This window comes from Gopherus evgoodei, chromosome 22 (assembly GCF_007399415.2).
Source record: "Gopherus evgoodei ecotype Sinaloan lineage chromosome 22, rGopEvg1_v1.p, whole genome shotgun sequence".
Lineage (NCBI taxonomy): Eukaryota > Metazoa > Chordata > Testudines > Testudinidae > Gopherus > Gopherus evgoodei.
Genome location: NC_044343.1, coordinates 11,373,436 through 11,513,628, shown reverse-complemented (window position 1 = coordinate 11,513,628; position 140,193 = coordinate 11,373,436). Strand labels below are relative to the sequence as shown.

Below are 140,193 nucleotides of genomic sequence, written 5' to 3'. Positions count from 1 at the left end.
AGCTTGCTAGACCATTAATGTTGATTTTCAATAAGTCTTAGAACACCAGAAAAGTTCCACATGACTGAAAGAAAGCTAATATTGTGTCAATATTTACAAAAGGTAAAAGAGATGTCCCAGGTAATTTTTGGCCTGTCACTCTGACACCGATCCTGGGCCAGATAATGGAGAGGCTAATATGGGACTTGATTAATAATGAAAAAAAAGAGGGTACTATGATTAATGCCAGTCAACATGGGTTTATGGAAAATAAAGCAGGTCAAATTAACTTGATATTTTGAATGGTATTACAAATGTGGATGACAAAGATATAGTGTTGATGTAATAGACTTAGACTTCTGTAAAGCATTTGACCCAGTATCACATGGTCTTTTGATCAACTACGCACTACATCTACACACCACACAACAAAACCACCAATCCAGAAACCAAACCCTGCTACAAACCCCAATGCCAACTCTGTCCACATATCTATTCAAGAGACACCATCACAGGACCTAACCACATCAGACACACCATCTGGGGATCGTTCACCTGCAAATCTACCAATGTGACATATGCCATCATGTGCCAGCAATGCCCCTCTGCCATGTACATTGGCCAAACCAGACAGTCTCTAAGCAAAAAAATAAATGGACACAAATCTGACATCAGGAATCATAACATTTAAAAACCAGTAGGAGAACACTTCAACCTGCCTGGTCACTCAATAACAGGCCTCAAAGTGGCAATTCTTCAACGAGAAAACTTCAAAACCAGACTCCAACATGAAGCTGCAAAACTGGAATTAATTTGCAAACGAGATACCATCAGATTAGGCCTGAATAAAGCCTGGGAGTGGTTGGGTCATTACAAAACCTAAACTTAATTTCCCCAATACTAATTTCTCCCTACTGACACTCACACCTTCTTGTCAACTGTCTGTAATGGGCCTCTCTCTTACTACTTCAGAAGTTATTTTTCCTCCCTTGGGATCCTGCTGTTAATTGATATATCTCGTTAGACTGACCTAACACTTGGCAAAGCATCCCCATCCTTTCATGTATTTATACCTGCTCCTGTATTTTTTACTTCATACATCTGATGAAGTGGGTTCTAGCCCACGAAAGCTTATGCCCAAATAAATTTGTTAGTTTCTAAGGTGCCACAAGGACTCTTTGGTTTTTACTGCTGATACAGACTAACAAGGCTACCGCTGAAACCTGTCATTTTTAACAGTGAGAGTAATTAACCACTGGAACAACTTACCAAGAGTTATGGCAGATTCTCTATCACTGACAATTCTGAAATCAAGACTGGGTGTTTTTCTGAATGATCTGCTCTAGGGACTATCTTGGGAAGTTCCCCGACCATGCTACACAGGAGGTCAGACTAAATCATCTAAATGGTCCCCTCTGGCCTTGGACTCTATGAATGTCCTCCAGCTCCCCTCTATGCTCTTCCCAATCCTCTTGCCTTCCTGCTTCCACTTCTTTTCCCATTTCTGCTTCTTGTCATGCTGCCCCCTCTGCCTGGCACAGTCTCCCTGTCTTCATCCGCCCAAGTGTCCGCCTCTCTCCTCCTTGGAGTCCTTCTTTAAACCCCACCTCAGCCCTTTCTACCCCCTTATGCTCATCAATAACTGCCTGCACCCTTTCCCCCCACAGTTGCTGAGCCACATTTCATCAGATTGTCAGCTCTTTGGGACAGAGCAAACTCCTCTCTCTAGGAGTGTATGACTTGGTGTGAACTGGCGGGGCTACACTGGCAGGTCTTATTGCTAAGCACAGTTCCAGAAAGGAGACTTCCCATCCCACTGATTCCTCAGGTCCAGCAAACCACTTACGAATGCCTGCTCATTTGCAGTTGGCCCTGCAGCTGTCATCAGCAGAGCCAACATCTGTCAATGCCATCAAGGCAAACAATGGTGCCACTTATGCGGCATTAACAGGATTGTTTCGAAAGTTCTGACTAGCTACACCTGTGCAAACCCATTGACATCAGCGGCTGTATCCCTCATGCCAAATCAGGAGATTATCATAAAAAAATGGTGAGACTTTGGTTTCTTAGCTTTAGGTTACTCTTGGGTCATGTTTCCAAGTTTTTCTCTGCATCCGGGGGCGGGAGTAGAAACCATTCTCTTTGTAATGAAAACCAAGATTCTCATTTATTCCCAGGACTCCAGAAGCCAGGGCTTTCAGACAATCACAAGACTCTCAATAAACTCACAAGAGTCAGCAACACCACAATGAGGCTGTACAGGGATCACTGAGAATAGAATTTGGCCAGCAGAGTCTTTACTCCTGACGATGATAGATTAGAAGAAAAGACCCCAGCATGACTCCCAGGGTGCATCTACATTACAAAAATGAGTACCCATGTTATAGCAGAAAGGGGTGCGGTACAGCAGCCCACGTACTTAGCTCTTAATGCAGACAGGGTTCAAACATGTTTACCACCGCCTCAGGAAACCCGATCAGAACAGCAACGAAAATGCCCGAGTTCTTATCCCATTCTGCCCCTAAAACTAACCCCAGTGGTGGCAGGGGGAGCGTGATTCATCCACTATTTTTTCTAGGGCAGACAAGGACTCAGAGTCCAGGGCCTGCAGGGCCGGCTGCTAACTGGATCATGTTTACTATGGATAAACACAAAGCCCAGCATGCTGGAGTCGTAGAGTGGAAACTGCACAAGACACAGGCAGGAACACAAGGTAAAACAACGCTGAACATAAGGGGGGGCACAGGAAGCCCCGATCCTGCAACAGTGAGACACCGCTGTGAGAGCAACCCACCTTACAGAGACGCTGCCCACCCCCAATTTGCATGTGATTATTTCAGGGTGAAAATCCTGCCTTAAAGCCACACACAAAAAATCAGGCCTCTCCTCTGGCTTCTACTGACCCTCTCCTAGCCCCTGGAGTAAGGGCGATGCCAGCCCATTGCCCTCCCCTATTAACCTCCTTCCTCCCCAACCTCCCCATTCCACCCTTCAAATTCTCCCCAACTTCTTCCATTTCCCTCCCTCCAGATCCTCACCCCAGATCTCCTTCAGTCTCTGCCCCCAACATGCTCCAGTCGCCAACATCCTCCCTCCCTGTCCCCTCCTTCTCATGCTTTGCTTTCTTCCTCAATGCCTTTGGCCCCATAATCTCACTTCCTGCCCCCCCATAGTCTCCAAGTCTCCCCTCCCCCACCTCTCTCTCTCCCCCATTTCTCAGCCTTCTGTCTCCGTCCCTTCCCCCTACATTCCCTTCCCTCTGCAGCCTCCCCCTTCCCCAGACCCCTGACCGGCCTCCCTGTATTCATTTGCCCCCCGTCTCCCTCCCTGTACCCCCCACCATTCCACTGCCCCCCATATCCCACTGCCCCTACTTCCCCTCTCTACCAGCACAGATCTCCACCCTGACACTTTCCCCTGCCCCACTTCCCCCCACAGACACATTTCCCTTTCCATCCTCCCCTGACCCCTCCTGGTCTTCTGCCTGGGACACACATGGTGAAGGAGGAGCAGCCATCTTCCTTGAGGGCAGCCTGGCTTCAAACAGTAGGCAGTGGCAGCCATCTTCAGTCAGGGCAGCCTCACTGCCCCCTGCCAGGGGGTTGATGGTGGCCATCTTGATGGTGGGCAGCCTGTGAGCTTCACCTTCTCTTGAGAACAATGGGGAGGCCTGCAGCCATTTTTAGTAAGGGCAAAACTCATGTGGCAAGTCCCCCCAGTTTCCCTGGCCAAACCCACGTCGTGAACCTGCTGGCTCATTGCTGGGTCCCTTGCCCCTGCCGAAAGGAGCTGGAGGGAAAGGGCCCAGATGGTGGAGGGCCCCACAATCCCCAGGAACGGAAAGGACTCCCTGAGACCCGGGGGTGCAGGCCGGGGAGAGAGCCCGAGGTGCCATGGGAGCAGCCGCGTGGGCAAGGCTGGGTAGCGGGCAGCCTCGGCGCCGGGCCCAGAGAGCCAAAAGCCAGGCAGGGCAGCAGCCTTTGGGAAGCCGGGAGGCAGCAGTAGCTATGGGGCAAGGGGGGGTGTACATGGGCACCAGGAGGCGGGTGCCTTGACAAGACTACGAGCAAAGGACCTGAGCTCTAGCCAGTGGGATCTGCAAACTGCAGTTGTATTGCCTCTGGGCGAGGGGCGGATTGCAGGGGGTACCCCTGGCACTAGGGCCGAAGAGACAGACCCACAGGGTGCTGTCACCCTTATACCCCTGTACTGGGCTGCCCCTAGGGGGCTGGATTAGGAGCTGTTAGGTGGATCGTGGCTGAAACCGTGTCTGGGGTAGATGCACCTTTTATTTTCAAGCCGTGGCGCTTTAGCAAAGGAAGCCAGAGCATTTGTGGGAACTCTCAGCGCGCATGGCACACCCAGCCTGCGACCAGACACCTAGAGGGAGACGTGAGCCCCAACACTCCCAGGGGGGTCAGTTACACAACCCTCCCCCAGACTATGGAGGAGGCGGGGAGGAACTGCTGCTTCCTGAGGGGTGCAGAGAGCTTCCTGGTTCGATCTGCATTAACTCCTGGGTATCTGCAGGAAGGGGATCTTTCTGCAGAAAACTTTGTGGATTAGTCGTTATTTCTCATCAACAGCTCAAATTTTTCAAGCCACGTCAGCCATGTGTCAGAACTACAGGCTGAAATAGAGGGGTTAAGGCATGGGGCAGGACTCTGGAGAGATAGGTTCAATTCCCAGCACTGCCACAAAGTCACTTTGCCTTATTGTGTCTGCAAAGTGTGGATAATAATCTTCTATCTCGGCTACTTAGATTGTACATTCTTTAGGACAGGGTCTGTCCCTTACAGTTTACGGTGCCTTGGGGTCTCTAGCAAGTGCTGTCTCGCTAATAACAGTTCAGAGATTTTTTTTACCTTTCCTCCACACTGATGCCCATTGCTTGTAACTGCAGATTCTAGCAGGGACTTGCCTCCTACCCTTCTATTAACAGCAGAGCTTCGAAAAATACTTCTGTGTATCAAGTTTTTCTTTATAACAAAGTAAGGAAACCACGCCAAAGCCAGGGCTGGGCAAAGAAACAGAAGCTGCCTTTTAAATCTGCATAGTGGCTTCCTTGCTATGCCACTTACAACTCACTCGCCCGCCTGCATCAGTTTTAACAGGAAAGCCCATCATCCTCTTCTTGCAGGAGTGGGGAGAAGCAGAGAGCTGGACAATGTCTATTTCTCTAGCCTTTGGATGGGGCTCTGCTGTCTGAGCATGGCCAGCCCCTCTTTGTCATTTTTGTTTAAAATCCATAGAATCAACTCTGATTTTGTTCCCATGATGTAATATGAACCTGACACTGAAGCACAGAGGATAGAGCTGAAAAAGCCCCGTTAGGTGCCATCTGTAACATCCCTCACGGTGAAGGACCCACAGGGCTGGGCTAGGCTGGAATGAACCTAAAGAGGATTCTGTGTTGAGGCTGGTGGACACAGACAGCTGCTGTGGGTCACAGGAGAACTGCATTCAAAGGGTTTCCCCTCTGTTATCAAAAAACTACCCTGGGGTGGTGATACCTATGCCATAAAACTGATCTGCAGACAAATCTCATGTGCAATTTGAATTGTATTTGAAATAAATACCAGGCGTTCACTTAGATGCCGGTCATGATGAGAGCCAGATGTTTTGCCTTCTCTCATAACATCAGGTTCTGACTACTGGCCAGACATGGCACTGGCCTATGCTAGCCCAATGGCATGTGTAATGATCTGTCCCTTCATGGCTTCTATCTGAGTGTAACCCGAAAACTAGGGCTGTCAAGCAGTTAAAAAAATTAATTGTGATTAATCACATGATTAATTGCACTGTTAATAATAGAATACCATTTATTTAAATATTTTTGGACATTTTCTACATTTTCAAATATATTGATTTCAGTTACAACCCAGAATACAAAGTGTACAGTACTCACTTTATATTTATTTTTTATTACAAGTATCTGCACTTTTAAAAAACCCAAAAGAAATAGTATTTTTCAATTCAGCGAATACAAGTAGCGATTGGCTGAAGAAGAAGTAGGATTGAGTGGACTTGAAGGCTCTAAAGTTTTACATTGTTTTGTTTCTGAGTGCAGATATGTAACCAAAAAAAAATCTACATTTGTAAGTTGCGCTTTGATAAAGAGATTGCACTACAGTACTTGTATGAGGTGAATTGAAAAATACTATTTCTTTTGTTTATCATTTTACAGTGCAAATATTTGTAATAAAAAATAATATACACTTTGATTTCCATTACAACACAGAATACAATGTATACGAAAATGTAGAAAAACATCCAAAATACTTAATAAATTTCAATTGGGGTTCTATTGTTTTACAGTGCAATTAAAACTGTGATTAATAGCAAATTTTTTTTAATTGCGATTAATTTTTTTAAGTTAATTGTGTGAGTTAATGGCGATTAATCAACAGCCCTACCGAACACCCCAGACCCAACAGGAGGGTCTGCCACAAGCTGCTACAGAACATGGAGCTGGACGCTGGAGCTGGGATTTTATCTGGAGATAGTGTAAGAACAAATGGCCCATTATTAGCTGCCCACCTTGGTTCAGGTCCCTGCTCTCCCACACACTCCCTGCATGGCCTGGAGCCAGCCCCTTTGGCCGTCCGTACCCCAGTTCCTTGTCTGTACAATGGGAATAAAACGTTACAAATTATGACATGCTCAGATCCTATGGTAATGGAGGAAGGGGGAACAATGAAATACCTAGGCTAGATGGATAGTCTTGGCTCCCTACAGAGCGAGCATCTGTGTGAGCTACAGAGTAATGGCTACAATTCATGGATTTGTTACAACAGAACCCGTGCAGGGAAAGAAGGAAATAAAGGCGAGGAAAAGTGTGAGGTCCTTAAACAACAGTACTGAGACTCAGCAATGAGGCACCATCAGTCTGAGCTTTGTCACCCAGACCTGCACTGTGTTACTTATATGACAGTAACACCTAGACGCACCAACTGAGATGGTTTCCCATTGTGCTAGGTGCTGTACATACATAGTAAAAGACAGACCCTGCCCCAAAGAGCTTACTGTTGAAACAGACATCTGACTCCGAGGCCAGTACCCTACCCACTCTCCCACACTGTCTCACTGTATAGTCTCAGTGCCAAAGTCCCAACTCAGGGTAAAATCCATCCAGGATGGATTCTCTGGGCGCCCATCTCTTCTTTGGCTGTTCCAAAATCCTGATCAGACATCTAGAGGGGATGTTCTCAGGACGGTTGAGAAGGGGACAAAAAAAAAAGACGAACATGTGAGGATTTTCAGCACAATGTCCACCTGTCACAGTCTGCGCAGGGGAGGCAGTGTCACCCACTGATTAGGGCATGGGACTACAAACCAGGAGAGCTGTGTTCTGTTCCCAGGTCGGCCACTGATCTGCTGAATGGCTGTGAGAAAGTCACTTTAGTTTCTCCTCACCCACCCCCAACTTTTGTCTGTTTGAGAGCAGCACTCTGGAGCAGGGACCCTCTGCCTCGATGTGACTGGGACTGCAAACCTGATTGCAGTCTCTAGGATCGAGAGCAGGGGGTTTCGAACTTCATTGCACCGTCACCCCCTTCTGACAACAAACATTACTAGAGGACCCCAGGAGGGGGCACCGAAGCCTGAGCCCACCCAAGCCCTGCCGCCCTGGGTGAGGTAAAGCCAAAGCCGGAGTCCCACCACCCCAGACGGGGCCAAAGCCCAAGGGCTTGGGGGGGCCTGTAATCTGAGCCTCACCATCCAGGGCTGAAGCCTTTGGGCTTTGGCTTCAGCCCCAGGTGGTGGGGGTTGGACTCGAGTTTCAGCCCCAGGCCCCAGCAGGTCTAATGCCAGCCCTAGCGACCCAGTTAGGGTTGGTCCTGCTTTGAGCAGGGGGTTGGACTAATGACCTCCTGAGGTCTCTTCTAGCCCTGACTTTCTATGATTAAAACAAGGTCGTCGTGACCCACTTTGGGGTCCTGACCCACAGTCTGAGACCCGCTGATCTAATGTACAAATAACACTGATCTGCTCCAGTGCACTCTCTGTGACGTTATTGATATAAACTGGGACCATATAGAACATGGTTTGCAACCAAGGTCCTGTAATGGCACCAAATCTTATGTAAAGGGGGTCATATAAGGTGTCTAAGACCAGGTTATGGGTTGCTGGTTATGATTATGCTGTCTGTAAGTCTGTATCATTATGTAGTTGAAGTTATGAGTATTGGTTGTATACTGTTCGTATTTCAAATTGGTGCTGTAGTTCTGGGTGACACCCCAGACAAGTTGGTGTTAGCTCTGCTTAGCCTGCTTGATGGCCCATTAAGGACCATCAGCTACACAATTGACCCATTGAGAGGAGGCAGATACGCCTTGTGACTCAGCAAAGTATGCAGGGACTTGCCCATGTGGCTCCAAACTCCATTTTGCTGTAATTTTCCACATTAAGAACAAAGAAGTGTTCTTACACCTGGAAGTGCCTATATAAGGCTGATGCCTCATCTCCATCTTGTCTTCAATCCTGCTTCCTACCTCTGGAGGGACTTTGCTACAAACTGAAGCTCTACACAAAGGAATGATGGCCCATCCCAGCGGGGGATGTTCTCCAGAGACTTGATTTGAACTTGCAGTTTACTCCATCACTGCTACAAGCCTGAACTAAGAACTTTGCCATCACTGTATGTAATTGATTCCATTTAACCAGTTCTAGCTCTCATCTCTATCTTTTTCCTTTTATGAAGAAACCTTTAGATTTTAGATTCTAAAGGACTGGCAACAGCGTGATTTGTGGGTAAGATCTGATGTGTATATTGACCTGGGTCTGGGGCTTGGTCCTTTGGGATCGAGAGAACCTTTTTCTTTTACTGGGGTGTTGGTTTTCATAACCATTCATCCCCAGGACGGATGGCACTGGTGGTGACACTGGGAGACTGGAGTGTCTAAGGAAATTGCTTGTGTGACTTGTGGTTAGCCAGTGGGGTGAAACCGAAGTCATTTTTGTCTGGCTGGTTTGGTTTGCCTTAGAGGTGGAAAAACCCCAGTCTTGGGCTGTGACTGTCCTGTTTAAGCAATTGATCCTGAATTGGCACTCTCAGTTGGGTCCTGCCAGAACAGCATCGTCACAATGGCGTAGTCGTGCTAGGATCCACAGAACCAGGTCAATTAAGCTTTGCGTCAGAACCCCACGCTATCCAAATTTGAAATTGGAATTGAGAATTTGATTGATTAAAGATCAATGACCATGAGCCAGAAAGCATCAGCAAAAGCAATGAAACTGCAAGCCCTGATGGACAGCCTGCAGTTCGAATATGAGCAAAAACTGGCAGAAATTCGAATGAAAGAGAAGCAAGCCTTGGCCCAGCTGGAGAAAGAGGCGGCTGAAAGAAAGAAGGAGGCTGAGGAGAGAGAAGAAAAAGCTTGTAAGGGGCATCTGGGGCTGCTGGCTGCTGAGGAGAAAACTCGACAGATGCAACAAGAAACTGCTAGACTCCAGCTCCAAGTCAAAAACGCAAGGGAAAAACAGCAGAAATTGTATCCTCTTGAAAATCCAGTTTATAACTATGTTGATCTGTGGTATTGCTCTGGGCAGTTTTCTGTGTGTAACCAGTTTTGCTACAGCCAGGGAGAGAGGAATTCTAACCTGGTGGGTAATAGCTGTTTGTCTGTTCAAGAAAGCAGTGTGTCTGTGAATGAAATTTCTGAATGTCTGTCTGATGTCTCAGAAATGAATCTGAAGTTAGATCAAGAGCAAAAAGATCTCATTGGGGAGGAAATTGTTTCTCAGGAGCAAATTCAAGTAAATGGTCAGGTGAAAGCCCTAACTGAGGAAGGAGAGGGTAGAATTGTGATGGGTAATAAATTGGTGGCTAGTACAGCTTGTAAAAGTGAACCTGAAATGGGTAACTGTGATTTGCTGGAAGTAGCTCAGTGTAGTGAAAAAATCAGCAGCTTATCTGTGGGGAGTGGCAATGTGCCTGGTAGGGAAAGTTTGGAGGAGCCTAGGCAGCCTTGTGAGCCGATGGCTTTGTCTAGTCAGCAGTTTGGGAAGACTGGAATAGTGGAAGATGAGTGTCCCTATCTCTTACCTGTTTCCTGTGTGGAGAAATGTGACAGTGAAGGGAATGTGCCTGTGTCTGTCAGGGGTATTGACTTGCCTATGGAGGAAGCTACCTCGGTCTCCAAGCAGTTGTCTGTGAATAGCCCTGTGTGCTGTGACAAGGGAAAGGAAATCCTGAGCTGTGTGTCTGGTGAAGGAGAATGTGTCTCCGGTTCTTCTGTGTCTGTGCAGCAGACAGAAGGTGCCTTTCAGCCTGTGATGGTTGAGGGTGATTCAGTTGTCTCAGAGTTGGTTGTAAATACAGCTAAAGCCCAGGAAGGGAATGGTCCTAAGTTTGTATCTGCTGGGGAGAATGGCACTGTGACTAGGTTGCATCCAGTTAGTGTCTTAGCAAAATCCCAGAGACCAGACAATTCTGATGCTTGTAATTTGCCAGTTGCTAATGTGTAGTTGGAAAAGGGTGTAGCAACTCTGTCTAATCAAGGTGATACCCTAGCCAGGGCACAAGGAGAGCAAAAAGGTTATTTAATTGTGTTACCTACTGACAGTTTAACAACTTGTAGCAAGAAAGAAAAGATTCCTAACCTTGTTCTTGGCCAAGAGAAGAAGATTGCTTCTAACCTGTTATCTAGAAAGTCTATAAATTTGCCTGAAAAGGAATTGTGTAGGAATCTGCCTGATGGGCCAAGAGGTGATTCTGGGTGTAAGTGAAACCCAGAAAGAGTCTGTGGGGGCTCAGGAAGGTGTTCCTTTAGAGCACGCCCTAGGTGAAGAGGGTAAGGGCAGAAGTTCTGAGAGGGGTGAATTGCTGCTTAAAGAAGCTCATAGGGAAAGAAACCTTCCTGGTAACCTGTGCAAGCAGTTTACTGCAACTGAAGGGTGCGAAAGTGATTTAATCAAGGAAGTTTCAGTTCCTAACAGCCAGAAATTTTCTGTTGTGAATGGATCCACTGACTTTCCCATTGAAAGATCCAGTGTGGGGAGCTTTGAAAAGATCTCAGATGAAGTAGAAGCTGTTAAGGAAGTTGAGCAGCCTTATAACCAAGTGGATGAGTTTGACCAGCTGGTTGGGAAGACAATGGTGTTGGAACAGGAACGTCTCCATGCTGATTCTGTGAGTAAGGAGCCTGTGCTTCAGGATCTGAGAGCAGATTGGGTTACTGGTGTTTCAAAGCAAAATAGTTTTACGGATAAAGGCTTGAGGATGCAGGGAAGGGCAGACAAACTCTCACCCTCAAACCCTTTGGATTTGTGTGGTATCTCTGTAAGACAGAGTCCAACATTGGAACTGCTGGCAGCTAAGAAGTTAAAAGCTAGTGTTTGTGTTAATGCAAATTACCTGGCTGGCAGGGAGAAGAAGGACTTGCTAATAGCTGTTAGCACAGGGAGCCCACCCCATCAGCCAGTGAATTTGGTTAAGCAGGAGAAATCAGGGTTTGATCCTGCAGGACAAGGAGGAAAGAGAAAACTGAATTTTGCAAAGGGAAGCCAAAAGTTAACCCTAAAATTCCCAAACTCCAATGGTATTGAGCCAAAGGTGTGGAATAACAAACATAATTGTAAATGGACACTTGCAATGAATTTGTTGTTATTGCTAATGTGTTGCTATTACCAAGAATTGTAAGAATGTACAATGTGCCCAATCCTTTGGAAAGTCCCTTAAACGTGTTGAAAGCAGTACATGAGAACATACTTTATGTTAAAAGGCCTTGTTATACTGATGTTTCACTGCTAGTGCCTGTAAACAGTCTTGGAACTTTTCACAGCAGAAAAGACATTCCAGACCTGATGTGCTGTATGAAAAGGGAAACTAAGGCACACTACCATATTGCTTTCATGGCTAAATGCCAAGATTCCTACACTGTGAACAACATTAATATCTATGTTAATCTGATGTTAATTTGGTTCCAAACATTTGCCAGAGCTTGTATAGATAAAATAGCTAGTTTCTTTAGCTCTTGGAAAGATCATATGAGACATACAAAAATCCTGCTGCAAAAGCAGATCCAATCCACTATTGTTCTAACCAAGTTTTACCTTAAGTTTGTAAAGAGATTCACTCATGTTATTGAACATGAGTTTGGTAAAGCATTTCTGTTATACTTTGATATAGCTTCTAACCCAGAACAAGCTATATTGAGACAGACCCAAGAATGGGGAGCTCTTGGGAAGCAGTCAGTAATGTCTGTGTCATCCCTTCCTGCATCAATTTTGCTTTGGGGGTGTGACGTTATTGATATAAACTGGGACCATATAGAACATGGTTTGCAACCAAGGTCCTGTAATGGCACCAAATCTTATGTAAAGGGGGTCATATAAGGTGTCTAAGACCAGGTTATGGGTTGCTGGTTATGATTATGCTGTCTGTAAGTCTGTATCATTATGTAGTTGAAGTTATGAGTATTGGTTGTATACTGTCCGTATTTCAAATTGGTGCTGTAGTTCTGGGTGACACCCCAGACAGGTTGGTGTTAGCTCTGCTTAGCCTGCTTGATGGCCCATTAAGGACCATCAGCTACACAATTGACCCACTGAGAGGAGGCAGATACACCTTGTGACTCAGCAAAGTATGCAGGGACTTGCCCATGTGACTCCAAACTCCATTTTGCTGTAATTTTCCACATTAAGAACAAAGAAGTGTTCTTACACCTGGAAGTGCCTATATAAGGCTGATGCCTCATCTCCATCTTGTCTTCAATCCTGCTTCCTACCTCTGGAGGGACTTTGCTACAAACTGAAGCTCTACACAAAGGACTTATGACCCATCCCAGCGGGGGATGTTCTCCAGAGACTTGATTTGAACTTGCAGTTTACTCCATCACTGCTACAAGCCTGAACTAAGAACTTTGCCATTACTGTATGTAATTGATTCCATTTAACCAATTCTAGCTCTCATCTCTATCTTTCTCCTTTTATGAAGAAACCTTTAGATTTTAGATTCTAAAGGACTGGCAACAGCGTGATTTGTGGGTAAGATCTGATGTGTATATTGACCTGGGTCTGGGGCTTGGTCCTTTGGGATCGAGAAAACCTTTTTCTTTTACTGGGGTGTTGGTTTTCATAACCATTCATCCCCAGGACGGGTGGCACTGGTGGTGACACTGGGAGACTGGAGTGTCTAAGGAAATTGCTTGTGTGACTTGTGGTTAGCCAATGGGGTGAAACCGAAGTCATTTTTGTCTGGCTGGTTTGATTTGCCTTAGAGGTGGAAAAACCCCAGTCTTGGGCTGTGACTGCCCTGTTTAAGCAATTGGTCCTGAATTGGCACTCTCAGTTGGGTCCTGCCAGAACAGCATCGTCACACTCTCCCAGGTGTAGAGCAGCACAAGACCATGTTCTTTCCGGAGAGAGGCATGTTGCACTGGGGGCAGCCGACGCGCAGGGCATGGAGAGTGCCCTCAGTCTGAGGCAGCAGCATTTTACGTTCCTTTGCACAAGACGGGGGGGCAGCAGACAGTGTTGGGTTAGATACAAACGTCCTTCTACTGCTAAGCTTGGTGCCTGTTCCAGAGGGTTCCCTCTGTCTCCCTTGCAGGGAGAGCTGGTGTTTGCACGGATGCACATGGCTGGGATCTAGGCTCCCCCCACTTGACCAGAGAAGCTGTTTGCTAACTTACCACCCCAGTAGTTCCGAAGAAGCCAGTTGCTAACCAGAGCTAAGGAAACAGACGTCATAGACTGGGCCAGGCCAATACTCACCACCTGGCATAGCACCAGGCAGAAAAATTCATACATCCTCTAGTCTAGTCCTGTCAGCCGGAAAAATCAAACAATAAGCAGCAAACCCAAACAGCTCGCACAGTGAGGACAGAGATGCCGTAGTCTGGAAGAAAGGAATGTGTCAAAAATAAACAGAACGAAAGAAAATCTCACCAGGCAAACATCTGTTGCGGGAGTGTCGTGGAAAGTTTGAGAACCCATTATCCTCAGAGCAGTGCACAGAGGCCCCAAGCAAGATCAAGGCTCCGTTGTGCTAGGCGCTGCACGTACACAAAGAGCTTACAAACAACACAGACATGACAGGCCAAGGGCAGGAGGAAAAATACAGGCTTCCCCAAGAAGTCAATGGCAGAGAACCCACATCTCCTGAACCCAGTCTGGTGGCCCATCTACCAAGCCAGATCATGTCCCTCCGTGAAGGGAGTGGGAAAGGGAATTCACTTCACACCAACACAGTGACAGAGGAGAGGCTGGCAGCCCCTCCCCACTATTCAGAGGCTACCAAGGCTGGTGTGGCCAGGGGCTGTTCCTTAGTAGGGGGTTGCACCTGCTCTGTGGCCCCTTTGCATCATCTTAGCTGGCACAAAGTGGTCATAGTAGAATGACGAATAGGCAGGGGACCCAGCTATCTGCATTAGCCACCTAGGGTAAAATTTTCAAAGCATCTAAATGAACGATAATAATACCTAGCTCTTATATGCAGCTTTTCCTCGGTAGATCTCAAAGTACTTTACAAAGGAGGTAAGCATCACTGCCACTGTTCTACAACTGGGGAAACTGAGGTACAGAGCAGGGAAGTGACGTGCCCAGGTGACTCAGCAGGCCAGCGACAGAGCCAAAACTAAAACCCAGGTCTCCAGAGTGCCAGTCTAGTTCTCTACCTACTCCACCCCACTACCTTTCCTTTGACTGCAAAAGTGACTCTGGGACTTAGGCTCCTCAGGTGCTTTTGAAAAATGTTACCCTTAGTCTCCTACTGCAGCACATCCTGCTCCACCAGGGACGCCAGCCTCGGTGCCCTGCTCCCACAACCTTCTCCTTGCCTTTACCAGCCCCATCTTCTGTGCAAAATGCCCAGCCAGCTGAGATCTGCCAAGACACTTCAGCATTCAGATCCAGCCTTACAATTCACTTCCTTCTTCTGTGCTGGCCACGCAAAGCCAGGCAGTAAAAAGAGCGGGTTGTATGGTCACTGCTATTGTTATTGGGCTACAATAGGGCCTAGAGGCTCCAGTCAGGGCCTGAGTAAGATATACGTATGCACAGGGCCTAGCCCAAAGGTGGTGCCTGCCCCAAAGATAGGATGGGTGGTCTGGCAGCTAGGTCACAAGCTGGCAATTTAGGGTTCAGTTCCTGGTTTAGCCGTTGACTATCACTATGGCTTTGGGAAAGTCGCGTCATTGGCTGGGTGCCTCAGTTTCCCATTGTAAAATGGGCACAATGCTGCCCTGTCTCATAGGATTGTTGTGGTGACTGTGACATGTGCCAACACTACAGTAATGAGGGCTAGATAGACTCAAAGGAATTTACACTGAGACACTTGGAATCAAACTTTGCAGACGCCTGGCGTAACCATGGGATTTCATTGCTGTAAGACCAGTCCCGTCCTACCCCTTCCCTGCTCACGGCTGAAGTAAGACTGTGAGCTTTTCAGTCTGTTATCGGAGCTGTGCCTGCTCACCGTGGGTGTGAACGCAGCCCTGGCTGCCTAAGCATCTCACGGCTCCTATGATGTTATAAGATGTATCAAACACAGACACACATATTTAGGGCTAAGTTTGCCCCCTGCCCTGAGAAAGGGGCAGCCTGTGGCTGCCCTGCCCCTGGACCAGAGCAGGGACAGTGCAGCCTATTAAACCTAGCTAGAGGGACACCAGGTATTTGTAAGCCCTGCCCTGAACTCCGCTGCTTCTCACCAGAATCTTTCAGTTCCCCCCACTATCAACAGTCACGCGTCATCTCCGAACCTCGCACACAGCGGCACCTGGGACTGATTGTGGTTTACCCTTATGTCTTGTCTCAGCAGCACAGCCTGTGCAGCCGAAGCTCCACCCATTCTCTGCCTCTCCCCAACCAGCTGCAAAAGGGACGAGGGGCCCCTAGGTTGCTCTCCTTTAAATGCTATGGCCTGCGGTCCAAGGAGCCAAGGAAGGGAGCATTTAACCCACTGCATGACGGTCACAGTCTGGCGCTTAATGCTCTAGCAAGGAACGTAGAATGAGTTTGCAGAACCCTCCTGCGTGGCGCGCGGGTGAGTTCACACAGTCCAAGGGACCGAGCTTCGGAGAAAACCCGTCACACTGACATGCTGGTGCACCAACAACCCAGAGCTGGGCTTTGCTCTTAAACCAAGTGGAACAACGGTAAGCCCGGCAGCAGCACCAGTGCAGGGACACGGGACAGCAGGCTGTCCCCATACAGCCGTCAAGCCCCCTGCATCAGTGCTGGGGTCTCTTAGGGGCCAATCGGGTGCTCAAGGGAGGAGGTACGTTGACTTCAGGGTGGCTGCTCGTATGAGTAAGGCCTCCTTGTGTGAGGAAGGAACTGCAGATGCAGGTACCTGGTGGACTGCAGGCAGGAGCTCTTTGCTAGGACTAGCTTGACTGATGCAGAGCACCAGAGAGACACCTGGGATTCTCCTGCTAGGGATATGAATGCAATCACGGTGCTCCCCACTGAGCTGCTGTTGCCCCCCCCGCCCCCCGACTCCCTTTCCATTACAATTCAGCCCCTTTATTTGCAAAGTTCCTGCACATTAGCAGAATAACAAACAGGACCAGAAAATACAAATAGGAATAAAACGTAGCTCTCATCTAGCGCTTCTCATCAGCTGATTTCAAAGGGCTTCACCAAGGCCGTCAGTATCATCATCCCCATCTTACAGGTGGGGAAACTGAGGCAGAAAGTGACTTGCCCAAGGTCACCCGGCAGGCTAGTCGCAGAGCTAGGAATAGAAGCCAGCTCACCTGGGACCCAGTGTATTGTGCTAGCCACATGGCTGAGCAGGGCATTCATCCAGCCCTGCTAGCCCCACATGCCTTGCCCTTCACGGGGAGCCGCACTGCTGCTCCAAAAGCGATGTCCTGTGATGCCTACCTCAGGTACAGGATTTGAAGCACCCTGAACACAAGGTAGGCGGACAGGTGGCATCACAGTGCAGGCGGGGAAGGCCAAAGCAATAGGACAAAACACCTGCTCTTATTAGAAGTACCAGGGGCTCTTTAAGATCCACAAAGAACAGAGAGCACCTGGGGTTTTATAGCTTTGTCCAAAAAGCAAAAATCACAGAACTTGGCTGATCTGCAGCGTTGTGGGAGGATAAAAGGACTGAACCCGACAGCGATTTGATCCCGTAGCAGCCCAGGAGACTGGGTGGTTCACAGCTGATGGTTAGACCTTTCAGCCAGCCTCTACCCTCTCACGTGTCCTGATCTGCCCTGTGTGAGGGGCAAGTGGGGACAGGGGCTGTTAAGAGCCACCCACACGTCAGTGAACATTTTGAAGGAAAACTTGTCAATTCAGGTGCTCCGCTACCACCACAAGGATCCTCATCACAGCTGGTGTAGGTAGATGGACAGACATAGAGGAATGCGTAACATGGTGAATGGACAGACAGAGGAGAGTGGGTGATGATTAGACAGACAGACAAACAGAAAGGAATGTATGGAGATAGATAGATAGATAGAGGGAGTGTATGGGGATAGATAGATAGAGGGGGTGTATGGAGATAGATAGATAGATAGATAGATAGAAGGGGTGTATGGGGATAGATAGATAGATAGAGGGGATGTATGGGGATAGATAGATAGATAGAGGGGGTGTATGGGATAGATAGATTTGATGGGGTGGATGGGGATGGATAGATAGATTAGGTTAGATAGATGGGGTGGATGGGGATAGATAGATAGATAGAGGGCGTGTATGGGGATAGATAGATAGATAGATAGATAGATAGATAGATGGGGTGGATGGGGATGGATAGATAATGTGTCTGATGATAGACGGCTCATGGTTACCTCTTCATTCACTGGATTAGACGGTAAGACCCTTACTCCCAGTCACCTTTTACCAGAGTTCCTTGGCTTTCTGCCCTTTCCCTGGCTAAGCTGACGTGACCCCCCAGCTAATGCCAGTCTCTGGCTCTGCAGTAGCTGCCTTCCCTTTCCTCTACAGCATCACGGGCATAACTTCAATTCTGACTTCACTCCAAGTGTCCCATCCTGTGTGTCATCCCCCAGCCTCCTGCAGAGACGGCCCCAAACACTCCCGCTTACCAGTGCCGTTGAAGCTATTGCTATAGTATTATTAGAAAACGCCAGCCCCTACCTCGCCGCTCCATTCCCCAAAGGCCTTGTTATGCTGCTGCTGGATGGTATCGGCTAGACACGCAAATCACAACAGAGCCCGAACAACTCTCTAGCAACCAGGGCCAGGGCTCTTACCGGCTTCTGGGTCTCAGTGGGTCCCGTTCCGGATCACAGCTCTTCTGCCTCCCGTGTCCTGAAGCCACCTGGAACTGAGTGGAAGAGGAGAAGTGAGGAGATACCCGCTGGCACCCAGAGCTTTTCAATGCAGAGGCGAGCCAGAGGGAGGCAGAGAGTAGGGCGTGTCGGGCTCCTCCCAGAATCTCTACAAAAGCAGAGGCAGCTGTCGAATTTGCACAGATCACCTGCCCCCGGGTGTGCAAACAAAACCTTCTTCATTCCAAGTCAGCGCTGGTGCTCCGGCCAGAGCAGAGGGAGCCAGGGACTTGTGGTGGCACTTCACAAACACAGTAAGATCCAACCCCCACCCCACCCCCCTTCCCAGGCCAGCTCCGCTGAGACCTGGGTGTTGTTTTTTCTTTACACAATAGACTTTCTTCAGCAGTATCCAGCTGCCTGATGCCAGCAGCCACAGGGGCTGGCAATGACCTTGCCGGCCCATCGGGATGCTCTGCATAAATCCAGAGTCAGTGCCACGCCTTTGGAGCACCGCTCCTCAACCCCTGCCCCACAGCCAGGCACCGCTCTGCAACCAAAGGCCACCCGGCTGTTCGGATCTAGCCCTTCCACCTCACCCAGGCTTTATCCCAGTGAGCATCACAACACTGCAATCAGGGTCATGCCCCACGGTGCTAGGCGCTGTACAATCACCGAATGATGCTCCCTGCCCCCAAAGAGCTTCCAGCGTCAGCGTAGGCAAGAGACAGCAATTGGATCTAGCAGACAGGCTGGGGAGTAGCACAAGGGGAGAGCAAGACAATCGCACGCCACCTGATCAGTGTTCACCAGCTGCCTTAAGCAATGCTGAGTGCTTTGCAGGGCAGTGGCTAAGGCAGCCGGGTTGTGGCAGGGGAGTGTTTGCAGGAGTGGCTAGAGGGAGGATGATGGAATTCTTAGGGTGAGCTCCTCCCACGCACACTTGGCACTTGTGCAAGCAGGAATTGATTCAGGGAAGGCCTATGGCCTGGGCTGGTCAGGAGGTCAGACTACATGATCACCATGGTCCCTTCCCACCTTAGAATCTGCACATCTGTTTTTACCAACCCCAAAGGCTCCCAAATACCAGCTCAGCCCCGACAGTTCCCGTGGTTGGCCCAAAAAATCATAAGAATTTTTTTAATCCATATTTTTTCAGTTGTCTCCTGATTTTTGAAAAAACTCCCCCGTGTGTATATTGCAGTTAGTGGTGGCAAATAATAATGAGAAAGTCAATTTGGGGTGCTGTACCCTCCTCCATCGATTAACTTTCTGCACTAGCTCCCACATCAACGCTGGACCCCCAACCAAACGAGCTTGGGGGGCGCCGCCCAGCTTTTTACATCTGCCGCAGCCCCACAACAATTCTGCACTCACACTCCTTTGCCCCTCAGCCCCACCTCCGCCCCTTGCCTCCCAACACCGATAGTCCTCCTGCACCTGGAGTGGTTCTTCACACACCCAGGCCTGGGGGGGGAGGCAGAGCAGTTCCAAGGGGGATCTCCCCCCTCACCAGGCCTGGTGCTGCAGTATCAGACAGGAGGAGAGCGAAGGGGACAGAGCTGCCCTGTGCCCCGCCCTCCCTCTGAAAACAGCACTGATTGCTCCCTCCCTCCCATCCGAAAACGTCTTTCAGTTCCTCTGGGGAAGGCAGACCCCTGCCTTGCCTCCCACAGCAGCTGTAATTGGCTGTTCTTCCCCAGGGGGGCTGGGAAGTGGGGACGGCAGCCAATCAGAGGGGTTTTCCCTGGGGCAGTCTGCAAATCAGCTAAGGCTGGAGCTTCCCGCACCTGGGCAGACAGGCTCCAGCAAGAACCAGAAGCCCGTTCTTGGCGAGAGTTTGGCAACACTGCATGTATGGGGTGGGGGCAGGAGAGACCATAGCACCACCAAGGAAGGATGGCCCAGTGGTTACACTGGCCTGTGATTGGGGGGACTTGCCTCAGTTCTCTCCTGTGCTACAAATTCCCTGTGTCACCTGGCCCAGCCTGGCTCCTCAATCTGCCCTCTGTACAAGGGGGGTAACAGCCCCACCCTGCCCCCTGAGGGGGAGGGGGGATAAACAGATGGGCCGCGCAGAGCTCAGACACGCTGGTAATGGATGTTGGATAGATAGGCTGAGAGCAAAACGTAGCCGTGAGCAAGTCAAGGTGGGCGATGCAACATCTTCTATTGGACCAACTTCTATCGGCGAGAGAGGCCAGCTTGCTAGCTCCACAGAGCTCTTCTTCCATGGGGAAGCGTCATGCCTGGTCCATTTATGATCAATCAAATAATTGAGGACCTATAGAAACACCCCTAAACTTAGACTGCCGAGACCTCCCCAGTCCCCCTGCCCAGGCAGCCCAGCTGCCAAGTGCTTCACGGACGACAGGAGTAGGAGCCGAGACAGCCAGCCTGCTCACTCCACGCCAGCCTGTGAAATCAAAGAGAGACGGCGGATGGACCAGGCTAACATGATGCCCCAGAGAGCTTCCACTTGACACAGACAAAGGGTGGGAGGGGAAACAGAGGCAAGGCAATACACTACGGCCAGACAAGGAGTATAAGCCGAGTGGGGAACTGAACCCAGATCTCCTACATGCGATTTGTAAAATCCCATGACTTTTAAACTGATCTCGTGATTTTGGGAGGGGGGAGTAGGTCTGATTCATGGTTTTTCAGTGCTTGGGGTGGAAGACACTGCCTATATAAGCACGGACTTCTAGCTTTCCCTGGGGGTGCTCCACCCTCCCTCTGCCCCAAGGCTCCACCCCCACACCCCACTTTGCTCTACCTCTTCCTGCCCCTGCTTGGCCCCCCTCCCCTGAGGCTCTGCCCTCACTCCAACTCCATCCCTCAAGGCCCCATCTCACTCCACTTCTTCCTGCCCCCGCTCTGCCCCCTCCCCAAGGCCTCTGCCTGCCTGCCACTCACTGCTCTCTGCCCTCCCCCAACCCCCTCCCCAAGCCTCCAAACAGGCCCCGATCAGCTGTTTGGTGGAGCAAATCAGCTGTGGTTTCTTAGAGGATGTTGGTAGAAACGTGGCACTTTGCTCAGCGAGACTGCCTGAGTCATGGCCGTCATGTGGAAATCTTGTGGGTTTAATAGGAAAATGAATGAATCAGCTCATACCTAATCACCTCTCCTTCCTAACTCACCGGGAGCATCACAGCTAAGGGGGGTGGGGTCTGGGGGTTCAAATATGGCAGCACATGATCGTTGCAGAGAAGGTGGGATTAGCAAGAGGCTGAGTTTCTAACAGCCTTAGATGTATGAGTCACTCCCACTGAGCCACACGGTCTACAATCAGGGGTCCCGGAATAGGGTGGCCAGGGGGCTATGCCCCTCTCACTTTCTACCAGCCATAATGGCGAGCAGCAGGGGGAGGAGCCAGGGGGCAAAAGGATGGAGAGGAGCAATCAGGGGGCAGAATCTTGGGGGGGGAAGAGGTGCTGGAGCGGGGCTTCAGGGGAAGAGGAGGTGCAGGCTCACAATCATAGAATCACAGAATGTCAGGGTTGGAAGGGACCTCAGGAGGTATCTAGTCCAACCCCCTGCTCAAAGCAGGACCAATCCACAACTAAATCATCCCAGCCAGGGCTTTGTCAAGCCTGACCTTAAAAACCTCTAAGGAAGGAGATTCCACCACCTCCCTAGGTAACCCATTCCAGTGCTTAACCACCCTCCTAGAGAAATAGTGTTTCCTAATATCCAACCTAAACCTCCCCCACTGCAACTTGAGACCATTACTCCTTGTTCTGTCATCAGGTACCACTGAGAACAGTCTAGATCCATCCTCTTTGGAACCCCCTTCAGGTAGTTGAAAGCAGCTATCAAATCCCCCCTCATTCTTCTCTTTTGCAGACTAAACAATCCCAGTTCCCTCAGCCTCTCTTCATAAGTCATGTGCTCCAGCCCCCTAATCAGTTTTGTTGCCCTCCACTGGACTCTTTTCAAGTTTTCCACATCCTCCTTGTAGTGTGGGCCCCAAAAAAGGACACAGTACTCCAGATGAGGCCTCACCAATGCCGAATAGAGGGGAATGATCACATCCCTCGATCTGCTGGCAATGCCCCTACTTATATAGCCCAAAATGCCATTAGCCTTCTTGGCAACAAAGGCACACTGTTGACTCATATCCAGCTTCTCATCCACTGTAACCCCTAGGTCCTTTTCTGCAGAATTGCTGCCTAGCCACTCAGTGCCTAGTCTGTAACAGTGAATGGGATTCTTCTGTCCTAAGTGCAGGACTCTGCACTTGTCCTTGTTGAACCTCATCAGGTTTCTTTTGGCCCAGTCCTCTAATTTATCTAGGTCCCTCTGTATCCTATCCCTACCCTCCAGCGTATCTACCACTCCTCCCAGTTTAGTGTCATCTGCAAACTTGCTGAGGGTGCAGTCTATGCCATCCTCCAGATCATTAATGAAGATATTGAACAAAACCAACCCCAGGACCGACCCTAGGGGCACTCCGCTTGAAACTGGCTGCCAACTAGACATCTAGTCGTTGATCACTACCTGTTGAGCCTGACGATCTAGCCAGCTTTCTATTCACCTTATAGTCCATTCATCCAGCCCATACTACTTTAACTTGCTGGCAAGAATACTGTGGGAGACCATATCGAAAGCTTTACTAAAGTCAAGGAATAACACATCCACTGCTTTCCCCTCATCCACAGAGCCAGTTATCTCCTCATAGAAGGCAATTAGGTTAGTCAGGCATGACTTGCCTTTGGTGAATCCATGCTGACTGTTCCTGATCACTTTCCTCTCCTCTAAGTGCTTCAGAATTGATTCCTTGAGGACCTGCTCCAGGATTTTTCCAGGGACTGAGGTGAGGCTGACTGGCCTGTAGTTCCCTGGATCCTCCTTCTTTCCTTTTTTAAAGATGGGCACTACAGTAGCCTTTTTCTAGTCATCCGAGACCTCCCCCGTTCACCATGAGTTTTCAAAGATAATGGCCAGTGGCTCTGCAATCACATCCACCAACTCCTTTAGCACCCTTGGATGCAGCGCATCAGGACTCATGGACTTGTGATTATCCAGTTTTTCTAAATACCCAGCTCCTGGAGTCACGTGATGGTTGGGAGTCGACATCACTTAGATTATGTCTACACTGCAATTGGAGGGCGCAGCATGTGTAGACGTACCCAAGCCCGCTCCAATCTAGCTAGCTCGGGGACCAATGGCAGCGAAGACATGGCAGCACAGTGGCCGCACAAATCCATAGACAGCATCCCATGGGGGGGTGCTGGATGGCCCATGCTGCCGCGGCTTCACGGCTGTTGCTATTTGAGCTACCGAGAGCAAAGCTACTGTTATTTATTGCTCCCATCTTCCCTCACACGTCTGCTCTGATCTGCCTGCCCCCTCCCCACCATGGAACAAAACAGCCCAGAGAGGGAAGAGGCACCTTCCATAAGGTATCAGCTGCTGCAAACCTAAGGAGAAGGTCAGAGCGGGAATGTGCTAATAAAGTTTGCGGATGACACGAAGCTGGGGGGTATTGCTAACACGGAGAAGGACAGGGATACTATTCAGGAAGATCTGAACCACCTTGTAAACTGGAGTAATAGAAATAGGATGAAATACAATAATGAAAAGTGCAAGGTTATGCATTTAGGAATTAATAATAAGAATTTTGGATATATGTTGGGGGCGCATCAGTTGGAAGCGACGGAGGAGGAGAAGGACCTTGGGGTACTGCTTGATAGCAGGATGACTATGAGTCGCCAATGTGATACGGCTGTTAAAAAAGCAAATGCGATTTTGGGATGCATCAGGCGGGGTATTTCCTGCAAGGATAAGGAGGTGTTAGTACCGTTATACAAGGCGTTGGTGAGACCACATCTGGAATACTGTGTGCAGTTCTGGTGTCCCATGTTCAAGAAGGATGAATTCAAACTGGAACAGGTTCAGAGACGGGCTACAAGGATGATCCGAGGAATGGAAAAACTGCCTTATGAAAGGAGACTCAAAGAGCTTGGCTTGTTTAGCCTGGCCAAAAGAAGGCTGCGGGGGGATATGCTTGCTCTATATAAATATATCAGGGGGGTTAACGTTAGGGAGGGAGAGGAATTATTTAAGTTTAGTACTAATGTAGGCACGAGGACGAATGGGTATAAACTGGATATTAGGAAGTTTAGACTTGAAATTAGACGAAGGTTTCTAACCATTAGGGGAGTGAAGTTCTGGAACAGCCTTCTGAGGGAAGTAGTGGGGGCAAAAGACTTTCCTGGCTTTAAGACAAAGCTTGATAAGTATATGGAGGGGATGTTATGATAGGATTGTTAATTTGGGCAATTGATCTTGGATTACCACCAGATAGGTCTGCTCAATGGTCTGCGGGGAGATGTTGGATGGAATGGGAACTGAGTTACTGCAGAGAATTCCTTCTTGGGTGCTGGCTGGTGAGTCTTGCCCACATGCTCAGGGTTTAGCTGATCGCCATATTTGGGGTCGGGAAGGAATTTTCCTCCAGGGCGGATTGGCAGGGGCCCTGGAGGTTTTTCGCCTTCCCCTGCAGCGTGGGGCACGGGTCGCTTGCTGGTGGTTTCTCTGCAGCTTGAGGTCTTCAAACCAATTTTGAGGATTTCAATAACTCGATCCTGGGATAGGGGTTGTTATAAAATTGGATGGGTGGGGTTCTGTGGCCTGCCTTGTGCAGGAGGTCAGACTAGATGATCAGATTGGTCCCTTCTGACCTATGAGTCTATGAGTCTAAGTGCCGAGCCCACCTATCCGTTATAAACCCCTAAAGGACTCAAATTATGCTTGAAGTTAGTGAGGTGAGAGTTTCTCACCATCAGAGGAATGACGTTCTGGAGCAGCCTTCTAAGGGGCAGTGGGGGGCAAAAAATCTACCTGGCTTCAAGCCTGAGCTTGATAAGTCTCTGGAGGGGATGGGATGATGAGTCTGGCTACCATGGCATGTAGCCGATCTGCGACTGCTAGCAGCAAATCTCTCCAGCGGCTGGTGATGGGACACTAGGTGGGAAGGACTCTGAGTTACTACAGAGAATCCTTGCTCAGGTGTCTGGCTGCTGGGGCTTGCCCACATGCTCAGGGTCTAACTGATCACCATATTTGGGGTCAGGAAGGAATTTTCCCCCAGGTCAGATTGGGAGTTTTTCATCTTCCTCTGCAGCTTGGGGCCCGGGTCACTTGCAGGTTTAAACTCATGTAAATGGTGGATTCTCTGTCACCTGAAGGCTTTAAATCATGATTTGAGGATTTCTGTAACTTAGCCAGAGGTTGGAGTCTGTTACAGGAGGGGCGGAGGGAGGGCTGGAGGGGGGCAAGGTTCTGTTGCCTGCGACGTTGCAGGAGGTGGGACTGGAGGACCATGATTGTCCTTTCTGGCCTTAAAGTCTAGGAGTGATAAAACCAGTCACTGCAAAAGATGATCAGGCACAGGATGGTAGGAAGTTGCCAGACACCCACAACGAGGCAGCCCCCTACAGCCTTTTCCTCTCACCCCACCTTCCTAGCCCTTCTCCCCACTCCTCAGCCTCTGGGCACAGCGGGGCGGGCGGATGCAGGGGAAACCAACCCCACTTGCAATCCCCTTTCCCCCACCCCACGCACTCACAGTCTCTCTTGCTCTTTTTTGTTAAATAGCCAGAGGGGGAAAATAATGGCAAGCCATTCTGACAGGCGAATTTAGGAACCAATAATATTGTGGAAAACCTCTGAGCTCGTCCTGGCAACCCTGGGCCCGGGGCCAATGAGGATGAAACTTTTGCCAAGCAATCACTCCCTGCAATTAAGGAAAGAATCCCAGGGATGTAATTAACCAAGCCCTGGGAGGGAAATGCCTGGTGAGGCAATCGCTGCCCAGAACAGCACAGCGAATGGTAGCTCAGGTGCACCAGTGCTCAGCTATATTCAATGCATCACACCTCATATTCTTCAGCGACATACCATTATGATTTGATTATGGCGTAACTATGATGTATTTTATACCAGGCAGGTCACGTGGGGTATCGTGGGAAAGGCTGTGATTTACTGAATATGCTTATCCTATTTGTACGCATGGACCATTTTTGCAAGTGAAGTTAGGAATATTGTCTATGCATCTATTACAAATGTGTTTACACCTGGGGAATGCCCACTAGAAAGAATGAAATCAGTCTGGATGGCTGGTTGGGAGGGGCCAATACAGAAAACAATAGGTCTTTGAAGATGCTAATTTCCCACCGGGAAGTCTTTCTGGGGACACAACAAACAGCCTGGCTGCAGGGTCAATGTGACCAAGTCACCTGGTGCTGGACTCCCTGATATTAGTATTTTTCCACTGACCAGGAGTGGGACTCACCCTGGGAGACAAAGGATTCCCGTCATACGCAAAAACTATTTCAGGCAGGAGAGTGACATCCTTGCGATTGGCTCTTCCAAGAAAGAGGATTGCTGGAAACACTTGAGAACTAAAAGACTGGCAAGAGGAGAAGGGCTGAGCCCAGGCGAGAAGGTTTTCTAGCCTGTGAAAGGAATATCTGGAATTTTAAGCTGTAAGCAAATATGGCTTGCCTTCAAGAACCTCTGCAATCTGCCTAAAACAACATTTTGGGTGAGGGTTTGCTGCTTATAACCAGTTTCTTTATATATTAAGCTTAGATTGTGTTTGTTTTATTTGCTAGGTAATCTGCTTTGAGCTGTTCGCTATCCCTTACAATCACTTAAAAACAACAAGGAGTCCGGTGGCACCTTAAAGACTAACAGATTTATTTGGGCATAAGCTTTCGCCCAACTAACTTCAGCTAACTTTCGCCCACTAACTTCAGCTGCATGGAGTGAAAGTTACAGATGTCGGCATAAATATACTGACCCATGAAAAGAAGACAGTTACCTTACACGGGGAGAACCAGTGTTAACAGGGCCAATTCAATCAGGATGGATGTGGTCCACTCCCAATAACTGATGATGCCCCCGGGCTCCTTGTTATTTTTGTGGATACAGACTAACACAGCTACCCCCTGATAATCACTTAAAATCTATCTTTTGTAGCCAATAAACGTGCTTTTGGTTTGTGTAAAGCCAGTGTGTGTGGAAATCATCACTTGGGGCAGAAAGCCGTCTCTCCACATTGAGGGAGGGGGTGAATTTCATGAGCTTGCGCCGTTCAGCGCAAGATGGTACAATTTGGGGTTTACCCTCTGGGTGGGGGGGTGCACTTGAGTACTGGGCAATTCCTTAGCTGAGCCTTCCCAGGCAGAGCTGATTTCAGCGTCTGTGGGAAGCTGCAGCTGGGTGTGTCCCGGCCGGTACGTGTGCCGGTAAAGTGCAGTCTGAGACATGAGGGAGGGCTTGGCTGGCTTGCCTCAACAATGCAGGGTAAAGGGAGCGCAGGCTGGTGGGTCAGGTGGGCTCAGCTGGTTGGAACTTCACGGTCATGGCGGAGCCCAAGAAAGGGTGAGCTCTGGGGAGATTCGCTAGGGAGGGGTATTAAAGGGGCAGGAAAAGGTCTCAAGCTAGGAGATGCAACTCCTAAACCCTCTGCAGTACTGACAGACCCCACGCCTCCCCACCAAGCTGCGCTTCCAAAGCAAACTCCTTGCCTGCCCTTTAAGGTCACTAATCAAAGGGTGCCGTGCTTCTAAAGCACATCTGGACCCATCCTCTCCCCTGCCCCACCTGCATCCCCTGCCCATGAGAGCGAGGGGCCTTTTACCAGGTGGAAATAAAAGTCCAAACCCAAACGGCTCCTATGTGCTGAGAGACCTGGCTCACCAAGAACCAGCAATCTGAACTCCTCAGATGGGAGAGAATTCACCAGGAATTCTCAGGCACCACCCAGCTGGCTGGTTCCAGCTGTGACACCGTCAAAAGGGGACCCGTTTTCTAGCTCCAGTTTGGATGAGACCCAAGACTGGAGAAATTTTGCTCAATTAGTTATTCCAGGATGAGTTACACCCTCATGAGAAGGAGAAGCCCTTGGAACTTGGGTCATCTAGAAAGGCAGATATGAGCCCCATTCCCTAGGCGATGAGGCACTTCTTGGTGAAGCTGTGCTGGTGTTTAGAACTAATTAAGCTGGCTCTGGAGCAGAAACTGAGTCATTCTCACTCACATGGCCAGGCCCAGTGACCAGTCAGTGTCATTCTGCAATCCTATGAATTGCCACTACGAATGACCCGCGTTCAAATCCCACCGCCGCGTCAGGTGAGTGGCCCGACACTGGCTCCAGGCTATGCAGGAGGCCGGTGCTGCTGGGAATTCGTTCCCATCAGCCCAAAGCAGATGTTCTTCATTTTCCAAAACCTGTTTTGCAATTTTTGGATGTGGTTTGAGCCGAACCGATTCTTCTTCCTTCTTTGGGACTTCCACGGAGCCAAAAAAAAATCAGTTCTGTGCCCAGCTCTAGGAGTGGGGGTCTGACCCCCTGGCACTAGCCTGGTCACACATCTGAAGCTGAGAACCACCACCATGCCCAGCTCTGCCTCCTCCTGCCTCTCCCTCCTGGGGCTTGGGCTGCACTGGGGCAGCTGAGCTACCAAGGCCCTCGCTCTACTTACCACCCTCAACGTCTTCCACGCCGGGGAGCAGATCTCCTTTGCCCTGTTCTCACTCCAGCTCAGTCAGTAGCTGCCATGGGTGGAGAATTAGGGAGTCCTGGATTTCCTAATGTGGAGACGTCCCTACGCCTGCCCTGATTCACCCCGCTCTCCTCCCCCAGGGGTTGGGTTATCCCAGGCAGCATCTTCCATGCTTCTTCTGACACCCATAAGCTCATCACTAAAAACCTGCTTAGCAAGTCCCTGCCAGCTGGGATGGATCCCCTTCCAGGGCATCCACACCCTTCCCTCCACCCCTGCACCCAATCAGCCCTATCTGCCGCTCCATCTTCTGACTGCATTCCCCTCCCATTGTTTTGAATATGTTCCAGGCACGTCATCCCTCCTGGATCTCACTCCTCTATGACCTTCAATGCCAAGGCCTGATGTGATCCATCTGGGACAGTTAACCCCCCAAATCCCAGCACCCTTCAGGCTGGAACCTGCTGGCCTCTGAAAGTAAGCATGCAAAACTGGCCTTCAGAGATCTACAACAGCGGGTGAAGATCACTTTGCAGCTGAATCCAGGCAGGGCGGGTGGAGCCCGGAGGCGCCGGGCCTGCTTCTGGAGTTGGGCAACGTCTGACCATAAGTCACACCGACATGGAGTTCCTGGGACCTTTCGCCGGAGCTTTGGAGCTCCATGTTTCACTGCCCATTGTTATCCCATGGACAGCACGGTGGGGAAGTTCCCATGGAGAATGCAAGGGCAGAGTCAAGCATTGAACCCAGGAGTCCTGCCTCCCAAGCTCCAACTCTTGCCACTAGACGACACTTCTCCATGAGTGCATTGCAGGCGGAGTCTAACCCAGCCTCTCCACATTTCGCACACGACCATCGCTGCATCACGCAGAAACAGCTCAAGATGGGACAGAGAAACGGGGAGAGGCCGCTGAGACAGAGTTAACACACTAAGCAGTTGCTGCTCGAGATCTGCCGTCCAGGAAGCAATGGAGTGGCTGGTTCTCCTGTCTGTACCTATCGCCAGCCCTCCAGCCAACTGGGTGTCGCAGCCTGTGGGGCGTCGCTGCTCAGAGAAACCCCCAGGAGCCGGAGGAGCACGTGTGGTTGTGCACGGGGCTGAGAAACGGCCGCAGAGCCTGCTAGAGATGGGAAGCTCCTGCCCAGACTGTGCCACGTTCATGCAGACACCACCGTCACTCCCCGGCTTGCAGGTTGCTCAGCTGGGGAGCTGGTTAGCCAGTGAATTTCCATGCCCTGTGTCTCCACAGTCAGCACCGATCGGGGGCCAGGCCGACGCTCTCACTGCAGGGCCCCAGCCCCTGCCCGAAGAAATTCTGCCTGGGCTCTTACAGCACACGGGCAGACTTGTCTAGTGGCTGGAGCAGGCAATTGTCGGGACTCCTGGGTTCAATTCCCAGCGGGAAAGGGAAGCATGGTCTAGTAGTGAGAGCAGGAGACCCCACCCACCCCCACCCCTCAGACTCGCCAGGCTAGTTCAGATCTAGGGTCCCTCCAGCCCCATCTTGGACAGTGGCCAGCAGGCCCACCCCACACCTCGCCCTGCCAGCTGGAAGAAGTCCTCCCAGAGCTATCCCACAATGCCCCTGCTCACCTTCAGAGAGCGCCATGCGCTGACTGTCACCGGTCAGGCCCGACAACCACTGGGCAGGTCTTTAGAATCATAGAATCATAGAATATCAGGGTGGGAAGAGACCTCAGGAGGTATCTAGTCCAACCCCCTGCTCAAAGCAGGACCAAGCCCCAATCTTGGCTCTGGCTGGCCCCCAGGTAGCCCAAGAGAACTGTGGGAAGCACCACATGCCTGTTTCTGGCTGCGTTTCTGCCTGTGCTGGTGGCACAACGGTGTCAAGCGACAGGGTGATGGGCCAAGGGGAGGCATCAGCACAGCCGCGGTGGGCAGCCCTGTGTGCTCAGGGGACGTGCATTGCTAGGGCGGGTCCAGGAGCTGCTGAGAAAGTTTCCATTCCTAGACACTCAGACGCAATCTGCCACTTCTGATCACCACCCTGAGAGACCCAAATGGGGGACGGGGCTGGGGTGGTTGGAACAGCCCCTTTGAAATCACATGTAGCAGCCCAGGAAATGCCCGAGGTCACATTTTCCACTCCTGGCGCTACTGAGGTCAGCAGCAGTTTGCCACTGACTTCCATGGGGCTAGGATCTCCTCCCCACTCCCTACTTCATGCCCATAACATGTACACCCGGATGTGCAAACAGGCATTTTGTGCGTGCAAAACACTCCCAACACGGTTTGAGTGGGTTGCACTAGGGATGAAGTGTGCCCGCTCCAGCGTGCTGAAGGCAGCATTGTCTAGTGGATGCAGCCTGGGGGCTATGACTCAGGAGACCTGGGTTCTTCTCCTGGTCTCGCCCCTGCTTTGCTGGGTGACCTAGGGCAAGTCCCTTCCCCTCTCCGTGCCTCAGTTTCCCTTCCCCACCTTTTGTCTCTTGTCCAATGGCTCCTGGTATATTGACCAGGGTGAATACACTGCATCCCCAATGCCCTCTCCTTCCACACCAAGCCATGAGCAGACCAGGTTCTGCAGCATCGCCAGCTTTCCGGATACCCTCTTCGGCCCACAGCGTGACACTGCCACGTTCCCGGAGCCTCGGGTAACTACCCAACCGGCCACACTAAGGGTCTCCGCCAGCACGAGGGGCTGTGCCCCACCCTGGATCCATGAGTGGGGGTCACGGCTTTGCTTCAGATGCCCTAGCAAGACCCCTGTGTGACGGGTGGGGATGGATCAGCTGGGGGCGAGAAGGGCTGGGGCTTCCCTCCCTGCACCCACAGAGCAATTCAGCCAGCTGCAGCCAGTTCTCCTCTCAGGCCATGCGCAGGGAGCCAGAAGGTAACCCCCACCCGGACGTGTCGGCGGCTCCGGAGAGATCGTGTCGGATGCCCACACCCTGAAGCTGATGGGTGACCATGCTCCAGGCCCCTATACAGGGCCTGGCGTCTAGCCTCAAACAGAAGAGATGCCAGGACCCAGCTCTCCCCAGACCAGGGCTGGCTAGGCAGCTCAGGAGTCCTGTGGCCAAGCTCCCCATTGCACCCAGCAATGCACCCTGTCCAGAGCTGGGGGCACCGTGCCGGGGGGGAGCCGCCATCCAGTCCTCAGCCTCTGCTCAGACAGCCCTGGGGGCTGAGACCAGCTGAGAGCAGCTCGGGCTCTCCACCGCCATCAGCTGGGAGCAACTTTCACCCTCTTTCCCCTGGGACAGAACCGAGCCCCCAGCCCCTCCCTGCCCTGTTGCTGGCTATTAGATGTCATGGTGGGAGCTGAATAGATCATGAGAAAATGGGGGGATCCCCGTCTGGGGGTGCCTCTATCCTCCCCCTTTACCTGGGAAGATGCTGGTTCCACCTGCCCATCCAGCCTCTGCTCTGAGGTGTGTCCATGGCCTCTGCACCCCTCATCATGGCACCAGCCTGCCTGACCTCTAGGCTCCTGGGGTCCAGGGTACCTGCGCCCTGACCCAAGCTCCCTCCACCCCCTCTGCTCCAGCCGGCCCAGCCTTTCAGCGCTCACGGAAGAGCCCCCGGGAACAACTGGGGGACGATTCCTCCTAGGCGATCGATTGATGTAACTACGCAGTAACTGTTGTCCAGCTCGGGTCCCAGGACTGCAGGCTGGGAACTGGCTGCTGCCTTGTTTCACTGCATGGTGGGGGGACCTTCCAGGGGCCAACCAACTCTCCATCCCATCGCCGGCTGCAGCCCCCAGTTAACCCTCTCAGGACCGCTTCACTCCAGTATGAGCTGAGGGGCGTGAGCCTCTACACCGCTGCCCCCTAGTGGAGAGAACGGGCCCTGCTGCCCTGTGTGTCAGAGGCTCCAGACTGCTGGGAACCTGAACCTCAAAATTCGGGAAGCTGCTTCAGAGGGAGCAAAGGAGAACAAGCGTCCCCAGCCCCACTATCCCCAAAGGGGCTGGGGGAAGGGTGAACTTCCCCCTCCCCCACTCGCACACCCCCTACATGGGCCCTGGTTTCCCTCCTCACAACTCATTGGCCAGATACCTCTCTGAAGATACCAGAGGTGGGGGGGTGTCTCAGCTAGTGTCTCTGGGCTCTTCGGGGGAGCACTAAGGCAAGCCCCCCGCCTTCCCCCCAGCAAACATCAGCGCGGAGTGGCTGGGCCAGAACAACTCACCCCAGTGCCCCTGGGACCAGAGTGCCCCCCAGTCCCTGGGCGCTGCCCTGCCAGAGCCGTGGGGAGCAGGGAGAGCTGGTGCGGCCTGGAACCCAGACGCTGGGTAAAGACGAGCAAGGGAGGAATTCAGGAAAGGGAAAGGCCATGGAAACTGTGCGGGAGGGGATTGAAAACCCTTTATTGTGACACACAGAGAGTCTATTCAGCCAACCCCACGAACCCCCAACCCCGTCCATCAGCACAGAGCTCGCAGGGAAGGAAACCCCCACGCCCAGCCATTGCCGCTGGGCTCCTGCCCTGGTGGGACTTCACACACATGACACGACTCCACTGGGTCTCAGCCCAGCCCGACAGGGGCTCGCGGGCTTAAGGCAGGTTAGGGTGGGCCTGGTGTGGTGGATCAGGGAGCAGGGTGGTAGCAGGACGAGCTGGTCTGGCACAGCACCGGGGCAGCCCCAGCCTGCCTGGCTGCGGGCAGGTGTTTGGGTCGCTCTGGCCGGCCGGGGACCCTACCGAGCTGGCCAGTAGGGCGGGAAAGGGAATGCCGGCAGGTAGCTCAGTCTCAGGTCGCTCCTTGGCCCAGCAAGGCCTCCGCTTTTGAATTCTGTCCCCGGCCACATCCCCTCCGGAGGCCAAATCCTGCTGGGCGCTGGCAGAAGGTCCCCTGGGGGATACCGGGAAGGCAGTGCTGTGCCACCCGGGGCCTTCTTCGCAGAGGCCGGGAGATGCTCTGCTCCTGGTGGGCTGCCCCTGGCCACGGGCCGGAGCCTCGGCCCCAACAGGAGGTGCCCTGCAGTGCCATCTGGCCCCCCGGGGCTCGCGGCCTCCCCCTGGTCCGGCTGCTGGCGCTGGCCCTTGCGGAACTTGGCTCGGCGGTTTTTGAACCACACCTGGCAGGGGAGGGGCCAAAGGGATGATTAATGACTCAGCCAGCATCGGCCGGCAGCCAGCACCGTGCACATGGGACCCACCCGCGCTTGCTGGGGTGCTTCTTCCCCCTTGGGGGGGGCATGGACCTGACCAGAGGCATGATAGCCCCCTGGTTCCCTGCCCCACACAGTCAAGATGGTGGGGGAGATGCAGGCCAGCCCCAAGGGGGGGAGGCAGAGGGAATGTTGGAATGGCCCCCAATGCCTGGCTCACACCCCTCCACCCCCTGTGGTCTCTGCCTGCTCAGAGAGCCTTTAAGACCACAAAAGAGTAAATTCCTGAAAGATCCAGACTCCTCCAGCCCAGCTCCCAAGGGAACCACTGACAAGACACCCCCAGCCTGGTCTGCAGCTCCCCAGGGCATGGGTGCGGGGTGCTCAGTGGGGTTACCTGGACCCTGGCCTCGGGAAGGTTGATGAGTACAGCCAGCCGCTCCCTGGTCACCGCGTCGGGGTAGTGGGTTTTCTCGAAGGTTCTCTCCAGCGCCTCCAGCTGGTGGCAGGTGAATGCCGTGCGGCTCCGGCGCTGCTTCTGGGGGAACCCGTAGCGCACTTCCAGCAGGAGCTCTGGGGAGCAAGGAAAGGGACTGGAACGAAAGAACTAAAATCCTCTGTGTGGAGTCAACTGCCGGGGCTGCCCAGCTGCCGAAAAACGATCCTGCAGCAGCTCTCCTCAGAGAGCACCTCCGCCTACTTCACTTGGGCTTATACACCCACCACTGAAAAGCAGCCACCTCTGGGGTAGGGCATGGCAGCTGTTTTACAGCCCACAGCAATGCTGCACAACCAGTTAGAAGAGAAGCTGAAGGAGACTTCTGGCGGCGGATTTGGGCAGGGCCAATGGCATCGCCCATGCTGGAATTTGGCCAGGACGCCTAAGTTCATATTCCTGCTGGTGTAAAAATTAAAGTCCCACGGGACCTTTAAGGACCCGACATTCTTTCCCACAGCACAGTGCCCCAGGCGCCACGATGGGGCTGGCTCAGACCCCTGCAGCCAGCAGCACGTCTCACACCAGCGGCTTTCCTTGGAGGCTTCTCAGCGACCAGACCTGCCTGAGGCCCAACCATTTATTCCTACCGGGGAGCAGAGGGGGAACCGTTCAGACCTGTAGTCGCGGCTCAGGGAGACGCCTCCGTCCAATGCAGAACACTACCCACATGGCCCAGCTCGAGGGTCCCCATCTGGTACATTTCCTAGAAGGAACGTGGCTGCAGTCGGCCGGGTGTGTCCATGGGACCTGGCCCTGTGTCCTTAGATCACAGCATCCCCAGGCGAGGCGGCTGCTCCAGCCCCCAGCTCCCAATCATTGCTGTGGTTCTCCTCACGACCCCGGTAAATTGCCAGCTCCTTGAGACACGCCCTGCTCCCCCCATGCCAGATCCCCCGCTCCTCGCCCACCCTACCTGCTAGCCGATCCACCATGCTCACTGCACGCAGGGAGGAGGGCTGGGGGGCCGGGGCGAGAGGCAGCTGGTGCAGGCTGTAGAGCAGGGAGAGGGGGTTCATGCTGCCAAGGGTGTGAGCGCCCCCGCTGAGGTCGTACATGGAGGGGCCCCGCTAGCTGCCGGGGGTCTCACACCAGGACCCTGGAAACAAAAGTGAGGCTTTCAGCCGCTCCCCCATGTAGGGAGAGGTTGTGCCTGGGGGGCTGGGGCAGCAGGGCGGTGCCCTGCAGAGAGAGGGAGAGCAGAGTGCGCCAGGGATCTCCTAGTGCAAAGATCTGGGCCTCAAATTTGTGGCCTGAATGATTGTTTATTCTTTGTATTCCAGGAACATCTAGAGGCCTCGGCCAAAGCTCGGGGCCTGGCACGCAGGGTGCTGTACACCCAGGGAGAGGGAGACCCTGCCCTCCAGGAGCTGGCAGTCTAAACAGATCAGACAGACAACAGGCAGGACGGGAAACTGAGGCACAGAGCAAGGCTGTGACTTACCCCAGGTCACCCAGCAGGTCACAGCTGACACATCGAGCCCTCAGCTACACACAGATCTATCCACCCCCGCGGTGGGTGTCTGCACATACCGCTCCCACCGACGCCCCCTCACATAGCCCTGTTCACACAAACAGACCCCTCGCTGTGCTCCTCAGGGTGCGACTGAGCCAAACATCCCCCAGGCCGGCAGCATGTGATGCACTCGGATTGCTGCCCTGGGCATAAATGGCTCTTCCATCACCAAGCTCCCCTTTCTTTCTGAGGCAAACCGTTCGACCCAATCAGAGCGAGGGGTGGGAGGCGACGGGTTGGGGAGCGAGGCCAGCTGAAAGCGATGCCCCTCACCCACATCCCATGTGTCTTCCCCTCCCCAAGCGCCCTGCGTGCTCTGTGCATACATGGGGGATGAGGTTCTGTGCACATCCCTATGTCTGGGGGGCGCTTTGTACCCCGGATTCCTAGTAATACGCCTGTGGACTCCCCAAAACCATCCCTCCCCCCTACCCCCATGGCATTGATACATTCAGTTCCCCCTTGTCTCAGAACTGTCCTTGGGCATCGTTGCTCCAGATGATGCTTTAGCCCTGCCTGGCAAACCAATGATCCATCCACCAGCTCTGCTGCACTTCTCTGATCTCCAGCCAGTTCACCAAGAACTTCCTGTGGTGCCCAGGGCTGTAGACAGGGCACCTCTGGGCAGGGGAAATGTAACCCAGTGGTTAGGGAATGACGCTGGGTGGGTCCAGGTTCAATCCCCTGCTCCATCACAGGCTCTCCGTGGGCCCCTAGGGTATGTCCACACTGCACACCCAGTCCAGGCTCTGACTTTGGTTTGAGCCCGAGCCCTTCCTCTGTTCACACACAAATCAGCCGGGACCCAGCCTAGGACCCTGTTAGTGGGGTGGGTCAGAGCCCAATTCTCTCAGTGACTCAGTCCGAGCCCTGCCATTTGACAGCGTGGACGCAGCGCAATCTGGACGTTAGCAAGACCCGGGTCCAGCAACTGAGAGCCCAGGTTTACAAAGCAGTGTGGACGCTCAAGCACAGGCTTGGAAACCCTGATACCACAGACCCGGGTTTACAATGCAGGATAGGGAACATCCGCACTGCAAAAAACCACAGCAGCAAGTCTTAGAGGCTGGGTCAACTGATTCAGGCTGGCAGCACGGGGCTAGGAACAGCCATGTGGGCCATCCTGAGCTCTGAGCCCAAATGAGTTGACCCAGGATCTGAGACGTGGTGCCGCGCGGGGTCTATTGCAGTGTAGACAGATCCTCGGTGTCCGAGCTCCTCTTCGGAAACGTGGGAAGAGCAGCACGTCTGGAAACGAACCGTTTCCTCCCTGTTTTGTTCGATAAGGTACCGACGTTGCTTGGCAGCTCCCTTTGGGCCGAGTGTGTTAAGACGTTTCGGTTAGAAGAAAACACTAACGTAACATGACGCTGTCTTTACAGAGACCCTGGTCAATGTTCTTCCAATACGTCCCATTACGGGGTAGCGTTTCCACATTATCGAGAGGTCCAAATCAACTTTTTTTTGGAATTTCAGTTTTGCTGAAAATGTCGACTTTTCATCCCAATTCCATACGTAAATTCCTATGTCCAGTCAGCTCTTAGCACTAACCCTTCCTACCACGCCCCCCACCCTCCCATTTAAAGGGCCAGTTTTCCACCATGGCAGCTGTCACCTGCAGGCCTGAGCTGAGGCAACTGGAACAGCGAAGGGGGCTGGCTGGCCGTGGGGCAGCCCTACTCCAACGTAGAACCAAAGCAAGAGGAAAGGCCTGGGCTCCTGGGGTCCCATGGGAATAATGCTGGGATACCTTTTACCTCTCAGTACCCGGGGCCCGAGTCTCCATTGACTTGCAGCCTGGGCAAAGCATCACTGTTCTACTCTGGAAGCTTTCACACCCACCTCGCACTGCTGTGATTGTACACGGCCGCGAGCACCGGAGAGGCAGCTCCCCAGCCTCTCTGAGCCCAAGCGGCTCAGGCTGAAGAGACGTCAGCAGAGCTGGGCCGGGGAGGCTGGATCAGGAGTGAGGAGCATCAGCAGAGCTGTGTGTATGGGGGGAGCCAAGGGTCCCCCACTTTTGGGAGCGCCCAGCTAACCCATGCTGGTTACAAAGGGTCGTTTTTCTTTCGGCGCATGGGCTGCTTCCTCTCCCACCCTCCCTCAGGCACAGGGGAGTCCAGGCCTGTGATCAGCACCTGCCCTGGGTGCTGGGCTGCCAGCTGTCTCTGATCTCCCTGGAGCTTCCTGCTTCCTGGGGGCTCTGCTGGCAGTATCACCCCCAAACACCCCAGGGACCCCCCAAAATCTCAACTGAATCCAATGCCCCCACAGGGCTCTCTCACCTCTCCCCACCTGTCCAGGAAGGACGCTGGCCTCCTCTTCTCCCCACGACAGGGCCCCAGGGCTTTGGGAACCACGGCCAAAACTTCTCCCAACTTCTCTGCCCTGGGCTATTTAAAAGGGAGCAGCCTGTGCACCCCTCCGCCTGAGCGGCCGCCAGCCAATGGGGCTGGAGGAAGCTTAGGGCCAGATTAGAGATTTGCTTTTCTTCCTCACCAAAGGGACTCGCAATGGTTTCTAAGCTGAGCTCTGCTCACAGGGGTCCCATTATTCTCCATTCAAGCTGTGGATTAGACGCGGGAAGGGGTGGAAGAATGCAGAGGGTTGGGCTGCTGCCCCCCCCCCCACACTCCTCCCCATCATCCCCTCCTCCCACACCCTTTTCCTGGTTCGGTTGTTCGACAGACGGCAGGTGGCATTGCCTAGTGAATGGGGCAGCTGAGGATTCCTGGGTTCTACTCCACTGGCCTCTCGTGTGACCTCGGGCAAATCAGTTCCCCTCCCAACCCCACACACCTCCGGGCCTCAGTTTACCCAGCTGTGGAATGGGCACGGTGAGCATGGGGCTGGCAGTTCATGTCTGCAGAGTGCAGCCTTTAACTGCCAAGCATTGAGATCCTTCCCAGATGTGCTGTGGGGAGAGGGAATGTAAAAGCTGCCCCCACACTGCAGGGCCCACGGCAGGGGTGGGGCTGGACTGGAGTGAGTCCTACCAGGTTCGCACATACAAACAGGGACACACACGCACACAGACACAGGCCGTCGCAGCTAGTGAGGATTTTCGGGATGGCTAATGAAACAATAGCCCTTCCCCTTCGCCACCCGCTTTCCATGCAGCCTCTCGAAGCGCCGCGTGAGTCTGATGTTTTACAATCGTACGTAACAGCCCAACCAAGATCAGACGCTGCTCAGGCCCAGACTGAGACACAGCCCCTACTCCCACCCCTGGATCTTCCCATCCACGCGGACAAGACAAAGGACTCACTAATTCACTCCTCTCCTTCGAGGCCAGCAGGGGCACCCCAGGTCCCACGGCGAGTTAGAAGACAGTCCGGGAACCCAGCGCCCCTGCTTCCTAATCCAGCGCCCACATGCCCCACATCGAGCTCCCCCAGGCCCCACAGGAGTCACCAGCTTATGGAATTTCATACAGAATTTTTTGATGCTTCTTTTTGCATGATTTTGCACCCCCTGAACAGCCCTACAATAAGAAACCAATGTACTCAACCTAGATCCCACAAGCCACCCTACAATAACAAACCAGTGTACTCAACCTAGATCCCACAAGCCACCCTACAATAACAAACCAGTGTACTCAATCTAGATCCCACAAGCCACCCTACAATAACAAACCAGTGTATGGAGGTCACGTTCTTATGAGCAACCCTACAATAACAAACCAGAGAACACATACCTAGTTCTTATTAGCAACCCTACAATAACAACCCGGTATGCGCAGCCTAATTCTCCTGAAAACATGATGACGGCCAACCAACGTACACAGCCCAGCACAAACGACTGACCCTACAATAACACACCAATGCACCCCTGGTCATCTGGAGGCAGGGGAATGGGACAGGGGCTGAACTCAGGGAAATAGTGTCCTTTGGAGCTGCCCACAGGTCTGGCACAGCCCCGGCCCCTTGGGCAGCTCTCAATTCCTACCCACATGCACTGCCCCCCACCTGGCTCACGGCGGCTGTCCAGCGAGCCGCTTTCGCCAGCCATCACGCCGGTCCATTCTGGCGGCCGCTCTTTGGCTGTCAGAGCAAATTAGCTTCCAGCTAAATAATCAATTAGCTGATCCCCTTCTTGACAATCCCCTGGCCCTTAGTGAGAGGTGGGATTAGGGGCCAAGGAGCCTTTGTCTGCCAGCCACCCTGGGGGATTAGCAAAGATTTGCTGTTTAAAACACAGGGTGGGTTTACAGGATTTCATCCCAGCTTCTCCCTCCTCTGCTACCCTGCGGCTGGGCTGGGGGAGGGGAAGGACTCAAGCCACAAAGGTTCTTGTGGGCAGCATCTCTCCCCTGGGATGGCCAGGGCAGCCCTCTGTATTCACCCCCCAGCCCCATGCTCTGGGGTTAGACCCCTCCGAGGGAGCAGGGATATTTCGCCAGTTTGTCCCCCAAACAAGGTTCCCGTCGACACGTGTGGGTTGGCTCAGCTCATTCTTCTCCACCGGGAAGTGCCAACATGCGGGTTGAGCTGCCGGTGGGGAGAATGGAAACCAAAGCTGCTGGCCGACCGTTTCACTTCAATGCCAGGGAGCACTGGACTTTGTATGAGATCAGCGGCTCCTGGCAGCCCGCGCTGATCGGGCCCCCACGATGCTGGACAGACACTGAGTGAGAAGCAGCTCCTGCTACAATGAGCTTCCAGCCTAAATAGCCCAGACAGATGAATGGTGGGAGACAGGACGTTTATCCCCGTTCTGCAGATGGGGAACTGAGGCAAGACATTCAGGGCTGGATTGTCCCAAGAGCTCAGCGCACTGGGAGCTGAACTGGGCCCCGAAGTCACCTGGGGAGCACATGGCAGAGCAATGAATCCACAGGGCTGTCCCCATGTGCTCAGCCATCCCCCCTGCTGCAAAGCGATTGCACAACCCCTGAGTCTCTGCAAGACTGAAGGTCTGGCTGCACCAATGCCACTCCCAGCCAAAGCCTGCCAGACACCGTACCAAGGGGAATCCCTTGTGCTTGTCGCATTCCTATTGTACAAGTCCGCTAGGACTTTATGCACTGCCTGTGTTAGGGGTGTCTGGGAGCCCTGTCTCCTGAGCTCCTGACCCAGAGAGAAGCAGGGCAGTGAGCTCTAAGGACTGATACAACAATGGCTAGCACAGTGGGAAAGGACCTGGCTGACAGAGGGCTCAGTCATAAGAACATAAGAACGGCCATACTGGGTCAGACCAAAGGTCCATCTAGCCCAGTGTCCTGTCTGCCGACAGTGGCCAGTGCCAGGTGCCTCAGAGGGAATGAACAGAACAGGGAATCATCAAGTGATTCCTCTCCTGCCACCCATCTTCACCCTCTGACAAACAGAGACTAGGGACACCATTCCTTACCCATCCCGGCTAATAGCCACTAATGGACTTAACCTCCATGAATTTATCCAGTTCTCTTTTAAACCCAGTTCTAGCCCTAGCCTTCACAACCTCCTCAGGCAAGGAGTTCCACAAGTTGACTGTGTGCTGCGTGAAGAACACACAGACAGGTGGTTACCAGCTGTAACTGTTTTGTATTGAGCTACATGAGTTGTGAGGCTTAGGAGCCAGGAAGTGCTGAGTTCTAATCCTGGTTCTGATGCTCCAGGACCTTAGTCAGTTACACCCACGTTTTCAGAAAGGCCTGGTCCACACTTCAATGTTTTCCCGACATAACTATGTCTGTTAGGAGCAGGAAAAAACTCCACATCCCTGCCCAACACAGCTAGGCCAGCAGGAGCCCCAGCGTAGACGCAGCGAAACCAGCCAAACGAGTCCTTCCCTCAGTTCAGGGAACTGCTTTGAGCTACGCTGGCAGAAGCTGCATCTCCCCCAGGACAGCCTGTCACTTTAGCGCTCCACAGGCTTGGCAGGATTCGATTAAATCTTGATTTCACCAAACACACACACACAAATATCTCCATCAATAACAATCAAAAGTTGGAGAAAGTAAGAAAAATGCTGCTTGAGAACTTAGGGGAGTTTGATTGAAGGGATTTGCTTTGTATATTTTGCCATGTGATGTCGACAGTTTGAGTTTTCGTGGCTACAGTGTTAACTTTTTGGATCTCAACATCTACTGTTATTAAATCATGACTGTCTGCCCCCTCTTAGTAATCAGAACCTCCCCCCGCCATAATTTCCCACAACTACGAAAATTAAAATCAATACAACTCAAGCCCATAATTTTGCACAACTGTGAACATTTAAATCAGACAAAAAAAGCTTCAAACGGAATGTTTCCATCTGTCAAAACGGAAAAAAAAGAACCTAAATTCTGCATTCTACGGGCGACCCCTTCTAGTGTAGACAAGGCCTCGCGTCAGAAACCTGTAGGAACCCAATCTGGGTGCCCAACATTAGACCCCCACTTTCGGAAAAGTTCACCTGCTACTTCTTTAACCATCCACCCTTCTGTACCTCGGTGTCCCTGTGACGAATGACGGTGGGGGGAGCTCCCTTTGATGGACACCCAGCCAGACAGTTAGCTGTAAAACCCCTCCTGGGGGTCTGGTCTTTGCTTGCTTTCCCTGTAAAAGAAAAGGAGTGAGCACCTGACCAGAAGAGCCAGTGAGAAAGCTGGAACTTCTAAATTTGGGAAAGAAACTTTCCCCTAGTCTGTTGCTCTCAGGGGAAAGAGCCACAGAGCAGCAATGCTGTGTAAGGCTTGAATCAGGTACAAAAATTCATCAGCTCAGACCTAGAATTACTGGCTTGAAACCCCCCCCAAAAATGCAAATAAATCAGAGATGTTTAGCTAGACGCGATCAGGTTTATTTTCCTTATTTTGGCTTGTGGATTCCTCTGTGCTCACCCCAGATGCTTTTGTTTGCTTGTAACCTTTAAGCTGAATCTCCAAGAAAGCTGTTTTGGGGGCTTAATTTTTGTAATTGTTTCTTTTAAGATCTAGCAAAAAGCCTAAGATCCAGATGTATTTTTTTTCCTTTTTGTTTTTAATAAAATTGACCTTTTTTAAGACCAGGACTGGATTTTTGGTGCCCTAAGAGAGGTTTGTGCATGTTTCTGATTAGCTGGCAGCCATAGCTAATTTCCCTTTTTTCTCTTTCGCAGCTCTTGTCCGGAGAGGGGGTGAGGGCTTGAGGGTACCCACAGAGAGGAATTCCCAAGTGCTCTTTCCTGGCTTCAAAGGGGGGTTTTGCATTTGGGTGGTGGCAGAGTTTACCAAGCCAAGGTCAGAGAGAAGCTGAAACCTTGGGAGTTTAATACAAGCCTGAAGTGGCCAGTATTAATTCTGAGAATCCTTGCGGGCCCCTCAGTCCTGCACTCGGAGAGCCAGAGTGGGGATTCAGCCTTGATAGTCCCCATCAGCAGAATGTGGGATGGTAACGATACAGAAGCACGTCACAGTTGTGGGGGTCTGTGGGTATCTGGATGTCACTTGGAGGATGTAGAGGGCTGAGCATTTATTAGGAGCGATAACGCCCATCAAGAGGTGCCGTTATGCCACATGCACCTTCTCCTGGTTCTGTGTCTTATAACTCCCTGATGCCCACCAGGGAGGACCCATAACCCCCCTGCCTGCAGCGTCAAGGGGCATCTGGTATGTGTCTCCAGCTGCGCTGGAAGCTCTTGAAAACGTCCCCTTGGGCACCAGCCCCCGTCAGGTACTGCTCTGAGCAGGGGCTCCAGACCAGTCCAAAACCATAAAGCTAAACTCTATCCCAGCTGGAGCTGGGCCAAACCTGAAATCACTGACACCTGGGGGGAATCTGGATCTAGCTCTGGAAACTTCCCAGCGTGAGCTGACATGGATCCTGGCTTCGGAACGGCAGCCTGTCGCTAGCTGAGTTTCACCTGGCTCCAGACCGGACCCACCTTAGTGAAACCCAGTGCACAAGCCACTCCCATTTGCACCACCGCAGTAGCTCACACAGCTGTGAGACAGCAGCTGGCTGCGACAGAACCGCCGTTGGCTGCTAGCCACACAGGGTCTAGGACACATACGCGGCCAGTTCTGATTCGAAGTAGTAGAGGGCAGTGATTTCAGCCACTGGAGTCTCTAGTTCTCAGGGGCAGGTGTGAACCAGCAAGGACCCTCTCTGGAGCCGACGCTCAGGAATCTGGGAACGGCGCCAGGATGGCTCACTGGTGCTGAGCGATGAGAAAGGGTAAAAAAGCCCTCCCCTCCCCCATCGCCAGCTGGGAATGCCCCTCACATGGCGCTGCCCAAGGGCAGAGGTCACAGGGGGCAGGCAAAGGAGGCTGCACTGTGCTTTGAGATCCTTGCCTGAGCATAGCAATGGCCAGACTGGGTCAGAGCAGGGTCAATCCAGCCCAGGGACCTGTCTCCAACAGCAGCCAGCATCAGCTGCTAGAGAGAAAGGTGCCGTGATGGGGTAACCTGCCACCCAGGACTTTCCCCCACTTCCTTGTACTTAGGGGTCAGCTTAAAAGGGACCATAGGAGTAAATGAAGCAGCCCTTGTGCTGTTCTCTTTGGCACCCTCAGCATCACAGCATGCAAACACCTCCAGGCCCTGATGGGGCTGAGCTGCGTAACCCAACCCTGGGAGGCAGGGAAGTATTCCCCCCACTTTACTGAGAGAAACCAAGGCACGGGGCAGCTGGAGTGACTTGCTCCTGGTCACACTAGGAGTCTGTGACAGAGCCAGGAATAGAAAAATACTGGTGATAATCAATCTCAGACTTCAACGTTGTCTGCAGGGGTTAGGAAGGAATGTTTTGCCCCAGAGGCACATTTGGCAAGCCGTATTCTGGGTCGCCTTCCTCTGAAGCATCAGGGATTGGCCACAGCTGGAGACGGGACACCTGCAGGGCGGACCCGTGCTCTGAGGTAGGACACAAAATCATCTTTCTAGAGACCTGGCTGCTGGGTCTTGCTCACATGCTCTGGGTCATGTTGATGGCCAGATCTGTGGTCGGGAAGGGATTTCCTCACGGGTGAGACTGGCTGGGAGCTTGGAAATGCTCTGGTCTGACTAAAGGCTTCGGGGTTAATACAGAGGCTCCGGGTGAAATCCAATGGCCTGTTATACCGGCTGCCAGACTAGATGGGCTGATGGTCCTCTCCGGCTTAAAACTTGTGCAAGAGGTCACACTAGAGGATCATAATCAGGGGCGGCTCCAGGCACCAGCATGCCAAGAACATGCTTGGGTCAGGGTGCTTTGCCGGTCGCCAGGAGGGCGGCAGGCAGCTCCGGTGGACCTTCCGCAGGCGTGCGGAGGGTCCGCTGGTCCGGTGGCTCCAGTGGACTTCCCGCAGGCATACCTGCGGGAGGTCCACCGGAGCCGCCTGTCACCCTCCTGGTGACCGACAGAGCGCCCCCCGCAGCATGCTACCGTGCTTGGGGTGGTGAAATGTCTAGAGCCACCCCTGATCATAATGGTCCCTTCTGACCTTAAAATCTATGAGTCTTTGAAACAATGAATCCCTGGGCCCAGTCCACTAAACTCATCCTTTCTCCTCTGAACTAGAAAAAACAAAGCCAGACTTTGTGGGGGGACCCACTGAAAACGAAGGGCCGGAGGAAGAAGACTGCCTGGGCGGGAGGGTCGACGCAGCAGCTCGCCTGGCTGCGAGGAGGGACAGCAGATGTGTTTGGGGCTCCCAATCAATGGGAGAATGGGCCATGACACACTGGTGTCACTCGGTAAAGAGCTTACCCTCTCCGCCATGCAAGGCAGAGCAGATTTCTCACCAGCCCCCACAATTTCTGATCAATACTTTTCCATCTCCCCCTCCCCTTCTGTCACTTTCACACCACGGCGTTAGCGGGGCCCCTTCCAGCCGCTCGCCCTTCTTAAGGGACCGGACAAAACGAGTTGAAGGCTTTTTAAAGACGGGATCGATCATCCCCGCTCACCTCTGACCCCAGGAGCCGGTTGGCTCTATGGAAGGAGGTCAGCTGCACAGACGCCCTGTGAAAGCAGCGCGGCGGGAATCCGGCTCCATGCTGAGCCAGCAAGGCCAGCTTTCTTTACCAAGGGAGAAACGACACCCCCCCACCCCCCGCCCCCAATTAACCAACCCAGGGAGGTGACTGCAGCGTCCATCTGCATGTAACAAGGGCCCCGGGAAGTGCTCCCTGCTCCCTGCCAGCCAAAGGCACTTGGTAAACGTTCTCTGCTTTATAATCCACTTGTTAATCCAACGTTGCCCCCATTTCACAGAGGTGACCCCGAAAGGACGCAACTCACCTAGGCTCACCTGGCTAGACGCTGGTAGAACCAAGCATTGATCTCCAAGCTCTCTGGAGTCCCAGCCCCCCTGCTTCAAAGGTAGAACCAGTGAATCCAGTCATGTACATCGTCATCGCGAGGGCGCGCATGCCCAAGGTCCAGCCTCAGAGGGGCATGTGGCTATTGCTTGAGCTAAAGCAGCATCTAGTGGGTGGCATCCCTCCGTTAGCTGCTAGCGGTAAAGGGCCTGTGACACACGGGATCAGTTCCAATTCCAGGCAGTAGAAGGTCGTGTGTTTCTCTCTCAACCCTCTGCCCCTCCATATAGACATAATCATACACCCTGTGCTGCATTTGACCCCCAGCCGATGGTTGCTCTGGTGTTAACAACCGTGCGAGGTGCAGGACGAGAGGAAACCAGACTCCGAGTCCCACTGGCTGGTTGCTAGACAGCGTGTGCCGAGCTGCTGGGACTCAGTGAGCAGCATTCGCACCACGAAAGGGGAGCGGCTGTGACCCCACCGGGCACTTTAAACGAGGGGCCGAGTGGAAATCAAAAACCCTCTTCTCCTTTCCTGCGTCATTTGTATTGCACCGGTCACTACAGCATCCAGAGGCTGCTGCGCCGGGACGGTTTATGCTGCAGCTGAGGAGAGCTCCGTCTGTCTGGCCACTTGTCCTCAGCTTGACGGGGTCAGATTGTCTGTTTATGATATTGATCTCCCCCCAGCATGGTGATATCCAGCACCTTAGAGCTTTTGATGTGTTTATCCTCACAGCCCCCACAGGACGTAGAGCAGGGCTGTAACTAAGGCACCAAGAGGCAAAGTGCCTTGGCCAAGGTTACCCAGAAATCGGTGGCAGAGCAGGGCCTCGAACCCAGTCCCAAGTCCCTTGCTTTCCATGGACACAAACAGCAGCTCAGCCACCACTGAAGCCAGTAGGCTGTGGGCTCCTGGCTTCATCTGTGCTTTGGAAACTCTCCTCCCAGACACACTTTAAAACGATATTAATTCTCTATGCAGGGTTATTAACCAGGCAGGACGGTTAATGACAACCCCAGATCAGATTTCCTTTCAGTAAGGGACACTGTCCCCTTGGATCATGTGCCAGCCCCCCGCCCACCCGCACACACTTCACGTAGCAGAGACGAGCCCTGACAGCACGATCAATCCCCCAGCAGGTCGCTGCATCTGTGACAACCCCGCGGACAGAGGGCTCCCAGTGGCACGAATTGGCCAGTAAAGAGCTTTTACACTGGGAAATTAACTAAAGACAGGTTTTAAGACAAGCTCAGCCTCCCTGATTGATACTCTGCACATGACGAGCCGGCACGACAGGACAAAGAGGTGGGAGGTTAATGCTGGGGCTTCCTGGTCAGCCGGCCTGATCAGCTCCGTCACCTCTGACCTCGAAGGGAGCTCTGATGCCACAATCAATGGGCACAAACACGGGAGACAAGTGGCATCGCGGCATCTAGGTTTGGTTTAGCACCTCTTGTTGGACGATGACACAAATCTTTTCTCCGAGACCCTGTGCTGTCTCTTCATCCTGGCAGGTGCTGTTTGGCCATGAGTTTAAAGCAAGGCAGGTTGCTCCTGTGGTTAACCGCAGAGCCAGGACTCAGGAGATGTGGGTCCAATTCCCAGCTCTGACACAAACTCACTGCATAACCTTGTATTAGTCTTTTAATCTCCGCACCTCAGCTGCCCACCAGCGAAATGAGAAGCTTTCCTTTCTCTATTCAGCCAGCCAGCTCTTTGGGGCAGGGCCTGGCTTGCCTAGCGACTGCTGCAAGACACATAATAAATTCTTATAAAGGTGACTTGGAAGAGGGAGGGTAAAGATGAGTGGTTCTATGTATTTTGCTGCCCAAGCACGGCAGTCAGGCGGCTTTCGGTGGCGTGCCTGCAGGAGGTCTGCTGGTAACGTGGATTTGGTGGTATGCCGGCGGGAGGTCCATCAGTCCCACGCCTTCAGCGTACCCACCGCCGAAACTATGGGACCAGCAGACCTCCCGCAGGCATGCCGCCGAAGGCAGCTTGACTGCCGCCCTCATGGCGACTGGCAGGCTGCCCCTCGCGGCTTGCCGCCCCAGGTACACGCTTGGTGCGCTGGTGCCTGGAGCCGCTCCGGGTAAAGAACTGCTGGATTTAGGTCTTTTTGTTGGTGTCTTATGAGGAATACAGAACCCTGAATATATCTGCTCCTGCTTTCTGAACTTAAGAACAGCAGGGAGGTCAGGCCTTACTTTCCCAGCTCTGCTGGAGAGCTCACTGGAGGACCCAGAGATATGCATCTCGGGAGCTGTCTTCATCCTTCACGGAGAGAGGGGGTTCTGGATGTGTCACAGAGACCCTTGCTCCCAACTGTTACTCAGGTATTTTGAGTTAAAGGAGTTCGGGTAAAAACAAGCAAAGAACGACAAAGGGTTTTCAACAGCTCGAGTGAGCTCCCCCTGCCCCACCCACTTAATTGGGTTTCGCTATGTTAACAATCCAACTAGTTCTAGCGCGAGACAGGGTGGACCAGGCTTCTGTTTCTAACCCATAGCGAGAACGAGAGCCTACCAACCGTTTGTGAAGCAGGACGGGCTGTTTTTCTGCTCTAGGAGTTATGGGCGATGGTCCCAATCCCCCTCATGACCCCTGCTGACAGGACCAGGGCCCTTCAGCATCTAAAGCACCAGCCTCTGCCTTTGAGCTGACAGCAATAGAAGGCTGTTATCCACCACAGGAGGGTGACCCACTCCATTTTCCCTACGTCATATATAAAGAAGCAAAAAAGGGCAGACTTGAGTTTTGCAGGTCACCTGTAACCCTGACCTGCCCACCCTCACCCCAGGAACATGGTTTCAGTCTCACACTTAGGTAGGTGAACACCCTTCCGTACAATCGGCTTTCTGGAGAGTCAGCCAAGAGCACAGACCTGGTCTGGGCTTGAAAAGCTCTGCAGGGGCTAGGGGAGCCAGAGAGTTTAATGCCAGACCCATAAAGGCTGACAAGACGGGGTGAGACACAGACACGGGGGGGGCCGAGCTTGAGGTGAGCCGTGACTTTTATGGCACCCTAAGTAACCAGTGAGATTATCAAAGCCATAACGAGCGTGTTCAATAAAATGCATTGCCAGTGAGGTCATCTAATGGCCTATTATTTTTAATTTGAACTTTTTGCCTTAACCTTTTCTCAGAGCTGAATCAGCTTCTCCAACCGGCACTTTAATTTCTCCCCCATTTGGGAGATTGATGGGGCAGGAGTACGGGAGCGTGGTCGAGTGGCTAGAACAGGGGCAGGGGCTCCGGGGTGAAAACTCCTGGTTGCTCAGCCCAGCTCTGGGACTGGGTGTGAGTGGGTGGTGAGCGGGTGGTGAGCACAGGGGACCTGGGAGGAGGGGGTGGCCTGGCAGGCCGGAGTCCTGGATTCTATTCCCTGCATTGGGAAAGGTTGCAGCCCACAGCTTAGAGGAAGAGGCAGTGAGGCCAGGCTCCTGGGTTCTGCCCCTAGATCTGGGAGAGACGCAGAGGCCTGGGAGGCAGTGCGCTGCACAGCGACGCTAGCCTGGCGACCCAGGCAGGGTTAATGGCCCAGCACGTGCTTTGAGATCTTTGGCTGACGGGGGCAATTCCTTTGGCCTTGATGCTGCAGGGTGTGGTGCGGTGCATGCGGTGGCTGTGTTACATAGGCACCAGTGCCGGCTGGGTGAGTCTCAAGACCCTGGCACACCGGTCTCCCTATGGCCCAGGGTAAAATCAGGACAGGGTCATCTGAGGAACCATGGGGCAGTGCGGGAGCCTTATGCTATGGTTGCACTGAACTCCACCCTCCCTTCGCCCATGCGGTAGGACAGCAGCACTCCCACAATACAGGATTGGGGCCCCCGGCAGAGCACCCCACCCCGTGCTGCCCAGGATGATGCCCTCGCGCACAGCCGAGCCTTTCCCTCACGCTGGAGTGCATCACTTAGGCCGTGGCCCCCCCTTATGAAACAGAAGTTTGATGGTGAGATCAGGGACACCCCACTTCCCAGCACCCTCCTCTGCTGAGCTCCACTGGGCCAATCACACCCTTGGATTTCAGAGCATTGGTCACTACCAACTGCAGCTCCGTCCCTCCCCTTCCTCCTTGCTCTCCTCTCCCCAACCCGGGAAATAGCAAATCCCTGCCCCTTACCACAGAGCCAGGGCCCTTTCCAAACACTCATCCTCCTACCAGCCCTCTGTCATCACCCCTTCCATTGTACAGACAGCAATGGGGCTACCCACAGGCACACAGCCAGCCTGGGGAAGGACTGGGAGTGGGACCCGGGAGTCCCGACTGCCAGGGCGAGGCTGGACCTAAAGGCCCAGTGTCTCTGCAGGTGTAAGAGAGCCACTACACTCTTTGTAATGCAGCCATGGCTGCAGTGCAGGGGGAAGGCCGACGGTCCTGTTGAAACAGAGCCTGATCGCCAGCCCCCTTGCTCTAGGGAGCGCCTCTCTCGCAGTACCACCAGCTCCAGCTGGGCTCAGCAGGTAGCAGCACTGCTCACGACTCAGATCAGTGTGAGAGAGAGAAGTAAAATCAAGCTGTTGGGAGAGTTAATGACAGAATGTAGCCCCGGGCCCTGAGTTATAAACTGACTGAGGGGTAGGGGGCGCTCTGCTGGATGGGACAAGACATGCTGACCACTCACCGTGTTTAAACAGCCTACAGGGGTTTACTAAATATCATGCCTGGAGTTTCAATTGGACTCTGTGTTCTTTGCGTTTTAGCCAAACCTGTTGTGTGCTGTGCTAGGAATGGACGTTCCACCCCAGAGCTGGCTGGATTTCCGTCATGGGTGAAACAATCCTTCACTCCATACGGTTTGCCTAGTGCTTTGGGGGTCCTTGATGAAAGCTAACGTCACCTTTTATACTTCAGCAAGAAAGAAATTAAACTCCAGGCAGTTTATGCGGTGGACACTCTCTCAGGACCCACGAGAGCAGGTGCTCGGTACAGACACCGAGAGCCCTAGACATACCTAGCCTAGTGGCCTTGGTCAAAATTTACCCTCTTGTCCCTCTTCTGCTGGTTACCTTCCTCCACCCACTGCTCTGCGTGGGGCTGAAAGGACACTGTTTGCAACCCCGGCAGATGACAGATGCTATTCAAATATACAGTGGTGCCAATTGTGTACCCGGATCACCTCCAGGGATGCGCCGCAGGAGAAGTTCAGCGAGCAATGGGAAGGGCTGTTGGGCATCTCCCACCCATGGTATTGAATTGACAAGAACACAGCAATGGCAGAGGAACAGTTCAGTTTGGGGAGCACATACCCTCCGGGAGCCCCAGAGCAATCAGCCCACGGGTCTATTCAACACCTTTTTATTAAAAAGAATTACAAAAAGGAACAGGTTACAATGTTTACATACAGTCCAAAAATCTATCCCCTTTGCTGTTACAGTGTCCCACGTGCTTCAAAGCATTACGGGGCAAGTGGGGAGACCCCCATGCCAGCTGGTTACCTGCAGCAGCATCTACAGTAAGCCATGTTTCCAGACGAGAGGAGGGGAGTAGAGAACACAGGTGGGGCGGGGGTGAGGGAAGAGATAGGGTTAGTAACAATACAGTGAACAAGAGGCCTGGTTTTAATCAGCACAGTGATGACTGGCACCCCAGAGCTGCTTCCTGAAATGGACAGAGCGAGAGGGAGGAAAGAGGGACGGCAAAAGATATAAAGCAACGTGGAATATTCCAAGCCCCTATAAAGAACACAGCCAGAAACCTCATTTTAGACCGTCGTCCAGCACAGGCTACTTTACAACTGAAGCCCATCATGGTGGACTGAAAATTGAAGGGAGAACGGAAGATTTCTGCTGCTGGAAACCTGGCATCAAATTCCTCTCGCAAGAGGCCCGAGGACTCCATCCTCTAGCCATTAATGAGGGCAGCTCATCGTGCCTTCTACCCCTCCTCTCACCCACCCGCCCACCCTGCCTCCCAGTGCTACATGGGCCCACACGAACATTGTGCAGCAGGCCCAGCTGGGGAATCACCCCTTGTGCTATTCACCCGCACGGGATGGCATGCACTGAGGGATGGGGATGTCCATTGCCCGGGCCACTTCTGCTCTGGAACAAAGGCACTTGGGCCTTTCTGGAGGAAAGCAGCTGGGGCCAGTTCCCAGCTGGGGCGTGAACGAAAAGCAGAGCCTAAAGGAAAAGCTGACTGGAAAGACGTCCTAAAGGCAAGAACCTGTCTCGAATCCTGCACTGCTCCAAGTTTTATTGCTAAACAGTGCGGTTCCCAGCAGTAGTGAGGGTTGGGATGCTCGCCCATTTCTAGAGCCAGCAGAACAGAACCAGATGGGTAACAGTTCGCACTGGCAATCCGGAGGAGGAGGTCGTTAGCATTAAAGATGGTGTAACCTCTACGCTGCAGTTCCTAGAAAGTACCTCTGGTGGGGGAGAGGGCAGAAGCAGTGAAATCCATTCCTTCCCAGTAACTTCCTATACGTCCCCACCCACTAGCAAAAGACAGGCCTTGTGAAGAGCAACGTTTAGTGCTGTGCCTCAGAGTCTGGAATAGCAGGTGGCAGGGACGGGGGACAGCCAAGGGCCCCTGCTGTGAAGAGTGGCAGGAGACTGAGGACACCCCTTTACATGTATGCCTCCCAAAATGCAGCAAGAACCCCATTCAGCAACTCCATGCTCAGCAGAGGGGTCTGCGCTGAGGGAGGGGCTGGGACACGTCCTGTTAGTGACAGGGGAGATGGGCAAAGTGGACTGGCTGAGCCACGTGGGAAGGATCTTCAGAGAAAGTGGCTCGAGCCCCGTAAACCCTGCTTCCAACCACAAGCAGCTGGGAAGGGCAGGGAAGTGATGGAGCCTCCGGCTGATGGCTTTGCTCAGGATTGCAGGTTTCTAAGGGCAATGCTGCAAACGAAGAACCATTGTCACCCCAACCAGCCCCCAATGCAAGCAAGGACGCGGGGAAGATTATGAAATACGGCAGAGGCTGCTATAGTCCCAGGGAAGCAGCAGGGTTATACAGTCCACAGTGAGGTTATAATCTAGGAACGGTAACTGAAGCTAAAATAGAGACACTTTACATGGGGGGGAATACATCTCACAATGGAACACAATGTATCGGTGGCAAGTTACTCCTTCCGACACAGTTCATCTGTCGTATTCACAGCAAGACACTTTACAAAGGAAACAATGCAGCAGGATGTACTGTAGTAATGCGGTCCCACACATCAGCCTGATCACCCTCCCGCCCCACGCCTGCGGTGCTATGGCCTCCAGGGAGCAGACGGTCTGTTGGGTAAGGCCCAGCGTGGGCAGAACTAGGGGAAGAGAGGGGGTGCGTTATTCCCTCTAGAACATACCCCCTGGGGCTGCAGAGGCCTGGAACAAACGGACGGCAGCTAGTGGAAGCGATTTTCCGTTCTGGTCGTTGATGGAGGGGGCGTAAGCCAGGCAGCATTCTGCTCTTCGAAAAGCCAGCCATGGCTGGGCTCAGCTGCTGCTCCCATCTCAGCTCAGACAAGATTCTGAGCCAACAACCATTTCTCTCTCTCTGAGCCCTGAATGCAAAGGGACTAGAAAGGGGGCGCTATGAATATGGTACATTTAAAGTCAAGCCATCAAAGCCCTTGCTATTCCTGTGCACTATTGGTTTAGAGTTACTATTCATCAATAAATATTGATAGTATATTGAGCAAGTATAGAAACAGATGGGGTGGGGAGGGCTGTAAAAAGGAGAGAGAGAGGGGGGAAGAGAAAGTGAGTTGGGTATTTGTTTTTTTTAAAAAACGAAAAAAAACCCAATTTCCATGAAAACCAGTTTAAAAAGCTCTATTTTCACCTATTGCTTTGATCTTGCTAAGTCAGTCTCCCACTAAAGGGATCAATCTGCAGGGACCCCTGAACATTTTCCTATCCAGTAACAGCCAGTGCTACCACCACCCAGCTCCCGTTGGCAACCCTTGAGCCTTGCTTCTGATCAACACAATGGAGATTCTCTGGCAGCTCAAGGGGTGACCCTGGAGGGAGCCAACTCCTGCCATCCTGCAGTCACCCAGAGGATACAATAAGGAGCACTTGCTGGATGCCACAACCTAGCCAGCCAGAGTGTAAATCAGCCCCTTTAACATCACCTGCCCCCCCACCCCTCCAACAAGTTAATAAGTCTAAGTTCCTCCTGTCCTTGACAGCTGTAAGTTGCAATATGGCTTAGAGCCTTCCTCACAGTCCTGTCCACCTTCCTGCTGTAGCACTGAAACGGACTGCAGCAGCAGGTGGTGACGGCTTCCTAGCTGTCCATGGAGCATAAGACACTTCTGGCTTCTTCACCTGTTGTCACCCAGGATCTACAGAGCCCTGCACTTGTTCAGAAGGATCTGGGCACAGCAACTGAGAGAGTCTGGCGAAAGTCACCACCATCCCTCCTCCTCCTCTTCTGCCCAGTGTGGCTGTTTCTATTCGCTGCCTTTCAGAGGCATGCCATACTCCCTTGCAGCAGGTTCTTGCTACGATCCCTTCTGGGCGACCCAATTCTCTACTCACCAGCCTGTCTGCAATTCACATGCTACCAAACATTTCCCATTTCACACCCTTCTTACTCAACTTTTCTGTCTGTTTCCCACTGTTCAGCCACTGGGGGCAGCTGTTTGCTTCAGAAGACAGAGGCAGATGCTGTGCCACCTTTCAAATCTAAATCAGAAATAAAAGAGTTGTCTATCTTTAGCTTCATAGAAAAGATCATTTCAGATGTATCCAACGTGCCTCTGAACACTTCTCCTAGAGAATAAGAGCCTCTCTCTGGCTGTACTACTCAAAGCAGCCTTGCCATGCCTACAAGGCAACTATGCATCACAGAGCCTCTCTCCGGTGGAATCGAGAGGATCTCAGAGCCACTCCCCGGCCACGTGACCATTGCCAGCTGAGAGCCTGTACCCTGTAGCTGTGCCAGCAGCAGTCTCTACGTTCCACAGATACCAGCGAGTGCATAGGGGATCTGGAAGATGGCATGCTGCTGGGTACAGGTGAGCAGTGTTACTCTGAGTATTTATTGCACTGCTTCAAGGAGGCGGAGGAAGAACAGGAGAGAGAACGAACGCAAGTCATCGTTTCACTTTAGCATCTTCTTTGATCTTCCAGATCATCAGCTCCATGCAAGCGCTGGCATCCTCGCTGGAGTCATGACCTTCCACTGGGAACGAGAGACACAAGTGCCACAGTTAGCCACAGCGGGACAGAAGGGACAGGCGTCCTAGGCCCAGCTCCTGGGCACAGATTCTAGAGTACATTAGGGGTCCAGGTTCTATGAGAAGGTTGGGGGATTAACTCAGAGACACTTAATTGGGAGCTAGTGGCCTCAAAAGCCCCTGCAGCTTCATCATGAGTATTGCTCTAGTTGCACTGGGGGTGGCCAGATTCCACGGTTCAAACAGAGAAACAAAGTTGTTGAGTGACAGCTGTTCTACGCTGAGCTAGCCCATCCTTGAGGCACCTTGTGTCAGAGGGAGGCCTCAGGACGGTATCCTGGAGGAGTCCAGAGCAAAACGCAGCAGAGACAGTTACACTCCTATGGGGAAACTCTGAGCTGACAGATGCCAGCAGGAGTTTCACACACCCAAGAGCAGGGCAGAAGTATAGGTGGGTGAGTGGGTGGGTATGTGGCTTATGCAACTGAATTTCCCTGACATCTCAGCACCACCATCAGCTCAGTAGACCCCTCCACACAAGGAGAAGGCAACCGCTGACACCTGCCTTACAGAAACTGGATGTGGGGCCGGCAGACATCTCAGAGGAGCAGCGCCCCCTGGAGCCTGCACCCGCCCCATCAGAATGGTCTGACTTTGGCACCAGAACAAGGCTCAGATTGAGGCATGCTGAGCCTGACAAAAGTGAAGGAGTGGGAAGGGTAGTTTAGGACCAGATCTCACCCCTGGCTCCTCAATTCTCCCCTGCCTTAAAGATCAAGAGAGAGCTCTGAAAAACATCCTACTGCTCTGTCCTGCAAGGTTATTTATGTAGTGCTGAAAACATACCAGAGAACTTAACTGCCAGCTCTGATCCCTGCCCAAAGGAATTGCCAGTCTAGAGACCCCGATGGCTCCCGTGCAGTTAGACACGTGACCATGACTCACGAGCAGGCTCGCTACGGGGCTTTTCAGAAGAGGCGCTTCTGTGTTTTAGTCAGTAAGCTGGTCTCAGTGTGAATGGGGACATGACTTGCAGCTTCGAGACAGGGGAACAAAGAGGAAGGGTGGCTCAGGAGACGTGGGATTGAGTCCCAGCCCTGCTATAGACTGCCACTGGCCTTGGGCAGGTCACTTACTCTCTGCCTCATTTCCCATCTGTAATGGAGGAACAGTAACGCTTCCTTTCTCCCATCCTTTGTATTGCCTTGGAACAGTGAAAGGTGTTTGGGGCAAGGACTGTCTGACTAGGAGTTTGCACTGCACCTAGCACGGTGAGGCCCCAGTCTCAGCTGTGCAGAGGCTGCTTGGTGGGACACACGTGGCGGTAAGGGCAGAAGGGGAGACAGGAGTGGAGGAACTCGCAGTGGAGGTGGAATTCGATGGGAAAGCAGCTTTCCCGTTTCCCCCGTCTCCGAAGTCTCACCATTGTCCTGGATGATGCGCTTGAGGTAGTCGGCCATCAGCGTCCGCAGTGCTCGTTTGTAAGGCAAACCCAGCCGGTGGGGAAAGACAACTGCAGTATCCACCACTGTGTTATGGATAAGCTGGGGGAGGGAAAACAGGGTGGTTTGTTCTCCCTCCTCAGAGCAGTCAGTGCATTAACTGAGATTAACCGCACACCCCAGGTAAGACCTTGAACACCCTCAGGTGCCACCTCCACAATACTCCCACCAAACCAGTTCCCCAGGTGGCTCTGAGCTGAACCGAAGTGTTCTGAACAGCACCTTCTGCCAGCCAGAATGCCTGCCCGGCCAATGCACGGACTCCTCTACGCAGGCAAAGCTGGTTCTATTCAAGTCTCAACTCAGCCACTAAAACTCCTCCAAGCAACAGGGCAGCTAGTCCATTTAACCTGGCGCCAGAGACGCTCCCATGCTTCCAGCGGAGTCTTTTCACAGCTTGTTACACAGTCAGGGCAGCTCCTTGAGAGGGGTCCTTTTAAACAGAATGAGCTGTGCTTTGGAACTTAACCCATTACCCGCCACACTTCTGCACAAGCAGACTCTTGCCTCTTTTAGAGACAAGTCCATTGGTTTCTAAGCTGGAGCTGGAGCTTTGCAAGGGAATCACTTCTGAGAGTTTCATATTAGCTTGAATGGTTCTGTTCCTGCTCTATCTGCAGATGGATTTGAAGAGGGCTGGATACTCCGATCGTGTGTCGTTTGTAGTTAATGTAGGATGAGACAAGGTGAGCAGATCTTACGGGCAGGGCACAAGCAAATCACTGCAGAGACCAGAAAGGAATTTCCTGCCACTCACATACATAACAGGAGCAGAGAGTTCACTTGCCACTAGTATCAAGCATTGGCCAGAGCTGGAATCAGGATAATGGCTAGATCAGGGTCGGCAACCTTTCAGAAGTGCTGTGCCGAGTCTTCATTTACTCACTCTGATTTAAGGTATCGTGTGCCAGTAACACATTTTAATGTCTTTAGAAGGTCTCTTTTTATAAATCTATAATATATAACTAAACTATTGTTGTATGTAAAGTAAATTAGGTGTTTAAAACAGTTAAGAAGCTTCATTTAAGATTAAATTAAAATGCAGAGCTCCCCGGACCGGTGGCCAGGACCCAGGCAGTGTGAGTGCCACTGAAAATCAGCTTGTGTGCCGCCTTCGGCACCCGTGCCATAGGTTGCCTACCCCTGGGCTAGACAGCGGGGTGAGTGGTTCAATCCAGCATGACAGAGCCCATGTGCTTTTGAAACAGCACATGCTCAAGTTTGCTATGGACTGGAGAGCTCACCCGTTCAGTCTCTGTGCTGGCCAGAGGAGTGTTTAACAGGGGCTACGAAGAAGCCAGGGTGAGACAGAGGTTAAGTATCATAGGGACAGTGCAGCCCTGAGACTGAGGTTAATTTGTACGTCTGGACAGCAAGGGCACTTCCTGGAGGGCTCTCTTCTTTAGGTTTCTGATTCACGACACAGGATGATTTGAACAGGCCTTTGACTCTCCAGTCACACGTCTGCCCCTTACTTTGTCTAGGCGCTTGCTAATGTTGCGTGACAACTTGCAACTCACTCGTTAATCGTTTCATCGCTGAGCTATGGAAATGCTTTAGAACAGCTGCAGTTTAATAGAAACAACCTGCCGCGTTCTTTGAAGTGTAAAACTGCCAAACATTATGGATAATCTCCTCTCTGGCACAGTCAAGTCTGGCATCAGCCCAAGCAGAATAATTACTTATGTAGATCAGGGAGACTGAGGAAAGGGGATAATACAGCTTTAAATATAAAACTGAAATGCTATTGCTATTTGAAGCTTGCTGTGGCCATTATTGGGATGTCTTCTTTACTGCCAGAGCCTTTAGAGATGATGACTTTGCACGGCACTGCCTGTAAAGCTTTGCTATATTGCTTTTAGGTTCGTTCTTTTGGCAGTTTCTGCAATGCTAAGAGAAAATAATGACTTTAAGAGGCCAACACCGTCATCTTGTGCTGATGAGACCGTAAATGATTTTTTTATTGTGATCACTGATACTTTGAGATCCTGGGAAGGAGGGTGGTATAGAAAGGCAAAGAGCTTACAGGCATGAATGCAGTAAACTTCCCAACGCCCCCAAGAGTCAGTAACTATTACCCCTTTATCAAATAGGGCTACCTGGATAAAGGATGGTTGTGTCATTTGTGGGCTTGAACCAAGAGCCAATCTGCCAGACTTCCCCTGACCTTGGGGGGAGTCACTTAGTCTCTCTGCGTTTCCATTTCTGTACAGTGGGGCAATGGCCTGGCCCTGCCCTGCCACACAGGGAAGTGGTGAGGATGAAAAAGACTGAGGAGCTCAGATCATAGAATATCAGGTTGCAAGGGACCTCAGGAGGTATCTAGCCCAACCCCCTGCTCAAAGCAGGACCAACCCGAGCTAAATCATCCCAGCCAGGCCTTTGTCAAGCCTGACCTTAAAAACCTCTAAGGAAGGAGATTCCACCACCTCCCTAGGGAACCCATTCCAGATGCTACGGTGATGAAGGCCAGAGAAGCACCTTAGGGCTTGTCTATACTCAAAATGCTACAGCAGCACTGCTGCGCCGATACTGCCTATCCGTCGGCATAGGCAACCCATCTCCCTGAGAGGCAGCAGCTCGGTCGACAGGAGAATTCTTCCGTCAACCTAGCCCCGTCTACACTGGGGGTAGGGAAGTGTAACTACACTACTCAGGGTGCGGACTTTTCACATCCCTGAGCGACACAGTTAAGCCAACTTAATTTGCTAGCATAGACCTGGCCCCAGATAGACAGAACAGTTAAAGTGATTTGACCAGGGTTACACAGGAAGTTAGTGGCAAACCAGGGGCTGGGATCCAGGAATTCAGTAGCCAGTCCTCTCCCTCTTACCAAATTAAATAATTCATGTGAACGCAGTCTTGGTTTCAGGGGACAATTGACAGGCCAGCCCTCCTCTGGGGTGGTTCCATGACAGTAAAAGAGGGATTCTCTTTCCACGGCTCATCCAATCTCTGACCACACTCCTGAGTGCATCAACAAGGAAACAATCTGGGTCCCTGGGGATGGTGTTTCTCCTTTCTACCGATGCCGGTCAGCTTAGAGCTCACTCAGGGGCTTAATGGCACACAACCAATCCCCTCCAGCCTCTAACCACTACACCATACTGCAAAGCTGCCTCATGGATAGCTCAGTCTCACAAAGCAATCCCATTCAGTCAGACAGAGCTAGATGGTATCCTTTGGTACAGATCACTAGTGACTTGAAACACTGCTTGTGCCCCTGCTCAACCGATCTGGCAGACTCCAATGGCTCGGACAATGCTGTACTGTGATCTTCTTGCTCTCATGAAGGCAAACTCTTTCTGTAATGGTGAACCGGTAAACACAGATTCAAGGAAAGGAAGGAGGGGACAGGCTTTGTTACCTTTAGTGCAAATAAATCGCTTTCCAAGCTGTGTCCTATCAAAATCGTGTCTGCGCTGAACATGTTTAATAGAACAGCTTGCACGTCTCGCAGGGTGATGCTTGCATTCTCCAGATCCTCCTCTGTCACACCTGAAAACCTGCAGTGCGACAGCAACAGGGGACTTTGAACCTTCCACACCCTAGCACCAACCACAGGTTTGGGGCAATGAAAACTTCCCTTTCTCAAAGTTTTCATGAAGTTTTCAGCCAAGTGATTCAGACCATTGAGATTTGGAGCACGACATGGTGACAGAGGCACCTTTTGGCACCTGCCCCCATTACTGAATCGGCTCTTGTTTAAGACTGCAGTTCTGGTGCGGAGGTCCTGGTCTTTGCGGTAACTGTGATTCACGTCTGAGACGCTCACAGTGGCAGCTCCTTTGCCCTCAAGGCCTTGTGACTTGGCCCACGTGATCACTGGGCCACTCGGGTTTGGTGCATTCATCCCCCCCCATAGAAGGAGATGGGCAGGCGGAGGCACCAAACCTGAGTAACATTGAGACCTCATGGGTCAGGTGCAACCCCAAGGACAGGAGCTGCTGTGGCAGGGTGGGCTCACTCTCCACACCCGTGCAGGACCCCTGTTCCTCCGCTTTCCAAGACATGCTTGTTTTCCCACACCTCTGCCATGAAATGCAGTAAAATTTTTGTGGATAAAATTGTAGCCTCACTCATGTTTTCTGGGCCAGTTCAGCATAGTTGCGGGTCTGTTACGACAATGTGATCCACTGAAATCAAGGCTTCACCTGAGTGGCAGCCACAATAGTCAGCATAGCAAGTAAGTGGCTAGGCTTGAGGGGAAGTCTTCATGCCCTCTGTATGAGAGGAAAAGCAGCCACGAATAAGCTTTGCAATTTCAAATTCTAATCATAAGCCACACGCTGCAGAGGCAGTGAACTCAGCTGCTAGGGAGGAATGGCTGGGGGGGACTTGAGAAATGCCTTGTCATCACTTCTCAAGCCAGCTACAGAGTGGTGCTGACAGGCTAAGGAGGAGAAGCCATGCCGAGATAGCAGTGTGGGGCTGCTGAAGTCATTTATTATTAAAAATTCTCCCCAGAAAGCAGAGTCAAAAAGCCTTTTTAATGGCTCTGGCCACACTCCATCCAGGGGAGGGGTTGCTCTTACCTGGTGTTGTAGTCCACCACTTTGTTGTCAGGTTTGACAAAGGTGTCATAGACCACTTTCAGGTCAGAGTTGATCACGGTTACTCTCGTCAGCTCCAGTCCTTGCTTGGTGTAACACTGTCAACCCCAAACAAGCAAAGAGAGCTGGTCTTAGCATGGTGTTTGCAGTCCAGGTCTTGGTATTTACGTACCACCCATGCATGTTAGCACTAGTGTGTCCTGAATTACGACAGTTACGCTGCTGCATGGCTGGCTGGCATGCATTGGCTAACAATGCCAGGGCCGCCCAGAGGGGGACAGAAGTGGGGCAATTTGACCCAGGCCCCACAGGGGCCCCCATGAGAGTTGTTCGGGGGCCCTGGAGCGGGGTCCTTTACTCGCTCTGGGGCCCCGAAAAACTCTCACAGGGCCTGAGCCCTCAGAGCTTCTTCCGCTCCAGGTCTTCAGCGGCAATTCAGCAGTGGGGGGTCCTTCCGCTCTGGGACCCGCCGCCGAAGTGCTGGGTCTTCGGCGGCAATTCGGTGGCAAGGGGCCCCCGCTGCCCAAGACCCCAGGTCCCCTGAATCCTCTGGGCAGCCCTGAACAATGCTATTTTTTAAAAGAAATTTATCATCTTAAGTGTGAACAGGAGCTGATCAATTAAAAATACATCTCCCACTAACTCCCAGAATGTGCTGTGACATCATACAGCCGGATAATCACACCGTCTGCCAAAGGGAAAAAAGAAGAGTCTTCTTTGATGCTAACTATGGCAGGTGAAGGAAATGTATCTAGGAGTCGTATATGTATGCCACAGCATGGCCTATAGACAGGCAGGTCTACAGTACGTGAGCTCTGGAGCACAGCATCAGAGGAGAATCAGTTATTCATACAGCAAGGGACCCTTCTGGTATAAATATTAATAAGAGTTCCACAAAGAGGATATCTACAATTTATAATCCACTTTTTAAAATAACTTGATACGCAGTGATCCTGAACAGGCTTGCTCTTAATAAACCGTATCAAAAGGATGCTTGAAAGCACTGGATTAGATCGTTCTGATCAATTACATCCTGAGTCCTGGCTCCTCTTGCAAATGGATTAGAATGTACTGTTCCCACTACTGATGGATAAGACTCCCACTCAGAGTAACTGTTGAACAACATGCAGCATCCCAAGTGCGGCTTTTCTTATTCTGGGAGACTGACAAGCGGAAACAGATCTCTACAGAGGAGCGCTGCAGAGAGCTGCCCTGTTCCACCCCAAGCTTTCCACCAGCCCTATTTCATGCATATGTTCCCCTTTCAGTTAGGATTTCTGCTACCGGATACCCACCATTTCACAGTCTAAAGCATAGATCCCTGGATAGCCATTGGTAGTAGGCAGCTTCTCAAAAGTTTTCACAAAACCCTCCAGGTTCTCCTTCCGGCCATCTTGGACATGTTGCTTTAAAAAGAAATCCACACACACTTGTAAGAAAAAAGCAAGTACCTGAAATCCCATCACAAGCCAGACACAAAACTCAGAACTAACTTTCCAACAGATCAAATCTCAGAATCAAATTTCTTTACATTTCCAACAATTACAAACGAAGAATAGGATTGGCTGGCAAAAGGTTCCAGCCGAGCAGGTACCCTGTAGAAAGGCAGCAATTACACAACAGCCAGTGATTATACAATTGTACAGGAAAATGTTTCATAAAGCAACAAGCGACCAGCTTGGCTTAACAGTGAAATCCTCGCTGATCTTAAACACAAAAAAGAAGCTTACAAGAAGTGGAAGATTGACAAATGACCAGGGAGGAGTATAAAAATATTGCTCAGGCAGGCAGGAGTGAAACCAGGAAGGACAAATCACACTTGGAGTTGCAGCTAGCAAGAGATGTGAAGGGTAACGAGAACAGTTTCTTCAGGTATGTTAGCAACAAGAAGGTGCTCAGGAAAAGTGTGGGCCCCTTACTGAACTGGGGTGGCAACCTAGTGACAGAGGATGTGGAAAAAGCTAATGTACTGAATGCTTTTTTTGTCTTTGTCTTCACAAACAAGGTCAGCTCCCAGACGGCTGCACTGGGCAGCACAGCATGGGCAGGAGGTGACCAGCCCTCTGTGGAGAAAGAAGTGGTTCGGGACTATTTAGAAAAGCTGCAGACGAGCACAAGTCCATGGGGCCGGATGCGCTGCATCTGAGGGTGCTAAAGGAGTTGGCGGATGTGATTGCAGAGCCTTTGGCCATTATCTTTGAAAACTCATGGCGATGAGGGGAGGTCCCGGATGACTGGAAAAAGGCTAACATAGTGTCCATCTTTAAAAAAGGAAAGGAGGAGGATCCGGGGAACTACAGGACCATCAGCCTCACCTCAGTCCCTGGAAAAATCATGGAGCAGGTCCTCAAGGAATCAATTCTGAAGCACTTAGAGGAGAGGAAAGTGATCAGGAACAGTCAGCATGGATTCACCAAGGGCAAGTCATGCCTGACTAACATAATTGCCTTCTATGAGGAGATAACTGGCTCTGTGGATGAGGGGAAAGCAGTGGATGTGTTATTCCTTCACTTCAGCAAAGCTTTTGGTACGGTCTCCCACAATATTCTTGCCAGCAGGTTAGAGAAGTATGGGCTGGATGAATGGACTATAAGGTGGATAGAAAGCTGGCTAGATCGTCGGGCTCAATGGGTAGTGATCAATGGCTACATGTCTGGTTGGTAGCTAGTATCAAGCGGAGTGCCCCAAGGGTCAGTCCTGGGGCCAGTTTTGTTCAGTACCTTCATTAATGATCTGGAGGATGGCATAGATTGCACCCTCAGCAAGTTTGCAGATGACACTAAACTGGGAGGAGTGGTAGATATGCTGGAGGGTAGGGATAGGATACAGAGAGACCTAGACAAATTAGAGGATTGGGCCAAAAGAAATCTAATGAGGTTCAACAAGGACAAGAGCAGAGTCCTGCACTTAGGACGGAAGAATCCCATGCACTGCTACAGAACAGGGCCTAGGAGTTACAGTGAACAAGATGCTGGATATGAGTCAACAGTGTGCCCTTGTTGCCAAGAAGGCTAACAGCATTTTGAGCTGTATAAGCAGGAGCATTGCCAGCAGATTGAGGGACATGATCATTCTGCCTCTATTCGGCATTGGTGAGGCCTCATCTGGAGTACTATGTCCAGTTTTGGGCCCCACACTACAAGGAGGATGTGGAAAAATTGGAAAGAGTCCAGCGGAGGGCAACAGAAATGATTAGGGGGCTGGAGCACATGACTTCTGAGGAGAGGCTGAGGGAACTGGGATTGTTTAGTCTGCAAAAGAGAAGAATGGGGGGGGGGGGGATTTGATAGCTGCTTTCAACTATCTGAAAGGGGGTTCCAAAGAGGATGGAGCTCGGCTGTGCTCTGTAGTGGCAGATGACAGAACAAGGAGCAATGGTCTCAAGTTGTGGTGGGGGAGGTCTAGGTTGGATATTAGGAAACACTTTCACTAGGAGGGTGGTGAAGCACTGGAATGGGTTCCCTAGGGAGGTGGTGGGATCTCCTTCCTTAGAGGTTTTTAAGGTCAGGCTTGACAAAGCCCTGGCTGGGATGATTTAGTTGGGGTTGGTTCTGCTTTGAGCAGGGGGTTGGACTAGATACCTCCTGAGGTCCCTTCCAACCCTGATATTCTATGAACAATTAGTGCTGTTATACTACAGCAAATACACAAAGTTGAAGGCATGGGGGCAGCAACAGACTGGAAAAATGCAGGTATTCTGCAGTCTCACACCACATGGTGATCCACTGCTTCCGATAACGTTACCACAGATGGCAAACCTGGTCATGTACAACCAGAATCTCACATCCAGGGCCAGCGCTTCCATTTAGGCAGCCTAGGCAATCGCCTAGGGTGCCAGGATTATTGGGGGGTGGCATTTTGCTGCAGGGGGGGGCAGGTGGCTCCGGTGGACCTGCCACAGTTGTGCCTGTGGAGGGTCCGCTGGTCCCGCGGCTCCAGTGGAGCTGCTGCAGGCATTTCTGCGGACGGTCCGCTGCTCCCATGGCTCCAGTGGACCTCCTGCAGGCACGACTGTGGCAGCTCCACCGGAGCCACAGGACCAGCGCGCGGTGTGGCGAAATGGCTGTGTGCCTAGGGCGCTAAAAATATTAGCGCGGGTCCTGCTCACATCCACATGGATCTAGAAGTTCAGGAATCACATCCGTAGCTCATGCTTGAGAGACAAGTTACACATTCAGGAACAGGTATTAAATGAGGAGGAAACTAACAAACATTTGCTCTTTCTCCTTAAAGAAAAAAGGTTAAGCAGGGAAATTCCATAGTGAGCATCTCATATTGAACCACTCCAGCTTCAGGCTCATTAGTTCATCCCTAGAATCCCTTCTATAGCATCATATCCCTATCTTGTGTGGCTACTGTCTCGATTTAAAGCTATGCATAACATATAAAGAGCCAATGAGAGGAGCATTCTAGGTATAAGGGAGTGCAAGGAAATCAAGATACTGTGCTCAGTCAGTGCTTACTTCAAAACCAGGCCATGCAGATAAACGCACAGAAACACATGAACAGCAAAGAGCTACTGCCTTCCATTTATCTTCTGGGCCTTATGAGCAAATTTCCAAAGTGTTAAATTATTGTCCCATTATGAAGCAATAACCTTATTCTGAACTAAAGCTCTAAGATCAAGGAGTTTTAGCCCAGAATACAGTTATTACTGCATTAGCAGGAAACACCCTCCCTCAAATTATATTGACATGAACGTAAGAACAGCCAGGGTCAGAACAAAGGTCCATCTAGCCCAGTATCCTGTCTTCTGACAGTGGCCAGTGCCAGGTGCCCCAGAGGGAATGAACACACCAGGGAATCATCAAGTGATCCATCCTCTGTTACCCATTCCCAGCTTCTGGCAAACAGAGGCTAGGGACACCATCCCTGCTCATCCTGGCTAATAGCCATTGATGAACCTATCCTCCAGGAACTTATCTAGTTCTTTTTTGAACCCTCTCACAGTCTTGGCCTTCACAACATCCTTTGGCAAGGAGTTCCACAGGTTGACAGTGCGTTGTGTGAAAAAATACTTCCTTTTGTTTGAACCTGCTGCTTGTTAATTTCATTTGGTGACCCCCTAGTTCTTGTGTTATGAGGAGTAAATAACACTTCCTTATTTACTTTCTCCACACCAGTCATGATTTTATAAACCTCTATCATATCCCCCCTTAGTCATCTCTTTTCCAAGCTGAAAAGTCCCAGTCTTATTAATCTCTCTTCATACGGAAGCTGTTCCATACCCCTAATCATTTTTGTTGCCCGTTTTTGAATCTCTTCCAATTCCATTATATCTTTTTTGAGATGGGGCAACCACATCTGCACACAGTATTCAAGGTGTGGGTGTACCCTGGATTTATAAAGAGGCAATATAGTATTTTCTGTCTTGTTATCTATCCCTTTCTTAATGATTCCCAACGTTCTGTTCACTTTTTTGACTGCTGCTGCCCATTAAGTGGATGTTTTCAGAGAACTCTCCACAATGACTCCAAGATCTCTTTCTTGAGTGTTAACAGCTAATTTAGATCCCATCGTATACGAACAGTTGGGATTATCGTTTCCAATGTGCATTACTTTGCATTTATCAACATTGAATTTCATCTGCCATTTTGTTGCCCAGTCACCCAGTTTTGTGAGATCCTTTTGTAGCTCTTCATAGTCTGCCTGGGACTTATCTACCTTGAGTAGTTTTGTATCATCTGCAAATTTTGCCACCTCACCTTTTAACCCTTTTTCCATATTTATGAATATGTTGAATAGGACTAGTCCAAGTACAGACCCCTGGGGGACACCATTATTTACCTCTCTCCATTCTGAAAACTGATCATTTATTCCTACCCTTTGTTTCCTATCTTTGAACCAGTTACTGACCCATGAGAGAACCTTCCCTCTTATCCCATGACAGCTTACTTTGCTTAAGAGCCTTTGGTGAAGAACATCGTCAAAGGCTTTTTGAAAATCTAAGTACACTATAGCCACTGGATCCCCCTTGTCCACATGCCTGTTGACCCCCTCAAAGAATTGGTGAGGCATGATTTCCCTTTACAAAAACCACATTGACTCTTCCCCAACAAGTTATGTTCATCTATGTATCTGACAATTTTGTTCTTTACGATAGTTTCAATCAGTTTGCCCGGTACGGAAGTCAGGCTTACCGGCCTGCAATCACCAAAATCACCTCTGGAGCCCTTTTTAAAAATTGGCGTCACATTAGGTATCCTCCAGTCACTTGGAACAGAAGCTGATTTAAATAATAGGTTACAAACTACAGTTGTTAGTTCTGCAATTTCACATCTGAGTTCCTTCAGAACTCTTGGGTAAAAACCATCTGGTTCTGGTGACTTATTACTGTTTAGTTTATCAATTTGTTCCAAACCACCTCTAATGACACCTCAATCTGTGACAGTTCCTCTAACTGGTCACCTAAAAAGAATGGTCCAGGTTTGGGAATCTCCTTCACATCCTCAGCCGTGAAGATCAATGCAAAGAATTCATTTAGTTTCTCTGCAATGGCCTTATCGTCCTTGAATGCTCCTTTAGCACCTCGATCATCCAGTGGCCCCACTGGTTGTTTAACAGCTTCCTGCTTCTGACGTACTTACAAAAATGTTGGCTATTACTTTGAGTCTTTGGCTGTTCTTCAAATTCTTTTTTGGCCTTCCTAATTATATTGTTACACTTCATTTGCCAGAGTTTATGCTCCTTTCTATTTGCCTTGCTAGGATTTAACTTCCACTTTTTAAAGGAGGCCTCTTTGTCTCTCACTGCTTCTTTTACTTCGTTGTTTAGCCAGGGTGGCACTTTTTTGGTTGTCTATGTTCTTTTTAATTTGGGGTATACATTTAAGTTGAACCTCTATTATGCTGTCTTTAAAAAGTTTCCACGCAGTTTGCAGAGATTTCACTTTTGGCGCTGCACCTTTTAATGTCTGTTTAACTAACTTCTTTTTTGTGTAGTCCTCCTTTCTGAAATTAAATGCTACAGTGGTGGGCTGCTGTGGAGTTTCCCCCACCACAGAGATGCTAACTTTAATTATATTATGTTCACTATTACCAAGTCGTCCAGCTATATTCACCCCTTGGACCAGATCCTGTGCTGTATTTAGGACTAAATCAAGAATTGCCTCTCCTCTTGTGGGTTCCAGGACTAGCTGCTCCAAGACCAGCCATTTAAGGTGTCAAGAAACTCTCTGCAATCTGTCCTGAGGTGACATGTACCCAGTCAATATGGGGAGTTATTTTTATAGCCTCTCTAATCTCCCTGAGCATTTCACAGTCACTAGCACCATCCTGGTCAGGTGGTCGCTAATATATCCCTACTGCTATATTCTTATTAGAGCACGGCATTACTATCCATAGAGATTCTATGGTACAGTTTGCTTCATTTAAGATTTTTACTTAATTTGATTCTATGCTTTCTTTCACATATAGTGCCACTCCCTCACCAGCACGACCTGTTCTGTTCTTCCGATATATTTGTACCCTGGTATTACTGTGTCCCATTGATTATCCTCATTCCACCAAGTTTCTGTGATGCCTGTTATATCAATATCCTCATTTAATACGAGGCACTCTAGTTCACCTATATTATCTAGACTTCTAGCATTTGTATATAAGCACTTTAAAAACTTGTCCCTTTTTAACTGCCAGCCATTACATGATGTAACTGAATGGGCCTCTTTTTTATTTGACTGTTTCTCATCAGATCCTACCCATATTTTATCATTTTCCATCCTCTCCTCCTTACTAGGACATAGAGGATCTCCATTAATATATCCTCCCCTAAAGGATGTCTCTGTCTGAACTATGTGCTCCTCCTGTCGGCTTTCCCCCAGCCCTTAGCTTAAAAGCTGCTCTACGACCTTTTTAATTTTAAGTGCCAGCAATCTGGTTCCATTCTGGTTTAGGTGGAAGCCCATCCTTCCTGCATAGACTCTCCCTTTCCCAAAAGTTTCCCCAGTTCCTAATAAATCTAAACCCCTCCTCCCTACACCATTGTCTCATCCACGCATTGAGACCCTGCAGTTCTGCCTGTCTAAGTGACCCTGCGCGTGGAACTGGAAGCATTTCAGAAAATGCTACCATGGAGGTCCGAGACTTCAATCTCTTATGTAGCAGCCTAAATTTGGCCTCCAGAACCTCTTTCCTATCCTTCCCTGTGTCATTGGTACATACAAGTACCACGACCACAGGCCACTCCCAAGCACTACACAAAGTCTATCTAGATGTCTTGAGAGATCCGCAACTTTTGCACCAGGCAGGCAAGTCACCACGAGGTTCTCCTTGTCATCGCAAACCCAGCTATTTATGTTTCTAATGATCAAATCCCCCCATAACGATTACCTGTCTCATCCTAATAACTGGAGTTCCCTGCCCCAGAGTGCGAGAGGATACCATGACATCATCTGGAAGGATGATCCCAACTATGGGATCATTTCCCTCTGTTCCAGTTGGATGGTCTCCTTCCCTTTCATCCTCTTCAACAGCACAGAGGCTGTCAGACCAGGGGTGGGACTGTTCTACTGCATCCCAGAAAGTCTCATCCACGTTCTTCCCATTCTCGGTTGGCTTCTGTAATTTACTAGCCTCTGCCTGGCTACCACCCTCAACTCTCCAGCTACATGCCCACAACCAACACAGCTGTCTCAATACCTCATCTCCTCCATACACCAACACACCTCACTTGTCTCTGGCTCCTCCTTGTCCCATAAGGAAATAAATTACATTTGGCACTAGCTTTGGTGACTGGGTACGGAGAGTTAGAAGTCAAGGTGGCTGCACAGATGAAGAGATCCAAAGGCAATAGGCTAATCAAAGCAGATGTTTAAAAAGGTACCCAATAAAGGCAGAGAGAATAGCATGTTTGCATAAGCATGTGATTACTGCAAATCAGACATGCCCAAAGTGCAGGAAACCACATGAATGGGAATGAACTATGCTGTGCATCAGTGACTGTACAGCAGCCTCGCGTTACCAAAATTTCTCCTCCGTATCTGTTTCTTCAAAGCCAACACTATTCCTGTGTACAATAGCTCAACCATTTCCATGCCGTCAATGGCCAGACCTGCCAGCCCTGCATCTGTGCACACATATCAGGTTTCTTTTGCTAAGAAATGGGAGGATGCAGATACTTACAAAGACTGGTCATTGGGTATCAAGTGGGTTTTTTCTCCCTCAACTAGGGATGCAGTATGACTGGGCTCAGTAAAATAACCTAGCACATATGCTGGGACCACTGATAGCTAACGGCTGTCTGACTGTGTCACATGGGAGTTTGCTGCCCCATGCTCTCTTAGGGTACGTCTACACTACGGGTTAATTCTGATTTTACATAAACTGGTTTTATAAAACAGATTGTGTAAAGTCGAGTGCATGCGGCCACACTAAACACATTAATTCGGCGGTGTGCGTCCATGGTCCGAGGCTAGTGTCTATTTCCGGAGCGCTGCACTGTGGGTAGCTATTCCGTAGCTATCCCATAGTTCCCGCAGTCTCCCCAGCCCCTTAGAATTCTGGGTTGAGAGCCCAGTGGCTGATGAGGCAAAAATCACTGTCGTGGGTGGTTCTGGGTAAATGTCGTCAGTCATTCCTCCCTCCGGGAAAGCAACAGCAGACAGTCATTTCACGCCCTTTTCTTTCACGTGGTGGGGGAGGGAGTAAATTGACGAGCTATACCCTGAACCACGCTGGACAATGTGTTTGAAGCTACGGGCACTGGGAGCTCAGGCAAGAATGCAAATACTTTTTGGAGACTGCTGGGGACTGTGGGATAGCTGGAGTCCTCAGTACCCCCTCCCTCCCTCCATGAGCGCCCATTTGAGTCTCTCGCTTCCCGTTACGCTTGTCACGCAGCACTGTGTAACCTGTAGATTTTTTTTCCAAACGCTTTGGCATTTTGTCTTCTGTAACGGAGCTCTGATAGAACAGATTTGTTTTCCCATACAGCGATCAGATCCAGTATCTCCCGTACGGTCCATGCTGGAGCTCTTTTTGGATTTGGGACTGCATTGCCATCCATGCTGATCAGAACTCCATGCTGGGCAAACAGGAAATGAAAATCAAAATTTCGCGGGGCTTTTCCTGTTTACCTGGCCACTGCATCCGAGTTGAGATTGCTGTCCCGAGCGGTCACAGTGGTGCACTGTGGGATACCGCCCGGCGGCCAATACTGTCGATTTGCAGCCACACTAACCCTAATCCGATATGGTAATACTGATTTCAGCGCTACTCCTCTCATCGGGGAGGAGTACAGAAACAGATTTAAAGAGCTCTTTATATCAATATAAAGGGCCTCATAGTGTGGACATGTACAGCGTTAAATCGGTTTAAACGTGTAGTGTAGACCAGGCCTTACTTCCAGGTGTTTAGATGGTGAGGAGAACCAGCCCTCAACAGTTACTGTAAAGTGCAGCAGTTCCAGATGCACATTTACAGGAAAGCTAAAGTCGTCTGTGCAGCTCCAGTCTGCCATCTGCCGTTCGATTTGCTAACTGCAATGCAGCTCATGGCCTGTGCATCTCAAGTATGTTTGGCAGGAAAAGATGTAGAAATTTCATCAGGGCGAAGAACAGCCAAATATCCCATTCATAGGGCCTTGGCTACAGCTACTTGTTGTTTATAATGCCTGCCTTCAGAGCTGCTGAGAACAGCTCTCTTCCCTCTCCTGCCAAACACGCCCATTCTACTTTCCCTCATCACATGCCTGCTGGGGGATCACTGATATTGGCTCTGCCGTCAAGAGATGCTGTGAAAACTCACCCATTTTGATTAGAAAACAGAAAAGAGATGATTGTTGTGTAGCAATAGCAACCAGGAGATGGCGGTTGCAAGAGGATGCCTCAACCCCAGACAGCCCTGCAGCAGGCTTCATGGGAATAAGAGGCTACTAGGGAGACTGAATATTTCTTGAAAGGCTGTGAATTTTTATGGCTTAAGATGGCTTCTGTACTGCTGTTAGAGGCTTTCACAGAAGTCATGTTTCTATAACTTCTTGTCAAGGTCTTCTGGCTTAGCTGGATGATTTAGTTGGGGATTGGGATTTGAGCAGGGGGTTGGACTAGACACCTCCTGAGGTCGCTTCCAACCCTGATATTCTATGACTTCTCCCCACTGTATTTCTCCTTAGAACACTGTCAGATATAACCGATTAAAAAACATTGTCTTTTCTACTATGTGAGTAATAATAAATTAGAAAGAGCAAAAGCCCAGTAAATCCAGTCTCTGCCCTGAGGGCCAGGGCAGAATAATTCTGTACAATACACACCCCTGAAGCTTCTTCTGTTTTGCAAAACCTGGAGTTTTACAGCTGCCCTCGTACTTCCTGGCATCAAATATGGCTGCCTTTTGTTCGTTTCTCCTTCACAAGCGCTAGAGTCAGGTTAACAGGATGTACAGACCTCTCCAGTCATTACTTCATCATTGCTGCTGGGCCAGCCAAGGGCCTCAAAATCAGGGCGGGAAAAATGAGCTCTATTGCTACAGATTTTTAAAGACATGGGGCACATCAGACATTTTGAAGTTGATTAAATTTGGGGCCCAATAAAACTCGATAAGCTCCTTCTGTGTTCCCTCTTGCTTGGTTCTAGACAATGTTTCTTTGTCTGGAAACAAACTATCTAGCAACAAGGAAGTATAGAGAAGCCAGTGAAGCAAATGATTGAGAAGCAGCTCAGCAGACCCAACGGCAGGAGCTGATGGGACAGGGGTCCTCGCTTTAGACAGTCATTCATTCCCAAACTGGTCCTGTGCCAGGGCTAGGATTCCTCTTACAAGTGGCACATGGAAAGAGAGGCACCTTTTACCAACTAAGCATTCGGGAGCAACATTCTGCAAGAGACCAGAGCTCGATTCCTTAGCTGGTTTCTTACCCACTTGCATTTCAGGTGCTAGAACCACTTTCAGTTGCTGTGCCCCCAAGATTCGAGCAGCATTTATGGGTTCCAAAGGGACTGTCCCATCCAGTACTTTCCCGGGGGAGGGGGGGAGGGGGGAGGAGAGGGAAAGCGTTGAGCACTGATATGGAGGAGGACAGAACAAGCCAGGGTAATGAAAATAAAGTGCCCTGTAGAGGGAAGAAAACCCCATACTTCCCCCCCACTCCCCAAACCAAGAGTGGCTTTTATAGGCAGGTGAGGAAGGGAAGGCCAAGGGAAAATCTGTGTGAGAGAGACACTAGTTCTGTCCAGGTTGCTTTGTGCCACGTAGCTGTTTCCAAGCATCAGGAATAGCAGTGATTGTACTTGTAGCTCGAGTGCACCAACCTTCTCGGACTTCCTTTTACTCTAGCTCTAACACACCCTAAAAGCAGACCAGATCTTAACTCCTTGAGGGTGTCATGCATGATGGTTTGCCTAGAATCAATCAGTCAAATTCCAGGCAGAAACCCCTCTCTTGCCACATGATTTTTTTAAAGAAAATTTCCAACCTTTTAATAACTGAGTATGTTGAACATATAATCGCTTTTCCCAAAGAAAGCAGAGAGTCTTTTGAAAGCGCACACAAACAGTAAGTGACAGATGATCAGGGTCATGGAGAGGGAATAAAAGCACAACTTACTTTGGCCACCTGGCATCCTGGTGAACCCACAGCTCCTGAACAGCAGCTGTAGTGTGTTTCCCAGCCCCCCGGCACTGAAATAGCAAGAGACAGGAGTCAGACATCGGAGATAGCAAGGAACCTTGTTAGCTAAAGGGTACATCTACACAGCAGCAGGAGGCGTAACTCCCGATTCGGGGAGGCAGACATGCTAGATCTGCTCGAGCTAGTGCCTAAAAAGAAAGGTGTGGCCACAGTGGTATGCGGCAGTTTGAGGTAGCCACCAGAGTACAATCCCACATGACTCTGGTCACGTGCTTGGATGTCTACCTCGAGGTCCTGCTGTGGTCACGCTGCTATTTTTAGGCACTAGCTGGAGCCGAACTAGAGTGTGCATGTCAACCTGAGCTGGGCATTAGGCCTCCCGGCTGCTGAGTAGACGCGACCCAACTCTTTCAGGATCACTTGCTAAAATTTCTAGAGCAGTTAAAGGAAAAGATTGAGAAGTAAAGTCCCCAAACCTAGAGGGTTCGAGTGTTCCCCTTCCAGCCAGTCTAAACCAAGTTCAGCAGCAAGGTGCAAGAGCACCAGGTATGCTTTGGAGCTTTGTTGTGGATCTGGTTAGCAAACAGGCTTGCGAAACAGAGGCATGGATGACGAAGGCTGTGTGCGCAAAGGGATATTTTGAAAGCTACAGCAAAGATTTAAATTAGAAAGGCCTCTCTCTGGGAAAGAATTCGATTGAAAATACTGTGCTCTTTGGGGCAGTGACCACTACTCTGTACTGTTCACATAGCGCCTCATAAACAAGGAGCCCGACTGGGGCCTCGGGAAGCTATTGTAATAACAGTAAGACTGATTCAGTGGATACAATTAATCCGTCAGAGACCAGCATTATTTCTTAATAGATCCTGTTTTCACTCATCAGTTCTCCTTCCAACAGTCACTCATTCTAGAGACATAACCATCTCTAGACCTGGCTACTGCATCCTTCTGCTACACACTGCCCCCCACCTGCCTTCTAGAAAGGAAATTAGCTTAAAGGCAGAATCCCACACACAATAATGATCAGCTTGTTGACAAGCAAGTCAGCTCTGCCCCCACCAGTACAGTACATGCCTTTGCACTGACTCCAAACAGATTAAAATCATTTTTAGAGTTGGCCTGACCCTATTTTGAAAGCCCACAAGCCATTATCTTAAAAAGACAATGGGTTTACTAAAGGAAGACATAAGACCTAGGGAGGTGGGGGAGGGGAGGGGAGAGAATTGCCATAGGGTAATACAAAATCATAGAAATGTAGGATTGGAAAGGACCTCAATAGGTCATCTAGTCCTAAGTATTATCTACACCATTCCGAACAAGTGTTTATCTAAATAGTTCTTAAAACCCTCCAAGGATACCTAGGGAGTTTGTGGAAATTTGTTCTGGTGTTTAATTACCCTGACAGTTAGGAAGCTTTTCCTAATGTCTTACCTAAATCTCCCTTGCTGCAATTTAAGCCCAGTGGCGGCAGTGAAGGAAAACAATTTATCACCCTCATCTTTATAACAACCTTTTACACAAAGATTGTTATCAAGTTCCCCCACAAACCCATTTTTTATAATCTCTCCTTGTTGATCATGATTTCTAGACCTTTAATCACTGTTCTTGCTCTCCTCTGGACTTTCTCCAGTTTGTCCACATCTTTGCCAAAGCGTGGTGCCCAGAATTGGACCCAGTACACCAGCTGAAGCCCTATCAGTGCTGAGTAGAGTGGAAGAAGTATTTCTTTAAATTAAATCTTTGCTACAGCTGCAATGTTACATTTCATGGATCACACCACCACCTGTTACCATGGTGTTTTGCCAAGTCCACTCTTCTGTAATGTGTTCCATCACCAAGTGGCAAAATTACATACTGACAATTTGCAGCTACAATGCAAAACTTTGGTGAAACCCACAGAAAACAATAAAAAAAATGACAAAGCACAAAACCAAACTGGCTTTTGTAGTGAGTCAAGTTTAATAATAGGTCAGATGTTAAATGGCAAAGTGCAGCTAATGTTTTGCTGACACCTTCATCAGAGCCCTTACCTCGCTGCTTGCGTAGCCTTCCCCAGTGATGGAGACACTCCTCTTTACGAATGCAGTTTCCAGATGTTGAGACCATATATTCAGTACCACAGCGGCAGCAAACCCTGCACGAAGCTTTAAAACAAGGGGAGTTAGCTCACTGGAAAGTCTACATTTCAGCCAGTTTAAACAGGGCAATCCGTAAGTTAAATTTGTTCCTATTTCCAGTGTCAAAAAGAAACAGGAGACAGCTTTGCCTAGTGTTTAGAACAGGGAAGACTGGGAATGAGGATGCCAGAATTCATATGCCCCATCAAAGACTCAGGAGGTGACCTTGTGAAATTCAGTCTCTAGAGCTCAGTTTGCCCATTTATAAAATGAGTATAGTGCCGCTTACATATCAACTTAGAGATGTTAATGAGGCTTAATGTTTGTTAATTGCTTTGAACTCTCGGTTCTGACCTAGTACACACACAGCCTGTGTATTTTGAGATAGCTATACAACCACGGAAATACAGGGTTAGAAAATACTATTTTATATATATCTATATCTATATCTAGATATACACGTACACACACCATGGCTAAGCCAATTTTGCAGTTGAAATGTTAACCAATTTTCTTGAATCTTGCCTGCTGGAATTCTCAACCTTAACTCTGCATTAATGTTTAGATTTTGCATTTAATTTCCCTGATTTCACAAAAAAGAAAAAACGTAAACATGAAAAATGTCGCTTTAGTACCATGGCCTGTGTTCAGATGGCCATAAGTATGTATGAGCACTCAAAACCAAAACACGTGCCCCAAACACTTTAGAAACTGCATAGCACAAAGATGGAGAAAGGTAGTAAGAGAACATGTGAACATCATGATTCTGAAGTTCCTAAAACTTTATAAACATTGAACCAATTTTCCTCAAACTCAGCTTTGCATTCTTCCCTTATAGCAAACTTTAAAACAAACCTTGTTTGAATCTTCTAAGTAACAGGTACACCTCTACCTCGATGTAATGCTGTCCTTGGGAGCCAAAAAAATCTTACCACGTTATAGGTGAAATCGCGTTATATTGAACTTGCTTTGATCCACCAGAGTGCGCAGCCCCACCCCCCCAGAGCGCTGCTTTGCCGCGTTATATCTGAATTCGTGTTATATCGAGGTAGAGGTGTATCTGAAAGCACACGGTCTCCACTTAGAATATACAGGGAAAAATGAGTATTTGTCCCACCCTGGTCTCATCAATCCAAAGGGAGTCAAACATAAAAAAAATTAATTTTGGGCTGAGGCTAAGTATTGTAAGTTTCAGCTCAAGAGGAAAGTGAGAAAGTTAAAAACAACTAAAAAGCGGGTGGACGAGAGAAAAGGTTTAGAATGGAAACTTCAACATAGTCTTAACTGTTGCATTTCCTACTAAAAATGCTGTAACACTTTAGCAGGCATAGGAAAATGCAGCTCCCGCTGGGGTGAAACATGACACTAATAGCACACCATAAACTAACACCAGAATAGAACTTCACAGGGTATATAGGATAAGCACAACGTTAATTTCACTATTTAGAACTTGGCCCAAAGCCCTGGAATATTACCCCTGCTCTTTCCAAAAATGTACCATAAGATCGTTAATTTTTTTGATCACTTGTGGTCATTAGTTTTGTGGATCACCTGAAAGGAAGAATGCCCAAAGCCAGAGCACTGGGTGATTTTCTGTTGTGCTTTCTGCATTGTTCACTATTAAAAGTCTACAAGGGAGATTCCAAAAGTAAAAAGTTGATAGCAGGACCTCTAACCTCAATACAATTTAATTCCTTGCATTCTAGTCTGAACAATTTTCCCAAAAGCACAATATCAGTTTGGCTAACAGGTCTGTACAGCCTGTGTGTCCTACTTATCTACTTTATATTTTCATTCAATAGGTTGCAATAACATAATGATGTATGTTTCCAATGGCTTAAGTTACTGACAGCATCAAAACCAAAGCTCCCAATACACCTACAAGAAACTGCAGACACACACTAGGTACTACGAACTCTGGGCTACGTGAGGGTAGGCGATTGGTCAGCTCAGAAGATAAAGAATTTAACAAATACAGTACCTGTCAGCATTAAAGTCAACGAACTTCAGTGCAGGATGCAACAGTATTCACAGTACAAAAATGGATGCAAGGTGTTAAATGGATGAATGCTTAACACAGCTATCCCTCCATAACCAAATGACTGACTCCACTGAACAAGATACCTCAAGTCCCTTCTTTGCTCTTATACATTCTGATAATGCATTTATACTTTGCACTTTGGCCTGACATTTTATTCAGTCTGTAGGACTCTGGTCTCCTCTTAGTTTAAAAAGGAGAAGTTTAAGTCCTCCCAATGAATACCATTTTTCAGAAAATCAGATCCACTGCTTATTAAAGGGCCTTTAAAATTATGTGTGGTGGCACCCAAGCGTCAGAATTGAAAACTGCGTTATTCTAAATCATGCTGCAGTGTTACTGGGGACCCAATCAGGCACCTCCTGCAGTTTATTAAACCACCATAGCAGTTCATGGGAGCTACAGCTGTTTGAGTCCTAGAGTACGTCTCCCTCAATTCCCCTGGACATGAACTTGGTTTTCAATGCCCGCATGGAAACCCCTTAGGCAGCTCCACGAAAGGCTCTTTGTGAAACAATTTTGTCATTTGCCCTCCTCAGGGATGGCCTGCAAGCTCTGGGATATTTTGAATTCCAACCAGAGATGCTCACTATTTCTGGAGCGTGAAGCAGACAGGTAGCTCAGGGGACCTACGGGACGAGAGAAAGGCCAAGTGGGAACTCAATTAAAATGTGCTCCGCCCTAACGCTGAGATCTAGATACTTGTTCCCCAAAACACAGAACCTTTGCTGCCGTCAGGATTGACAAAACACCAGCCAAAGCTGGATATCAAATCAGACACCTACGTATGCTAACCCCTGAGGAGCGAACAATTTTTAAATTTTTTTTGAGGTTTATAACCCAGTAGTGCTCCACAATGCAGTGGAGAACAAGTGACTGCAATCCTGGTCATCTCCTCTGAGGACGTGAGAGTCAGCGGGCCAAGGAAGGGATACCAAAAGATTCTTGCCGCTGACAGCAGCTAGAATCACCTTACAAGGCATATGAGGCTGTGGTGAGGTCAAAGGGCATATACCCTGTAGTGAAAATAGCTCTCCAGGACATGAAGCCTTAGGAACCTCTCATTCATCAGAAAGATAGGGAGTCATTTGCAGCTACTCTCATCTTCAGTATGAAGGGGCAGCCTGCAGAGACACTGGTCCCAGCATACGAAATTCTGTCCTGATGAGAGTGAATGACCACACGCTGGAATCTGCAGTGTCCTCGGGCTGCACCTTCGAGGGTGGCTGCAGGCAGCATGGGGCGGACAGGCTGTACTTTGGCTAAGAAACCTTGCTGACCACAATAGCCAGCGGAGCTTACAGTCAGTATTTTTCTTCTCTTCCACAGTGAAAACGACGGCACGGCCGGCTTTCTCTGGATGTGGCATTGGGTAACCATTTTCCTTCAACTGCTCTTCTGTCAGGAGATACTCCTTCAGTCTTCTGTACAAAGCAGCTCCTAGGTACCAAAGGAAATGCTGATGTCGCAACACTGAAGAAGCAGGAGTACCAATCATTTTCTATGCAGGAGCCGTGCTACTCATCACCATTCACATAGAGAGCCCCATTGTCTCAGACTTGCTTCTACATCTTCTATTCAGCATTTAAACAATTCTGAGTCCAGGGAAATAGACTACAAGGCAACACTGGGCATGTACATATATGACCTGATTTGTATAGTTCTTCAGCAACTAATTTTAGGCACTTATGTCTCAAAATTTTGGCCTAGAACTGTTGAGGCATTCCAAAAAGGGTCCGACTTCAGAACATCTCAGTGGCTAGACTGTACACTTGGGAGCTTGATACATTATTTCAATCTTTAAAATGTTTTCAGCATTATACGGTTAAGTGTGTCAAGCAACATGCCTTCCACCACATCCCTTGAGAGGCTACCCACAGCCATTTAAGATCTTGCTCTCAGGAGTTTTTTCCTTATATTCAGCCTCGGTTTTCTTTTTGTTAATTTCATTTTATTATGCCTAGTTATAACTCCTTGTACCACACTCAGTAACTCCCCTCTATGCTTTGTGTTTACACCCTTCAAATACTAGTTCCCTCAACCTCTCCTCATAAGTCATGTGTCCCAGCCCCCAATCAATTTTGTTGCTCTCCGCTGGACTCTCTCCAATTTTTCCACATCCTTTCTGGAGTGGGGACCCAAAGCAGGACAATACTCCAGATGTGGCCTCACTAGTGCCAAATACAGGGGAATAATCACTTCCCTCAATCTGCTGGCAAGGCTCCTACTAATGCAGCCCAATATGCCGTTAGCCTTCTTGGCAAAGAAGACACTCTGTTGCTTACCTGAGCTACACAGATCCATTTAAACTTTCCTCATATGTCAATCCCTTCAGCCCCTTAGTAGTTTTTGTGGCTCTTCTCTGATCTCCCCAACAGCCTGTCTACTACACATCTCTTGGCAACTGAGATGTGCACAACTGATTCGACTCAACAACGATAATGCCAGTGGCACAATCCTTTGCATACAATTGGGCCTTTTAGTACAGTGTTGGTAAACCATTTGAAAAAGAGCCCCTACAGACCATATGGAGACATATTAACACTGAATACAGATAATCTCCTTTTACGGTGATGGACCCAAAATAATCACATGCAAAGCACCCCTTCTTGGGCAAGAAGGCAAAAGCAACCCCCAGTGCTGGAAATGGCAAGTTAATGATATGGAGCATCCAAAAGGCATCTGCAAATCCAAACACATCAAACAAGTTTTCTGACCACCTGTTGATGTTACATCAAAACCACATGGGCAGGATTAATGAACTCACCTCAAAAGTACAGCCCAGAAGAGGGAGGGCAGCTAGAGTGCACATCAGCCAGAGGTGGACTCCTTTTTCCTCAAGGGCTGGGGGTGGATGCCAAACATGCCACTGGAGTGAACAAGCCTGCAGCTCTTATATGGACTTCAGCACCCAGTATAGGTTTTGCACCGTTCGATAAGTGGTAACGTGCAAAGCTTTGACCTGACGATGAAGTCACGTTGCTTCATGGATCAGTAAGATGCCACCCTCCTCTATTCCAGCTATGTTATACACGCACCGCTGACTTGCAAGATATGGAACTAGAGAAAAAGGGACTTACCTGTCAAGTCCTCCGCCCGCAAGTTCCCTGATTGGTTTAGCGTAAAGCTCGTCTTAGCAGCGAGTTTCCCTCCTAGCACAGCTTCGTGGGACACCACCTTCCTGTTACTGGTCTCTGCCGTGAGAGAGAAGAGAAGAGAAACAGGAACAATAAAGGATCAAATCCACAGCTGCCAGCTTTTGACAGTAGAGTCTTTATTCCGGGGGGTGGGGCACGACACACAGAGGGAAGCTTAGGTACAGACAGGTTGGGTAGCGGAGAAACGATGGGTCGGTTTGCTCTCTTGGCATTTCTCTCTACTTCAAGAGCTGGAATTTGTTGGATGCTTTCAGGGCTGGCCTGTTCATTGGAATACTCCTATCTGTCACAGGAAAACTGCTGCCTATACTGTCAGCCTACTGTGTTTTTCCCAGGGGCAGCCAGGATAGCTATACAATTCTACAGTATACTCCCGGTAGCCGCATGCTCGCTGCTCTGTACCACACAATCCTGTGCGATAGGATAGCACAATCTTGTTCGCATACAAGGGACATTGCAACCACGCTGCAGGCTTTATTTCAGCCATGGGAACCATGACCTCTTCTGCTGCACAGCACTCTCATTTGGCAGAAACATGCCGAGAGTGGAAGTGGGCAAGGCAGAGAAGAGAACGCACTACAGCAGCTGTGTAGCTAGGAAAGTGAGGCTGTTTCCTGGAAAAGCTCCCGAGCAGCGAGGACAGGAAGAATTCATCTCTGCAGCATTTCTGCCAAAGACACCCCCCACCTCCTTTACTGACAAACAGCATCACCATGGCCCACCAAGAGGGCCAAGGCCGCTCTACCACCAAGTGCCTGCTGACCAGACTCTCACACTGAGGGCTTGTCTACACTTACCAGGGGATCCACGAGCAGTGATTGATAGATTGGCAATCGATTTAGCGGGTCTAGTGAAGATCCGCTAAATAAACAACAGATCGCTGTCCCGTTGACTCCTATACTCCACCAGATCGAGAAGAGTAGGGGGAGTCTCTCCTGTCAACATCGCATAGGATGGACTGCACGGTCAGTAGATCTAAGCTACGTTGGAGTTGCGCTATTCATGTAACTCAAATTGCGTAGCTTAGATCGAATTTCCCCTGTATAGAGTAGACAGGGCCTGAATCTTTCACCCTTCTTAAAAAAGAACCTCATTGCTTGGGAATATGTGCAACACATTAGATAATGGTTCACAGGTGCTTTTTACTAATCATTAACTGGCAGCTCTCCAAAAGGACAGCCTCCCAAAGTTCAGCCTAGCTGACTAATGGCTGTGAAAGTAATGGGGGGGGGGAGGGAGGGGGCTGAGATCAGAATTTTTTTTCACAAGAACAGCACAAATTGATTGTTTAATGTACCCTCTCGAGAGCCAATAATGAAATGTCTTAACCCTCTTCTTTTCTCTCTTGAAGCTTAATGTGTAACAGATTTCTGTGGTGATGGACGAGTCTCTCACTTTGAAGGCACCATGTGAAAGTTACTCCATTAGCAGGATTTTTCATTTTAAAGAACTTGTGCTAAAAAAACCACCCATCCTCATGGCATTATCTCCATTTAGGTATAGACAGCCAACAAAGCATTGCAGGATTTTCCTCTTGAGGAGATCTATTAAAGCTTGCAAGGCTATAAAGCTAACTCGAGTTGCTTGCCTTTCAAGCCTAATGCATCTGAGAAATGGCTCTGTCTTTTCAATGTGTTTCACTCTGCTGGCTCTAATCCCATCATGGTTTTGGATCTGAAAATCCACAGTGCAGTACGTACTGTTTACACAAGGCGGGGAATTGGGCACTAGACTTCTTAGCTTCTTTAATGTGTTCACTGCCACATTCAGGTAGATGTTCCGGCTGGTACTGCGTTCATAAGCCACCTTCTCCTCTGATAGAGCCTGCAAATAACGTAGTCTGTTACCACCTGCTCCTTTCGCGTGTTCAATTTTAGTTGTGTGAGAGAGCGTGAGTCTTCTTGAACACAGTACCCTCTTGTGATAGCAAAGTGATTATAAGAACATAAGAACGGCCGTACTGGGTCAGACCAAAGGTCCATCGAGCCCAGTAACCTGTCTACTGACAGTGGCCATGCAACTGGCACCAACAAACAGTTTCAGAAGCAATGTGCCAAGATACAAGGCAAGAGACACTATTTCAAAAACTATCTTGGGTCCTCCTACTTGTGGGATAACAGTGTTAACAGCAGGTCATGGAGGGGATGCATTTGAACTCTAGACATTCACAGCTAGATTCACAGCGTCGCCTAGACGCTGTCTTGGTTTTTTACTCACTAGTCCTCCTGCAGCAGCATGAAAGCACAGAGGTATGAAGCAGGCAAAAAGGGAGGTTATCCAGAATGGCAGATAAGAACCCATTCACCCTCAGAACCATGCCCTGGTGCCAATAGGAACATTTCCTACTGGGAGTGGGAAAGGAGAGATGCCACAAGAAAAATCCTCAGAGTTGGTTTTGCACCAGACACGTGGAGCATGTTATTTTGAATTTACCCAACTGACCTCACTGGTTATGGTTTCTCAAAGTAAAGCATGTGATTTTCTCAACTCTGCCTCGGAAAATGCTAATGATGTGTTAGCAGGTCACTGTGAGGCTCCTTAAAATCAAGGCACTGAGACTCAATAGTGAGGTAACATGAATGATGAGCTTTACAGATCATGTCGGCACCATATGCATATCTGTACAGACTGACAATCTCCAGAAGGTCTTTACCAGCATGCTCTAGGTTCAGGATAAAACTTGGGAAGGATCTTCCAGAGTCTGACTCCAGTTGTTTCAAAGTCTCAGCCACAAATCTGGAAGAGACTTCCCTGGGCCATGCATGGGGGGAGGGATAGCTCAGTGGTGAGCACTGGCCTGCTAAACCCAGGGTTGTGAGTTCAATCCTTGAGGGGGCCATTTAGGGAACTAGGGAAAAGATCTGTCTGGGGATTGGTCCTGCTTTGAGCAGGGGGTTGGACTAGATGACCTCCTGAGGTCCCTTCCAACCCTATAATTCTATGCATGGATCTCCCAGCAGGGAGCGAGGTGAAATTCCACTGAAATTGTAATCTTTGCCATTTTTCTACAGATCACATGCGTTTTTACCTACTTCACTCCTGAATAAGTAGCATTGGCTGCAGCACAGCTAGAAAACAAAACCCAAAATGATTATGACAAACAGAAGAAAATCCCCCACTCCAAACTTCATACTTAAAAGAGAATGCCAACACAGACCTTGTCAAACGCTTCCTGGGAGGAAGAGCAGAACTTCAGGCACTCGTCAATGAAGAGATTGAGGTACCTTTGGCGAATGTTGGTTGGGACTTTGGCACCAAACTCAGTGGGAATAACGGGCCTCTTTAAACTAGCGCTCTAAAGAGAAAAAGAAAGGAATAAAAGGTTGGGCAGGGTTTGAGAAACAAATTGCTTTGGGTATCTCATGTTTCCCAGATGTTATTAATAGTGCTGTGACTTCCTTTCTGAAAACCTTCTCAAACCCCAATACAATGTGTGTCATTTGCAGTCGCAAAAATAACACTTGCAACTGCTCTGGTCCCCCACAGTACTTTTATTATAAAGAAGTATTGAGATTTTTATGATGTTTTGTTACAGCCATGTGGAATCGGGCCTTAAGATTCCACAAGGCAGCCAAGTAGCCTCAGTGGCGTTAGACACAAAGCTAGTATGTCTACATAGAAAAGCTTCCCAGACCATTAAAATAGTAGCACTTACATTAAAAGAGTCAAGGTTAGTGTGGTGACAAAGCATCACACTTCGTATCGGAGACATGACTGTATGAAACCAAACATAAAACCAATGGTCTGTGGTGCACATTTCCGATACTCCACCTGCAAAGAAGGGAAAATGGGAGGCTGGGCAACACGCTAAGGGGCTGAGTTCAGATAGTTTGGCAACCTAACTGAATTTCCATACTTGCAATTTGGGGTTCTCGTAAGTTCAATTACGCCATTGCATTTCCTGTCTTTGTACATTTTTGTGTGTGCCAACTACAAAGCACTTGTAAGGACTTTTACCCTTAAGTAACTGATATGCACTTTCTATGCCCTAACGATTTTTGTCTTGGAATACTGACTAAAAATACTCTCTGTATTTGAGTAGGGTACAAACAACCACTGCCGTTCTCCTAAAAAGGTCTGTCTGCACTGCAATCAGAGATGTGACTGAAGCACAGGCAGACACACCCACGCCAGTTTTGAGCTCGTTATCTTGAACAACAATAGCAGAGAAGCCACAGCAGCATGAGCAGAGGCACAGCCTAGCTGCCTGGGTACAACCTTGCCCAGGATCCTGCGAGCAGCTAGTCTGTGCTGCCATAGCTTCCCTGCTATTGTTGGTCGAGCCAGCTAGTTTGGTGCTAGCTTGGGTATGCCTACCTGTGCTGCAATCACATCTAATGACTGCTGTGTAGACACTCTAAAATGCCAGCTTACATCACAAGTGATACGCTTTTAGTCTCTTGCCACAAACTGTATGCCCACATCACAAAGCCACCCAACGTAAACCCGGGAACATCATAACCCACGTGCTGCAAGTTAACGCCGAGGTGCACCAGGAGAGACTGGGGAGTGGAAAGGACTTGCAGCAACAATTGCTCCAATGGAGGATGAAAGTTTGTTTTATGGAGAGCCATTGGCCCTGTCTTGACAGACAGAAAGGGTGCTTCTGTCAGTCATGTTTGTTCAGTGAAGTTAACTTAACACCACTGAAAATCACTCATACTGCTAGTTAAGTGACAGCCTTATCTACATAGGAAACTTTTTCCAACATAACCTAAGGTGTAACTTTCAACATATGTAGTTATACCAGTATAACTTCCTGTGTGGACACTCATTCAACATGCCTTTTTCCAATTTAGCTGATGTCACTTGGGAAGGAGTCTGAGGGTATGTCTACACAGCGCTGTGACATGGGCAGCGTAGTCATGCTTTATCGCCAGGGGAAAGCTCTCCTGGCGATAAAATATAACCACCCTGAACAAGCAGCTCCCGGCGATGAAGTGCTGTCTATACCGACGTGTTTCAGTGCTAAAACTTTTGTTGCTCAGGGGTGTGTTTTTTCACACCCTTGAACATCTAAAATGTTAGCGCTGAAAGTGGCAGTGTAGACACAGCCTGAGCTAAATTTAAAAAAGCCACTCTTATCCTGGAATAAGAGTGTCCACAAAGAGGGCTATACCGGTATAACTAGTCCAGTTTAAATTCACACCTTAGGTAAAACTAAAAAACACTAAAGCTTTTCTGTGTAGACTTCACTCAAGTGAGCTAACAAGATGAAAATGCACCTTTTCTGCCCAACAACAGAGAGCTGTAGAATAAGTGGCACTTTTCAAACACACAGGGTGACAAGGTTCGTGCCCCAAACAGCTACAAATCTACACAGACAGTACAAGCAGGGTACAGGCACAAGATGAGAGATTGGTATAAGGTGACAGTATATTTAAACGTTAGAATTCGGTTGCAGATACGTCCAGGTGGCTTTCAAAAGGTTATCTTTAGGACAGAAACCACTTCCGCCCTCAATGTCACTCTGAGTCGAATGATGAGAGAAGCATTTGCTGAAGTACTTGTATGTTTATATGTTGCAGCCCCACTAAATGTTGCAGTTAGGTAATCCTGAATAGGGCAAACACAGTAAGAGTGGGAAACTCAGCTGGAACATGGCAGCAGCTAGCTGAATCTCACTGCTCCTCACGGAGCCTGCAGCAGCACACTGTTACATGCAATCAAACCAGTGTGGAATGAGGGGAAAAAACATACTGTGGAGATGGATTTGATATGCCAAGAGTTTGTTTTACCTGCAGACTGGGAGCGTGCGCTATTCTTTTCTGTAAAGCAGTAGTAGTGGTCTTAGACGTCATGCCAGTTAGCGTACGGGCCTTCAGCGTAAGAGTAGGTGCCTCAGAGCCATTGGGAGCTGTAACGCTGCTGACTGGAATGGTTTTCTTAATGCCCACAGTGACTACAAGGTACAGAAAATATGATTTAGACAGAAATTCCATCCACATTTTCACTTGTCAGACTGAGCACCCAGAGTTCAAAGACTGCACTGCACACTGGGATCCAGGAATGGTCACAAGTTTCATTCCTTGTGCTTATCTGCCATGTCAATGGAGAAAGAACTCAGTCAGTCTGTCAAATTAGGTGATGTGTCCAACCCGTGCAGTGATGACGGTGGAATTTTTAAGTTTCTGCTGCCATGTGCTACACAGTTAGTCTTTGACTTGGGAGTTAGTGTCAGAATTACAGACATCTTGGTTCCAGTGCAAGGAGCACTGGCAGAAGTTAAATCCTGTCACACTCCTACTCATTGTGATCCGTGTAAATGCTCTTGGGTTTTTCTTCTTCCACACTACCTGATGTGATAAAATAGTCACTTATTTAATAAGGAATGCATGAATGTGATGTCCTCAAATGGTACAGGAAGAGCAGTTAAGAACATAGAACCATAGAAGATTAGGGTTGGAAGAGACCTCAGGAGGTCATCTAGTCCAACCCCCAGCTCAAAGCAGGACCATCACCAACTAAATCATCCCAGTCAGGGCTTTGTCAAGCTGGGCCTTAACAACCACTAAAGATGGAGATTTCACCACCTCCCTAGGGAGCCCATTCCAGGGCTTCACCACCCTCCTAGTGAAATAGTGTTTCCTAATATCCAACCTAGACCTCCCCCATTGCAATTTGAGACCACTGCTCTTTGTTCTGTCTGTCATCTGCCACCACTGAGAAGAGTTGAGCTCCACTCTCTTTGGATCCTCCCTTCACGTAGTTGAAGGCTGCTATCAAATCCCCCCTCACTCTTCTCTTCTGCAGACTAAATAACCCCAGTTCCCTCAGCCTCTCCTCATAAGTCACGTGCTCCAGCCCCCCGATCATTTTCGTTGCCCTCCACTAGACTCTTTCCAATTTGACAACATCCTTTCTGTCGTGGGGGTACCAAAACTGGACACAATACTCCAGGTGAAGCCTCACCAGTGCTGAATAGAGGGGAATAATCACTTCCCTCGATTTGGTGGCAATGCTCCTACTAATACAGCCCAATATGCCATTGGCCTTCTTGGCAACAAGGGCACACTGCTGACTCATATCCAGCTTCTCGTCCACTGTAATCCCCAGGTCCTTTTCTGCAAAACTGCTGCTTAGCCAATCGGTCCCCCGCCTGTAGCAGTGCATGGGATTCTTCCTTCCTAAGTGCAGGACTCGGTACTTGTCCTTGTTGAACCTCCTCAGATTTCTTTTGGCCCAATCCTCCAATTTGTCTAGGTTACTCTGGACCCTATCCCTATCCTCCAGCATATCTACCTCTCCCCGCAGCTTAGTGTCATCTGTGAACTTGCTGAGGGTGCAATTCATCCTATCATCCAGATCATTAATAAAGATATTGAACAAAACCGGCCGCAGGACCAACCCTTGGGGCACTCCACTTGATACCAGCTGCCAACTAGACACTGAGCCGTTGATCACTACCCATTAAGCCCGACAATCTATCCACCTTATAGTCCACTCATCCAGTCCATACTACTTTAACTTGATGGCAAGAATACTGTGGGAGACTGTATGAAAAGCTTTGCTAAAGTCAAGATATATCACATCCACCGCTTTCCCCATATCCATAGAGCCAGTGAATAAGCCCTAACAGCATCGGAAGGTGTTCTGAAGAGTCTAAGGGGGGCTCATTCATCACCTAACCAGAAGAGTTCTTGGTTGCTGTTGGAAGTACCTGTCCACGTCCTGAAATAATGACTTCTGTGATACAGCAAGAGGGAAGGGCTCAGAGAGATTATGCTAAGGACTCAGTCACTACCATGGACACTCAGATACCAGAAAAGCCATTACAAAAAGATCTCAGTGATGCCACAATTGCAGGAGAGGAAGGACACAGAATACCCTGACATCTGCAACATAAAAGCTAGGTAGCAGAAACCACTTCATGATGAGTCAATATTATGGTAACAGAAAAGCAAAAGGGTGAACACACTGGTGGTGAAATACCTTCCCCCAATGAAATCAATGGCAAACCCCCCCTTGACTTCAGTGGGCCCAGAATTCCACCTTCTGTATTCCCTTAAATACAGTTGGCAATGTTCAGCTAAGCATATTTCATATTATGTCTCACTTGTGTAATGATTTGAGTCTTGAAAAAAAATATATGCCAACATCTCTCTTAACCCCAAGTTTATTAACATCCTTAGTGGACTAAGAAGATTGTTTTGTAGTTCCTCTTCCCCAAAAACAGCCTTTCTAAAACAAATCTGCAAGAAGAGCATCTTGCCACTAATATATTGGGGCAATTTTTCCCCCTTTAAAATGCTGTTTGAGGATGTTGCTTTCACATTACACATGGAGAAGTGGCTGGCTTTCTTTTCACACATGGCAGGGCAGATTTTGCAGGCAGAAGGAAATACAGATGTCAGGGTTTGTTTTTCCAAGAAACAACCCAATAATTTTTAAAACATCTTCTCTCATCCAAAAAATCCTAAATAGAGGATTCTAGATTATAATCTCCAGTTCTTCTTTGCCATCAGCATGGGCTAAGGGTATCTGTAATACTGACAATACCCAGGAAGGTCTTACAATGGGAAAGTAATGCTTAGAGTGCTGTGAAAACTTTTATCCAGAAAAAAAGTTAACTCAGATTTTTCTACTTTTTGAACTTGCGCCATTCTGAAGTATTTATGTGAACACAGAATGGACAAAGTCATTGTGACTGGAGAGAGAAGAGTATCTAGCGGGAGGATTCAACGGTCCCTGAATGTTGAAGAGAAGGTAGTAGGTGGAGTTATGAATTGTTTGCAAGCTTGGTTTGCTAACTAGCTTTAGAAAGAGTCACACTGACAGATGCCCTGCCTAGTAGAACTCTATACACTGGTATGCAACTAGAACTAGTATGTTGACATTTCCAACGAGCATGAAAACTTAACGCATAACACACGTTTTATGCAGACAAGGGACTCAACAGAAAGGCACTACATTTTAAAAAGCAGATATTTCAGGGGGGGCTTGGGAGACTACAGACGGATGATACCACTGTCAGAGCCTCAGTGAAAATTTGGCTTGAACAAAATAAAAAAAAATTGGAACTACACAGAAATAAAATCAAAAAGCCATTCAGAGAAATTACAGAACCTTTTCATTATTTTGCCAATATTACTGATCCCAAATACAGAGGTTATAGGTTAAACCCCTGAACAGGAAAAGTGCCTAAATCATGGCTAGTGGAACGCAAGTTCACTCCTTCTCTTCCAGCATTTAAAACTGAAGATCCAGATTTCTACCCCGTAACTATGATTGTGAAGGCAACAGTGCTACTGGTCACTGAATTAAAATGATGGAAAACTGAGAAAGTAAAGTCACAGAAGACAGGATCAGCTGCATTCAGAATTTTGTCAATTTTTAGAAGATCTGAACTACTGTTCAACCAGCTTAGCATGAGTCCAGCATGCTTTTAGGATATTCAAATTGTCTTGAACTTTGTATGTTAGATCAGGGGTCAGCAACCTTTCAGAAGCGGTGTGCCGAGTCTTCATCTATTCACTCTAATTTAAGGTTTCACGTGCCAGTAATACATTTTAACGTTTTTAGAAGGTCTCTTTCTATAAGTCTATAATATATAACTGAACTATTGTTGTGTGTAAAGTAAATAAGGTTTTTTAAATGTTTAAGAAGCTTCATTTAAAATTAAATTAAAAAGCAGAGCCCCCTGGACTGGTGGCCAGGACCCGGGCAGTCTGAGCGCCCCTGAAAATCAGCTTGCATGCCGCCTTCAGCACACATGCCATAGTTGCCTACCCAGTGTTAGATACTGAAAAAGCAAATAAGTTGGTAAAAATGTATCTGTATGTAAGGGCAGAAACAAAAGTGCATTAGATATAACTAGTCAAGAGAGAGAGAGGAAAGTTACTAACAGCATTCTTATTTTGCTAAGAGAATAGCAAAGTTTTTTATTTTGGACAACATAGTTGAGTAATACACACACTTACGACATGGATCACGTAGCATGCATTTTGTTTCATTTCATAAAATGTGTGTGCGCTTTGTAAAGTTTCTTACTTTTCAGAAAACACACAATGAACATAAGAATGGCCATACTGGGTCAGACCAAAGGTCCATCTAGCCCAGTATCTCGTCTTCTGACAGTGGCCAATGTCAGGTGCCCCAGAGAGAATGAACAGAACAGGTAATCCTCAAGTGACATTCCCCGTCACCCATTCCTGACGAATACCCATTGATGGACCTATCCTCCATGAAATTCTTTTTTGAACCCTGTTAAATGGGATTTTTCAGTTTGGAGGAGAGGGGAAAGGAAAGGAAAAATACAACATCCCTGACTTCTGGCCCAGCACACAAAGATCTGAACTGGGCTAATGCTACCTCAAATGGGGGAATGTTTCCGTTTTCCTGTATTCTCGCTGCAAAACACCTGGCACTTTTATTCTCTTTAAAACATTCTCTTAAGGAGACAGTGTCATTTTAATAGGAGAAAGTGAAAGACAGCAGTTAATGGAGCTAGTGGTGACTTACTCTGCTTTGCTCCTGTGGAAAGTGCTACATTTGGCACATGAGCAATCCTTTTCTTTTCTCCTGGCAAGACAAGAGAGGCCCTTTGGACTGCCACAGCCAGCTGTGCCGCCTGCTGCTGTGCCAGCTGAATCCGCCGGTAACAGACCTCCTGGGCAGTTGGTGGGCGGTACGGCCGGATGACTGGTTTGCTTGGGACATCTGTCTGTACAGATACAAAGTATTCTAAAATCAATCTGTTTGCCCGCTGAAGTCCAGACCCTTGGCCTTCATTCAGAGTAGAAAAGGGTAGAGGCTCTTTTACAATTCTAGGTCCCAGGATTTAGGCTATAGCTATTCTATGGAGCTTACACCAGTGCAGCTGCACCACTGTAGTGCTGCTAGTGCAGATGCTCTAAGTGAACGGGACAGGGCTTTCCTGCCGACTTAATTATTCCAGCCCCTGCAAGCGGCGGTGGCTATGTCAACAGGAGCAACTCTCCTGCCGACAAAGTGCTGTTCATACCAGCACTTAGATTGTTGTAACTTACGTTGCTGAGGGGAGTGGCTTATTTACACCCCTGAGCGACAAATTATACTAACCTAAACTGTAGTGTGTACATAGCCTTATTTTGTTTATAAAGGTTTGCGTGTGTCAGCTGATGGAAGTGGAGGTCATGGTAGTCTTCCAGAATAGTTATCATTACAGGCAGCTCCCTTCAGTTTTAGTTTATTTCAAAACCCACTTGTGTTTACAGCATCAGGACAACTAGAATTCAGAGGTCTGTTCATACATAGGAACAGCACCCTTCTGAAAAACAATACTCATGTACAATAAAGTTATATATGCATTTTCTTTGATGCGGGAATTCAGTATGCAGGAAAGGTGCCAGAATGGACAGCAGTGAAGACCGAAACCTTCTAGCGAGAGAACACATACTAAAGAGGCAGTAGCAATGCAAACGTCCGCAAACTTCCCAGCCAATGGACCTCAGACCTGACTTTCGGTGTCCACATCTAGTGTCTTTCAGAAGGGAGGGCAGTCTCTACAACCCATTAATTACCTGGCCTTTTTGCTGAGACTGCAAACTAGGAAGCAAATTAGTGTCTTCTGGAAACTGGTGTCAGAGTAAACAGAGAATAGACGATAACATTAGATTACTACTGAACTGGATGGGAATGGCTTTCTACCTCCTCACCAGTCTCTTCATTTCACACTCAAGAACTAAATTAAAAGACACTCCCTTTTTCTTCTGTTTCTACTTAAGTTCTTGAGATGTAAGTGGCAAGGAGCACAATGCATACAATACCATTTGGATGCACGTAGCGATATCAGGAATTTAACTCTGCATGCATACACATAGGAAATGTTTTCTGACATTAACAGGAGAAGTTAAGGATTGTATGGCATGACATGAAAGCAGAAGGCAATAATACCACCTCCTAGTCAACATTCTCTTTATACATCAGGTTCTGATGTCCAAGTCTGGGTGCAAACCGTTGCTGAGCACACCAAGACTGCTGTTTGCCTAGACAGTGACTGCACTATAGCTACCTCATGGCTCTGAAAAGTGCTTTGGGTCAGAAGCGGCATTAAGAACATTTATCTAAAGATACATAAATGCCTAACATTGTACATATTTACAATGAATATTTGAGTAAATGAATTTCCAACCCATTTACTTCAATCTCTTATCTCCTTAGTTTATAAAAGAGAGCCTTATCAAACAAGGAAACTGGCTGAAGATATGTAATTAACTAAAACGCACTGCACTGACCTCAGGGCTTAAAAGGTTAAAAACACCCTTTTCCAGACTGTGTGGAAAGGAAGAATAATTCAGCTTGGAAATCCTGGTTAGATCAACGGTTAAACCTTCATTCTTCTCCTGCTGCAATATAAAACTGAATAATCTGTCTTCAGCAGCTGGAGGGGAAAACTATGACAAAAATGAAAAATCTGAATGAAAGAAAACGATCATGTCTTTATGGCCTATTTTCTTGTTTTCTGAAGATACTTTAAATTCAGATGTGTAGAAAAAAGATGTAAAATGAGATACTCAGCTGGTTAAAATGGAGCAAATACAAACAAGGAAAACAACCCCTCAGATTTGCAGTGCTTCAGACTCAGGCAAATATGCTATGTTAACCTTTTTGCTTTCGCAGGACAAAAACTTAAGCTTTCTTACATACCCAGGGTAACCTGTGTACAGTTAACTTTGATCTAAAGAAGTTACATTTATATTGACTGAACATGACAAATCTTAGACTGTCAATGCATCACAACATGCAGAATGCAATTCCTGTTACAGGGCTGGTACCTGTTTTTGCTGAAGGCCAATGGGAGTTTTGCCATTAACTTTACTGGAACTCAAACTGTATTTCGGAGTGAAGTTATTCAGGGGGGAAAAGAAAGAACTTCCATGTAACAGGGTTCCACCGCAAATATATCACAGTCAACTTCCCTATGTTTTAGTTGTTTCACCTACAGCCTGTGCTGTTTCCTAATACATTGTGGTCATATGATGGGAAAGAAATCTTAACACTTTCTCCAAATTGTATTCTTGTTAATGAGGTTTACACTTACATTTCCTTGCTTGGCAAGGTGAGAGATCCTCCTTTTTTGGCCAGGAAATAGAGTGGTTAAAGCATCATCCACCTTTTCTTCACTTGCCTCTTCTTTCAGTGGCTACAAAACAAAAGAGCAAACTTCCAAAATTGAAGCAACTCAAGTTTCTGCTCCACGGGGAGGTTTGGAAAGCCTCCCTCTGGGATAATGGAATCATAAAGGGAAATTGCTTCCAGACAGCAGGTGAGTACAAACTACTACCAGCTGCTAAACTACTGAAAGAGAACCAGCTTTCAAAATAAGAGGCACCAGTGAAGCAAATGAACAACAGCATTACTGTTCCCACCCATGCAGCCCATTCACAGACCTTACAATAGGATGCCTTGGTATAATCCATTACAGACACTATTTCATTGGCCGCCCTTAAAGGCTAAATGCTTCAGCAGTGCTGTTTACCTGCCAACCGCTTACATACCTCAATGTGTTAACAACATTTTTCAAGCCCAGGAATTTAATTAAACTCTAGATTAGTTAATTTCTTGGTCCCACATAATGATCTCTCACAGAGCAGGCCCTGAAAAGCTGCAGAGCACTGAGCCTCAATGTCAGTATTCTGCATTTAAGAAACAATGCACCCCTGCAAGCTACATACAAGACTAATCCATCGAGGGACTGTGGTGCCAAAGGCAGAGATGCTTTGTTCACAAGGCAGAAACCCAGGATAGAACAGCAGCTTTGCAGCAGAGAAGATGCTTTTTAACGCTGCTGTTTCCAGACGCTTGATTTGATCGATAAAAAGCCACTTTTGGACTGACTCCTCAGGCTTGTTCCCAGCAAACAAACAAACCTGTTTAGAAATGTTGATAAAACTCTATTTAGCTATTTGACTTTTACAGGCATGTACGAGAGCTGCACATATTAACCTTTTTAGAGCTGTAACCATGCTCTGATCGTTCTTATTTTTAACACTCCAAAAGTGCCACTAGCAGAGTTCTCAAAGGAGCTAAGTTTGACATTCACAAAGAAATTTAGTTTAGACAAAGCTATAGACATGATGATCTTAGGAAAAGCTCAGTTCTCACTTAAGCATCTAAACAAGGGCCAGATTTTCAAAAGCGCTCAGCACCCAGCAGTTCCCACTGTGACATTTATGACCAGGTTTTCAAAACTGGTCAGAGTGGTCAGGTCCTAATTATTTAGGGGCCTCGAGAGGAGATTAATTTTTTTTTCTTAAATCTGACCACTTCGAGTTCCACAGCGTTTAAGGCCAGCAGATACCTTTAAATCATCTAGTCTGACCTTCTGCATATCACAAGCCATTACATTTCATCCAGATACCCCCTTATTAAGCCCAAATACTTGAGTTAGACCAAAGCATTTCAGTCCTCGAGAGACTAAACTGTGTGCCACAGGCAGAGAACAGGAAAGACCTATGTCGGAGGCCCCTGCAATGGCAAGGAACAGATTAGATGAGATATATGCAGATAATCCCAGCAGGATGATCCTGTTAGATTCCTAAATAGGAGCTGCTGAGTGCTGAGCTCTTTTAAAAATCTGGCCCTATAAATACCTTCAAAATGAACAACTCACTGAGATCTGGGGCTCTGGGCTGGTTTTAGAAGCCAGAACCCACCCACCCCCTGAAATAAAAATAAGTGTTATTTCAGTGTGCAATCTTACATACATACTACATATATGTCAGCAAAGAGTCCTGTGGCACCTTATAGACTAACAGACATATTGGAACATGAGCTTTCGTCGGCAAATACCCACTTTGTCGGCATGCACCCGATGAAGTGGGTATTCACCCATGAAAGCTCATGCTCCAATATGTCTGTTAGTCTATAAGGTGCCACAGGACTCTTTGCTGCTTTTACAGATCCAGACTAACACAGCTACCCCTCTGATACTTATACATAGAGAGAGAGACAGAGAGAGATACATAGATATATAGATTTTTTTTTTTTTAAAGCAGAACACATCTAAATAAGCACCTACTCAGAGGTATCTTTCCCTCTTAAAAGACAAATCTTCTCTCCTCTTAATCTTCAATAGGTATGGCATGCAAAGGAAGGAATCCTTCTCCAAAAAGGGAAAATTAAAGCCTTGATGAAGGAATATAAAATGCTGTGCATGCAAGGACCCATTAGTTGCTGTGAGAATGTTGCCCTATGAACATTTCCATTCTGCGCCATGACACTGCATTTGCACAGTTTCACTGAAGTGAATCAGAGCCCTCATTTCAGTACTTTTTCAAGGAAAAAGCAGTTATAAGAATGCCACCATTTTTGCACTATGCAACATTTGGAAAGCTCGAAGAAGATGATAAACCTTCCTTGCTATAAACAAACTGGCATGTAGTTAAACTCCTTTCATTTAAAATTGACAATGTAAAGTTTATTGCTATTGTTGGGACCTTCTTATTAGAGTGTGAGGCTTTTGACAATGGGAACACAGACAAACAAACAACTCACCTACCCTTTCCTAAATACCATCAAAAGAATGCCTGTGTTTAAGCGGTCATTATTTTCTTCTGAACTATTAAACCAGCAGAATCAAGTAACAGGGAAACCTCCTTTATGATTTCTTCCACCAAGGCCCTAACATCAGTGTCACAAATGTCATTACCTGTCAGCAAGAGAGAACATTAGGCTCTGAACGGTACCATTACAGCAATTAATATCTAGAATCAGAAGCTTTATTAGCCAATCAGTCTTTCATGGGGCAAGATTCTCTTCTCCATACAGCAGTTGTGGCTTCAGTTGAAGACAATCAGCAAGTTTTCAGGTGCTTAGGAGCATTTGTCTTTTAATATCATGCTCTGTTCAACACACGCTAAATGCATCTAGTTATCTCAACTTCATCTACAAAGCTTTAGTCCAGACACAGTGAGCCCATACAATACACCTGTCTCAGCTAAATGTAACTCTTTGGTACTCTCCATTGCAGTCAGATGGGAATAAAATATAATATTGGCGATAAAGGTTTTCAGGATTTCTTTGAATAAAGGAAATCAGGTTTTTCCTAGAATCTATTCCCAATTTGATTTCCAGAAACACCTGCTATAGTGCAAATGAAGTGATCCCCAATAGAAAACTTAACAGCATTATGTCTGACATGAAATCAAGTGCTTCTGTTCATTTACAGCCAGCCACAAATTTGCTCAGGGTTTGTTCTCATTGTCTCGTTAACTCAGATGTCAAAAAGATGGAGGATAAGATTAATTTATTTCTACCCTATCATCCCAGAGGCCACTAAAGGATTATTACTGACAGAGTGTTTTCTAGTTCTTTGCCCTACTTAGTTTTAAATGTCTCCATGGATGGGGCTTTCTACACTTAATTAAAAGACTGTGCCATAACCATAAGGATCTCACTGTTACGCAGCTTTTAAGATAAATGTTCTTTTTCTTTATTTTATCCCATTCCTCCAAATACCTTTTGTCTCATGCTGAGTAATTCTTCCCGCGACTTAAGAGTTTACACTGTTCATGGATGGATGGATGGGAATCCTTATGCAGGAATTGAACTATGAGAGTTTAAAATGGCAAACATGTAGGCTTTCAGAGGTAGTATCAGCTAGATGAGCAGTTCTCAAATGGTGGGTCAGGACCCCAAAGTGGGTCATGACTCCATTTTAATGCGGTTGCCAGGGCTGGCATTAGACTTGCTGGGGCCTGAGGCTGAAGCCCAAGCCCCAAAGTCTAATGGCTTCAGTCCTGAGTGGCGGGGCTCAGATTACAGACACCCCCCTCGCCTGAGGCTGAAGCCCTTGGGCTTTGACTTTGGCCCACCTGCATGGGGTGGTGGGGCTCAAGCTTTGTCCCCCCTCCTGAGGTGGCAGGCCTCAGCCATGCTCAGGCTTTGTCCCCCCTCCTGAAGTGGCAGGGCTCAGCCATGCTCAGGCTTTGTCTCCCCTCTTGGGGTCATGTAGTAATTTTTGTTGTCAGAAGGGGGTCACAGTGCAATGAAGTTTGAGAATCCCTGAACTAGAGAATATCCTAATATCCAATTAAATATTGGTTATGGGCTAGGAAATGCTATAGGAGGGAGTAGGCTACTTGGTTGAATTATCTAGGTCCCTGGGTTTCCTACACACCAAATCCCTACCCGGCCAGTTGCCTCTTCATTAAGGAGAGCTCTTTTTTCATTCAGTCCTCCACTCAATTCAGTAAGCGTCAGCCATACTAGCCTACTTTCACCACCAACTTATTGCCTCAGAGGTTGCCCTGCTGTTTCTGGTCATGCTGCACTCACTGGAACCTGTTGCATGAAGGAGTGGGGGTCCCCTGGCTATTAGCAACGATGCTGGCCTGGGTTACCTCTGAAAGTCCCAGAAATTCTCTCTGAAACTTTTGATGTATCCAGCTAGACAGCTGGGGTTGTCATTACACTTGCTGGAGACCCAAACACCTGCCAATTCTGCTAGGGCAAATCACATCAAAACTGATGGATGTCAAAACACAGGCCACGTCTACACTACCGCTGGATCGGCGGGTAGTAATCGATCCATCAGGGATCGATTTCTCGCATCTCATCTAGATATGATAAATCAATCCCTGAATCGATGCCCGTACTCCACCTCGGCAGGAGGAGTAAGTGGAGTCAATGGGGTAGCTACGGCAGTTGACTTGCTGCCGTGAGAAGGGCCAGGTAAGTCGAACTAAGATACTTCGACTTCGGCTACGCGAATAGCATAACTGAAGTTGCATATTTTAGATCGATCACCTCCCCCACCAGTGTAGGCCAGCCCTCAGATGGTTCCTTCTTGTGGCAGGAAGGAACCATCCCCCAAACTTCTGGTTTGGTATAGCAAAACACCGAAAAATAGTAACTAGATAATACTTCCGATACCCAATTAACTACTGGTGGGATGGAAATGGAAAGAGATAGCACACTCAAGCCATAAATACTTTCAAGCATTGGTCAAAATTATAAATGGAACAGCAATTTAAACTCTTTGGGGGGGAAATCCCCACTCATCCCTCCCCCCCCAACTCCTTGGGATAGGTAACAAAAATAGAATAATGACTCTAAAGGCAGTTGGTTTAACATCTAGATTTGGAGGCAGGGGAATGACTGACTCGTGCTGAATTCAGAATGAGCACTACCTGCTTCCCTAGCCTTCCCTTGTCTTCTGTTTTCACATCCGTGGATTCGTTAAAAATTCTGAGGCACTCTTCCATGGGGTCAGAGTCATAATCCAAATCTTTCTCCAGGACGGAATAATCAATGTCATCAGAGGCTGAGGAGGATGAAGATGACTTGGACAGCTTGGAGCGCTGAATGGTCTTTGTCCCTTCATTATCACTCTGAAAACCATAGGAGCCATCATCTCCATCGGAGTCTGAGCTCATGTTTGGAAATGGAGCCAGAGATTGGCCCACCTTCTCCTCCTCCCCACTCTCATCTCCAAACAGGTCAACATGGCTCAGTGTCTGCTGTTTCGGCTTACACTTGCCTTTTGAGTTCCCCACTTTCGCAGGGCTTGCCTTCTTTTTTGGATGATCGGAGGCAGAAGTCTTGCCCCCTTTGTCTTTGTGTTTATCACTAGAGGCTTGTTTGCCATTCTTCAGATCAGCTGCCTTTGGCATGGAGTCCTTCTTGCTACCTTCCGGCTTCTCTGTGCTAGCTCCCTTACAGAGCCCCTCATTCTTGCTTTTCCCTGAGCTAGCTGCACAACTGGTGGACTTAGATTTCTCTTTCTTAGCCACTTTTTCCAATGTATCTTTTTCAGATTTCTTTGAATTCCCATCTGGTTTTGCTTTGATACTTTTCTCTCTACAGTTTTTTTCTCCATTTTTAATTTTTAATTTTTCTTCTTTCTTGATTATTCTCTCTTTCTGTGTGTTTTTACTTTTCTCCTTCTTGCCCATCCCTTTGTGGCAAGGGGGCTTCCTTCCATCTGTTTTTTTCTTTTTCGTTTTGTCTTTTGCAATCTCTTTGCTGTCTTTCTCTTTAACATCCTGATCATTCTTGCCAGAAGATGCCTTTGCCAATTTTGCATTCTTCTCCGACAAATCTTTGACAAGATTTTTCCGTGGACTTTCAATATCTTCCATGTCATACTGCACTGCCATTTCTTTCATCTCCCGGGAATTTAGATCTTCCAGTTTGGTGCTCTTTTCTTTGATGGACAACCCATCACTTGATTCATTTTCAGAACTGACTTTAGATTGTAAACACCTAACAGAGGTTGGCTGATATTCCAAGTCAACATCCTCTTCGGAGTCAGAGAATCTGGCATACGTTCCATAGTTACTGGATACATTACAGTGCTTTTTGCATGAAGGAGAATAAGATTCTCCATGACTAGATACTTTTCTCCTTTTGGTCCCCTTCTGCTCCTTTGTGCTGGCTTTGCTCAAAAGCCTTGCTGAGTAATTTGAAAGAGGGTCATATTCCAAGTCCGTAGAAGGCTTGGAGTCATCAATCACATACTTATTGTTCGTGACAACGCTACTGTATTTTTTAGGCTGAGCCACAACCTTGGGGACGTATTCCAATGAACTACCTTTGGATTTTGCATTATCAAAAGTATCCAAAGTGTATTTACTTGAACGAGCAGCAGCCAAAGGCGTAGGGTTGTAGTCCGTGTTATTATTCAAGTTATAGCTACCTGGGTTATATTCTAAAGAGTCTGTTTTTGTCACAGCAGCTGACACAGGTGTTTTGGAAATAAGCGAAGTAGCCTCAGATGTGCTGTATTCCTTTGTTGTCTCCAATAGCTCCTCATACTTTTTCTGCTCTCTCTCGACTTCATATTTTACCTCTTCAATGGCCTTGTTGACCAACTCCAGCTGGAGAATGCTAGGGGTTGACACTGTAATGTCACCCAAAGCACCATTCGCTATTTGGGTCGAAGGCTTGGGAAGCTCAGGGTTATATGGATCATAACCAAGCTCTGCAAGGGGAGAAAAAAAAAAAAGAGTCTCTTAGATCCAGCAATATTTCTAAAGTAAGATTATCCTTGTTTATGTATGAAATATCTGTTAAAGTCTAAAAGAGAAGTTCCACTATCATCAGAACCTAGCATTGGAAAGACATGTAACAACAAAAAACAAACCAAAAGCATGCTCTTGCATGTGGAATGGGACACACTAGCTGCTCAACATTCTCCAGCTTGTGTGAAGCAGGAGGTCAAGCTAGGTGATCACAATGGTCCCTCCTGGTCTTAAAGACTATGAATAATGCACAGTGGTGAATCCAATGCCTTTATTACTTACTACGGTTTTGAAAAGCTCTATAGGTAAAATTTTCATTTGTGAATTTAAAGTTCAGTTTTCATCAAAATGATAAACTATCTTGTTACTGCACATATCTGCTCCTTCTATTTCTCCATGTCCTATCTACTTAATTTAATTAGTTTTTAAATTATTTTTATTACTGTAAACACTGCAGAGTGAACATGGTTGCACAAGAACTGTATTTTATTGTGACAAAAACTGCCAACCAAGTTCTAATTATTTTTTACTGTTGATGCCAGTGTCTGAAGCATCAAACATCTCCAATTTCACTTGTAGTCCACTGAGGTTTGTGATTGGGAGGGGGAAAACCTTACCCTGTCTGATAAACTGAGCAAACGTGACACAGAAGTCACTGAAATGGAACAAAGTACCACCATTAACGGGTCCTTTAGAAAGGTAAAACTACACTTCAATTTCATAGAGCAAGGATATTAAGACAGGTGTGTTAAGTACTCTCACAAAATTTAAAAGATAACCAGAAATGTTTGACATGTGTCTTTCCACAAATCTCTTTTCAGATGTTGCAATTTCCTCAGATAATTATAACATTAAAACTGTGAGAGAATCTTGGAGCACGTAGACTCTGCACCATCCACCTTGGCATTTAGACTAATTGCAGCGACATCCTACCACTCCATTTTATCTTTTACATAGAAATAGAGACGAAAGAATTGCTGGGGAGATTTTTTGGTGAATGCATTTTTACTCTTGCTGTATAAATAATTTGCACATCACTTGAAAATTTTACATCTATTTATCCAAGTAGGAGATAGCAACTTTCAGCTGAGACATGAAAGTCAAAGAAAATCAGTAAAGCACAGCCTGATGTCTAATCTGATCACAAGGCACCCGTATTCTAACCAGTGTACATAATTTTGCGGCAATTATGTAGTCAGCAAGCAACTTGCTCCCTCGCTAAGTACCAGGCATAGAGAAATGTAATTTTCTCCTCTGTAATTAACAGAAGTTCATGATAACAATCATGATTCAGGGCCACTAAGTGCAACTAAACTGGCCTGTTCATCCCCATACATTTCTAAAAAACGAAACAAGATCTCAATCAAAATGATTCTGCTGAACCCACGACATGAACTTAAGAAAAACTTACTACTTTATACTGAAAGCAGGATGTAATTTAAAAGTAAATCAATAAAAATAATGAGTTTGGTCACATGTTAAGAAACCACAGGCTAAGTTTTTGTGCAGAACATGGCTAGAGCTCAGGGCTCTGCAGAGATGAAAAACAAGATGGTTTTTCATGTTGCTTCCTGAACAAGGGCTACTCAAGGCTGTCCTTTAAAACAAACTGCTAAAATTGAAAATGCATGAATGCGAAGACTTGACTTAGGTCTTAATCTTGTCAACTGACTCAAAACTAAAAGAGACAGTATCTCCTTTCATGGGATTTATTGTTTATGGCCAATTATAAGAATATAAGAGTTGCCATACTTGGTCAGACCATGGTCCACCTTGCCCAGTATCCTGTTTCCGATACTATACCACAGCAGAGTTTCAGGGGAGTGTACAGAACAGGGCAATTATGCTTTCCATTCCTGGGATAAATCATTTTTTTTAATCCCTATCATAGGACGGAGGCAAATCCTAGGTAATGAACTCTTTGAAAGGTCAAAATTTGTTAGCTTCTCTCACGCTATTAATCCAGGAGTGGTCAAACTTTTGGCCCAAGGGCCACATCTGGGTATAGAAATTGTATGGAGGGCCATGAATGCTCTTGAAATTAGGGGTTGGAGTACAGCAGGGGGCGAGGGCTCTGGCTGGGGGCGTGCAGGCTCTGTGGTGGGTCCAGAAATGAGGAGTTCAGAGTGTGGGAGGGGGCTCCAGGCTGCGGCAGGGGTGTGGGGGGAGAAAGAGGGAGGGCTCTGGCTGGGGGTGCTGGCTCTGGGGTGGGGATGAGAGTTTGGGGTGCAGGAGGGTGCTCCAGGCTGGGATCAAGGGATTCGGAGGGCACGAGGGACAGGAGGTTGAGGCGTGGGAGGAGGTCGGGGTACAGGCTCCAGGCAGTGCTTACCTCAAGCGGCTCCCAGAAGCAGCAGCATATCCCCGCTCAGGCTTCTATGTAAAGGCACAGCCAGGCAGCTCTGCACACTGCCCCATCTTCAGATGCCGCCCCTGCAGCTCCCAATGGGAACTGCGGGGATGGCACTTGGGGCAGGGGCAGCATGGCAAGCCCCTTGTAGGAGCCAGAGGGGGGTCATGCCACTGATTCCGGGAGCTGCACAGAGTCACAGTACACAAGGAGCAGGGCAAGCCCCCGACCCCGCTCCCCGACTGGAGCAAGCCCCGGATCCTGCTCCCCGGCGGGAGCTGGAGGGCCAGATTAAAATGTCTGAAGGGCTGGATGCGGCCCCCCAGGCCATACTTTGCCCACCCCTGTAATAATCTGTTTCCAAAGTCCTGTTATATATGTTTTCTGCTGGCTATTGCCAGGTTAGTCATATTGCTCACAGCAGGTGCAAATGTGACATTGCTTCTCAGGCAGCGTGGAAAACGGATGGCATTTACTACCGTGCACCTTAGAAACAGAATGGATTTTGGCAACGTTGTATTGTTACTTCTGACTGTCCTGCACAAAAGCACCTTTTGGAAAGTGCAGTTCTACCCTATGAAAACGTGGCAACAGGAGTAACCTTTGCAACATGATACACTTCCAAAATGACAGGTCAGCCAGTGGACAGGGCTCCTCTAGCAGAGGAAGGAGGAGCAACCCAGAGGACAGAGAAAGACACACAAGATAGTTGGTTGTCAAACACCTACGCCTCTCCTCGGTGCCAGATCTTCAATAACAGGAACACACATTCCTCTCCAGCCACTCCCACAGGCCTATCCCATCCTCTGTGGAAAGATGAGGTTTTATATCTTTCACATAGGCAACGTTAGCAAATCCATAGGTGCTCTTTGCCCCCCTCCCTTCAAAACCAGGGTATCCAAATTTGGCACACTTTTCAGTGGCAGGTTCCGAATACTACACTTTGGCACACAGCTTCACAATTTTAGCTGTGATGAACTTGCTGCTATAAATAAAACACTGTCAATTTTACAGAGTACTTGAAGCTGCAGGTAAGTTATGCAAATTGGGTGCAGCCCTCTGGCTGCTGACAAATTGCCACTGTGGCTCTCTTGTGAAACATGGATGCTCTTATTCTAAAGCAGCCCTGTCCTGTTCTCCTCCACCAGAGGGACAGTAACAAAGCTGGCTCTCATGGGTGGGTACATAAAGGAAATGAAAATCAGGGCCCTAATAGTGAGGCAAAGGAATCACAGAATCAAAAAAAATAATAATAATAATTTGAACAATTTGATATGGGCAATTTCCATCTCTTCCTCAAACGCTTACAAGCCTAACCATACAAGGTTGTGTGCTTCCTCTGAAAGGTGCAGAGCTCCCTTATCTCTCACTGAAACTAAGAACTGAGGGTGATTAGCACCTTACAGAATGAGCCCACGAGTGGGTGGAATAGAGAGACTAGTTTTATTAAATGCCTTTCACACTCCAAGTCTCTCAAAGCTTTTAACAAAATAATTAGTCTGAAAGCGCAGGGACTGTGTGGGCAAAGGCAGTATGTCACTATGATCCAAGTGACAGCTCAAATTGTCTTCAGCATTAGAAATGCGAGCATTACTTTGAAAGAATGAATATTATTTTACATTTACATAGCATCCTCCCCCCTGAAAGATCCCAAAGTGCTTTACAAACCAAATATAGGCAGCGCTTCTGCAACGCAGCCATCTTTGCGTAAGGGTGGCAATCCACTAGCTGTAAAATCTTTCACATCCACACATGGTGGACAGAACTTCTGTGTTTAATACCTAACTGAAAAGAGAGCCACACCACATGAACTGAACTCAATTTATCTTCCTCGAGAGGAGGAAGGGCTGAGTGAGCCTTACGGGGATTTTAAAAGGTGATTATGGAGAGTCTCAGGCGAATACTATACATTATGCTACAGCGGGAGCGTTGTAGCACTTCAGTGTAGACACTCACTACAGCAATGGGAGGGGTTCTCCCCTCGCCGAGAAGCCGTAGCTAGGTCAGCAAAACAACTCCGCCATCGAACTAGTGCTGTGTACACCCCTAATAGATGCAGCTATGCTGATGTAGCTTTTCTGTGTAGATGAGGCCTGAGTGTCCCCTTCTCCAAAGCAGAAGACACCTCAGAGGGAGGTAGTACATAAAACCAAAGGTAGACAGAGACCAAGTTCTCAGGCTCTGTCCACACTACAGAGCCTATGCCAGCATAGCTAATGTTGGCCGAGCTGTGTCCGCATAGCCCCCTAGTGGAGACGCAGCATACACCAACACAAGGAGTTTTTCTGCCAGCGGAGAACACCACTTCCCCAAACGATGTTAGCTGCATCTACATTGGGGGTTTGGTCAGCATAGCTATGTTGCATGGCGGGTGGAGTGGCACGGTTCACGCCCCTGATGCCAGTATACATTTTAAGTGTAGACCAGGCCACAGTCTAAAGAGAAAAAACTGGGAAGAGACTTGGGGCATGGCTACGCCTGCAGATGTAGAGCGCTGAGAGTTAAACCAGCCCTCGGAGAGCGCAGCAGGGAACGCGCTGCCGTGTGTTCACACTGACAGCTGACAGTGCTCTGGCGTAGCCACATTTGTGGCATTTGCAGCGCCATTGGGAGCGGTGCATTATGAGCAACTATCCTACAGATCACCTCTTCCCATTCTGGCGCTGTGGCTTATGGGAAGCGGGAGGGAGGATGCAGGGCATTCTGGGTCCTGTCCCAACACCCCCTGATGCATCGGTTCACATCCCAGCAATCCCTGTGCTTCCGTCCACATTTGGCGCCATCTTTCAACTTTTTTTGTGCTACATGCTCTGTCTTCCCTTTTGGTCTGCGGGAACGTAGCCCGAACTGCTGAGGAATATGCTGATGGGCCTCGCCAGCACGTCACGAATAGCAGTCGAGTTATTCCTTAGGATCCAAAGTGACAGTGAGGAGTCTGACGATGTCGACTCCCGTAACGCATATGACACGAGATTGCTTGGCATTCACGGACATGCTCACCGCAATGGAACACCGCTTTTGGGCTCGGGAAACAAGCGCTCAATGGTGGGATCACATTGTCATGCAAGTCTGGGATGACGAGCAGTGGCTGCAGAACTTTCAGATGAGAAAAGCCACTTTCATGGGACTGTGTGAGAAGCTCGCCCCCACCCTGCAGCCCAAGGACACGAGATTGAGAGCTGCCCTGACGGTGGAGAAGCAGGTGGCTATTGCAATCTAGAAGCTGGCAACTCCAGACAGTTACTGATCGGTCACTAACCAGTCTGGAGTGGGAAAGTCGACCGTAGGAAATGTGTTGATTCAAATTTGCAAGGCCATTAATCGCATCCTGCTCAGACGAACTGTGACTCTGGGTAACGTGCATGACATTGTGGCTGACTTTCACAAATGGATTTCCCTAACTGCGGAGGGATGATAGATGGGACACATATTCCAATTCTGGCACCAGCCCACCTAGCCTCTGAGTACGTTAATCGGAAGGGGTATTTCTCTATGGTTCTCCAGGCACTTGTAGATCACCGTGGGCATTTCATTGACATTAATGCAAGCTGACCCAGAAAAGTGCATGACGCACGCATCTTTCGGAACACTGGCCTGTTCAGGAAGCTGCAGGCCAAGACTTTCTTCCCAGACCAGAAGACCACCGTAGGGGAAGTCGAAATACGCACTGTGATCCTTGGAGACCCCGCTTACCCTTTAATGCCATGGCTTATGAAACCCTACACAGGGAGACTTGACAGCAAGGAGCAGTTCAACAACAGGCTGAGCCAATGCAGAATGACTGTGGAGTGTGCTTTTGGCCATTTAAAGGGCCGCTGGCGCTCTCTGTATGAGAAGCTGGACCTGACCAATGACAACATCCCCACGGTTATATCCACATGCTGTGCCCTCCATAACATTTGCGAAGGGAAAGGTGAAAGATTCACTCACGGATGGAACTCGGAGGTTCAACACCTGGAGGCTGAATTTCAACAGCCAGAGAGAAGAGCTATTAGAGGAGCACAGCACGGGGCTGCAAGGATTAGGGATGCCTTGAGGGAGCAATTTGAGGCAGAAAGTCACCAGTAATGTCTGCTGCCCTGCATGAGAATGAAGTGCAGTGGTTCCAATGTTAGTAGAAATCTGTGTTTGCTATGCTGACTTGCAGTGCCTGTTGCTCTCCTGGGCTAAGGTATCTTTTACTTTATGCGATAATAAAGAATGTTTTCAAAGCCAAAAAATCCATTTATTGAAAAGAAACACAACTCTTCGGGAAACAGAAAGGGCAAGGGGGTGGGGTGGGGAACGGTACAATCACAGATTTGCGTATGTCCTGTTATCATACTCAGCCTTCCTGTTTGGAGTGCTGCACTTCAGGATGGCTGTACTGCATGGTGATGGGGATTGAGTGCAGTGGGTAAGGGTGGTAGTTTGCAGGGCTGGGTGATGAAGCTACAGGTGTTGGAGGCAGCTGGTGGTGATAAGAACCCGGATGTGGGGGAAAGTGGGTTGGAGGTGACATGGGGGCACAAGGGAAAGAGTTTTGGGACAAGGGCTGCCGGGGGGGGGGGGGGTAAGAGCTCCGCCTGCATTGCTACAAGTGCCTGTATCGAGTCCGCTTGGCGCTCCATAATGCTTAGCAACCGCTCCTTGCTTTGGTGCCGGCAATCCACATTCTGCTGGCAGACCCTCCTTTCAATCTCCCGCCACTCCTGTGCTTTTTGATTTTCATTACGTGACTGCTGCATTACTTCATGCAGCATATCCTCTTTGCTTCTACGTGGCCTCTTCCTAATTCTTTGGAGTCTTTCGGCCGGTGATAACATGGACAGCTGAGATCTCAAGGTTGCATCTGTAAATCCAAAATGCAACACTTAACAGAAGCAGCATTGTTCACACCACACAGAGCAATGATTTACTTATACTTAAAGACAAGTACAGTCTACACAATAGGAGAATTTGTCCGTCCTAAGCGCACATAACCCACAGGAGCCCCAAATGGTAAGCACAGTGGCAACGGGGACTGATTGTTTCACTGTTCTCTGGGTTTCTGTACCTTGGGGAGAGCTAACAGCTGCAGGGGGCCCCTATACTGAACACTGTCCTCACATTTTCCACAGGAGTTTGTCCTGGAAGATATCGCGCTGCTGAGGGTGACCTGGGAAGCAAGGGTGGATCTTCCACTACAATGCGGCTTCCGCCCTGGCCCATATGCAGCTTGCCTGTGTGCAGCAACGGTCTCCCCGCCTCTCACGGCACAGGCCTGGTCTACACTACGTGTTTAAACCGAATTTAGCAGCATTAAACCAATTTAACCCTGCACCGTCCACACAACGAGGCCCTTTATATCGATATAAAGGGCTCTTTAAACCGATTTCTGTACTCCTCCCCGACAAGAGGAGTAGCGCTGAAATTGGTATTGCCATGTCAGATTAGGGTTAGCGTGGCCGCAAATCGACGGTATTGGCCTCCAGGCGGTATCCCACAGTGCACCATAGTGACCGCTCTGGAAAGCAATCTGAACTCAGATGCACTGGCCAGGTAGACAGGAAAAGCCCAGCGAACTTTTGAATTTCATTTCCTGTTTGCCCAGCATGGAGCTCTGATCAGCACAGGAGGTGATGCAGTCCCAAATTCAAAAAGAGCTCCAGTATGGACCGGACGGGAGATACTGGATCTGATCACTGTATGGGAAGACAAATCTGTTCTATCAGAGCTCTGTTACAGAAGACGAAATGACAAAGCATTTGAAAAAATCTCCAGGCTATGATAGACAGAGGCCACAACACAGTGCTGTGTGACAAGTGTAAGGGAAAGCCAAAGAATCAAATGGACGCTCATGGAGGGAGGGAGGGGGTACTGAGGACTCCAGCTATCCCACAGTCCTTGCAGTCTCCGAAAAGAATTTGAATTCTTGGCTGAGCTCCCAATGCCTGAAGGGTCAAAAACATTTTCCCGGGTGTTTCAGGGTATATGTTGTCACCCTTCCCCGCCCCCAAAAGGGAAAAAACATGTTTCTCGCCTTTTTTCAATGTCACCCTATGTCTACTGCATGCTGCTGGTAGACGAGGTGCTGCAGCGCTGAACACCAGCATCCCCTTTCCGGTGGCAGACGGTACAATATGACTGCTATCCATCGTCGTCATCAGCCCATGAGTGCTCCTGGCTGGCCTTGGTGAGGTCGACTGGGGGCGCCTGGGTAAAAATGGGAATGACTCCCAGTCATTCCCGGCAGATGGTACAGAACGGCTGGCAACCGTCTTCATCATAGCAACTGGAGGCTGAGCTCCATCAACCCCCCGTCCCCCCCTTTCATGTCTAAAGAAAATATTCTGTACTGCCTGGACTATCATAGCAGCAGGAGGCTGGGCTCCTCTCCTCCGCCCCACCCTTTAATGTCCTGCCTGGACTATCATAGCAGCTGGAGGCTTCCTCCCCCTCATTTTATCTCACTAAAAAGTCTGTTTCTTATTCCTGTATTCTTTATTACTTTATCACACAAATGAGGGGACACTGCCACGGTAGCCCAGGAGAGCTGGGTGAGAAGGGAAGCAACGGGTGGGGTTGTTGCAGGGGCACCCCCTAGAATGGCATGCAGCTCATCATTTCTGCGGGATCTCTGGGGCTCTGACATGGAGCGGCTGTGCTCTCTAGTTCTCTGGTACACTTGCCCCATATTCTAGGCAGCACTGACTATTTTTAGACAAAGCATAAAGAAGGGAATGACCCGGGGAGTCATTCCCATTTTTGTCCATGCGCTCCTGGCCGACCTCAGCGAGGCCAGCCAGGAGCACCAATGACAACAGCAGATGGCATAGAACGACTGATAACCATCATCTCATCGCCAATTTACAATGGCATGGCAGATGGTGCAATAGGGATGGTAACCGTCTCTGCTACCTTGCAAAGGCAAATAAATGCTGCTGTGTAGCACTGCAGCACCATGCCTGTCAGCAGCATCCAGTACACATACGGTGACAGTGACAAAAGGCAAAATGGGCTCCATAGTTGCCATGCTATGGCATCTGCCAGGGCAATCCAGGGGAAAAGGGTGCAAAATGATTGTCTGCCGGTGCTTTCACAGAGGAAGGATTGAGTGACGACATTTACCCAGAATCACCCGTGACGCTGTTTTTGCATTGGGATCTCAATCCAGAATTCCAATGGACGGGGGAGACTGCGGGAACTATGGGATAGCTACGGGATAGCTACCCACAGTGCAACGCTCCAGAAATCGACGCTAGCCTCGGTACATGGACACACATCGCCGAATTAATGTGCTTAGTGCGGCCACATGCACTTGATTTTATACAATCTGTTTTACAAAACCGGTTTATGTAAAATCGGAATAATCCCACAGTGCAGACATACCCACAGTGACGCAGACTGTTAGCCTGACTGGGACAAGGAGCACAGTAGCTCTGCCAAGGAACATGCGCAAGTGCATTGCCCAGCTTCTGCATGAGACCTTTGAAGAGATCAGTGAGGCAGATTACCACAATGTGAGAGAGCACATCAACACCCTATTCCGTATCTAGGCATGCATGCAGCCCTAGTCCTCCTCGCCCCAAGAGCCCACACCGAGTAACTTCCTTCCCAAAATAAAAGCTGCTTACCAGACACCTCCTCTGGTGTTTGTCCTTCCCCACGCACCAGCCACTGTGACTGGCTACCTTCCTCCTGGCTTGAGAACGGCTCCTGGCTGCAAGCATTTAGGGATGCCGGGCTGCCTCCTTCCTCCTCAACACCCTCGCTCCTGCTTTACTCTCCTGCCTTGTTGAACTGGGCTCTGAAGTGTCCATGGTGGCCCTCCAAGTGGAGGTGGGCTCACCTCCAAGAATTGCATCCAGTTCTTTGTAGAATTGGCAGGTCACGGGGGGAGCACCCGAGCGGCCGTTTGCCTCGCTGGCTTTGCAGTAGGCATTCCGCAGCTCCTTCACTTTAACCCTGCAACAGAGTGCGTCCCGATCATGGCCCCTTTCCGTCATGTCCCTTGATATCTGCCCGAAGGTATTGTAATTCCCACAGTTGGAGCACAGTTGGGACTGGACAACTTCCTCCCCCAAACACTGATGAGGTCCAGCACCTCGCCATTGCTCCATACTGGGGATCACCTGGAGCGTGAAGGCACGGTCACCTGGAAAGATTCGCTGAGACCACTCCATACCTTGCTGAGCAAACAGGAAGGGAATTTTCAAAATTCCCAGAGAACTTAAAGGGTGGGTCTGATGGTTGGTCACCTGAGGGCAGGGCAGTAGAGTTCAAAGTGATGACCAGAGTGGCTAGCACAGGCACTGTGGGATACTTCTGGAGGCCGATCAGAGAGCATTAACAGACAGGGCATCCACACTGGTGTCGCGGTGCTCCAGCTGGGGCACGGCAAGCATTATGCTTCTCGTCTAGGTGGATTACCAGGAGCACTCCAGCCTGGAATCCAGGCACTCCACGTGCCTTGCCAGTGTGGACTCGTCGTGAGTTAGGCTGCCCAGGGCTGCTTTAATGTGCTCTAACTCACAAGTGTAGCCATGCCCTAAGATAGACTGGCATAAGGCAGCTTTATGCCAGGATAACTCATCCACATCAGGACTGTATAAGTAAAAACCACCCCTTTAACTGAAACAGTTACACCAGTACAAAACTCTATGTGTCGACCAGGTTTTCGACGCATGCAGTTTGTATTGTGATACTCTAATGTACAAATCAGGTTTTTGTTTTTGTTTTTTTTACACACACACACACACACACACACACACACACACACTTTACCTTACTGGAACAATCTTTGTGAGCTACAGAATAAACCTTGAAAATATCAAGGGTCTTGTGAGATTTCCTCTTAAAAGAGCTCTTGTGTGTGTCGGTGGATGGTTTGACTGGATTACACAGAAAATGTGGTATCTGATCAGCTTTAGTCCTATATAAGGCACTGCTTAAGTGAGCTCCACTATAGTAATTAGGGCTGTTACCTTCAGTCGTGATGTGTTTGCAGATAAAAATCTTTGCTTGTATTTCTAGTGCATTAAGAGTGAATGTCTAGAATAAGGCAAACTAAGTAAGCTGCCTCAAGTCAGGCCACTAAGGGCTGGTCTAAACCGGGAGGCGGCGGGGGGGGGGGGGGGGGGGAGGGGAAATCGATCTAAGTTACTCAACTTTAGCTATATGAATAACGTAGCTGAAGTTGACATACTTAGATCTACTTACTCTGGTGTCTTCATTGTGGTAAGTCAACAGCTGACGCTACTCCATCAACTCCGCCTCCACTTCTCACTCCAGTGGAGTACCGAAGCCGACGGATGTGCTCAGCAGTCCATTTATTGCGTCTAGACTAGATGCGATAAATCGACTCCCACTGGGTCCATCGCTGCTTGTCAATCCAGCGGGTAATGTAGACAAGCCCTTATTTAAGCACCATACTGTAGACTTAATATAGAACCTAACTTTAGATGCTTAAAAATCTTGGACATTGTATTAAATGCAAAAAAATTTTTTCGTCTGCTTTTGTATTTGTTACTTTCAGTTCAGTACATAACTATAAAGATTTTTCTTAAATGTGTTAAGGAAGATAACTGCAAAATAAGTGATCTCATTTCTGCTATTTCAGCTACACAATAACCCTATGATAACTCTGTTAAAACAAAATTAGCAGATTAAAGGTATTACTGAATGAAATTTCTCTTTTTTGGTGAGACAAAGAGAGATTCCTCCCAGGAATATCACAGAGCAACCAAATTTGAGACAGGAACTCCCTGTCTGACTGTTAGTTTAATTATGATCAAGACACTTTTAAAAAAAATCAAATTATTTTAAGAATAAATGCATCTTAGAATGAACATATTAAAATACATCTACCAGTGCATCAAAAGTAAAACAGAAAAAAAATCATTCCTTTTAAAAACCATGTTATAGCCCTATATAAATGCTTATCACTAAAACCAGAAAATGTACTAAACTCAGTTATATTCCAGAAGAAACTAGTGTGCTCTGAAATGAATCCCGCTTAAAACAAACAGCTTTTCTGGACAAGAATAGAAAATATGGAACAGGCTTCCACAGAAAGTAAGGGTTTTTTCTCCCTTTAGTTGTAGTTATGATGGTGTTGGTTTGGGGGGGAGGAGAGTTAGGGGGGATGCCAATTCTGCAATGGCAATGTTATTCAAATAGCTTCATTTAGGCTAGGAGCAAAAGGCTGCAGCATCTTTTCCAGTGTAACGGTCATTCTAGTTTTTGCAACACAGATGAAGATAGTAAACAAAGACTGACATTATTTATTAAACATAATGCAGCCAGTATAAGGTCGCCTATTTGATTTAAAAACTTATTTTACAATGAATCATTCTGCATCAATAGATGCTTTGTTTAAAAGGCAACCTAGGAGTGTATATATATATAACATTCACCCACAAAAGCTCATGCTCCAATACATTTGTTAGTCTATAAGGTGCCATAGGACTCTCTGCTGCTTTTTACAGATCCAGACTAACACAGCTACCCCTCTGACAAGTAACACCAAACGTGTCTAAGTGAAAGATTAGAGAAATATTGCTATATTTTTTTCAAGTTTGCTTACCTAGCCCATCTGACAGCACTTAGTGTATTTTAAGTTCCATGCTTTTTCCTGTATAGGCAAGCAGTTTCTCCCGTTTGTGTGGATCTTTCACACAGCAACAGGAAACAGAGAAACAATTATTTTTTAAAAAGGCAAGCTGTAATTGTAAAATCATTGGCAGGGGAGTCTGGGCAGACACAGTATCTAATTTATTTAGCTTATGTTTTAAACTGAGTAGATTTCAAAAGTGTCAACGCGCCCTTTAAACTCAGGCTTCAAGGGTGCATCTGTGACGGGTTCCCCCCAGGGTGCCACCTGGAACTGGGGTACAACTGAGCCCCCTAATCCACCAGCCTGGGCTCCCTTCTTCACTGTACAGTACTGCTATTGACAAGCAGCCAAGTCTTCCAGGCTTCAGCCTGCACTTTCACCAGCATACATACAGGTAGGGACACACCCAGCTGCAGTACATGCAGACAGGTTCTTTAACCAGCCCCTGCATGGGAAGGTTTCAACTAGGGCACCTCCCAGTTCCTAAGGAACACACCCCTTCTGGAGTATAAACCCAAAATTATACTGTTTTGTGCTGCACCAGGAACAGTGCAGCGTAAGCTCATAAAATTCGCCCCCTCCCTCAATGTGGAGAGGGAATATGCAGCAGCTTTCTCCCCGAGTTATGATTCCCACACACTGGTCTTAGATAAAGCAAAAACAAGCTTATTAACTACAGAAGATAGATTTCAAGTGATAATAAGGGATAGCAAACAGATCAAAGCAGATAAACAAAAATGCAAAGTAAGCTTAATATACTAAATAGACTGGATATGAAGAGCAGATCCACACTCTAAGTGATGACACAAGCAAGCTGCAGATTCTTAAAGGGTTTACAGCTTGGAATCCCCAGGTGTTCCATTCACAGGCTAAAAATCCCATTAGCCTGAGTCCAGCACTTCCCCCAGTTCAGTCTTTGTTTCTCAGGTGTTTCCAGGAGTCTTCTTGGGTGGGGAGTCAGTGGACAACCAAGATAATGTCACTCCCTCCCTAATGTAGCTTTTGCAAATGGCAGGGACTCTTTGTTTCAAAGTCTGGTTCCCACGCCAGTCAGTGGAAAAATACTGACATCCCACGATGGAGTCCAGCACCAGGTGACCTGGTCACATGTTCCACAGACACTCCCCATGGGCTGTTTGGAGCACTCACAGGAAGGCTCACCAGATGGGAGCTAAGTTTCTCCTAAGGCCTATTGTTTCTTCCTAATGACTCATTAACCCGAATGGGCCCTTCCCAGCCAGTCATCTAGAGTGAGAGCATTTTGCCTAGTGAGCGTTGCCCAGCAATAGCTCCATGTGAAATAGATACACAGACAATATTCATAACTTCAGATACAAAAATGATACCTGCATACACATAGGATATCATATTCAGCAAACCATAACCTTTCCAATGATGTCTCACATGCCTGACCTTGAATAAAATACATAATTATGATAGAATTCAGTGGTCCCCAATGCGGTACACACGCGCCCGCGTCCTGGCCCCTTGGAGAGCACTCACTGAAATGCCGCGGCGGGGACGCCTCTTGCTGACGGCACTTGCCGTCGACAAGCGACATCATCGAGGAGCTTTGCCCCCAAATTTTGGCGAGGACGCCTCTCGATGACACCACTTGCCGTCGACAAGCAACATCATCGAGATGTGTCGCCGCCGCGGCATTTCGGAGGGTGCTCTGCCGTCGCAGTGGTCCTTCGGCTGGCGCTCGCCAGCCAAAAAGGTTGGGGACCACTGATATAATTAATCATACTAGTATCACTATGAAGAATATGGGGTGCAGTTTCACAGCACCCACACTAGGAAGAAAGGTTAGTTTGCATCTCCTCCTCCCATCTTAGCTAACTTACTGTGGACAAGGCAGGGTTTTAACATGTTAGCAGGTCAAAATAAACGTTATATTTTACCATACGTTCACTAACACGTGGTAAAAAGCCACCTTCTTTTCCTAGTGAAGCCACCAAAGGGAGCAAGGTCAACAGTCTCTACCAAGAACATCTCCTTGACAGTTCTCTCTCTGCTTCCCGTTCACAAGAGGGCATATCTAACCAAGTGCTTGCTTTACTCTTGTGGCACATTCAAAGATAATACTGCGGTGAAAGAAGTTGCTGCGTTCTATGCTGCCTCACACAGACCTCCTCAATGTCAGCTAAATCTTTATTGCTAAAAAATGCAAGAGGTCAAAATAACAGATACAGAAATAACTGACAGCTTCCACTGTTTGTCAGGCATATACAAAAACAACAGTTTATGCTCCTTCCATTGCGGCAGTTATTAATGCCCCTGAGCTGTGGTGATGTGAATGACACAAGCATACAAAATCCACCAGATTAACGTCAAGCTTTACGGCAGGAAAAAATCTTTCCAAAGAGGAGACTCACAGTAAGAAGGAAATTTTCAAAGTTGGGATAGAATATCACAAAGCATTTAAATATAAAACTATATTTAAAGAGTGCTAGCGTACTTAACAGAAAAAGAGTGCACAAAGGGAAGACAAGTAAATACTGAGACTGTTGCCCTTGGATCAAAGTGGTCTTCCTACCCCTAATCTTTCGTACCAGACAGACTAGGAGTTGTCTGGTAACTTTTGTATGCCCTGTGACAGGATCTTAAACATGTTTACATCTTAAAAAGCAAATCTAAAGACTTCCATTTAGTCTGGCTTAAAAACAATTATTTTCCCTCCAGTATTAAAAAAATAAAGTTTAAATTAACTATTTTGAAAAAGCACGAACTGAGAGTAATTTTCTCCGATTCCAGAAAACAAAAGCACCTGCAAAGTTTTCAGAGCCCACTACAGAAATGGCATGTCAACTTAAAGCAGATACTTCAAATAATTATTAGTACGTTACAATTAGTGGAACCAAAATAAGGATCTTTTAAATATTCCGATATCCTCTCTCCTCATTCAAGAATCTCCTAGAAGTTCATTTTTGCCACAACAGCCACCAGAAGCAACAACTTTTTCTCTGTTTAATCTTCAAAATCAATTCCTCCCTCTGGGTTTCTCATTATGTCCTTTCCTCTCAGTATCTGCTTTTTATTTTTTAAACTCTTTACGGCATAAACAACCTTATTTTCTATGTTTTGTGCAGCACTTAATTAAAAACATGTAGTACTTCAGTGTAAAGGCATTATTCAGACTTCCAGAAGAGCAAAACTAAAGTTAACTGACATTAAAAAAGCAGTTTTCAAACTTGACTGTTACCTTGATTTTTTAAAAATGTATCTATGAAAAAGTCTGACTAAAAACAAAACTCAAACTGTATAAAAGACACCACATGTTTCACTGACTCAAAGCCTATATTAGAACAAAGTAACTGATTTACAATTTTCAAACACCTGCAGCTCAAACTTTCCAGATACCACAATTAGTAAGTACAACATTCTTCACGTGGTTTTAGGCATGGAACCTATGAGTTAGTTTCTCAGAAAAGGGCCAGATCTTTAAAAATATGGGAAATATTATATATCTATAACCTCCAGAACAGGACTGAGGTTTTGGGTAGTTATTTATTTAGACGTGATTCTATTCTGAGTGATAGAAGTATGATGTTAATACACAAAAATACTTCAACATACAAAAGTTTGCTTGTAAAAAACATTTCTCTATAACTGCTTCATGTTCTGAAATCTACATCAACTCACAAGCCAACTCCAAATATACAATAATAAAAATTTCAAAGAATTACCTGATTTCTCCACGGTTAATAAATAATGAAGATATTTGTTCATGTTTTGCTTGAGGATTTTAATATCTATTTTGTATAGTCAAGGCACTCAAACTAATGCTTATGTCACAATGTGCTGCTGACCAGTACACTGACAGCACCTTCTGGGTCGCAAAGATAATTGTGGCAGGAGGGCAGGACATAGTAACTTCCTGAAGTCCCGCCCTCACCCTCATTTACTCTAAAGCAAAATTATCATTTCTACGACAGTTTCTCCCTCCTCTTGCCCAGCCCCCTGGTTTCCTTATCAGTCTTATTAATATCAACTAGGGGAATTTTTAAAAATCTAATTTATTTTCAATATTTACTCCACTTACTTTTTATATCACTCAGCTTAGACACTGAAAATTGACTAGTCAATTTCACTTCTTGGTTTTCACGCATTAATGCAATGTCGCAAGGTTTGATCTGTGAAAATTACACGGGAACCATTTAAGTATGAAGCAAAATATTTCTAATTAGAGGGATCTATAAAAGCCTTTCTGTTAAAAAACATATACAAAATCTAATTACTGAGCCTAAATTACCTGAAAGTGTGTCCATTTAACATCATACAGGCAGGACTCAATTGACAACAAAATTACAAAATGTAAGCACAGTTCCATTGAGTTCAAAGGAACTAGTTGCCTAAGTAAAGCTATGGATGCACATACCTGTTTGGAGGATTGGAGGCTAATTAATAGACAAAGCATAAAATAAATTTAGGATAACAGCCTCTGATAGTACTGAATAAATGTTTCCAAATGAACACTTGCCAAAAAAGTCTTTAGAACAATCGGAGCTGAATTGTGCCTGGTTTTATGCAAGTGTAAAAAGGGAGAGGGTATGAGGGAGAAAGGAACACCACAATGAACCTTCCTCTCCACCACAGCCCCACAAGCCCTGAGAAAAGGCTGCACATAATCTGGTCCTTGCATGAATCTAAGCACAAGGACTTCATGAGGTTAGCTGTGACAGCAGGACAAATCTCTCCCAAGTGCCAGTGGAGACTCCCCTGGGGGGTTGGGGGGGCATGTATTGCACGTTTGCAAAAGGTGGCACAGTAGTAACGCTTCCAGGAACTGCAGACAGCAACATGTCTGTAACAGCTGAAGAAATTTTGCTTCAAGTAAGTTTCACATTCTAGCAGAGATCAAACATGGAAGATTTTCTCCCCCAAAAATAAACATTTTAGGAAGTTATGAACATGTGAAAACAGAAGTTTGAATGGAAATTGTTTTGCATCTTTACCAAATGAAGGCACTACATGCAGCCACTCTGAAAAGTGAGGCATTTTAAAAGCTCGGTATCTTGACATTCCCTGTTCAGGGGGAAGCGAGAGATGTTACAAAAGAATAAAACATTCCAAGGGGCAAGGAACATGTTGAAATTGTAACTGTTTTGCCATGTCACATTGCTACATCACTTACCCTGTCTGGCAATTTAATGAAATGAAAAGAAATCTCTGACTACTGGAAGACCAATATTAAGATCAGTGTATTAAATGAAAAGACATGCTCTTGACCTTGCTATCAAGTGGTTTGTCAAGTAGTTTTTCCAGTCTTCATTTCACAAATCACAGCTGTAATCACTACCTCTTAAGTTGACAGTATTTTTTGAACTACTTTCTTGAATGTTGACAGATACTAAGCCTTTGGAGCTACCAGCCAGCATGATTTTCTAGTCTTTAGAGAGCCTTGTCAAAAGAGTCTACCCAGTCTTGGAATCCACTTAAGTATGAACATCCACAATAAAAGCCTGCATTTAATTGATCTGAACTCTAGTCTACAGCTACATGTACACTACAAGCTAAGGGTGTGATTCCCCTGCTTGTGTCTATATGGTAGTGGGAGTACAAACAGTAGTGTAGCTGCAGCAGCACCAGCACGGGCAACAGAACCAACGCTTAGCTGTGCCAAGTTCAAACCCACTTAAAACCAGCGCCCATGCCTCTGCTGCTGCCAAACATGCTACTGTGGCTACACTGCTATTTATACTCATTATAGCTTGATGAGAGCTACTGCAAGTGTGTGTCCACAAGCAGAGGAATCACACCCCTCGCTTGTAGTAAAAACGCAACCTACTTTTGTTGCAAGAGAAAAGTTTACCATTTCTGTTCATTCTATTTCCTTTTCCATATGGCACCTAAAAAAAAAAGTTTCCTAGAAAAAGTAAAAAGGGCATTCCCAAAATACGTTACTGATTGTAATAAGCCCACAGAATATTAAATTCAGATGCCATTGCAATATGTGATGTATTAGAAACCAGAGAGATCAGACAGATAAAACAGAGGCCTCAGTCCTGTAAACATTTATGCATGTGCTTGGGATGACTTACACAAGTGAAGCTAAGCACATATGTAAGTGTCTCCAGAATCAGGAAAATATTTTGCATTTTGCAGCATACTTTTGTGGATTTTCTCACTATTCAGGTTTTTTCCTCCACAAGGAATACAGGTTTTGTTGTTTGTTTTTAAATGTGTGCATTTCACTCACTTCTTTCCTAAAGTTTATAACAGGTTTAAGAAAAGCATTTAATTTAAAATGTATAGGAAAGAAATGCAAATGTGTGTGTCATCAAGCTTGTCCATGCAAGCAGTAGCTAATTCCCTGCTCTCTATCCTACCGAAAGATATAAGTAAAGTGTCTTAAACTTCTCAGTTGTGTTACTAACACATCAATTATTAAGATAAAGGATTTAAATTTATTTCTCTTTCCAATTCTTCATTTCACTGAGCTAGGTCACTAAAACCAGGTTAATTTAACTTCTTGGTTTTTACTTTAGCAAAATACTACAAAGTTTCCAGTATACACACTGCAGGAGACGGTGTATGTATTTTCGTTGACATTCTTTAAATGTAGTAATAATATTTCTATTAATAGTTTTATCCTTTAATATTTTGTATATTTTGGTAATATGCTGCTTCTATCACCATAGCAACTGAGAACCTTCTATGTAAAACTGATTGGCAACAGCAGAGTTTCTAGGCAACTTCATGAATCCCATTTTGCTTTATTAAAATTTCTGCTTGGGGTACAGTTAGGTTTTTGGTTGCTTGATTATTAATTTTGGGTGTCTGTTCTTGTTTTTGGGAGGGGATTTCAGGGAGAAGGGGCAGGTAGAAGGAGGGGTTATGATGTCATTCTTGTGATGACTTTGCCAAAATGGAAGGTTCTGCAGCATCACCTAAAGGGAGACTGCCAAGTTGTTTAAATATTTAAATTATCTCCTGTATTTTATTATTACCCTGCACTTCTACAATCTAAGCCTCTAGCATTTTACAATTAACCCTCAACCTTCCTGTGAAGTAAGCATTTGTTTTACAGATAAGGAAACTGAGGAACAGAGACATGAAGTGAAGGGCACAGTGCATCAGCGACAAAGTCAAGAAAAGAACTAAACAGTCCTGGTTTCTATTGTCCGCAGCTTTAATCACTAGACGATACTCCCTCCTGTAAAGGAATTCTCAAGGATGCATATTTTATCTAAACAATTTGCAAAATCCTTGGAAGCATTCTAAATATATAATCCACACAGCACAAGAAACCACCACAGGTTTTTTAATCTTTGTTTAAGAAAGAGACTCTCTTGGTTTAGCCTGGTCCACTACCATGCAGATGTTCTACACAATGTAACTATCCATATGTATTGTTCTAATGTAACTGCTTCCAGGCTAGATGCTAAAACTTCTGCTCTTTCAATCCTACTCTGATAGCAGAATCACATAGGTGATGAGAACCTTAGAAATCCATAGCTTGGTTTTGAATCCAGGACAGAGAGCACCAGTCTTCTGAGCATGGTCTTGGCCTGATCAAAAAAGTCAAGCAGAAAATAAGGTTTTGTTTTCTTTGTTAAATGTTCACAAGCAAAATCTTTGTTATGCTTTTTGTCACACAAGCTGTAGACTTTCGTAAAACAGAAAAACTGAACAAATAGCTGGGGGGGAGGGGTTCCCCCAAACCACAGCTATAGAAAGCAATGCTTTTGGGAAAAAAGACAGTTCTTTGCTTCCTACATTTTCAAAGCACTTCACAAACATTCATTAACCCTCACATGCCCTCTAATGTGCCAAGTGGATACTGCCCTCATTTTACAGATGGAAAAGTTAGGGCAAATCATTTCACTTAAGGTCACATAGATAGTCAATGGCAAAAGGCAGGACTAGAACTCAGGATTTCCTGATTCCCAATCCCGCACACAATCCTTCACACAATGCCTTCTCCCAAGAGGTATATCTGATATACTATTTCAAGTCTATTACACATCACCCCCAGTAACTTACCCACCTTCCAGACAATATTTTAGAGATACTCCCTTCAAACCAGGCACTATTTCTATTACTGCACAAATGGACCCTAATGGTTAATAAATAGAAATTAATATTTCTACTCCAACTATTCATATACTTCAGTATCCAGTTCAAACTTCCCTTCACTGGGCCAAATCATAGAATCAGAGAAGATTAGGATTGGAAGAGACCTCAGGAGGTCCAACAACCTGCTTAAAGCAAGACCAACCCCAAAATAAATCATCCCAGCCAGGGCTTTAAAAACCTCTAAGGATGGAGATTCTACCACCTCCCTAGGGAACCCATTCCAGTGCTTTTCCACCCTCCTAGTGAAATGGTGTTTCCTAATAGCCAACCTAGACCTTCCCCACTGCAACTTGAGACTATTGCTCCTTGTTCTGTCATCTGCCACCATTGAGAGCAGCCAAGCTCCATCCTCTTTGGATCCCCCTTCAGGTAGCTGAAGGCTGCTATCAAATCCCCTCTCTCTTCTGCAGACTAAATAACCCAAGTTCCCTCAGCCTCTCCTCCTAAGTCATGTGCCCCAGCCACCTAATCATTTTCATTGGAAGCAGTCCAGCGGAGGGCAATTTGTCCACAACCCTTCTCTAGTGGAGGGCCCAAAACCGGATGCAATACTCTAGATGTGGCCTCAACAGTGCCAAATAGAAGGAATGATCTGCTGGCAATGCTCCTACTAATGCAGTCCAATATGCCATGAGCCTTCTTGGCAACAAGGGCACAGCGTTGACACATATCCACCTTCTCGTCCACTGTAATCCCCAGATCCTTTTCTGCAGAACTGCCGCTTAGCTAGCTAGTCCCCAGCTTGTAGCAGTGGATGGGATTCTTTCGTCCTAAGCGCAGGACTCTGCACTTATCCTTGTTGAACCTCCTCAGATTTCTTTTGGCCCAATTCTCCAATCTTTCTAGATCACTCTGGACCCTACCCCTACCCTCCAGCATATCTACCTCTCCCCCAGCTTAGTGTCATCAGCAAACTTGCTGAGGGTGCAATCCATCCCATCATCCAGATCATTAATGAAGATATTGAACAAAAACAGCCCCAGGACCGACTCTTGGGACACTTCACTTGATACCGGCTGCCAACTAGACATGGAGCCATTGATCACCACCTGTTGAGCCCGACAATCTAGCCAGCTTTCTATCCACCTTACAGTCCATTCATCCAGCCCATACTTCTTTAACTTGCTGGCAAGAACGCTGTGGGAGACTGTATCAAAAGCTTTGCTAAAGTCAAGGTATATCACATCCACTGCTTTCCCCATATCCACAGAGCCAGTTATCTCATCACAGAAGGCAATCAGGTTGGTCAGGTATGATTTGCCCTTGGTGAATCCATGCTGACTGTTCCTGATCACCCTCCTCTCCTCCAAGTGCTTCAAAACAGATTCCTTGAGGACCTGCTTCATGATTTTGCCAGGGACTAACGTGAGGCTGACCGATCCTCAGTGCCCCAGGGTCTCTTTCTTCCTTTTTTAAACTATGGGCACTATATTTGCCTTTTTCCAATCGTCTGGGACCTCCCCGCATCACCATGAATTTTCAGACAATGGCTAATGGCTCTGCAATCACATCAGCCACCCTCAGATGCATTTCATCCAGCCCCATGAACTTGTGCATGTCCAGCTTTTCTAAATAGTCCTTAATCTGTTCTTTCATCACTGAGGGTGCTCACCTCCTCCCCATACTGTGCTGCCCAGTGCAGCAGTCTGGGAGCTGACCTTGTCTGGGAAGCCTGAGGCAAAAAAAACAAAACAAAAACATTGAGTACTTCAGCTTTTTCCACCTCCGGTCACTAGGTTGCCTCCCCCATTCAGTAAGGGTCCCACACTTTCCCTGACCACCTTCTTGTTGCTAACATGCCCTTCATATCCCTTGCTAACTGCAACTCCAATTGTGCTTTGGCCTTCCTGATTACACCCCTGCATGCTCGAGCAATATTTTTATACTCCTCCCTAGTCATCTGTCCAACTTTCCACTTCTTGTAAGCTTCCTTTTTGTGTTTAAGCTCAACGAAGATTTCTCGGTGAGAAATCATAGTGGGTTTTCCCAACAAGTAAGGGGACAGGAAACTCCCCAAATTTCCATTTGCTGGGGTGCTTTCATGTCAGGGAAGGAACCATTGGCATTTGCAACCTCTGTGCAAGATTGGAGGGGGTTTACCCTTACAACCTGCAGATACTAGCAGCTCTTCTTCCGGAGGCCAGGGCTCCTCTATTTGTCACCCTTCAGAGGGCAGGAGTCCAGCCCACTGGGAGTGCCCTACGTAAATTACAGATATTTTAATGTTATTCCCATCAACAATTCGACGGGGAGGGGAACACAATACTACCTATAGTTGAAGATGGAAGGGGAACGATGCCATGAAGCAGGTATTCCCTCGTATGCCCTCCCTTCACCTATGTCTGCCTGGGGTTCATATCTTCTACTAAGATGATTTGGCCCCTTGTTTTAAAAGCTCAGTGAACTGCCTGCAGTCAGTCAATTGGACTCACTCTCTTCCTCCCTCCACACCGTGATCTGCATTGGATAAACTACCGAACATTTTTTGGGTGGCACAATAGTAATGGCAGGCCCAGCGTACTCCTTGGGCATCATGGTTGACCTCAATCTCAGAAGCAAACTCCCTCTATACGCTGGATTTGTTAGAGCATATTATTCTTTACCCTTGATAGCACCCTTGGGAAAAAAACTATTCGCTTGCAGGCTGCCTTTTCACTGCTCTGCTTGCCCACGGCCTACAAAATATATGCTGTTTAATTTTATTTAGTAAACATCAGGACATGGACATAAAAGGAGATACTGTGTCTGGCCTCATGTTTTCATGATCTTTCGTAAAGCTCCTTTAGAATACAAGCAATTTAATTGACAGACAGCAATTCATCTTGAATAAGGAGAAACTGTCTGATCTCAAAAAAAATGGTTGCTTGCTAAAGAAAGTCAGAATACAACAGAGAAAACACCACCCTCTAGTGTAAATTTTAAATGTAACCTCACAGATCAGGGGAACTACAATACTGCACATGAAAGGAAACTAGATGTTTTCACCTCTCTGCTAAATCAAAGCATAGTCTCTTTAGTCTAAATCCATCTTCAATCAAATGAGCTAAAACAAAAGGGTTGTTCCCTCCCCCAGATTTTATAAGTATAGAGTACTTTGTTCTTAAAGACATTACACACGCTAACAGTAGCAGTACCAGCAGCCTCCTATTAAAAAAGCTAGTGCCTGGGAGTCGATTTACAATTACTCTCCACTTCTTAACCCAAACCCACATATATAAAAGGGTTCTACTGAAAAGAATCCCTCACAAGAATGATTAAAAAAACAAGGTTATCTTTCAGACATCATGCTACACGAATGTACAGATCCTCTATTACCCAAAAGGAACTCTAAGTGCAGTACGTACTACAAAAATTGGTTCACATACCACTGCACAAATACCTGAATAAAGTTGGGTCTGGATTGGGGGGGGGGGTAGAGGGAGGAGCAGAGAGTTGGTCCCAGGCATCTAAGTCAGTTAGGCTCTTTCGAAAATGCACACAAACTGATGGACAAACATTTCCAATGATGATAATCGAAATGTACAGATAGGCAAAGTAAGAAAAATGCTGCTTGAGAACTTATTAGTTTGATTTAAGAATATTTACACTGGATTTTTTTTTTTTGCACCTTGTGATGTCGGCAATTAATTTTTTAACTGTTATAAAGCTTTAACCTTTTGAATCTCAACATTTACTGGCATTAAATAATTACTGTCTGACCCCCCCCATAATTTCCCACAACTGTGAGAATTTAAATTAATAAAAACTGTTTCAAACCCCTAATTCTGCACAACTGGAAATTTTAAATTGATAATCAAAGAAGATGCTTAAAAATCAACCTCAAGTGTATCCACTGAAATTATAACAAAATAAAAATTGACTTCTGCGAAGCCTAGGTATATAAAAAGGTCACAAAAGCAGCAGGACAAACAGGTCTCCTCTATGCCTATCACCTGTATGACTACTAATAAAGGACCTTGGAGCATAACAGGATGGGGGCTACCCTGAGTGGGACTGCAGTTAAGAAGTGAAAGAACACTGTTCCCTCAGCTGACCTGTAATTAGGGACATGGTGACTGTGGCTGAGGGATACATGGAGCTCTCACTGGGGAGCGAGGGCTGGGAAGGGGGGAAGAAGATTGGTCAACGGAGCTATCACTCTGGGGAGAGCTGCAACCTGTCCCTATGCTGGGGGGAGGAGAAGGGGAAGAAGGATCCTGTCCTATTGTGGGGGAGACAAGGAACTTGTTACTATTTGGGGGGAATGCAGCAAAGAAACCTATCACTAAATTTTGAGGGAGGATGGGAAGAGAAGGAACATGTCACTATATTTGGGGGTGGGAGGGTGAGAGAAGGCACCAGTTGCTACATATTAGTGGGGGAAGGGAAGGCACCTGTCACTATATGGATGGGAGACACTTGTTGCAACATTTCAGGTGGGAGGCACCTGTTGCTCCTTTTTTGGGGAGGGAAGGCACCTGTCGCTACATTTCGGGGAAGGGAGAGGGAAGGCACCTGTCGCTCCCTTTGGGGAGAGGGAAGGCACCTGTCACTGCATTTCGGGGGGGGAGGGAGGGAGGCACCAGTTCCTATATTTGGCGTGGGGGCAGACCCCGGTCACTATATTTCAGGGCAGTGGAGAGAAAACATCGGTCACTACATGGGGCAGGGGAAGAAGGCACTTAACACTACATTTCAAGAGAGGAGGAAGGCACTGGTCAGTATATTTCAGGGGTGGGGGGAAAGGTGCCTGTCAGTATATTTCGGGGGAGGGAGGCACCTATCAGTATATATCACGGGGGGGTCCCGGAACGCGAGGCGCGGGGGCCGAGGCCCGGGTGTGTGTGGGGGGGGGTCCCGGGACACAAGGCGCGGGGGCCGAGGCCCGGGGGGGGCGGGGGTCCCGGGACACAAGGCGCGGGGCCCGAGGCCCGGGTGTGGGGGGGGTCCCGAGACGCGAGGGCCGAGGCCCGGGGGGTCGGGGGTCTCGGGACACAAAGAGCTGGGGCCGAGGCCCGGGTGGGGGGGGGGGGATCCCGGGACGCGAGGCGCGGGGGCCGAGGCCCGGGGGGGGCGGGGGTCCCGGGACCCAAGGCGCGGGGGCCGAGGCCCGGGTGTGGGGGGGTCCCGGGACCCAAGGCGCGGGGGCCGAGGCCCGGGTGTGGGGGGGTCCCGGGACCCAAGGCGCGGGGGCCGAGGCCCGGGGGGAGCAGGGGTCCCGGGACGCAAGGCGCGGGGGCCGAGGCCCGGGTGTGGGGGGGGGCCGAGACGCGAGGAGCGGGGGCCGAGGCCCGGGGACCCCGGGGAGCCGGTACCTGCGCCGAGCTGGGTCCCGGGCTCCGGGGCGGCGCCGCGCGCGGCCGGCGGGTGGCGGAAGTGGCAGTGCGGCCTCCTGCAGGGCGGGCCCCGGCCGCCGGCGCCGAGGAAGGGGCAGTCGATGCCGCGGAAGTAGCCGCTGGGTCGCAGCATCGCGCCGGGCGGCGCCGTCCCCGCCTCACACGGACAAGCCGGGCCGCGGCCCCGCCAGCACCGCCATCTTGGGGAGCCGGGCCGGCCGGCCCAGGACCCCGGCGACGCCGCTGCCAGGAGAGGGCTGCCCGCGGCGCGCCTGACTGGAAACCCGCCCGGGGGAGGGGCTCGGGGGCGGGGCGGGAGATGACGAGGATTTTCCACCACTCCCCTATCCACCACACTGATCAACCAGCCCCCCCCCCCCCGTAAATCCGAACACCCCAGTTCTTGGGGAGAGCTCAGATGGGGTGCAAGGGGAGGGAAGGAAGGGAAAGGGTGAGGGGGTGAGGGGGGTGCAAGGGGAGGGAAGGAAAGGGGGAGATGGGGTGCAAGGGGAGGGAAAGGAAGGGAGATGGGGTGCGAGGGGAGGGGAAAGAAGGGAGATGGGGTGCGAGGGGAGGGGAAGGAAGGGAAAGGGTGAGGGGGTGAGGGGGGTGCAAGGGGAGGGAAGGAAAGGGGGAGATGGGGTGCAAGGGGAGGGAAAGGAAGGGAGATGGGGTGCGAGGGGAGGGGAAAGAAGGGAGATGGGGTGCGAGGGGAGGGGAGGGGAAGGAAGGGAGGGGGTGAGGGGGGTGCAAGGGGAGGGAAGGAAAGGGGGAGATGGGGTGCAAGGGGAGGGAAAGGAAGGGAGATGGGGTGCGAGGGGAGGGGAAAGAAGGGAGATGGGGTGCGAGGGGAGGGGAAGGAAGGGAAAGGGTGAGGGGGTGAGGGGGGTGCAAGGGGAGGGAAGGAAAGGGGGAGATGGGGTGCAAGGGGAGGGAAAGGAAGGGAGATGGGGTGCGAGGGGAGGGGAAAGAAGGGAGATGGGGTGCGAGGGGAGGGGAGGGGAAGGAAGGGAGGGGGTGAGGGGGGTGCAAGGGGAGGGAAGGAAAGGGGGAGATGGGGTGCAAGGGGAGGGAAAGGAAGGGAGATGGGGTGCGAGGGGAGGGGAAAGAAGGGAGATGGGGTGCGAGGGGAGGGGAAGGAAGGGAAAGGGTGAGGGGGTGAGGGGGGTGCAAGGGGAGGGAAGGAAAGGGGGAGATGGGGTGCAAGGGGAGGGAAAGGAAGGGAGATGGGGTGCGAGGGGAGGGGAAAGAAGGGAGATGGGGTGCGAGGGGAGGGGAAGGAAGGGAAAGGGTGAGGGGGTGAGGGGGGGTGCAAGGGGAGGGAAGGAAAGGGGGAGATGGGGTGCAAGGGGAGGGAAAGGAAGGGAGATGGGGGTGCAAGGGGAGGGAAAGGAAGGGAGATGGGGGTGCAAGGGGAAGGGAGGGGAAGGAAGGGAGATGGGTTGCGAGGGGAGGGGAAGGGAGGGGAAGGAAGGGAGATGGGGTGCGAGGGAGGGGAAAGGAGGGAGATGGGGTGCGAGGGGAGGGAAGAAAGGGAAAGGGGGAGGTGGAGAGGGGGTGCAAGGGGGAGGGGAAGGAAGGGAGATGGGGTGCAGGGGGAGGGGAAGGGGGTGCAAGAGGGAGATAGGTGCAAGGGGAGGGAAGGAAGGGAAACGGGGAGGAGGAGAGGGGGTGCAAGGGGGAGGGAAGGAAAGGGGGAGATGGGGTGCGAGGGGAGGGGAAGGGAGGGAGATGGGGTGCGAGGGGAGGGAAGAAAGGGAAAGGGGGAGGTGGAGAGGGGGTGCAAGGGGGAGGGGAAGGAAGGGAGATGGGGTGCAGGGGGAGGGGAAGGGGGTGCAAGAGGGAGATAGGTGCAAGGGGAGGGAAGGAAAGGGGGAGAGGGGGTGCAAGGGGAGGGAAGGAAAGGGGGAGATGGGGTGCAGGGGGAGGGGAAGGAAGGGAGATGGGGTGCAGGGGGAGGGGAAGGGGGTGCAAGAGGGAGATAGGTGCAAGGGGGAGGGAAGGAAGGGAAAGAGGGTGAAAGGGGGAGGGGGAGATGGGGGTGCCAGGGGAGGGAAAGAAAGGGAGATGGGGTGCGAGGGGAGGGGAAGGAAGGGAAAGGAGAGCCATGGGGAGATGGGGGTACAGAGGGAGGGGAAAGAAGGGAGATGGGGTGCGAGGGGAAGGGAGGGAATGGGGTGCAAAGGGGAGATGGGGGTGCAGGGGGAGGAGAAGGAGATGGGACAGTGTGATTGGGAGGGAGAGGGAGAGGCAGATCAAAGGGCAGGGAGGGACAGGGAGGAAGAGAAGGCAGATAAGAGGGGAGAGGGGCAAAAGGCTTAAGGGTTTGGAGTGGGGAAGGGGGAGTCTCCAGCCCATAGGATCAGAAGCAGCCAAAGCAGAGCCTACTGCACTAGGGGGGGAAGAGGGGAAATGAGCCTCACAGCACCCCTCTGGATCAAGGACTACAGAGGATTCCCCCCAAGTCTGGGGGCACTAGGAGCCAGGCAGCATCTTCCCCCTCACATCTCCCTAGCTATGGGGGTTTGGCGCGTAAGCTGCACAAGAACACACTAAAATCTCCATCCAGTTGCACAACAGTGTCTAAGTTTCACTCCAGATCGTCCTGTCCTCCCACAGGATGGGGAAAGGACATGACTGCAGCAGCCCTGAGGTCGCTGTGTATTTCCCCGCGGGGCAGGGCTGGAACCTGTGGGCAAATCCTCCAAAAGAACTTCAGAGCATCCCCATAGGAGAGACCCTCCATCAATGCCCCAACTGCAGGAAGAGCCTCCGTCACAGCTCAGAGCCTGCACATCAGAGCACCCCACAGGAGAGACACTCCATGGCTGCCCCGACTGGGAAAAGTTTTCACGGGCGATTGCGCTTTCTGAACCATCAGAGAGTGCACACGGGAAGGGAGATCTCCCGAGTGCAGGAGAAGTATCTATGCCAGCGTGGCCCCTGATGGCAATCGGACAACCTGCGTGGGGAAAAAGAAGCTTCAGTCACATCTCCAACCTTATTACACAAGAAGCTCCGCTCGAGTGAGCAAGTGTGTTGACGGTGGGAAAAGCTTCAAACACTGGGCTTACTTAGTGTGTCCACGTGGGAGAGAATCTATGACTGCACCGCAGGCGGGGAAAGTTCTGTTGTGCACTCGCTGTTCTAGATGAGAACTAAGAGCCAGCCCAGCATTAGCCCAGTTCGGGAACTCAGTATGATCCCATCCACATTACAGATACAAAGTGTGTTGGATGTAGCTGAGCTGGGGGAAGCATCTTGAGTCAAGTGTCCTGTAGTGTAGATGGGATCCCGTTTCTACCCCTTATGGTTGCAAGGAAGAGCTTCTGTGTGTGACTTGACGCCGTGCCGTTGTCTTGAGTCTACAGAGATTAAGTTCTGAGAGACATGAACTATCCCCCTTCATATCAGTTGGATGTTTACTCTGAAGCTTAATAACTACAATTTAGCTCTCAGTGTTAATTTTTTCTCTTTTCATCCTTTTATTGGAAATATTGAGTCTCTGGGATTGTGGGTGCTTTAAGGATTGTCAGTGGATTTTGAGTAAAGTGCCATCAAATTGTCCACGCAATCAGCACTCTCAATATAGTGATGTTTTGCTACCATTTAGGGCTGTGTTGAGGAGGCCCACCCCTATTTCAACTTCTGGGTCGTCAAGTCCAAGACTGTGAGATAGGCCCGCCCGACACTAGAGCAAGTCAAAACCCACCAATTGTTTTTCACAGGAACTTGCAAAAAAAAACAAACGTTTTTCAGATATAAAATCCCTGAAGGTGTTTCATTATCCCTCATTAAAAATGAAACCAAAAATGTTTGGTTTTTAAAAACCATGATCAGTAAAAATAATCAGTTTTAAAACCGCAAAACCAATTTTTTTCCCTAAAAGACAAATTTTTTTTACTAAAAAATGTTCCAGGTCCCTGTTTTTCATTTCAAAAATAAAACATCAACCAAACTGACCATTTTCTGCAAATACTGTTGAAAAATTGTTTTGATGAGAAATGTTGACTCGCCCTACTCAGCAGGCAGGCGAAGTTACTAGTTTACATTGCATCCAACTCAGGAGTGGCCAGACTGGTTGTTCATTAAAGTGGCTTGTGTGTCATTAGTTGGCTGCATCAGTTCAGTTTCCCAAGAGTGCAAAGCACAAAAACATTCCCGAATGGAGACTAATTTGCAGTCTCGACTCCTGAGAGACAGAAGTATGTTTCTTACATGGTTCTCCATTATTGAAGTAGCTGAGCACCTGACAGCCTGTGATGTATTTATCCTCACAACCTTCCTGTATGGCAGGTCAGGGCTATTATCCTCATTGTACAGATGGGAAACTGAGGCACAGAGCAACGAAGTGACTTGCCCAGAGTCATACAGACAGTCTGCAGCACAGCAGAGAATTGAATCTGGGGCTCAGACTAGTGCTCTAACCACTGAACCATCCTTCCTCCCCTTTTGGGCTATTGCCTCCGGCTCAGGTTGGAGGCAGGTAGCTGGGGCGGCGGGGATAAACGCTCCCTGGCACGCCCCAAGCTGCGCTTGTCTCTGGGAATGACCAGAGGACATTAGTCCTCCAGGCAGTTTTGGGGGAGCTGAATCAACAGATGGGGTTCTGTACTTGGACTGTTGTATTTTTATATCATGCACCGCCACCGTTGCTGTCTGGCTGGGCAGTGTTCCTAAAGCACTCGTCATGGGGCATCTACGGGCTGACTACAGGGTTAAAAGATGCCGCCCAGTGGCCCAAATGTGCCCCCTGTTCCTAGCTCCTCCTGCAGCAGGAGTATGCTTACCAGGCCTCTTTGTCTTCTTTGAGCAGGTGAAGTCCAGAAAGGCCATCTCTTATTAACTCTTCTACCTCATCCTCAGCCCCGCCTGCAAAAGAAAATGAATCTTCCTACCCCGGACACAGACAGGACTTTTATCCTTCAGGAGGCTGCCTGGGTTAGGGGTGCCAGGCATCTGGTTTTCGACCAGAACGCCTGGTTGGAAAGGGACCCTGGCGGCTCAAGTCAGCAGAGCTGACCAGGCCGTTAAAAGTCTGATCGGGCCCAGGCAGGCTGGGACCCGGGAGTGGGGGTTCGGGGATTGGGCTCCGAACAGCACTCATCTCAGGCGCCTTCTGGGAAGCAGCGACATGTCCCTGTGGCTTCTAGGGCAAGGGTGGCCAGGGAATCACAGGGCCCTGCCCCTGGCTCCGTCCCAGCAGCTCCCATTGGCCGTGGTTCCAGGCCAATGGGAGCTGCAGAGCCAGCACTCGGGATGCCACACCCTCCCCCCAGCCCCACCCCCGCAGCTCCCATTGGCCGCGGTTCCGGGCCAATGGGAGCTGCAGAGCTGGTGCTTGGGACTCCACACCCTCCCCCCAGCTCCACCCCCGCAGCTCGCATTGGCTGCGTTTCCCAGCCAGTGGGAGCTGCGGAACCGGTGCTCAGGGGCAGCACACGGAGCCTCCCTGGTCGTCCCATGCCTAGAAGCTACAGGGACATGTCGCTGCTTCCTGGAAGGTGCCTGAAGTAAGCACCGCCCGGAGCCCACGCCCGTCCCTGCCCCAGTCCTGAGATCCCTCCTGCAACAAAACTCCCTCCTGGATCCCCCACCTAACCCTTTGACCCTGCCCATAGCTCCTTCCTACACCCCAAACCACTAATTTCTGGCCCCACCCTGGCGCCCACACCCCCAGCTGGACCCCTTGCCCCCTCCCACACCCCAACCCTCCTGCCCCAGCCTGGAGCCCCCTCCTGCTACCTGAACCCCTCATTTCTGGCCCCACTTTGGAGCCCACTCCCCCAGCCCAGAGCCCTTACCCCCTCCTGCACCATAATCCTCAGCCTCAGCTCAGCTGCCCAAAGCCTGCACCCTGAACCTCCTCCTGCATCCCAACCCCCTGCCCAGTGAAAATGCGCAAGTGAATGAGGGTGGGGGACAGCAAACAACAGAGGGAGGGGGAATGGAGTGAGTGGGGAGAGGGGCCTTGGGAAAGGGCAGGGCCTTGGGAAGGGGCAGGGTAAGGATGTTCAGTTTTCTGCAAATAGAAAGTTGGCAGGACATCCTGCTCCCAAGCAATGGCAACCACGGCTGGCCGCTTGGTATTCTTCAACTGCGGCAGCCGGCAATCCTCCGCGAGGTGGGAGACATCGAGAAGTAGCCGGAGATTTCAGAGCCACTCTGTGAAGTGGTGCTGAATACACAGTGCGTGTGTAGGTGGACCTGACAGTTCCTTTATCGTCTGGAGCCACCAGATAAAAATAGATACACCCTGCTTGTATAACAGACATTTCCTGCATACAGTGGTACTGTTATCCATTCTCCTTTGGGCTGGGTGGAACATATGAAATAGGTGATCTCAGTTAATACGCTGATTAGGGAGTTCTCTATTGCTTTCTCACTGGGGAGTGGGCTTTCCTAATTGGGTTATATTCCCTCTGATCCAGGGTAAAGTTTGGGATAGTTCCAGGGCCGCCTGGGTCTCACTGGGGGGGGGGAGTGGGGCAATTGGCCCCGGGCCAACAGGGGCCCCCACGAGAGTTTTTTGGGGCCCCTGAAGCGGGGCCCCCAGAGCTTCTTCCACTCCTAGTCTTCGCCGGCGGGGGTCCTTCCACTCCAGGGCAGAAGGCCCCCCCACCGCTGAATTACCACCGAAGCGGGACCCGCCGCCGAAGTGCAGGTCTTTGGTGGTAATTCGGCAGCGAGGGGTCCTTCCGTTCCAGGACCCGCCACTGATGTGCCCTGAAGACCCGCGGCGGGAGCCCCCGCCACCGAATTACTGCCAAAGACCCGGCTGCACTTCAGCGGCGGGTCCCGCTTCGGTGGTAATTCGGCAGCGGGGGGCCACCGCCGCGGGTCTGCGGGGCACTTCAGCAGCGGGTCCCAGAGCGGAAGGACCCCCTGCCGCCGAATTACCGCCGAAGTGGGGGCCCCCCCGCTGCCAAAGACCTCAGGCCCCCAGAATCCTCTGGGTGGCCCTGGATAGTTGCTGCTTTTGCAGAGCACATACCTGCAATGGCACATCCAGATCCCAGATATTTAAGTCTTAAAGCTGTGGCCAGCCATTCTTCACACACACAACACAGTGATACATCTCTGGGCACCTACTAACTTCCCGGTTGTTGCTGTGCTGCATGCCTGAACAACACAACAGTCGTGGCAATCGAATCCAGATCTCACTGGCTTGCAAACGGAGGCCTCAAGGGCCGAAGGAGAATCCCCATTAGCATTTAGCTGGGTAGAACCTGTGAGACCTCGTTGAGTGGTTCAGATTCTACCCAGTAGAAGGCAGGGCTGTACACTATGAAAGGGTGTTGCATATTGCCTTGGTAGGCAAAGAATGACTGACGGGAGTTCAGAGGAGCTTTTTACAGGGCCATCAAGTTGTCTCCAGGAGCGTGGGAACAGTTTAAATTGTTCTCACCAGCATTTACAGCCATTACCTCCGTATCTGGGCAAAATTCACATGGTTTAAAAGTGAGTCAATTAATTGGATCCCAAGTGAAAGAAACTGAACCCCAGGCTCTCCTGCTGTGCCTGGCATTAAATCACAGAACTAGACGGGACCTCGAGTCCCTCTGATCTAGGCCATCCCGGACAGGAGTTTGTCTAACCTGCTCTTAAAAATCCCCAATGATGGAGATTCCACAACCTCCCTAGGCAATTTATTCCCTTGCTTAACCACCCTGACAGTTAAGAAGTTTTTCCTAATGTCCAACCTAAATCTCCCTTGCTGCAATTTAAGCCCATTGCTTCTTGTCCTGTCCTCAGAGGTTAACGAGAACAATTTTTCTACCTCCTTCTTGTAACAACCTTTTACATACTTGAAAACTGTTATAGTGTCCCCTCTTAGTCTTCTCTTCTCCAGCCTAAACAAACCCAGTTTTTTCAATCTTCCCTTCATAGGTCATGTTTTCTAGAACTTTCATCATTTTTGTTGCTCTTCTCTGGACTTTCTCCAGTTTGTCCACATCATTCCTGAAATGTGGCCCCCAGAACTGGACACAATACTCCAGCTGAGGCTTCATCAGTGCAGAAAATTCAGAAATTCAGCTGGAAACCTAGATGAAAGGTTCAGTTAACACAACAAATATTCCTGCTGTGATGGCACAGGCCCTAGTTACTCAGGTGAGTGGTAGACACTTTCATAAACCAGGGCCAGCTTTAGGAAGTGTGGGGCCCGATTCAAATACCTGGCGGCGGTCCAGGTCTTTGGCGGCACTTCAGCGGTGGGTCCTTCACTCGCTCTGGATCTTCCATGGCACTGAAGGACCCGCCACTGAAATGCCGCTGAAGCCCCGGAGCGAGTGAAGGACCTGCCACCGAAGTGCCACTGAAGACCTGGAGCAAGTGAAGGCCCCCCACCGAAGTGCCATCGAAGACCCAGAGCAAGTGAAGGACCTGCCACTGAAATGCCGCTGAAGACCCGGAACAAGTGAAGGACCCACCACCAAAGTGCCACAGAGCGAGTGAAGGACCCGCCACCGAAATGCCGCTGAAGACCCGGAGCGAGTGAAGGACCCGCCGCCGAAGCACCATCAAAGACCCAGAGCGAGTGAAGGACCCGCCGCCAAAGTGCCGCTGGTGAGTAAAAATTAAAAAGGCGCCTAAGTTAAGTGCTCTTCTTTAGGGCACGGGGCCCTCTTAGGTGCAGGGCCCGATTTAGAGGAATTGGCCTAAAGCCGGCCCTGCAATAAACTCTGAGCAGCATGTTAGCCCACCCCAAGCAGCCCATCGTTTCTGATTCCATCCAGGATGGAGGCAGTGGTGCTAGGCAGTGCACTGAGAGAGCTGTATTTCGGGGTGCAGCTCTGAGGAGCGCTGTAGGTGTTTCTGTTGGATCGTGGACAAAGGAAGCCAGCGGTGAGAGGGATTAAACTGTATTCATCACTCAAGCAGATACACCCAATATCACAGCTCCCACCTGCGGGTCTGCTCCTGTACCTTTGCATCGGCACTCTCTAGCGTTCTCAGGTCTGTACTGCGTTTTTCCTCATCCCTGGGCTGTTCTCACAGGAACACGGGCATTGTCAGACTGGATCCAGTCCTGTACGCTGTCCCCAACTGAGACCAGAGGAAGGTGCAAAAACCCCTGTAGGGGCAGTTATGGGGTAACCTGCCCCCAGAGAAAGAATCTTCCTGATATCCCTTAATTGGATGTCAGTTCATGCCCTGAAGCAGGAGGGTTTAATCTCCCTGACAAATTCTCGTTATTTTTAATATTTACAGTTCTAGCTCTGTTTGTCCTCATCATCCATATCAACCCCTTTTTGGAACCCTGCTAGGCTCCTGGCTTCAGACAGACTTTTTGGCAAGGAGTGCCGCTAGCTAACTGGACATTGTGCGAAAAGCTAACCTAAGCCACAATATTTTACCCTATACTGGTTCCAGTTCAGAAAGTTTATCTAAAATTTAATGATCAAGGATGCCTGGCCTTGTACTGCTTTCTTTCCAAGGGGCAGAGAAACATAAGGATTTGCCATTCTGAGTTAGATCATTGGACCATCCAGTCCAGCATCCTACCTCCAGCCGTGGCCGCTACCAGATGTTCTGAAGAAAGGAAAAAACCCTCCCATCCCTGGTGCCCAGATATGGTGATCAGGGCATCAGTGTCTGGATCACGTGTGGCCATTTTGTGTCCCTGTTCTTCCAGGCCTGATCAGCGAAGTGTGCAGCATGCTGGGTCCTAGATTTTCAAGAAGGACTAATGCTTTTGGGTGCCGCTCCAGTGCAAATCAGGTCCTTTAAAGTGTCTCTAGTCAGGCACTTTGGCCAAGATAAGCTCTAGAAAGAGGCAAACTACCATTCAATCTTACACTCAAACGGTGGTAAGTCAAGTTCCTCGCAACAATGCCTAAATTCCTCTTTGGGTTTTCATTTCTCCTTCTTTCCCTTTTCTCTCCCCATTCTCCACTTCTCCTTCTAATCATTTTTCTCAGACCAAAATTCCAGGAAAAGCAGAACTTCCTGGCAGACATTTTGGCTTTGACTTAAGTATGGTCTGAGCCCACTGCCAGGAAACCTTGAATTCTCCTTCCGCCTCCAGTGCTGCCTCTGTCTGCAACCTTGAAAAAGTCATAAGAACAAAGTAATTGCCTCGTAAGATTGGATTCAGGGTCCATCTACCCAGGTGTACTGTCTCTGACCATGTGCTTCAAAGGAAGGTGCAAGAACCCCTCAGTAGCAGATGCGGAGAATCTGCCACCCCCCACCTCATCCTGCTCTCTAATAGAGCTTGGGTTAAGCCCAGAAGCATGAACCTCAATATCCCTTCCAAATTGTCTGTTGCCATTAATTATATCTTATGATGTTCTTGGCGTCAACAAATTCCTACAGCAAGGAGTTCCACAGTTTAATTAGATTGCGTCAAAAAGTCACACACACAAACACCCCTTGCCATGCCTCAGTTTCCCCATCTGTAAATAAGGGATAATATCACTTACATTAATTAATGTTTGGAAAATAATTAGGACATACTTCCTAATAGTAATAAAATGAAAAATTGGTGATGAGGCCACTGGTTATCTTCATTAATTTTTATCTGTATAGCAGCATCCTTGGGCCAGGCATTTTACGGACAGGTTTGAAGCCTTGATTCCTGCCCTGGATAGCTTGCAATGTATTTAGGGAGAATAGCTCTGAGAGACGCAGGATGAAATGATTTGTACATAATTAATTTCCACCGAGTCTTGGCTAGTAATAAATATGAATGGTTTATTTTTTGCAGTGAGTCAGACTCATTACACCCATTGTCCAGATGGGGAAACTGAGGCACAATACAGTCTGACTCCAAAAAGTGACTATGGAAAAAATGGCATTGTGGGACTGCATGCTCATTGCCCCTTGGTGACTGACAGAGAAGCAAAGTGACTTGCCTATGGTCACACAGTGACAAGAGTTGGGAATAAAACCCAGACCTCCTGACACCACCAATCTCACTCTAGCTATGAGGTGGAGAGGCCCAGCCTTTGATGTGGCAGACTTAGGTACTATTCCCAGCTCGACTACTGGCCTGGCCTGCTGGGTGACCTCAGGCAAATCCTTCTCTCTGTTGCCCCTCTAATCCTGGCTCTGTTTTCTTTGGCTCAGAAGCCTCCGAAGCAGGGGTTGTCTCTGACTGTTCATATGTACAGCAGCTAGCACCGTGGGATATCTAAGTGCCACTGTCGTCACCAGCTCGCGTCCATGGTTTAAACATCGCGTGCTAATATCAAAGAAGGGGAAGTCAGAATGCACCAGCTGGCGAGACAGATTTAGGTTGCAGGCCCCAAGGGACCCGCTCCTCCGCCGAACCGAATTCCACACTCAGCTCCAGTTGGCTTTGCCCAGAGACGCCCAGGAGCCGAATATGCCCCGCCAAGTACTGTCAAGAGGGGAGGGGTCCAGTAGGAGACCCCCTTAAAGCCTCTTCCTTGGAATCCCCTGCAATGGGATGAAATGCAGCAATTCCCCACTGCTCGTTTCCTGCACACCGTGGCCAGTGTGAACAGGGCAGGCAGCAGCACGCTGGGGAACTTCTGGAGCAGCCTGGCTCCGGAAAGGATCAGGGCCTTCATGAGCCCAGAACCCTGTGGCAGCTGGCCCAGTCGGGCCGGCATGCTGCGACCACAGGCATTTGCCATCTGCCCAGGCACTGATCCTGAGCCGTGAGCAAGGGCCAGACAGTGCTTGCCCTCTGCAAACAGCGCTGAGCCCACCCCTCTCCCCCAGCCAGCCCCCTTCACCCCCAATCCCCATTACACTTCAGCCACCTCTTGGTCACTCAGCCTGGCCGTCAGTGGTTTGATCTGCACCTGTGGGTCCTAACCTAGCTCCAGGGTTTGTTTGTATCGATGCTTCAGAGAGGGGTGGGATTTTCTGCTGCTCCGGTAAAATCAATGCCATCTCCCTAGTAGTGCAACAGTTCTGGCCAGTGAGCTGAAGCTAGCTGCTGTGCAGCAGCATTTTTGTCCTGAGCGGACTGACAACACCCTAGGAGCGCCTGTCCCGAAGCACAACTGCCCCCAGGCTTGGGGGAGCATGTAAAGCGTTAGCTCCTCCGGCTCGGCACAGCAGAACCTTTGTGGGTGTAGATCAACTGGCACAAGCTAAATCAGTCTCACCCATTTAAAACCAACAAGAGAGTCCACACACCAAAGCTGCTCTGATTTAACTAAACCAATTTAAATGTCACGGGTGCAAACTGTGCGTGTCTAGACGAGCCCGAGGGGGCAGCGCTCAACCCATCCCACCTCTGCAACAGGCGAAGGCGGCTTTCAGTTGCCTAGCGATAGGCGAGGGAAGCCTGCCCGTTGCCTAGCAGCGGAGACGCGTGGGTGACACTTTCATGCAAGGAAGGAGAGAGACTCAGGCTATGTCTACACTACAGCCGCTACGGCGGGCCAGCGGGAGTGTCACAGTGCAGAGGTGGAAGTAGGGGGGGGTCCCACAGGCGTAGTTAATCCCCCTCTCAGAGGGACAGCAGCTGGTTCCACAGAAGGGTGGGTGCTCAGGGCGCACGACCGGTCACAGCCGTGGGTGACATTGCTGGTCAAGCCAGTCTTGAAACACAGACGAGGCCTCGCTAGTGAGCCGCTGCGCACCCCGGGCTCACTGGCGAAGGTGGGATGTTCCTGCTTCTGGCGTCGCTCGAGCATGGCTCCAGTTTTCAAACCCCGCCGGCTGGAAAACCTGGGGCTGATGCACCCCGGAACGGCTCAGGAACTGCCAGGCAGAGCTTTTACAGGGAGCCAGGCAAAGTGTCTTGTGTGCGACTGACAGACGCTGGCCTGCCAGGACAGGCCCATCCAGCCAGCAGCAGGGCAGGCTTCCCCGGTGCTGTGCTCAGACTTGCCTGGGGCAAGAGGGCCTTTCTGTGCCATTTGGGCCCTGGCCTCCCTGCACCAACCCCTGGGTGC

At 48.8% G+C, this 140,193-nt stretch overlaps 1 protein-coding gene and 1 long non-coding RNA gene across 5 annotated transcripts; both read right to left on the bottom strand.

The window, feature by feature from the left end:
* Positions 1 to 51,270: 51,270 nt before the first annotated feature.
* REXO1 (RNA exonuclease 1 homolog) lies at positions 51,271 to 127,478 on the bottom strand. Of its 4 annotated transcripts, none has more exons than XM_030540707.1 (16): positions 127,292 to 127,474; positions 99,157 to 100,949; positions 94,065 to 94,166; positions 91,505 to 91,706; positions 86,782 to 86,945; positions 84,201 to 84,338; positions 82,744 to 82,867; positions 80,966 to 81,079; positions 79,188 to 79,325; positions 75,761 to 75,874; positions 73,707 to 73,780; positions 62,463 to 62,573; positions 61,150 to 61,265; positions 59,982 to 60,120; positions 56,536 to 56,656; positions 51,271 to 55,117 (listed from the first exon to the last, which is right to left on the bottom strand). In XM_030540707.1, exons 1-16 carry the CDS (start codon positions 127,443 to 127,445, stop codon positions 55,029 to 55,031), a joined length of 3,693 nt encoding a protein of 1,230 aa, XP_030396567.1. In that variant the 5' UTR covers positions 127,446 to 127,474; the 3' UTR covers positions 51,271 to 55,028. The 4 variants fall into 4 exon arrangements, 3 of the variants coding, with proteins under 3 accessions (XP_030396567.1, XP_030396568.1, XP_030396569.1); XM_030540708.1 differs by lacking the exon at positions 127,292 to 127,474 and adding an exon at positions 117,605 to 117,993; XM_030540709.1 differs by lacking the exon at positions 79,188 to 79,325 and having other exon boundaries at positions 127,292 to 127,475.
* LOC115638748 lies at positions 108,023 to 114,599 on the bottom strand. The gene is made up of 4 exons (XR_003997523.1): positions 113,886 to 114,599; positions 112,520 to 112,738; positions 110,935 to 111,265; positions 108,023 to 108,170 (listed from the first exon to the last, which is right to left on the bottom strand). It is a non-coding gene; the product is annotated as an uncharacterized LOC115638748 (long non-coding RNA).
* Positions 127,479 to 140,193: the final 12,715 nt, after the last annotated feature.

Bases quoted from the DNA above. Each gene is read 5' to 3' on its own strand.
- REXO1 (XM_030540707.1), bottom strand. From the start codon at position 127,445: ATGCTGCGACCCAGCGGCTACTTCCGCGGCATCGACTGCCCCTTCCTC. The intron at 79,326-80,965 runs GTAAGTCCCTTT...TTTGGTACCTAG, and splicing joins GCGGGCGGAGGACTTGACAG to GAGCTGCTTTGTACAGAAGA. The intron at 61,266-62,462 runs GTGGGTATCCGG...TGGGGTTGACAG, and splicing joins ATGCTTTAGACTGTGAAATG to TGTTACACCAAGCAAGGACT.